The 127,318-nt window shown below is 33.3% G+C and overlaps 7 protein-coding genes and 1 long non-coding RNA gene across 13 annotated transcripts; 3 read left to right on the top strand and 5 right to left on the bottom strand.

Moving 5' to 3' along the window:
* The first annotated feature begins 8,328 nt into the window (after positions 1-8,328).
* LOC128193795 (uncharacterized) lies at positions 8,329-8,922 on the top strand. The gene has a single exon (XM_052867903.1). The coding sequence runs from the start codon at positions 8,329-8,331 to the stop codon at positions 8,920-8,922; it is 594 nt and encodes a 197-aa protein (XP_052723863.1).
* A 4,911-nt stretch (positions 8,923-13,833) lies between these two features.
* LOC108346050 (uncharacterized) lies at positions 13,834-18,792 on the bottom strand. Of its 2 annotated transcripts, none has more exons than XM_017584984.2 (5): positions 18,634-18,792; positions 18,311-18,526; positions 17,790-18,119; positions 14,298-17,675; positions 13,834-14,156 (listed from the first exon to the last, which is right to left on the bottom strand). In XM_017584984.2, the coding sequence occupies exons 1-5, from the start codon at positions 18,713-18,715 to the stop codon at positions 14,071-14,073; spliced, it is 4,092 nt and encodes a 1,363-aa protein (XP_017440473.2). In that variant the 5' UTR covers positions 18,716-18,792; the 3' UTR covers positions 13,834-14,070. The 2 variants fall into 2 exon arrangements, with proteins under 2 accessions (XP_017440473.2, XP_052723675.1); XM_052867715.1 differs by having other exon boundaries at positions 18,311-18,560; positions 18,634-18,755.
* Positions 18,793-25,571: 6,779 nt separating this feature from the next.
* LOC108344128 (protein SHORTAGE IN CHIASMATA 1) lies at positions 25,572-27,619 on the top strand. Its single transcript, XM_017582593.2, has one exon. It carries the CDS (start codon positions 25,572-25,574, stop codon positions 27,411-27,413), a length of 1,842 nt encoding a protein of 613 aa, XP_017438082.2. The 3' UTR covers positions 27,414-27,619.
* A 3-nt stretch (positions 27,620-27,622) lies between these two features.
* Positions 27,623-38,379, bottom strand: LOC108346027 (uncharacterized). Of its 4 annotated transcripts, none has more exons than XM_017584948.2 (9): positions 38,027-38,379; positions 37,625-37,825; positions 37,419-37,541; positions 37,190-37,230; positions 37,003-37,096; positions 34,951-36,798; positions 33,813-33,910; positions 33,401-33,633; positions 27,623-27,932 (listed from the first exon to the last, which is right to left on the bottom strand). In XM_017584948.2, exons 1-9 carry the CDS (start codon positions 38,093-38,095, stop codon positions 27,883-27,885), a joined length of 2,757 nt encoding a protein of 918 aa, XP_017440437.2. In that variant the 5' UTR covers positions 38,096-38,379; the 3' UTR covers positions 27,623-27,882. The 4 variants fall into 4 exon arrangements, with proteins under 4 accessions (XP_017440437.2, XP_017440438.2, XP_017440440.2 ...); XM_017584949.2 differs by having other exon boundaries at positions 37,003-37,087; XM_017584951.2 differs by having other exon boundaries at positions 37,190-37,218.
* On the bottom strand, positions 30,648-31,671 carry LOC128193666 (uncharacterized). Its single transcript, XR_008245092.1, has 3 exons — positions 31,558-31,671; positions 31,222-31,396; positions 30,648-31,095 (listed from the first exon to the last, which is right to left on the bottom strand). It is a non-coding gene; the product is annotated as an uncharacterized LOC128193666 (long non-coding RNA).
* Positions 38,380-48,601: 10,222 nt separating the features above from the next.
* Positions 48,602-54,799, bottom strand: LOC108345052 (probable ascorbate-specific transmembrane electron transporter 1). The gene is made up of 4 exons (XM_017583610.2): positions 54,477-54,799; positions 50,863-50,911; positions 50,472-50,671; positions 48,602-49,103 (listed from the first exon to the last, which is right to left on the bottom strand). The coding sequence occupies exons 1-4, from the start codon at positions 54,660-54,662 to the stop codon at positions 48,816-48,818; spliced, it is 723 nt and encodes a 240-aa protein (XP_017439099.1). The 5' UTR covers positions 54,663-54,799; the 3' UTR covers positions 48,602-48,815.
* A 13,582-nt stretch (positions 54,800-68,381) lies between these two features.
* LOC108344127 (uncharacterized) lies at positions 68,382-68,864 on the bottom strand. Its single transcript, XM_017582592.2, has one exon. It carries the CDS (start codon positions 68,862-68,864, stop codon positions 68,382-68,384), a length of 483 nt encoding a protein of 160 aa, XP_017438081.2.
* A 12,347-nt stretch (positions 68,865-81,211) lies between these two features.
* LOC108343914 (remorin) lies at positions 81,212-122,653 on the top strand. 2 transcript variants are annotated; one of them, XM_052867712.1, is made up of 5 exons: positions 81,212-81,651; positions 82,600-82,650; positions 82,746-82,833; positions 122,235-122,316; positions 122,444-122,653. In XM_052867712.1, exons 1-5 carry the CDS (start codon positions 81,483-81,485, stop codon positions 122,636-122,638), a joined length of 585 nt encoding a protein of 194 aa, XP_052723672.1. In that variant the 5' UTR covers positions 81,212-81,482; the 3' UTR covers positions 122,639-122,653. The 2 variants fall into 2 exon arrangements, with proteins under 2 accessions (XP_052723672.1, XP_017437848.1); XM_017582359.2 differs by lacking the exons at positions 122,235-122,316; positions 122,444-122,653 and adding exons at positions 82,985-83,066; positions 83,213-83,651 and having other exon boundaries at positions 81,238-81,651.
* The last annotated feature ends 4,665 nt before the right edge of the window (positions 122,654-127,318 follow it).

Raw genomic sequence — 127,318 nt, 5'->3', positions numbered from 1 at the left:
CTTCTCTCCGCTCCTTACGCTCGTCCTTAGTCAATAAAAGAGGGTTGACCTGCAGCAAACACTCCGACGCTCAAGTCAGAATGGGCTATCACAAGTCTATAACTATAAAAATTGAACCCAAACTTTACCTTCCCCTTTGAATTTTATTTATACAATTACAGGGAATATTATCCATTAATTTACCTTTTAATGGCTTTCAATGCCCTCTTTAAATACTCGACAATGACCGTTATCCCATTAACCATGCATTCATGAGCATTTAACGGCTGTCTACAATCTACTTTCCTTGCGCTCACCCGATCGGTTATTTTACGAAACACCTGATCGGTTGCCTTCCTTCGGTAGTAACACAAGCCACAGTCTGTTGTCTACCCTCGATAATAACACAATCTGTGGTCAGTCGCCTACTCTCGGTAATAACACAAGCCACGGTCGGTTGCCTACCGACGATAGTAACACAATCTGTGGTCAGTTGCCTACTCTCGGTAATAACACAAGCCACGGTCGATTGTCTACCGACGATAGTAACACTAATAAATGTCATTCACTTCAAGTTTGATATGCAATGTTTTGTTAGAAAGAAGATGAATTCGTAATAAAAGTAAAAAAAGGGAAAAGTTGAAGAGCAATTATACTTATAAATAAGCAAACTATAAAACCTTAATATAGACAAAGTATTACCGAAAAATTTATGTATAATCTATGGTAACTCAGTATTTTAATGAAAAGAAAGATTAAGAATAGAGTGTATAATGTTATGGAATACAATTGGAAGCCCAAATTAGACGGGACAAAAGGATTAGATGCTAGAACTAAGTCATTCGAATGAAGAAAAAACTGTCATTATGTATATTAGGTTTATTTTTTAAAATACCTCTTAATAAATTTAATGACAATTATGTATATGTGTTATTTAATAAAACATGATTATAAAAATGTAACTCAAGATAACTAAGTCTTTGCATTTTTTTTATGAAAATTTATAAGTACTAAGACTAAATTCATAAAGTTCCTTACCGTCAAATACAATATTTTATTTTATTCTACTTTTTAAATCATGGTTAAAAATATTTAATATAATTTAAAAATAAATGAATAAATAAATTATCCTATCATAATGTTTTATGGACTATTAATTTTATGGATATTTTAACTTTATTATGAATTACTATTTTATTTAATAAAGTTTATTATAATTTGCTCATATTTTATTATTTTATGTTTATAAATATTACCCATTTTGCATCAAGGAAAGCAGCAACAAAATAATAATTTATATAAAATTGTTTTTAGTTTCTATTCTTTATTGTCTTTTAAAAGTTTTGATGTTCATGAAACTCAAGAGAACAATTACGTACTCGATGGATTTGACTAATTATAATATTTTGGAAAAAAACATATAATATTTTGTCTTGTCCTCGAACATTTTCTATAAGACTGTGTATCAATCTAGACTGTTTTTTTTCCTCATCTACAGTTTTATTTTATATTTTTATTTTTTATTATAAAAATTGTTTGACTTTATCAATTTCATATTTATCTTTCATTATTTTATTATTATTTATATTTGATTTTTTTTTTCTAACGGAACAAATCACAATTACATTTGTACAGAGAATTCGAAAAATATACATGTTTTCGGAAAACTCACATTTTTAAGTCATGCACTCAACTAATGTAATTCGAAAACACATTGATATCATTAATAAAAATTTCTAAACCTCACACACCCTATGTATCATTTTCCTTATTTCACAACAATTCTTTCTAATGCAAATAGTATGTTGTATTTATAAACTTCTTGAACTAATTAATCAAATTCAATTTTTTCCTAGTTACTTTACTTTTCTTCTTCAATTTTTTTCATTTAGAAAAGCTACGGTGGTCTTCTAATGATATAATCTAATCATTTGGTTGTTTTACTAAAAACTAAAATGAAAGATATTCATTTGTATATTATAATCTTATTATTCATTCTAATACATAAAAACGATTATCAAAATTTTAAAATAAAGTTATAAGAAAATATGTGTAACATTCGAAAATATAGCATGTAACTATATAATAGTCGGCACATATTTAATATGATAGATCAGTTGACACGATGGATAAGAAGTATAAAATCATCTTCAAAAGAAAACTATAATAATAACTTTATACATAAAGAGTAATAGTATCAAAACTATATACAACACTGGGGTATCTAAAGTCCACCAAGAAACAAAAATAGTCTAAGAACACTACATATTTGAAGTCTCTCCGCCTAAAGCTTGCTCAACGGATACATCCTCTAGCTCTACTCACACCCACCAGATGATCATCGCCAAAGAAATACATGTTGTAAAAGCTAACAATAAAGAACAAAGATCACGAACAAAGGATTTCCTAAGGCGTGTAGATCATTGTCCTTAAGGACTTATCCGCAGTGTATTGCGCAAGCTCCCCAGGATACAATAGGAACTTCTCAAAATTTCTGAGAATCTTAGAACTAGCAAGGATTTCTATAAAAAGAATAAAATAAACCTAGAATATTTGTAGGGAAAGAAGAAAAGAGAAAGAATTAGAGAAGAGTTTCTGATCATGATTTTCAGAATGGATGGGAGGCTATATTTATAGAGCTGGGAGAGAGCCAACGTGCTCACTAAACCAGGAAAATATCCCGTAAAATAAAGAGAACGTTGAAACTAAAATATAAATGTATGCAGCGTGCCTTGCGGGAAAATCTTTAAGCAAACGTTAGAAGCACACTAGGCTTGCAGAAGACGTCGAAGCTCGAGACTTTCAGAAGGCTACTGTGCATATCACGGTTTGGTCAAAGCCCATAAAAATCTTCTGCATTTTACGAAACATATCTTTTACAATTTTATATTAAAAAATAATAACAATCCCCCACATATTGCAAAAGATAAAAAACAATGATTGAAAGAAACAAAGAAGAAAAATCCTGGATTTTATAAGATGTAATTCATCAGAGCTGGTATAGCAAGCTATATGAACCAGTCCTAGATCGAGAAACTTAACACACAGTATAGTTGGTATAACAAGCTATATGAACCAAAGATACTTGAGTGTGTTAGAGGTTTATCAATCACAATACACCCCCACAATTCTTGCTGTTATAGTTGTGATGCGCTTACTAGGCCATGCGCGTGCCTGGTATTCATGAGTGCTCTAGAGATCATGCCAAGATCTCATGCAGGTGGCCCTACTTGACACTCATATAGGTGATTTCATCAAGTGTATGCTGAAAATTATACACCACCCATAAGGAATATGAAGATTATTAAAAACTTTGTTTAATTACAAAGTTTAACCTCTCAGTAATGCAGTCTTTAGCACTTTCACACACACCATAGGAATGAACATATTTGATTTAAAATCAAATTAGTGCTATCAGAACTAACAAGTGACTTGTTTTTACCCATATGAATCTTATTCATGGGATCTCAAATCACAAAGGTTGGGTTACCATCACTTGTTTGTTTGCTAGTGGCTTAAGTCTCATTCCCCTCGATGTTTCTAAAATTATATTTCTTCCTAAGGGTTTTGTTAGAGGATATGCTAGATTCCGTTCTGACTTCACATAGTCAATGGAAATAGTCCCACTCTTTAGCAGCTACTTCACCAAATTGTGTCTCAATTGGATATGTTTATTCTTTTCATTGTAATTCTTATTTTTAGCTATAGATATTGCCGATTGGCAATCACAGTGTATTGATACCGATGGGGTTGGTTTCATCCCTAGTGGAATGTTTGCTAAGAATTTTTTCAACCAGTCAACCTCACTACCAGTCATCTCAAGAGCACAAACTCAGATTCCATTGTTGATCTTGCAATAATTGTTTGTCTGGCTGATCTCCATGTAATCACACCACCCCCAAGTGTGGATATATAACCACTACTGGATTTTGTCTCATCTGAATCAGAGATCTAGTTAGCATCATTGTACCCTTCTAGTACAGTAGGAAATCCACTATATTCAATGGCATAATCCATTGAACCTCATAAGTATCTCATAAGCCTGGAAAGTGCATTCCAATGTTCTTGATTTGGACATTGAGTGTACCTACTCAATCTACCTACTACATAAGCAATATCAGGTCTAGAAAAGTTCATCAAGTGCAGTAAGCTCCCAATTATCTGGGCATACTGAGGCTGAGATAACGATTCTCCTCTATTTTTCATTAATTTAGAGTTAGCATCATAAGGGATACTCACGGGTTTGAAATCATAATACCCAAACTTCTTAAGAAGTTTCTCAATGTATTTTTCTTGGGATAGTAATATACTATATCCCTTCCTTATGATTCTAACACCTAAACTTACATTGACTTCACCCATGTCTTTCATTTCAAAGTTTGATCCTAGAAACAATTTAGTTCTAACAACAATCTCATTGCATGTACCAAAAATTAACATGTCATCCACGTACAAACATATAATGACGTTTCCGTAACGAACTTGAAAGAGGAAAAAGAGCGACCTTAACGCTCTGAATCGTTGTCTAAGAGGAGACGAGACGTGTCACACGCATGACAAAAAAGGAATAAATCCACAACTTTGAAAGGTGCTAAGAATGCATAGGAACTTCGATCAAGGCATCGTTGACGACACGGTGGTTGCTGACCGAGACGGTCAAAACCATGTGATCGTCATCAAAACTAAAACTCCGATAATGGTAACGGTAGATGACGATGTCACTGAAAACAATAAACAATGCCGTTGGCGAGTGTAGTGGTAGAGACAAAATATTTTTCGAAAAAAAAATCTTAGTCTCTAGATACTATGTTGAGTATAGCAAAAACTATGTGTAAGATTTATCTGTGAATATACACATAAGATACTCTATTTATAATAAAAAAAATATGACTAAAATCAAAATAAAAACAAAAATTAATAATGAACTAAAAATAAAATATAAAAGTAATATATCTAACATTTATAAAATCAATTTTGCAAATATGAAAAACAAAATTTCAATATGCAAAAAGCTAAGATAAACCATGTGGAATATAGGGAATTTGGAATTCAACATATAAAAAAGAAAGAGATGAAAGCATTATTCCGCTTTGAAATACATCATTAGGCAAAGAAATTGTAGCTGTACCCATCTTTAATTTTTTTTTTATTCACATTCATCCCACCGTACTGATAAACTTGAGATTACATATAACTCTTTTCATTTATTATAAAGGTTTATAATAGCGGTTTTATTTCCTATTAAATAAAATAAAAAAGAGTTTTAAATAAACTAATAAAAAATATATTTTTTACTATTTCAAAACAAAAAACAAATTAAAAATAAATTTATAGTTTAATATTGAAAGGTGAAATTAAAAAAACAGAATAAGTAAATATCAAATTAATCAAATTTTGTTGAAGAGGTTAGTTTGCCTATCACTTCTTATTAAAATAATAATTAAAAATTGTGTAAATATTTTGAATATTCAAAATAATTAATATTTTTATTTTTATTTTTATTTTGAAATTTTAAAATTTTACGTATTTAAATTAAATAATCATAAAATATTTTGAGTTCTATAAGGAGAGGTATAAATGAGATTAAAAGAGTTAGAGAAAGTTGGATATGAAATAAGGCATAATTTCTTGTGAAAACTCACCAATAAAAAATTGCATGTGTTTTCCTAGTACTTAGAAGACATATTTTGAAGACATATATTAAAACAATTTATATTAAAATTTGTCAAATTGGTTTTGAACGTACATGTTAATCTTGGAACGATGGTCCGAGTGGCAAAGAAATATAAATGATTCATGTAAAGCCTATGAAAAATATTCACTTTCATAACTAGTAGTAATTTTTATTAGTATTATTATTAATAATTTTTATGGATAGAAAATATAATTAATAAAAAAATTGTGGTTCAAAATTTTGGGAACCTATTTTAAAAGGTTTTGTTAAAATAAAAAAAATAATAGTGAAAAAAAAATGAACAGTGAAAAAAAATGAACAGCACAACGAGATAAGCTCTCCACGGTGCTATGGAGTAGAAGATAAGAGAAGGTGGATTAAAGTATTATTTTTTAATAAAATAATATTAAAAAAAAGAAAATCTAAATAGTAAAAGGTTTTTTGTGGCTATACATAGCATGGGGAAGGGACTGCATAGAAAAGAAGAGAGAATGGAAGATAAATTTAGAAAAAGAGAGAAGAAAGAATTAGGAAGTTTTGGTTGGAAACATAATAGAGATTTGGGAAGTTTTTCTAGATCAATCTTCAATCAAAGAAAATAATTCTGGAAAAGAGATAAGGGGAGTTATTTTATATTATGATCTAATATTGTTGTATAACTATTCATGTTTTGAAATTTTATGTGAATAAGGTTAATAAAAAACCTATGTGCTTATTGTATAATTATCCATATTTGAATTTTTGCATTAATATTATGTGTTGTTGTTTTGAATATGTGAATAAGAAATTTGTTAAGAACTAGTTGAGGAATATTTTGGTTAGAAAAAACCTAGTACTTTTAAGTTGTCCATTGTGACACACCTCTTTTTCCTAGAAGTCTACTCGACGAGTTTTCAACTTAATTTTTATCGAACAGATTATGTACTGTTAAGTTATTTTGTAATATATTCCCTTTGGTATTAAATCTGTGATGGATGTGTTTTATCATATTGGATATGAATTTATGCATCTGAACATGGTATGAGTTTTGTGGAGGAATTTTGTAGTGGCATGGTATGAGTTGATGAATATGAAAATGATATGAGTCTCGTGGAGAGATTCTGTAGTGACATGGTATTAGTGTACACATTGATGTGAGGGTCCTGATGGAAATGTCATCGTCATACTGTAATAACTCTTCAGTCTCAAGTAAAGAAGGATGAGTTATGTGGTGAGAGGAGCAAGAAGTCTTAGGCTATGTTCCATTTTGGACATAGGCTAACCTTGTGGTAACAAGTTGGATTATGTTTTTCCATGATTTTTGTTGTATGGGGAGGGTAGGTTACCACAAGTGTACGACCATCTTCCATCAATGTTCTATCCGGATAATAGAGTCTAGTATAATGATCATGTGCATCTTGCATGAATTGTATTGTGAATGAGTTATGTGCAGTAGTGGTATTATGTCTCAATGTAATAGTCTTTTGCATGGCATTTCACTCTTACTTATTTGTGTTTGTACTGGAAAATTATATTTGTGCAAGATCGTATAATGTACGTGTTACATGGGAGTAGATGAGAAAATGATGTCTGAACCAATACAAGTGATGAGGGAGGCAGAAAAATAGTAAAGAATAGGTTCAGATTATCTTTTTGAGTGTTGCAGTTGAAATATGAGTTTAAAAAAAAACTGTATTATGAAACCATTTATATACTTCCTTGTGGATATTTATATAAATGTTACAATATATATGAAATATCCAAGTGTGAGAATTTGGGATGTTACATTCTAGTATCTCTTAAATAAAATATATTTTCTAAAATATTAGTATTTAAAATTGAATTTATTGATAAAATTAAATAGTTTTTAAGAAAAAAAAGTATAATTGTAAACTAAATTTTTAGATCTTGTTAAACTTGGGTCTTAAATATCTTTGGAAGAGATCACATCAAAATTTAGCTTTTACTTTGTAAACTCAATTATTAATTTCAACCACTTAGTAATTGAATTTCAAACACCAACTTAGAAGAGGGGAAAGAAGGTAAAAAAAGATCAAAAGATTTTAAGATAACAATACTAAAAAAAAAAGTTAACCTTTATACTTACTCATAAAATAACAAGATAAAAGAATGCAGAAAGTTATAACAGGATTCGGCATAATCTCCGTAACTTCACTAAATTCACTAAAACTTCACTAAATTCACTAAAACAATGATTCTAAGGTGCAACAAAATGCTGGCAAAAAGAGAGAGTTTGGAAATTTCAACACAGGATGAGAAAAGTGAGAAAATGTTTATGGATAAGATGGAAATAAACCAAATATGAACATAGAAGGTTAAAGGGAGGAAATTTACAATCAAGTTTGGAAATAAAGTTTGAAAAAAAGTTTGAAAAAAAGTTTATAAAATCAATTTTGGAAATAAAGTTCGAAAAAAAAGATCCTATGCAAAAAAACTAATATGAACCATAAGATAAACCATTTGAAACTAAGGGAATTTGGAATAATATAAAGAAATCTTGAATATAACTTTAACGGTTTAATTGATTCAAAGGTCCCTATTTGTGCAGTTTTGCGTCAATTAAGTCTATGTATTTTGAAATAACTCAATTTGATATCTATTCATGAAAAATTGAAGCAATACAATCCCTGCTGACGGTTTTGACAGGTGGCTAGGTGAGGTGACATTTGAAAAGCATGTGGCAGAGCCGTCACTCAAACCGCACTAACACCAAGCCGCCACACTCAAACCGCACTACCACCAAGCCGTCGTCGCAGAGCCACCCCAACCTGAACACCGAATCGCAGAAACAAAACCCTAGCCGCTGCGACTACCACGCTCATCACCATCAACACGCAAGCTTCTTCATCCGGCAACCATGGCAGCCCAAAGCGCCGTCACCACCATCCTCGCTGGCAACTGTCCTCTCCAACGCGTCATCAACGCCCAAGCCGTCATTGCATAACCACCATCTCGCACCTTCATCTTCTCCAACAAAACCACCACAACGCCGCCACATCACTCCGTCACCACGACCCAAAATTGCGGAAGCTTCGAGCCTCACTCACGTAGACCATCATCGTGAGGTCGCCATCAACACCTCGTCATCCTCCAAGCTCGTATCGGACCACCACCATGAGCAGCGCCTCTTCTTCATTCATGCGCAACCATGGCCATCTTCCATTGATGCTTCGTGCCGCCATCCTCACCACCTGCACTCAGAAAAATCAAAGGACCAACAACCATCACACACACAGAGACCCAATTCGAAGAAACCCTTCGAACTCTGAATCGCCATCCGCAAGAGGCCACCACCACAAGCTTCTGCCTCGCACTTACAAAGAGAGGAAAACCTAAGAGGAAAACCTAAGATGACAACCAAACAACAGAGAGACCAGCAACCACCCTCCAGGAATCGCGCCGCCATGAAGAAGAAACCTCAATCGCGCAATCAAACGTGCAACCAGCCAAGCACCGTGAGTGACTACCTTATCTCCATCAACGATATTCCTTCTCTCGTTCCTGACGACGCAAGTTCTTTTTCTCCAATTTGGCAAACCCTAATTTTGGGTGGGGAAGGGATGACACGTGCCACGTACTTTTCAAATGAAATGCCTCCTCATCTAGTCATTAGACAATAATTTTGACGCCGTCCACATAATTTAACGACAAGGACTGTATTGCTTCAATTTTTCATGAATAGGAACCAAATTGAATTATTTCAAAATACAGGAACCAAATTGACGAAAAACTGTACAAATAGGGACTTCTGAATTAATTAAACCTAAATTAAATAAAATGGTGTTTTTGAATAAACTAATAAAAAATATATTTTTCAACATTTAAAAAAAAACAAAAAAAATTATCAAACGAATCAAATTAGTTTGCTTATCACTCCTTATTAAAATAATAATTAAATATTAGTTTAAATATTCAAAATGATTAATTTTTTTTATTTTGAAAATGTAAAATTCTATATATTTAAATTAAATAATCATAAAAATAAAGATACAAATTTTGACTTCGGTATAAATTAGATACAAAGAGTAGAAGAAAGTTGGATATGAAATTAGGATTTGAGAAATACAAATTAGAATTTGAAATAGAAAAAAATGCAAAAGTGGTGAATCATGTAAAGTGACAATTTCATGTGCAAAACTTAACCAATAAAAAATTGCATGTGTTTTCCTGCATTGTCACACACCTTGTGAAAATTTTAGCTAACCAGGAATTATAAACTCATACTTAGAAGACATATATTAAAACAATTTATATTAAAATTTGTCAAATTTGTTTTCAACGAGTAATTATATTGGTTAATCTTGGAACCATGGTAAGTGGCAAAAAAATATATTTTCTATAATATGAGTATTTCACTTTTAATAGATTAAAATTGAAAATAATTTTATTGATGAAATTAACTAGTTTATAAGAAAAAAAAAGTAAAAACATTTGCAAACTAAATTTTTAGGTCATTCAACCTTAGATATATACATAAACTTATAGATTATCTCCTCCAGCAAGTTATTATCGGTTATAAAAAAAATTAATATTTCCACTTAGTCTTATTCATAAGAAAATATTAAAAAAATATAACTTAATAAATCGTATTTACTAACAAGAATCCTTTAAAATGAAATTAAAAACTGAAAAAGATGTTCAAATAATACTTGAAAGGCAAATTCTCCAAAATACAACATCAGTTTTAATGAGAAAAAATTAGATTAAAAAAGAAACACAAAACTAACTAAAAGCAGATATATAACATCTAATTCATCTGTTTATAACATCAACTCTAACTAATGGAGAGTTCTTATGTAAATACTGTACCATCGTGTTTACAGCTTCATCAGACGTTACACTGTATATATCACTTTTAATGACTCTAACTTTGGAAAAAAAGCAATTTGAGTTTCCTCTAAATTATGCTTTGACAGAACCTACAAATCATACATTGAATTCATATTACAATGGATATCTAGAAGCATTATTAGAACCAAAAAAACATAAACAAATGTAACACCTCTAAAATAAATGTAACTGCAGCATCAGGGAGAGTCAGTTCTTTTACATTAGAAAACTGCTTCAACCAAGATCCAACTTTAATATTTTCTGCTGAAAGATTGCAGAAATAGCTTTGACCAGTCATAGTTAGAAAACTAAGAATTGGAGTGGAAAGAAAAAATTTGTAAGGTTTTCTGTTCATATGGTGAAGACTCAGAGTGGAAAGATTAGAATTAGATATCAACAGTTCTTCGGTATCAGATCTGCATAAAGAACAATCTTTCAGGATCAAAGTATGCAGCAAGTTATAACATGAAAAGGGTTCAGCATAATCACCATAACTTGCACTGAAACAAAGATTTTCAAGGTGCAACACTTTTAAAGCTGGCAAAAGGAGAGAGTTTGGAAATTTCAAAACAGGATGATAAAAGTGCTTATGGGTAAGATGAAGATAAACCAAAGATGAACATGGGAGGTTGAAGGAAGGAAATTTAGAATCTAACATGTAGAAACAAAAATGCAGTGCCATCTGCTGAACATGATGCAATGCAGCATATGTGATGATCCTGTTCAGCTTCTTGACCTGAGAGGAACGGTGTAGAACAATATCAACTCTAGAGAAAGAAATTGAACCATCTCGACTAGAAAGAAATTGAGACACAAAGTTGTTAAAATCAATGACTCTTCTAAACTTGGACTTAATAGAAAAACTAGCCATACGCTTCCAAAGTTCTTTCCATTGTTTTGACAAGACACAAGTCTGCACTGCATACCTTGCGTCCATGGATTCCATTATGTGGAACAGAATGCTTAAAGGTAAGTCATTGATTTTGTCTATTGACTCTTCCTTCTTCGCCACTAACATCTGCATAACCTAATACAAAGTACAAATAGTTTAGGTTCAAAAATATATTTTGATGACAATATAGTACAAAATTGGTTGCACTATGACATTATCATAGAATGAGTTTGTTATTGAAATAGCAACAAACATGAATATGAATGTAAGATTAGAAAATACCATGAATAGTGTGATAAAATTGAAGAAGAAAACTTGGAGAAAGAAGGAAGGATGGGAAGCAATGCAAATTGGAGCACTAATAATCAAGAGTGTCTGTACAAATATATATATATATATATATATATATATATATATATATATATATATATATATATATATATATATATATTTGCATTCAAAAGTTCATAGATCCAAGTAAATCTTGCTTAAAAAAACTAAATAAACAAAAATTTTAAAGAAGAAATCCAACGTTGCATCTAATTGTATCATATAAAATACCAACAAAATTAATATATATAATTAAAAATTTGTTTTTTACATTTAAAAATATTCTTTATTTAAATAAAAAAAATATTATATTACCATAAAAAATTGAATGATAGAGCTAATAGTTTTTTTTTTTCGTTTTTAAAACATTATTTTTAAAAAACCTAATGTGTTTCGTTTTCCTCTAATTAAAACTAACAAAATATTAATTATTAACACGTAACAAAGTTGTAGTAAAATGAGCAAATAAAAAAACATAGAAGATACCATTAAAACAAAAACCAAAAAATAACTAAGTTTATATGAGTTGTGTTGATCACTTTGGTCTGTTATCAAATCTTTTACATCTATGAATATAACAAATTATAGCAAGCATAAATAACAACTTTTTGAAACACACATAAATGTAACAAATTAGAAAACACAAATAACACCTTTTTTTTAACATATGACGTTCTCTTATGTTTTCTCAAAAAAAAGTTTAGAAAAGACATTGTTTCAAATATCTAAAAGAGAAAATAAACCTATTTTGAGGCGTCAACTTCACTCTCGTCAAGCATTTAGGGATTTCTTCAAATTCAAATCCCAATTATTCTCCTAATTATTCCAAATTCCACATCCAAACAACGATGAAATTAAATAAAACTAACTATTAATATGTTATTCTAAAATAAAAATGTTGAGTTTTGATCTAAAAAGTTAACTTTTTTAAATATATAAATAAAACAAAACCAAGTCAACAATAGTAGTGTGCATTTAGTCATCTCAGCAATTCACGTATCAATTTTTTTAACTGTCCAACCAACTTATCAATTTTTTTAACTGTCCAACCAACTTAACAGAAATGTCTTTAAAATACCAAGACCTAACTTAACAGAATGTCTTTAAAATACCAAGACCTATATGAGACGATCCGATATCAGAAATAATTAAACCATTATAGTTTATATTAAACCATTACAAGTTTTTGTAATATATCAAAATTTATAATATATCAAAATTTATGTATTTCAAAAATAAAAGATAAAAATAATATTTATTACTCATTTCATTCCGATCACCTTTTTTTTCTCATTAAATATTTATGAAATTGTTATTAAATATTATTAGACTTTTAATCTTATAAATATATGAATTAATAATATAATAGTTCTAAATATTTATTCCTTTTTTAAATGAAACTTAAATTTAGTTAATAAATATAATAATATTTATATCATACATAAAAAAATATTGTCTGATTTAAAATAAAATAAAGCATAAAATATAAATATTTATTTGACTTAAAAGTAATAAAATTTAAAATGAAAATAAATTTTATTATGTAATTAAAAAAGTAAAAATATATAATTTAAATAATTAATACGCGCAAATTAAATTTTATTATTTTATTATTATTATTATTATTATTAATATTAATATAATAAAGTAATTTAATATATTATTTTAGTTTAATATGTTAAAAATAAAATACAAATAATAAATTTGATTAAAAAATTAATTTTAATCTGATTTAAACAATAAATTGAGAATGAATTAAATAATAAAACATATATAAAAATTAAATTAAATATAAATAGCACTTAACACTAACAATTACATGTAAAAATTAAAGATAAAACCTACATAAACTAACTAAAATACAAAAAGAAATATAATGTAAAAATAAAAACTATGAAAGATTTGATTTGATTAATAAAAACAAACGTACAAAATAGATAAATATAATCATTCATATACTGTTTATGCCATATTCCATGGATAAAACACACATTTCACAATTTATGTATTAGCCACATTTATCAAAACCTCAATTTGAAATCTTATTATTAAAAGATATAAAAAAGAAGTCAAATTCTTTTAGCATTAGCCTGGTACTTGGAATGAGTAAATAAATTTGAAAACAACGTTTGAATATTTAAAGAACGCAATTTATTACAAAATATTTTTATTAACACATTAACACACTAGCAGTGACATATAACATTACCGACTCAAAAGCATCATATACATAATAAAGAAACATGAAAATAAATTATCAGTGACTCACGTCAGACTTTCTTGCAAGAAAGAACCAGACACATTACACAGGTAGCAGACAAACAACAATAACATAAATCTAGACAAATTCACATCAGAAGATTCTTTAATTAGATGACTCCTGTAGTCTTCTTTCAGTTCCACCTTGGTGAAGATGTTCCACTTTTGTCTCATAATTCGTAGTAGAGGAATCTTTGTCCACATGCAAGCACAACAAAACGGAATATTTAACATAATACAGTAATGAGAAAGTAAAATCAGCAAAATATCATCATAATATAGAAAACCATGTTGGAGAGATTCATCATGAAAACAAACACTAATGATCATTACCTTCTAAGGATTGGTTCTCCACTGGATTGGTAATCAATGACCCAACCATTCCCTTAAGCTTATCAACCACACCTGTCCCTGGACTCTTCAGATACAGCTCTTGGTACCTTCTCTCAGTTTCTTCATCTTCACTTCCTAACCTTCTTTTCACTTCCTCTGATTCTGTTACCTTCCATACTGGTATCTGTTGGTCTACTCTTCTCTTAGGGTCTTCCTCTCTCTTATGCACTGCATCAGAAATCACTTTTTTCACACCCTCCTCAGTGACCTCCACTGGCTCCTTCTTATGCAAAGTCTCTGATATCACTTCAGAGAGAGCCCTGTCTTCAGGTGTAGGCCTCAGCTTGTCCGCCAAATAGTCCCTCATAGAAACACCCTTGTCTTGTTCTACAACTAAACTAGCATTTTCACCTGAAACATTGGATTTCACACCACTCTTTCCATAAACTGGACCTAGGTTCTCTGTCAGAGACTGCGCAACACTCTTTCCATATTCAGTTGGTGCAGCAGCATGCTCTCTTCTCTTCTCTTCATGTGCTGTTGTGGTGTCACCGAAACCGAGCTTGGAAGCTACGGTGTTTTTGGCTGATATAGCTTTATCAGCTACTGCAGAGGTTGCTGAAGAAATTGTTGATGGCTGCTCATTGCTTGTATTTTCTTGGTAGTTCTTTGTTTGTGTTGTTTCTGAGTTGGCACCGTATCCAAGCTTTGAAGCTACTGTGTTCTTGGCTGAGGCAGCTTTATCAGCTATCGCAGAGGTGGCTGCAGAGACTGTTGATGGTTTTTCTTCTTGATGCTTTGCTTGAACTGTTTCAGTGTCAGCACCATACCCGAGCTTGGAGGCAACGGTGTTTTTGGCTGAGACAGCTGTGTCAGCTATAGCCGAGGTTGCTGAAGAGATTGCGGATGGTTTTTGTTCTTCACGATGAGTCGTTTCAGGACCATATCCGAGCTTTGAAGCTACGGTGTTTTTGGCAGTGACAGCTTTATCAGCTATTGCAGAGGTTGCCGTAGAGATTGTCGACTGTTTTTCTTCTTCCCGATGAGTTGTTTCAGGACCATATCCAAGCTTTGAAGCAACAGTATTCTTGGCAGTGACAGCTTTATCAGCTATTGCAGTGGTTGCTGAAGAGATTGTTGATGGTCTTTCACTGCTTGTGTTTGTTTGAGTTGTTTCGTTGTCGGCACCATATCCGAGCTTGGAAGCTACTGTGTTTTTGGCAGCGACGGCTTTATCAGCTATTGCGGCTGTAGCTAATGAGACTGTTGATGGTTCTTCGTTGCTTATGTTCTCTTGCATCTGTGCTCGAGTTGCTTCGGTCTCATTTCGGTGGCCATATCCGAGCTTGGAAGCTACTGTGTTCTTGGCAGCGACGGCTTTATCAGCTATTGCGGCTGTAGCTAATGAGACTGTTGATGGTTCTTCGTTGCTTATGTTCTCTTGCATCTGTGCTCGAGTTGCTTCGGTCTCATTTCGGTGGCCATATCCAAGCTTTGAAGCTACAGCATTTTTAGCAGTGACGGCTGTATCAGCTATTGAAGCTGTTGCTGATGAGATTTTATCTGTGTAACTGCTCTCATTTGATGGTTTCTCCATTGATCCGTATTGGGATTCCTCCATATGTGTGGTGTTGTAGGCTTGTGGGGTTCTGGTTTGAGTTGAAAATTCTGGTAGAAATTGATCGTGGCTTCCAGACGAAGGATACTGGGTATTTTTCGTACCTGGACTAGATTGCTGTGGCAAGTGTCGGTCATGGATCGCGGTAGAAGGGTACTGGTCATGGTGTACAGATGAAGGGTATTGATCATGGGTTTTGGTGTAATGGGACTGAACATTAGGTTCGGTAGAGAATTCTGGTGTAAACTGAACATGTCTTCCCGTTGAAGGGTACTGATGTTTTGTTTCATCAAATTGTTGTGACAAGTGCTGGTCATGAGTTCTGGTAGAAGAGTGTTGCATATTAGGTTCAGTAGATGCCACTGGTGTAAACTGATCATGGCTTCTAGATGAAGGGTACGGAGTTTTTGTAGCATTGAGCTGTTGAGGCAAGTGTTGGTCATGAATTTTGGTCGAAGGGTGTTGAATATTAGGTCCGGTAGAAGACACTGGTGTAAACTGATCATGGCTTCCAGATGAAGGGGAATGAGTTTTTGTAGTACTGAATTGTTGAGGCAAGAGTTGGTCATGGATTTTGGTCGAAGGGTGCTGAATATTAGGTCCGGTAGAAGACACTGGTATGAACTGATCATGGCTTCCAGATGAAGGGTATTGAGTCTTTGTAGCACTGGATAGTTGTGGCAAGTGTTGGTCATGGAAATTGGTAGAAGGGTGCTGAATATTAGGTCCGGTAGAAGACACTGGGGTAAACTGATCATGGCTTCCAGATGAAGGGGAATGAGTTTTTGTAGCACCGAATTGTTGAGGCAAGTGTTGGTCATGGAAATTGGTCGAAGGGTGCTGAATATTAGGTCCGGTAGTAGACACTGGTGTGAACTGATCATGGCTTCCAGATGAATGGTATTGAGTCTTTGTAGCACTGGATTGTTGTGGCAAATGTTGGTCATGGAAATTGGTCGAAGGGTGCTGAATATTAGGTCCGGTAGTAGACACTGGTGTGAACTGATCATGTCTTCCAGATGAATGGTATTGAGTCTTTGTAGCACTGGATTGTTGTGGCAAGTGTTGGTCATGGAAATTGGTAGAAGGGTGCTGCATATTAGGTTCAGTAGATGACACTGGTGTAAACTGATCATGGCTTCCAGATGAAGGGTACTGAGATTTGGTAGCACTGAACAGTTGAGGCAAGTGTTGGTCATGGATTTTGGTCGAAGGGTGTTGAATGTTGGGCCCGGTAGAAGACACTGGTGTAAACTGATCATGGCTTCCAGATGAAGGGTGTTGAGTTTTTGTAGTACTGGATTGTTGTGACAAGTGTTGTCCATGGAATTTGGTAGACGGGTGCTGAATATTATGTCCAGTAGATGACACCGGTGTAAACTGATCATGTCTTCCAGAAGAAGGGTATTGATTTTTTGTAGCACTGGATTGTTGTGACAAGTATTGGTCATGGCTTTGGGCTTGAGGGTAGTGAGTTTTGGTTGGTTTGGACAACACTGGTGTAAACTGGCCATGACTATTGGGGTATTTGGTTTTGACTTCACCAGAAAGTTCTGGCAAGTGTTGGCCATGGCTCTGAATAGATGAGTAATTAGTTGCACTAGACAGCTCTGGTGCAATTTGGGAGTGGCTTCCAGCAGAAGAGTGGTGAGTTTCAGTAACAGTTGGAAAGAGGTTTGGTTGGTCTTGGTTTGGCTCATAAAGAATAGTCATCCTGGAGAAAGATTTCTCAACTGGGGTAATGTCAATTTTTGCTCCACCTTGAGATTAAAAAAAATGGCATGATAATAGATTAGAATCAAATCAAGGCATGTGAAGATGCCTAATCTCATGGCACACAAATATAGTTCATGTTAAATCTTGGTCCAACTTACCTGCCCCAGTTGGATCTTTGACTTTGGTTTGATGATTTGGTGGAGCATATGCTTGAGGTGCCCTTCGTGGAGCATGAGGATCTTCCTCCAAGTGAATTTGTTCCTCCAGATTGACCTTAGTATGCACTACTTTCTCTACCTCAACAAATGTCATAGTTGGCTCAGTGGCTCCGCTTTGATTAACTCCAGTAGTTGGAGAAACAACCACTACTCTTGGTTCCTGATGAGGTTCTCCTCCCATAACTGCTATACCTCCTAAATTAACTCCACTTCTCCCAATAGCATCGACTTTCCCTCGTGCTGCACCTCTATCAGGTGCACTGTCGTAAACTGCAGAACAATCATGTAAATCATTATCTAACCCAAAAAATCATTTTCTTCTTCATTATTCTCATTATAAGGCTTCAATCTTCTTCAAAAATACTAAATTGTCAGATTTTATCTTAAAACTTGTTGTTACTAAATAAAATTGTTCAAAAGGTATATAATGATTAATTCAAATGTGCTACAAAAGAACTTACTCGGTGCTCTGTGGACTACATCGTCGTCATCTTCTTCATCCAAGTCATGATCATCAGGGATATGCTGATCTTCATAGTGATATTCATGGCCACGTTCATGGTCATTATGACCATGCTTTGTGATGGAGTCCTTAATTTTCTTGGCCTTTTCTTTTACTTTCTTCATAACCGTCTTCTTCTCATGGTCATGCTGGTTGTGTTCATCCCCATGTGCCACTACATCCAAAATTTCAAGCATAAACCAAAGAAACTTCAATACAGAAAGTAAATATCACAGGTTAATCAAATCAAACTTTCAAATTCCAAATAAATGAATTTTGTACCTCCTTGCGGCCCAACGTTGTGAGGATTGCGGTGATGTTGATCGTACTTGTGCCCCTGAGTTTGAACTGCTCTTGAATCCATGACTGAATATAACTTTTTCTGGTGTACTCGGTGAGGAATGTTTCATGACAAAGGTTTATAATAACAAAGCTTTTATAAAGAAGAACATGAAACTGTGTTTTGCCACCTTTGCATGGCTGTGTCGTCTCCAAACTGGAGACACGTGTGACATAACCGACACCCCTTTGTCACTTGACATGTGTATACCAACTTTGACACGTGGCTCGTTCTCATACACCGCGAGAGGTTTTGAAGTAAGAACAAACCGTTTTTAGATAGTAGATAGATGTTACTACAGTTGTGTCAATAGAATGATGTATTTTACATAGAACACATGACAGTACAGGAAAGTTCAAGTAGTTTCATTTCTCTTTTCGTTAATTCAGTGAGTTGACACGAATGGTATTCGCCTATACCTTGGACATGAAGCATCCGAAAGAGTGAATACAAAAGTGAAAAATCCATAAATATTAAACTTGTGGTTATCGTTTTAATATAATTTTTATGGACTGTGAGAACCATTTTTATTTAAATATTCAACTCTATAAATTCAACTTACATAATCAATATATAGAATTTAAAGTATTATGAAAATGAATTTATATCGATATACACGCCGATAAAAGCAAAATAGTTTTTAAAACAATAAATTACCCTTGTGTATATCAAGTGTGATAATTAATTGTTACACGATAAATCTAGATATAACAGAGGAGATAGAAGAAAAATATATATTTATATTTTGATTTAAAGTTTTATTTTAAGTGATATAAATTATCTATGAAGAGACAAGTTTATTTTGAACTTTTTTAATGTAAATATTAGTAGTAATATATGTTGCATTAATAAATAAAAAAATATTTTTTATTTAATAAAATAGTAATTAAGCAACTTTCTTCTTTTTTAAAATAATTAATTCTCTTGCTTTAAAAATTTAATCTTTGAAAAAGTATTTTTAAATTTTAATTGAGATTAGTTTTATTGAAAGAAAAAAGTTAATAAAATCCAAGTCGGTCCAACGATTTCATCTCTTAAATATCGTGAAGGCCCATGCAGTTAGGAAGGCGCGCCAAAAATTAAAATATCCATATATCTTATTACAGTTGTCACCTACATGTTCAGATATATTGATTATTAATATCTTTAAATTTCTGTAATAAATTACTTAATTTCTTTTTCATTAACAATTACATTAGTCTCATAGAAAATAATAATTAATTTATAAATAAACTATGTTATTTCGAAGAAGAAATGTATACATGATTTAAAATAATCGTTTTTAGAAATAAGGGTTAAATATTTTTTAGTCTCTTAACTATCATACGATCTTGGGTTTAGTATTTGAAAGTTTTGTTCATTTTAGTTCTCGTAGTTTTGAAACTGTTATAAATAGTTCTTAAATTTGAATGATGTTAACTTTTGTTTGACGTGGCTAACGGTCAGCCCACGTCTCATGCCAAATTCCCTTTTTATTCTCTACCACATTGGTTTTTTCATTTTAGAAATCAGATTAAATATGTTAAGTTCGTGCATTGTGTATTAGTTGGTTCAACCTAGATTCATCATCTCTTATAAATGAGATCTGAAGCAAGTGTGCTATTCATCTTGTTCAACCTAGCTTCATATTTGAAGGTTTGAAGAAAGCTGAACATTTGAAGGTTGGAGTTCGTCTTGTTCACGAGGTAAGTTCATACATTTTGTTTTGGTCTTCTTCGTGGGAATATATCGATTGGGGGTATAGGGTTTTCGTGGGAACAGTGGGAAGTAAGTTGATGATGAGATTTCTTTGTTGTAGTGAAATGAAAGGTGACAGTGGAGGAAATGGTTGGACGTGAAGGACGATTGGTTCGAGAAAGTCGCAAAGTTGTGGATCTTCTTCTCGGTTACCAGCTAGATTGCGTGGTTGTGATTATTTTACCGATGTTGCTTTTGAAGGCAACTACTTTGAAGAACAAAGGAAGATTATTTTACTGATGTAGAAATTGGGCAGTAAGTGACTAAATCCTTCAGTTCATGTGCTGAATTTTTTATTAATGGTGTGTTTTTTTTTATTGCAGAGTAATTCAAGTTGTAATTACTTTGAATGGGTTGATGAAGGAAATTTTTAAATTGAAGAAAGCTTTGAAAGAAAACATGAAGAAGTTGAAATGTCTTTGGAAAATGAAAAACTTGTACTTGATCTAAGGAAGAAGAACAACAAGCTGAAGAGGAAATTAGAGCAAGAGAAAAAAGTTGGGAAAATGATTTTGTTGTTGTTTGTTTTGTCATGGGCGTTAACAATTTTCTTTTGTATTATGTTTTTGTTTAAGATGAATTGTAGTTAAGAATTATGGTTCAATAAAATGAAGTACTACAGTATGTCTCCAAATTGTGCTTGATGATGTTACTGTTGTCCTTGATGATGTCTTTGACAGAACACAAATGTTCTTGTTATATAATTAATGGAATCAGTTTAATTGTATCACAATGGCAACGCATCAGAGTATCCTGCTTGAATTAGAACATGATAAATAAAGTTGAAAATAGATAGCAGCAGACAACACATGATAAATAAAGTTGAAATTCAACAAATTAAAAGTAATTGAAGTGGTCTCATACTATTAAGTAAGATAAGTAATTTAAGTGGTCCTTTACCACTGACAAAAAATATTGTGCAAGCACTACTATTGTTCCCTAAGTGGTCCCATACAATTACATATGCTGCTAGATGATAAAAACTGACTGTACCTACTACTAATGTTCCCTAAGTGGGTGATAGTGACTTGCAAAATACATTAAAAATAATGTTTGGCTACACTAAATCTTCAATTGGTACTAGCTTGGGACCCTAGATGTTGTGCAGGCAATAGTCGTGAGGATGTTCTTCTTCCACCTTGGTTAGTTGATGCAGGTCGTCCTTCACTGCCACTTGTTCCAGGTTGTGATGTTGTTGGAGGTCCTCTTGGTTGAGAAGTCTCCCTTCCCCTTGTTGATGTTCCTCCACCTTATGACGTTGATGGAGCTGGTTGTGCTTCAGAACCTTCTACAGTGGAAGTTCCCCTGCTGCTGCCAGATCGTCTTGCACTTGAAGTGTCCCTTGTGTTCTGTCAATGGAGTAAGCAACATTGCAATCAATTGTTGTGTAAATAATTATGAATGTCTAAATAACTGAAGTTGTAAAAGAGTTATTTTTACCCTTTTTTCTTTTCTTTCCCCTTTTACATGTTCTTACATTACATTCTTACCAGGGTTTTGACCCTAAATGTTTCCTTCCCTCCAACCTTGCTAGCCATAATAAGAAAGCCACAATTGTTTTTGCAAACTGCCCTTACTCTATTCAGATCATTCTTCACAAACTTCAACTCTTTTCCATTTAATACACTATGCTCCATTAGTGCATTTTTAAACTCTTTTAATGAACATAACTTCATTCCCAATTCGAATTTGAAGTTCTTGTTCATATCATCTTGTCTATACTTTTGAAACTCTCCCCTTTTGAACCTCACATCCTCATCACTTTCTACATCTGAATCCAATTCATCACTATTGTATTCTTCATTGATGTCATGCTCTCCAACTTCTTCATTCATTATAAATGAACCTTCCCCAACATTGCCTCTTCTACTCACGCGTTTCTTCTTTTCTTTCATTTTATTCCACCTATCCAAAACTGGATTAATGTTTCTACGAACTTGGTCCACCCTATTATTCTCAACACCAAACCCATCATCATCATTTGCCATTCTTTCCTCTTCACTGTCATCCAGCCATGCTGCAGCTGAAGCTTCTACTTCCCCCTCAACCACATTCCTCCCTTCCTCTTCTTCATGAAGATAATCTTGTTCCTCACCACCATCACACTCTTCCTCTTCCTCACCCATTTCAACCTCTTCTACATGCACATTAACATGTGAACCTTGTTGCTCAACACATTCACCCTCTGAATGATATTCCTCAGCACCATCACCCACTTCCAGACCCATTCCACCCTCTTCTACAATCTCAGGCACTTCTTCCTGATGTAAATTAACCTCTTTGTCACCCACTTTGGAAACCACTTCCTCCATCTCCTCTATGTGTCCTTCATCTGCCTCTTCATCACAAGTAAGAAACTGAACTTCCACTACCTCACTACGAACATGTTGAACATAGATTTATACCTCTTCCTTATTCTCCTCTGCATAGTTAGCCAAGTACAGTGCTTCCTTGTCATCACTCAGTATTATGAGATTATTCATCAACTTTTGTTTCGACCCCTTCCAGCATAGCTTGAAGTCTGCGTCATACTTAAATTCTTTTACTATTCCAACTGTTTCAAAATACGACCAACGATCCGAATAAACTCCTTTCATCACATGTATATCTCCTCAAACATACTGTAGCCCCTTATTATTAACAAAGTTGCCCATGTGATGCACAAAGACGTCGAAAACCATTTCTAGACTTACATTCAGACATCAACATTTTACACCCAAATTGGACCAACCATAAGCGAAAAACAAAAACAATAATTTACCTTGATTGCTTACGCCTGTCTTTCACACCCAACGTTTCTTTCACGACCACCGCAAGGAACACCGCAACACCCACCTTGATAGAATGACTCCAGTAATATGTTTCGAGTACAATGGTTGGAATACAATGGTTGGAGTAAACCTAGTTTTCCCCAATTGAAAAAAAGTAAGTTATGAACCCTAATTGCTAATCTGATTTCATAAACCTCACGTGCCAATGACTTAATCTCATCAATATAAAGAAAAAAAGAACGTGGCAGAGAATAAACTCATACCTAGCATCAGACGGGGCTGGCCGTTAGCCACGTCAAACAAAAGTTAACGCCATTCAAAATTAGGGACTATTTATAACAGTTTCAAAACTATAAGAACTAAAATGAACAAAACTTTCGAATAGGGACTAAACCTAAAATCACGTGATAGTTAAGGGACTAAAAACATATTTAACCCTAGAAATAATAAAAAACAAATAAAATAACAAAAAAATATATATTTTATATTATTTATTTTCCATTTTCTTTTTAAGTTAAACAAAGTTACCTTCGGCTAATTGTTTTTCCTTTTTTCTTTGTTTATTTTGTTCTACTTTCTCTGTTTATTTTTTCTTCCCTACCCAACATACGATGAAGCTTAATTAGTCACTTTTTGTTCTATTAATATATTTAGAAAAAAATTAAACAAAAGGTATTGAAAATTAATTTTTACATTTAATATAGTTAAAAGAAATCCTCCCTAGCTTACAAAAAACTATATCAACAAGAGAAATCGAGAAATAAACACAAAAATGTCTAGGCTTATCTCAACAGCATCGGATCCAGAATTCGGGTCATCGGAGGCAATCTATCATGATTCGGTTCTTGTACCGCTCCGAAGTCCAAATATCACGTGCTATAAATAACAAACTTGGCGCCAAAGTTCAATTCAATTTCCCAGTCCGTTAGCACCTGTTTCAGAAGATGCGAACTCGCTTTCTCAACAAAGACTACTTCGCTCTTCCTCCATCACAAACCATTCCTTTCCTCTACCTTCCTGTCCCTCGTCTCCCTCCGACAGCGCCCTCCTCCGTCCATCACCACCTCCGCTTTGATCCTCCCCTCAATCTCTCCCTCCACCTTGAACCCTTCCCCGTACAAGCTGCGCTAACTGCCTTCCTCGCTGCTGTCCTCCCACACCGAATCCGCATCCACTCTCGAGATCTCGCTGCTTTTGATCCCGCGGTAAGCTTCTAGAATCGAAATTGCTTTGTGAATTTTGATCTTGCGTTTGTTTCTGCTCGGAAAATTGTGATTCCATGTGCATTGCTTACTTACATATGCATCTTACCATTTCTGAGCGTGCTCGTGCTTTTTTTTAATGTTTTGATTGCGTTGCAGCAAGAGGCGGAGGTTATCTTCGAAGATCGTGGCTCCGCAACTGAAATTAAATCTTCGAATGTATATTTAATTAATTAATAAGCCTTGTTTGCGACAATTTTTGTTTATTTAGTTATATTTAGCAATATTATTGGCAGGAAAGTAAAACTATTGTGCTCGGTGATAAGAACGATGTTGTTTATGAGACGATCCAATTTGAGACACCTGAGCTTGACGTGTTCCTGGTGAGGTGTTTCTTTCTAATTTTATGGTTATATATGTATTATAAGATAAATTTTTCTGTTTTGAGCAATTTAACTCAACTTTTACTTTCGCTTCTCTATTTCACATTCGTCTCTTCGTATTTTAAAGGAAAATATATGTGTCACTGAGTCGGAGAGGATGCAAATGCTGTCTCAAACTCCAGAAGTTGAAAATAGCCCGGTAAAATGGTGTAATTTGTCAACAATCATGTAATCATTTGGTTTTTATTGTACATTGCGTTGTTGCTACTGGTTTGTGTATGAATATGAACTACTTAGAGTTATGGCAATTGAGTCCGTCAGTTATATTGGAATTATAACATTACGCCCTTGTTGTAAGCTTTGATCATGTGATTTCAAAGTATAAGATATTTTAATGCTTGTTACTATGTATAGTTTATACACGCAGGTTTCATACTTATTTATTTAATTGTTGTAGCTAATTCATTCGATTAGTGGACGAGCTAAATAGATTCTGTTTTAATTTTATCCTTGGTATGTTGATAACTTTTTGTATCATTCGGCATGGAATGTTCAAGCATAAGAATGAATTTGATCTTACCTAGGTCTTACAGTAATAGGATTACAAGGAAATATTTCATGTCTTTTTTAAAATTCCACTGATGTATTTGTCTCCAAGCGTCATGTAAAACAAGTTCTTCTGTTTTCCTTGAAGGAAATGCTCAAGAAGCCTGAACCATCAAAGCAGTACCCTTACGAGGCTCTGGAATCAGTATCTTTTGTTGAAGATGTGATTTCGGAGTACCTGATGGGGGAAAAGGCATATTCTCTAGAAGATCATATTTCTGTTCAGCAACTGCCTCGCTCTGACCAAAACATATTTCTTATTTTGGAAGTGGACGAGGGAGGTTTGGTAATTCCCACTGGCATATCTTTGGTAGGAGTAGTTGACTCGTATTTTGAAAATATCAAATCTCAACATTTTGATGAGCAATGTCAATCCATAGCAGAGGGCAAGGAACTTCTGGGTTCTATAAAGCATAGCATGATGGAATTTTTCTCAGATGAATGTGAATCAAGGAAGAGCCTTGAGTTATCAGATATGTTTCCCGAAAGCGATTTTATGAATATACTGGAAACTGAACATGTTAATGGGAGTACTGGCCTGCAGAGGACATCACATACTAATAGTGACTTGTTAGATAATCTTGTTACCTTCCAGGAGTTTGAGTTCCTTGATGAAGACCTAATGCAGGCCTTTGAAGCTTTCTACAAAACAAAAACTCCGGATGATCTAATAACAAAGGACTGTATGTTTAAGAAAGAGTTTAATTTCAAGAGTTTTGATGAATTGATTGTTAGCAATGAGATAGCGCTAACAGATAACACATTTAAATCACTGCCTGTACCTGTTATCTCTGATCAACAAAGGATGATAAATCTACATGACATTATTGGAGAACAAATTTCCAGCTTGAAGACCCGACCCCTCTCTGCATCTGATGGAATTTACCTAAACTGGGATCTACTTGAAGAAGATAGGTGCAATCGCAAGATTTCAAACTGGTATCAGGACATATTGGCCAAGATTGATCTGAACTACGAAGATTTTGTAGGTAAACCTTTTGATTATGGAAAATTGGTATTCGGTCTACTTTTCTGTGATGATACCAAAAGTGAATGTGAAACTAAACAAGATGAAGAGTTGCAGAAGATGCTTTCTGATTGCATGCCTCTCATTGACAATCATCCTGTAGAATTTGCTTCGGGAAAAATATTAGAACATGTATCTTTTAAACAAGGAAGTGGAGAACAATTACCTGAAAAAACGGCTGAGAGGGCTTCATTTTTATTTAAATCTATGTCAGAAATCAGCAATCTTGATTATTTCTTGAACCCTCAGAAAATGACTGGTGAGGGGAATTATAATTATGCAGTAGAGTCCAATAATACTAATGTTAGTATTCCAAAAGTTTCATCCACTGAATTGAAGGTCGATACACAGACACTGGGGTCCCATACTGTTCTGCATAGAGTTAAGTTGTCCGATAATATTGTGGCTCTGGCTGGATATTTTAAAGAAAGCTATCTAGCCATTTTGCACAGAGATACAGAAATGACAAAAACACATAAATCAAATGTAGATTATTTTAAATTTCTCAGTCTTCAAAGGCAGAAGCTGTTTGAATACCATGCAAATGGAAACAATATGGCCTTTATTGTATTATGTGCTATCAAACAGGCTGCTTGGTACTTGTGCTTCTATGGTCTCCATCCAGCATTCTTGTATTTAGACAAGTTATGTCAAAACTTAGACTATTTGAAATCAAGGTTAGGCATCCTCAAATCTTTGATCGAAGATGAAAAGAGGAAGGTGGACAACAATGTTACTTTGGCACACCCATCATTAACAATTGTGAAGGAAATTTTCCAGTCATACATCAAACGGGATAGTTTGAAAACTTTGATTGTGGCTGAAGAAGTATTCTGGTCCTCATTGAAAACTCTTCTCATTTCCCTGGGGTTATCATTCAGTGAACAAAATGGTCCTACAAGAAATCATCCATACGCCAATACTGGGCCTGAGGGCACAGATACTAAAATGAAAGAACTCATGATTTCTGACTGCTTGTTGGTTTCACACAGGTAAGCTTATTGTTTCAGGCTATTTTATTTATGTTTCATGCATAGAATTATTCTTTATTTTTCTTATACGTTTAGCATGTTTTCAAATTTCCTATTCTAAACGTATTATTTTCTTTTGGTATATGGATATGGAGCAGCAAAAATCCAAAATGGTGAGCAAACAAGGGGGCACTGCTTACATTTTTTGAAGGAAACTGCTTTCCTTTCAATTTCCCCAGTTTTGTTTATCAAATAGTATATCTGATCATCACTGCAGACTATTTGCTGACATTTTCTTGGTCATACTTTTTCTGCTATGATTCTGAGTTAACTTCTTTATTTGATTGAAGGCATGTTTCTACGTTGTTTCTACTCAACAAATTTGACATTATCTTGGAATATGGAGGTTCATACGCCTCATCTAGGATATCTGACATTTCCAAAAACTTGGTTGGATTGCCTCATCTTCACTTTTTGACGGTTGAATTTGATGGTCATGCCGCTCTCAAAGCACTCTGCGAAGGTGTTGAATTGCACCCAAACACTGAAATGTTATTGGTAAGCCTGATTATGATAATGTGCATATAATCTATATTGTAGATACTGTACATCGTTGCAAATAAATTCAGAAATTATTTCTCTAAGTTCCTGATTCCATATAATTTTGTTTGCACATGTTCTGTACCGTTACAGTGTAATGTAAAGTATCTCATGTATTGTGATGTAAATAAGTACAAGCATAAATGAGTAGGGTTATATGTTAATTATGTAAATTAAGGATAAAGTTTCTGAAATTATATTTTAAATCTTACGTGCCAATCAAAACTACATAGGGAAGTGTTTTCTCTCTAAAAGAGCTATTTCATTTATGAGGAAAAAATGTCTGGTGGTGTTCAGAAAAGCAAGAACCAACATTCTCACTCAATAAGAATCACACAACATATTAATATGTTTTGATATTTTTATTTCTTTATTACTACATTAAGAAAATGCTCAAACTCAACTACATGTGTTTTCAGAATGTAGCTCTTTCATTGGCCTCACATAGACCAGGATTCTCCACAAAGTAGGGTTTGCAGTTCCTAACAAGATATCAGAGTAGCATGCTTCTGAGTTTATCCAACATACTTTAGAATACACTAAGAGCAAAGGGATAAAAAAGCAAAAGAAATGATCAACCTCAAATTCTAAGATTAGTAGTATTATCTAATTTAATCTTTAAATTACAAACACTTTATTTCCTGAAATTACTAACCGTCAGCTATGTTGGTGCTTATTTCTGAAATGAGCATTGTTTAGGTCACATCAGAGACTAGATTCTAAAATGATTGTTGTCGGTAGTTTGAAGGACATAGTAATTTTGGGAACTAATTGACATAGAAATGGAGAACAATTTTTGTTTTAATGACAGATGACTGTAACTTCATATTTCTGATTATAGTGATCGAAGTTGTGACAACTGATGTTGAAATGCCCTGATATTTTAATTTGTTTCACGTATCCATATTTAGTACCCGACACCAATATTCTTGGCTTACTTCACCAATATATACTGAATTACCTGAATCAATTATTGTTACTCTTGGTTGTTCTTATATCGTATACCAGTTATCACGTAATCATATAAAGAACTCGCTCATGCAACTCGCAACTATTGTCTGCTAGGAAAGTGAGACTCGTCCTATTTTCAATCATAAGGAAAGTATGATGAATCAGAACGTGGAAAGACTACTGAATTTTTGTCCTGTGGAGCAAAGCTATGACAAAATATCTTCAAATGTTGCACCTGAAGTAGATCATATTGTGCCACTAATTTCTGCTTTGAAAACCGAAAAAGGTCTTAAGAACATGGAGGCTCTCCCTGGAACAGTTATCATTGTAAATACTCAAAATGTAGATAAGGAAATGATAATGTCTAGAAGAAGCTCTTACCAAGTGATTCTGGCAATGGAGAAAGAAGGAATTCAAGTCGTTGAACGTGATTTAAATTTGCCCGCTGATATAATATTAAGTTCTGCTGTTTGCTTGGCATGGTATGATAGTGAAAACCTTGGGAAGAAAGCAACTCCAACAACTGAAGCATCCTCAAGCTTGCCTTTATGTGTTGAGAATATTGCCACAGATGTCCTAACCTTGCTTAGTTTTTACTTCCATGGCTGCTTTCTGGTAATTTCAAATTTTTATATTGATTACACTTGATACTTATTTATTTATTTCAACTGCCACTGTAAAATATTGCAATGTCAAGTAGTGCTCTAGAAGTTTTGTTAGGAGTTATTTGAACAGCCTTTTGAGGGAAAGTATGTCAATCTCGGAACTCGGAACTGGCTTTGGCTTTTCCATTTTTGAAATTTCTGGGCCCTTCGGAAGATTGATGTCTCGAGGTGTAAAAACATTCTCAAATAAACCCCTGCGGGGCGGAAAGAGGAATTAAGGAATTTAATCATAGTCATCGTTATTTTGTTTTGCATGCTTGTAAGATATAAACTCTTGTACAAGGTAGCAGATAAAATTAGTTTTCAGAATATGATTACATTGAGATATGAAGTACTACTAGTAAAAGCGTCATCATGAACGTAAATACGATTAATTAAGATATGAGAGTTGTTGTGATGGTGAGTGTTAGTTGAGCTTGATCACTTATGCATTGAGCTTGTTTGAATATGGTATATTCTCTTTCCAGGTCTTTGAAGGAGAATTTAACTTCCTTTCAACTGTAATGGAATCCTCTGATGGACTTTATGCTGCAGCAACAAGCCTGGGAATTGATTTGCAGATATTCTTCTCATACTCGCCTGAATTGACAAATGAAGTTATTGTAAGCTGCATTAAGACTGCTACGAATACGACAAGGGGTCTGTATCCTAAAATGCCTGACTCGGTAACTCTTGCCGAGTCTTTTCTTACGGAATTTCCTGGAATAAATCCTTTAACGGCACACTCTATACTATCTTCAGGGGTCATGCTTAATGAGTTTCTTGCGTGGTCACATGAGCAAAGGATGCATGTTTTAGAAAAGTATCACGTTCCAGAAGAAAGTATCTCTCTTTTCAGTGTTTTCTGCAGATATGGGGAACGGGAGGATTCAAAATCCATAATGACAGATTGCTCCTCTTCGGTATCTTCTGGTCTGGACTCAGATAGGTGTTGTTTATATCAAGTTCAAAATGAAAGAAAAAGAAAACATTCTATAAGTAGTCATCATATGGATGAACTGCGTTGTGATGAGTTGACGCAATTCGAGACACTACATCCAGCAGTTAAGGCTGCCCCTGATTCCTCTACCTTGCCAAAACTTTTCAATTTTGGTATTCCAAAAAATGATGAGAGATCCAGTGAGTTTGCAAAGACAAGTTTATCCATGAGTGAGTTTTTTGATCAAAAGCAGAGCATCAACGCGGCTACGATGCGAATCCGTTCTGGAGTCTCCTATTCACCAGGGAACTGCAAAGCTCCCCCAAAATTAGAGCAACTGAGACAACCCGGTTTATCTTTGAAAAATAAAGACTTGGCTCAAAATGAAATACTGGATATTGATTTGATGGGAAAAAGTGTGAATTGGAATAGCCTTAGTAATTCTGAGAAGCTGCATGAAGATGTTAGAGGCGAGGTGGTCGACTTGACAGACAGCCCCTTATTTGATAAAAGCTTTGACATTCCTGATTCCGTGTACTTCACAAATTTGATAACAGAAACAGAGAAAGATCCTATGAGAAAGAATAAAATTGCAAGGACATTGTCATTTAATAATTGTAGTCACCCAGAAACCAACTCATCGAAAATATGGAGATCTTTAAAAGATACACAAGGAGATGTAGACGAATTCCACGAACCAGATTTTGGAGAAAATGTTTTTCCTCTTGATTTGAAGTCTCATGGAAATATCGGTTTAACTCAGGCATCAGTGAGAAATTTAGAAGAATCACCATTCAAGGAAGAACTGTCGCATTTGAGTGAAACTCCACTCTCATTTGCACGCCGATCCGCTAGTCTATTAAAGAATTCACCCTGGACAACTGAATTTATCAATAAAGTAAAGGAAAAGAGCAAATTGCGTCAAAAATCATTATCATCTGAGAGTTCTGGCCCTTATTTTGGGTATCCTGGGAACATGTCCAAAGCTTTTAAGAGAAGAAGTCCTTCTACAATTGATTTTTTTAAGTACCAACCTGGCAGAATATCTGGAAATGTTCCGCAACAGAAAAGACAGAAACAATCAGGACTCTCTTCAAACTCAACCAAGAAAGGAAGATATTCTACTTCCTCATCCTCATGGACTCCAAAAGATAAGCGATCAACAAAGGTACGCTTATATTATACGTTCATGTTCATTAAAGTGAAAATACGGCAAAAAGAAGAGGGATAGAAATGGGATATAATTTATCATTCATTCTTGTTCATCTTATCTTGTTTTCAATGTGCCATTGATTGCATAAAATGCGTAAATTTATATTGGTGGGTAGTTTTGAGAAGAGATAGTCTCCGTTCATTTTTAGTTATTCACTGTAGGTAGATTTATACTTATTTTCTCTTCACTCTTAGTGTTACACATCAATATCTTAGGTCAAGGATTATATGTCACTGAACATACTACTACTTGATGTGTCTTGTTCTGAAGTAGAGAATCCGAGTCTGCGATAAAAGTGAGATTTTTACTCATGAAAAAATTGCATCAGAGTTACGTCTCATACTTTTTTTAAGAATAAGAAATTATTTTTTTATAATAATTAATTGATACTTGGAATGGTAAACCCATTCCGCTTCGTGTGTCCCTCCTATATTTGATTCAATGGTACAACTTTGCTTCTACCCTATTATTATTCACGGACCTTCGGTCGTTGGCAGACACTGACTTTTGGGAGGAACGGAAGTGGAGGTCAAACAAGGCTGGTCTGGAGTGATAAAAAGATAAACTCATTCCAGACACAATAATCATCATCGGTGAAAAGAGTGAGGATTTAGATTATATATGACGGTGGCCTTAACCATATGAAAGGTATTTTACTTTAAACCATGATTGCGAAGTAATTCTCAAACAACATAGGTCTCTCATTACTCAGGTTAATCTCCTCATACTCACAAACTTCTGATTCTGATCCTTTCATGATATGGCATAGGTCATCTATTCTTTACTATTCTACAATGACTCAATGGACTATGGTAATGACTGACTTCTAATATCGATGAAAGTTGAAGCCAATGGTTTCCCGTGATGAAAATGGAGTTCGGGATAAGAATAGGGAGTTAGATACCGTACTGGATAATCTATGTTTGGAGCGAATGGAGATATCATATGATGATCGATGTACGATCTAAGAACCGGATTAGGGAATTTTAATTCTAACATTATGGTTTCATTTAGTTTCATATTGTCTTACTCCTATCTAAAAAAATAAAAATTGCGTTTCATATTGTTAGTGCTTCCTTTTGTATTTTTGCCAAAATTAAAAAAAAAAAGAAAAAAAAAACTCTGTAGTGTTTTTGTATGAACAAAACAACACACTTGCCTTTTTAATCATTGAAAAAATATTAAAATCGGAGCTCCAGAAAATAGCGAACAACTTTTGAAAAGCACAAGTAGCTCATCTAGATAATAGGTATTCCAAGATTCAGTAGCGGTTTTGCTCTTGATCTTTAACATTTTCAATAAAATGTTTCATCTGAGAATCATAGCCTTGTTTATCGGCTATAATGTTTGCAATACATGTAACCCAAAATTGTTCAAATAAACGATGACACGATGATAATCCATTTTCTAGATAGCCTATCTGATGCCCCAACGCATAGCCACCTTTGTCAATTCAATGAATCAATCGACCAGAAATATCGAACTAAGCTGACAGGCCAGCAAATTTAAATTGGAGGAGGTTTAAATGGTGATTATACTGAAGTGAAACACACGGGTTAAGCTCGATTTGAATTTGACCAATACGACCATGATGACCTGTCTATTTCATAACTCGTGTAATTCATGAATGAGTAATAACGCATGTAAAGAATTCTAGTTCTTACCATTCCTCATATTCCGTAGGGCCATAACAAGCTGTTGTCTTTCTCCCTCCACCTCTGCGAACTTAAGACTAATATCAGAATATCTTTCTTCCATTTCTTTCAGCTGAGTTTCCATATATTTGTTCCTTTCCTTTAGTACTGCCACTTCATCCAACAACTCATTTGTAGGACAATCACCAGCATCATCATAATTGAAGACAATAGCCTTATTTTCCAAGAAAGTTTTCACTTCGCTGTCAGTGTAAAAGAGGAATAGAAATAAATCCAGGGTTAGATGACTGTACTATAAATTTGATATCTGAGCCTGAAGCACCACTTTTCTGTTACATTGTTAATAAATGATAAAAAGGTTAATGGGTGTAACTCAAGGGGACTACGGATTCATATGGCAGAACAAATATTTGTCTTTTACCTTCCGTGTGAAGCTAGATGAACTTCGTTCTCGGCTGAATTGCATATGGTTCTTCCTTTTTCACACTTTCGAACAGGGGTGTTTGCATCATCCATTCCCTTTTTGTTACATATATAACAATATCCCAAGTTAATGTAGATCATCAAGTCATTAACTACTAATATGCGCAAATCAAAACCAAAGTAAACTCTAATTACATGTTCTCTTTCTTTCCTCTTCTTTTTTGTCACATTAGATGAAACCACATGAATAGGAGAAGGGAAAGATGACTTAGTTTAGGACCAAAAGTCTGGCTAATTGGACATTTCTTTTAGCAGAGTACGTTTTAAGATTTGTTTGTTTTGCTAAAATTTAAGGGATGGGATCGCAGCATAAAGATTGTAATTTGCTGTTCTTCAAAATAGTTCAAGTCTTATACAGAAAAAAAGATCGAGGAACAACACAACTCAATTTTTGTTACCTACTTAACCAGGGGACAACATTGTCTTCACAATACAAAAAAGAGAAAAAGACTGTTAATGATCCCTACTCCTTCATTTCGCCAACTCCATTTCATGCAAAATGTACCAGACATATTGTATTGCAGTAAACTTTTCCAATTATCAATTGGCAGATAGCACACAATTTTATCCTGGTGTACTGATCATCAAACTGCTAAAGTATTGCCCTATGACTTAACTACTTGTGTGGTGGTGTCCCATAATATGAGTCCAACACCCATATAAATCTTCAACTTGTTGATCATGCTTTCTAATACTATTGTCAAGAACTGAAAAATGACATTATCATTCCCAAAGCATTAAGTATGACAAAACTGACTAATGTGTTTCTCATACAATTTTTTTCAGCATCTGTCATGTTCAGGTCAAATGTTTGCTGTGGTGTATTAAAACTTTATAACATGCCCTGAAAAAGATAATTGGTTGGTTCGTTGCAAATTATAAATAGTGCATAATTTCAGAATATATTGCCAATCAATCTTCTTGGTCCGATGTCCTAACTATATTACTCAATATTCTCTACTGTATAGAGTACTCGTAAGGGGGTGTTTCTTACGATAACTTGTAACATGTCCTAATATGTGATAGTGGCACTAACTTTCTTAATTATAATTTTAGCAAAGGAGCTGAAAAATTACCATCTGCATTTCCGATCTTGACTTCTTATCGTGTTCCTTAGTGGATGAACAAGACGCAGCACTCTCGTAGTTCCATGAAGCCAAATTCATACTTTTGGCCGTTTCTCCTTTGCTATTTTTGAGCCTCTTTTCTACAGCACTTAGTTCTTCTACCTTTTTCTTCAGCTCTCCTTCTAATTGAGATATTTTTTCCTGCATATTTTCTTTCTCTGTTTGTTCCACGTGCAAGTTATGTTTTAATTCATTGTGCTGGTTCTTAAAGATTTCTAATGCTGACGTTAGGTTGTCAAACCTTATCTCCTCATCATTGTTCTCTTGCATTAACATCCTAGTCATGAGCTCTGTTGGATCAGCTTTAGATAACGCATGCTCTTCTAGCATCAGCTTTCTAATTTCGATTCTGAGCAATTGAATTTGCTTTGTTAATGCCTTATCCTTTTCATCCCTTTTCCTTTGTACATCTTCAAGTTGCTTGGACTTAATCTCTAGTTCTTGAGACATCATTTCCACTTTCTTTTCTTTTGAATCTATTTGGTTCAAGAGCTGTTGAAGTTTCAATTCATTCTGATTTGTAACAAGCCTGAGCTCTTCATTGCATTTCTGGAGAATTTCTTCCATGAGTTTGTTCTGCTTCTGCAATTCATCAGCTTCTGCATAAGCTTCAAGGACCTTTTTTTCGTTTTCTTCTACTTTCAATGTCATTTCAGCTGAAAGACTTCGATATTCATCCTGAAAACGCTGACATGCGAGATCACTGTTGTGTCTAGTCTTTATCAATGTCTCCTCTGCTTGGATGGCCCGTTCTTCCTGTTCAAGTTTTGCACATTTCATGGCTTGGAAATCTTTTTGATAATCCTCTTGTATTTTCATTTCTCTCTTCAAATCACCGACTTGATTTTCAAGCTCATTGATGTAAATCAAAGACCCTGAAAAATCATCCACCTGCTTCCCTATCTTTTCTTCTAATCCCTGTACTTGAGATTCAAGTTGTTTTATAGTTGCCAAAGAAGCTGAATATTTATTTTGCAACGCAATTTGTTGTGCTTCTTTATGGTTTAATCTCAAAGAGATATCCTGGTTTTCTTTCTTCAGACGCTCACACCCAAAGTTGAGCTCTTTTATTTGCTCATTTAGCTCATCACGTTGCTTATAACAAATGTCTATTTCTCCATTTAGTTCTGCAATTTTCTGCTTCAAGTGACCTAATTCTGTGGCATCATCATTCTCTGTAGTATTGTCCAACAATTCCTTATTCTTACCTTCCAGCATTGCTTCAAGTTCTCTAACTGCTAAAAGTAGTTCGGAGTTTGAGTTTTGTGTCTTCTGGAGTTGCAATTTAAGATTAGAACTAAACTCTTTTTCATAAGAAAGCTCTTCTTTTATTGCTTCTAACTGCTGCCTCGCTTGTTCAATCTCAGTCTGTAAGGCTTTTGAATTTTTGGTCTCGTTAATGAGATTTTGCTGCGACATTAGTTGCTCATATTTAGTTTTGATCATATTTCTCTCGTCTCTGAGGCTGATTATTTGCCTCGACATACTTTGTCCTCGGCTGCATTCCTTCTCCATCAGCTTCTGAAGCGATTGTAACTCTAGTTCTGATTCTTCGGCTTTCCTCTTCAGAGAAGCAATTTCACTTCTGAGGTTTTCAATGACATTATCTGAAGGCTCTTGTAATCCTTCTTGAGGATGAGTTTCTTCCAGGCTGTTTCTCCAGGAGTCGCCTAAACTCCTATCTGATGCTGAACCCAGTGACCCCCTATGCATTTGAGCTCTTGCTGCAATGGCCTCAATAGTTCCTTTGCACGGCATTGAATTTTGCCTCAAGGGTGGTAATAGCTTGGGGAAATCCTGCCAGAGTTACCACAGGAGAGACGCCATTAGATACTGTAAAAGTCAGGGTTCCATCCCTTAAAGATATTAATAATTTCAGAAATTTTATAATATAGATTATTTATTTTCTTAATTTATCCTCGTGATCTGTTTAGGAATTTCCAACTTTGTACAATAAAAATTGCTAGCTGTATAAAGTCACAGTATCATGTAGAACCTTACTTCATAAACATTACGAGAAATTTCATCTGCACTGCAAATGCTCAGTAGGTGTCTTGAGCTTCCATTTCCATAATCTTCCCCATTTCTGAAAGTACTGCAACAGGTAAATAACAAGGAGAGGAATGAAACCCTGCAACAAAAGGAAATTTATAGAGATAAATTAACTGGCTGCATGGTTCATCTTCACCTTTGATCTCTTTGTACTCCTTCCACGTTCTGAATTGTCACCTGTCTCAACATTTGTTATTTGAGGAATAATATTTGGTGTTTGTAATGTCATGGTCTTTTAATGATATGGAATAAGAATGAAAAAGAAAAAAGGTTTGATGAATATGAGATTTTGAAAGATGAGTAATCATGTGCATGATATGAGGGACATAAGAAACTAGGTGGAGAGGGGAACAGAAGGCACCAACATGTAGGATTGCGCCTGAATTGGCAAACTTCAGAGGTAGGGACACAGTCAGTGGCTCAGTTTCTGCAGCAAAATCAGCAAAATCAATGGAGGATTCTCCAAGAAAGCCAGATTTTGAAGATCCCTGCAAGAACCTATTATGATTAGACTTTCCAGCCAACATCTTAGTCAGGTAAAGGATAGTATGCAATTAAATCCACTGCTTACGGTTGAAACAACAAAATGGTAGATTTTCTCTTGAAGTTTTCCTGATTTTGCGTCCCTAACAAATTTTACTGATTCAAAAATCGGATTCTCCCATGAACAGGTTCCATCCTGGACAGCAACTTTCTCTAGTTTCACCGTAGGCTTCCCAACATTATCTGGCACCAGAGCTACCTTCAGTGCAGGCTTTTTCATCTTTGGCACCTGATAAAATTATACATTGGCATGAAATTCCCAACAATATGTAAGTGTTATCAAACTTACTTACCTGAATCTACAATGCGATGTTGTGCTAATTTCAAACTTTCTGGCATATGTTTCAATTGTAACTCTGTAACTACTAGCACAAACCTCATTTTGTCATTTAGTGTTTAATGGAAAAATATTTATTTGTCTTCATGTTACCTGAGTTGCCTGAAATTGTAGTTTGAATACAGCTTTAGTCTTGTTTTTCTTGCTCCATGACTTAAACATGTTTTCCGGCTAAGAAAATATTGCTGCTCTTGTCTTGTGGATGGAAACCGGTGGTTTTATAAGAGGCACTTCATGGCTCACTCGGGGGATTCTGTGTAAACTTGAAATTTTGCTCTGTTTTGATATCTTTAGTTAAGAACTAGAGTGAAGTAGTGGGATACACTGAAAGCAACCAGATGCTAGATGCTGTACTGAACTTGCATGGTTAGCAAGCTAAAAAAACAAAACATGAATTTGACAACAAAAGCTTTTCCTTAAGAGACATTCTTAACCAAAGTTTAACAAAGTGCAAGAGCAAATAAATAAAGGAGCACAGATGAGACGTATGGTTTTCTTTTTGAGTTTTTACTTTGAGAATAAGTAAGGAGAAAATTTAAATGACAAATTTAACCCCGACACCTTTATTCTTTTTTTAAAAATATTTTGGTATGCACCCACAGCCGACAGGCAAATTTTATAAAGGAAAAGAATGAGTGTTCTAAATTTAAAATATACTACAATGATAAAATTGAAGAAATTAAAATTATGTACTTTGTTCTTGAAACTTAAATTTGTCTTCAATTATGTGAAACTTTTACGTGTATCACACCAAGACCAAAAGTTGCTCGAATGGTGTCAAGATTCTACGTTCATCAAACCCCGAGACCAACTTTCATGAGTAGAATCTGAAAAATAAAACCACTTCGTAAGATACCCTTTAAATAAAATCATTAAAACTATTTATGGGAAGTATTTAATTTGGTAATTTATTTTCAAAACTTTTTCTACATTGCCTTATTCTTTAAAAAATAATTGCCATATTTTGTTTGCCTTGTCAACAACTATCTCTAGGGCTTTTTGAAAGCATATTTAGCAGAAGTTCCCCTCATCACAAAAATTTAATAATTTTTTTTATCTTATATTTGTTATGATAACATAAATTATAACACTATTTCATTAAAGTATTTATTTCAGTTAAATTAAAACCTCTAATTTAACCACCAAATAAAGTATTATCTTATACGAAAATGGAAACATGTGACCTAGTATGTTAAATACTAAATCAATGAAACATTAATCATAATTGTGTTCTCTTATTAACATAAGTGTCCAGTGATTCTTGTTAACATTATGAAGTGATGAAATTTACATTAAAATTTTAATAAAGGAATAGTATAATAACTTTTGAAGAGAGGTAATTATAATACTGAATTTCCTTTGCTTAATATGTAAATTAAAGTTTGACTAATCAGATTTGTTAATCTATGGGTATGTTAAATCCATATATTTATCAAGGAGAAAGAATTAGTTCTCACTCTTTCTCATTTGAGCATTCAAAGTGTTTGAGTGTCAATTTACAATGAAAAAAGAGTCAAACATTAACTTTCATAATAGCTTAAACGTCACAGTGGCGCTTGAACTATCACATTCTTTATTGTATCATGCTACAAATTTTCATAAACTATCACATATTTTCAAGTTTTTTATCATTTGAGTGGCCACTTGTTTGGACGATGAGAACTATAAAGAAGAGAAAAATGTTCACATCTCTCATTCAAATTTTAAGTCGTGGTTTGAGTGATGAGTATTATCAATTGAGCAACCAAATGTGACACTTGAGAGATAATTTTGTATTTCTATAATAATTGTTATTGTTTAAACTTTGTTTCATTGATAAGTGTAATACTCAAGTGAAATATGTAAGTGTAATGTTCAAGTGAAATATGCAGAAACACAAAAGTACAACAAATTCACAATGTTTTAAATACCAATTGAAACTAATTTGGTTCTGAAATTAACTTATATACTAATTCAGATTAGTCACGGTCAATCAATACTTAAAATAAGTCAAAAGTAACATAGATAGAGAGTATTACTTCATCAACAAATCCACTATTTCAAATTCATAGAAATACCAAATCAATTTTAAAATACTTAACATATTTTCAACACATGATTTAAAACAATTTCATACATGTAAGTTATTAGTTTCCATTTTGTTATACAAGAAAAAACAATTCCAATATCCAATAACTTGTAAAATAAATCAACGATAGTGAAAACAACTTTCCAACAACAGTTTTTGAACCATCGAAGTTTGATAAAAACAACGACGTTTAAAATAATCATAGTTAAAAGTTTAACATGACAACGATTATTCTAAAACTGTTGTTAAAAATCATCCAAACAAATTGAAAAGAAGATAATGTATTGCGTATCACAACAAGATTAAGAATGGCAAACCTACCACACTAGAGCAAGAAAGCATCTCCATCTAAGTGTTAACAAAGGAACATAACTTTTCCATGCCATTTACTTTCTTGTGAAGTTGTAGAGAAAAATTAGAAACAAGTAAACAAATCCTTGAATAAATGTGAAGTACCAACCATAGGTGAGAATGTGTCTCGTGGCGAGGATTTTGCGACGCGGTGCGAAAAGCTTCGTAGAGAAGCCTCGTGACACAACGTAGAAAGCTTCGCGAAGGAGCTTCGCAGCGGTTAACTCATTACCAAGTGTACCAAGTTGAGCAAATAGTAACCAGTAAGACTAGATATCATTTCCTAAGAAACTCGTGCAATACCAAATACTCACACAATTAATAAATAGTTTAGACTAAAGAATATTTTCACAATTTAAGATTATGAGCAAGAAAGTAAATTTGAGCATAAACAGTAAAAGGTGCACCTTGATATTGAAAATGCTTCGACAGTGAAAAAGATAAGAAACGATATGAAATGATATTGTTGGGTTAGATTTAACCAACACACATATAAACACAACTCCTTTCCATTAGTATACCAATGTCAACCAACAAGTTCACTAAAACTCAACCCCTTGGTAGAAAGAACCTAGGTTTCCTTATTAGGAATCAATCCCTTGAACCCATAATAAACAAACTCACTTTATGAACTAGGTTTAAGACCACTAATGGATCAAGCTTCATTCCTAGACACAAGCTTCATCAAGCCACTTAATTCAGGTCTAGCTTACAAAAGATATTTTCAACACCTAATGAACCAAGTATCAAACTATAGATGATCAAATCAAAGCAAGCATTAAGCAACGAAACAAGAAAACTAACATTTAATCGCAAAGAAAAAAAAATGTATATACATATACATATATATATATATATATACATATATATATATATAAATATATATATATATATATATACCTATACGTATATACATATATACATATGTATATATGTATATGTATATATGTATATATATATATATATACACGTGTATATATACATGTATATATACGTGTGTATATATACGTGTGTATATATATGTGTATATATATACGTGTGTATATATACGTGTGTGTATATACGTGTGTGTATATACGTGTGTGTATGTGTATATATATATGTGTATATATATGTGTGTATATATATGTGTATATATATATATATGTGTGTATATATATGTGTGTGTATATATATATATATGTGTGTGTGTATGTGTGTGTGTATATATATATATGTATGTGTATATATGTATATATATATGTATATATATATATATATATATGTATATATATATATATGTATATATATATATATGTATATATATATATATATGTGTATATATGTGTATATATATATATATGTGTGTGTGTATGTGTGTAAACATTTGAAATACAAGATAGTTTAGAGGTTACGTCTACCTTCAACAAAGTGGGTTTAATTTTTCATTGTCATGGAGAGTCCAAGCTTACGAATTGAAAGATGAAAAAAGATGAAGATATAAGGAAGAAGAATAATTGTTCTCACAAGCCTTAGTAGACCTATAAGCTCTCTAAAACCTATTGTGTGCATTCCAAATTGCCAAATATTCGCTTTCCATCGAGCAATATGAAGAGACAGGGTGCAAACTACCAGATCAACATAAGTACCACTTGATGCACGTTCTCCACCTCTGGACGCTTAAAATTAATTGAGCTCTCTATGAAGTTGGCACCTAACGCTATTAAAGTATTGCCCAAGGTAGCTTGCAAAAATATAAGTGCCACTCGATGTTGTGTTTCACCGCCCAGCGTTGGCCAACCATGAAACTAGTTTAGGATCTCTAACTTGGTGGCATCTAACGCATCTTTTCTTCTAAGATTTCACATTCTTCTTACTTCTTGATAATGTATTTTCTATCTCTTATTGGTGTTAAGTTTTGTCAATAAAATCAACTTCTCCATAGATTTTATCTTGTTTTTGCATTATTTTTTAGTTTAGTTGTTTTATGATTGTTTACCTATAATCTCCATTTTGAGTGTGTGAAATAAGTTAATAGGAAGAAATTCTAGTGGTGGAAAACAAGCTAAAACTCATGGAAGCATGATTGGATAAGAAAGAATGAGTTTTTGACAAATAGCCCATGTCGAGGCCACTAGATTCCTACCCAACGCTACAAACATAAGAAAAGACTCACATGTAGGGTTATACTGCCATGGACTGCTCCTAGATGATCAAGAAATCACCATTGGGTGCCAGGCTGAGTCGTTAGGCGAGTTGGCTACTCGTTGAGTGAAAATGATAAACCAAACCTGTATTCAAGTCTCTAGACAAAAATATGGCTCACCCAACGAGTTACAAGTTATTTAGGCCTCGCTGGACAAGAATGAAGCCATTGGGTGAGTTTTTCGGCTCTAATATGTGAAAGTGGCTACAAAGAAGGGAAGGAAGAAGAGTGGAGGATTGACGATGAAAGTGATAATGTGATTCGCATTTGGTGATGAGGAAGAGAGCAAAGTGGCTCTTGAAGTGGAGAACTAATGCAGCGGCACAAATGAAAAAACTTCGGTGGAAATGTAATTTTAACTCTACCAAAATAATAGGCCTCAATCTTTAAAGAATTGAAACATATAAATGTGCAAAAAATTTAAAAAATATCACCAGTGGCATTTTTGTAAATATTTGCATAAATATAGGCCTCAACTATTTAAAGAATCGAAATTTATAGATGTACAAATATTTACAAAAATGTCACCAATGACATTTTTAAAATTATTTGGAAAACTATAGGTATCGATTCTTTAAGAACCGAAACATATATTAATATAGGCTTTAATTATTTTAGAACCAAAGCTTATTATTGTGAAAAAAATTTAAAAATGTCAACGCATTTTTAAAGATTTTGTTTTTCTTAACCGAAGCATTTTAAGTGATTTCAAAAGCTTTTTTTTTTTTGCAACAGTGACTATGTATTTTATATATTGATCTTCGGATGCATATTTGATTATGGTTAATAGCCACTTTCATTTCATGCAATCTGAAGACCAATGCGAATGTTAATAAAATTTTGTGAAATTTAAGAAACGTTGTTTAAAATTGATATGTACCAATGAACTGAAAAAATGAATCTTCTAGAATGAGATAAGATCACACATTCAATACAAAAGTGAACTGACCATTCATTTCGAGAATGCTGAAATTGTTCATATAATTTCATAATATGATATGGATCAAAATTTGATTTGTTCATCATGTATCAATGTTGAGTATCAAATACAAGTAGAAAAATTTATACAATTTACATAACATAATGAGAGTAGTAGTAACGATGAAGTTAAGTTTATATGAAACAATTTATACTATGGATTCAATAAATTTAAATATGTCAACAAGCACATCTAAGCATATTTATATTATAAGAAATGCGGAAGCAGAAAGACCAACCTCCAGCCATTGTTGTATGCTTACTTAGCTTCTAGTTTCTAAACCCTTGCTCTCAAAACATGATGGTAATGTATATGAAGTAAAGAGTAGGCTCAATGAACATATTATCCAAATTTATGTAGAATTCCAAAATCATCACAGAGTCTTTTAATGATGTTGAAAGAGTTTGTTGCAGGAATCATGACACATTCACGCATGTCTGAAAACAATTTTAAAAATTGGACCATTTCCAAAAAGGATCTTAACTGAAATTAAAGAGAAAATAAATAAAAAAGGATATAGCCATAAAAAAATAATAAGACTGGATAAAGGCTAAAAGTGGTAATTCTTCAAAATTATATTTTGAAGGTGCCAAAATATTTTTATAACTGTATATAAATTTAAGGAGGTGAAACATATAAAAATGTTATTAAGATTTAAAAAATAAAAACTTTTATTTATGATAATTTTTGTTTGTGTAAAAAAATTGGGGTCATGGTCCCTAATGGGCAAAGAACCTTTATCCTGTTTGTGTTAACGGATTGAATGAGATAAGATTTTTTTTAATTAAAATTAGGGAACACTTTACGATATTTAATAATTGTAATCTAATGTCTTATTTTTTAGTACATATACTACGGTTTTTGAACTGTAACCTAACGTTCAGAATAATCAGACCTTCATTGTAGTTGTAATAACGTACACCTCATTTTCAAAGTGAAAGGTGTTAGTTGCAATTATATCGAATACCAACAATCAAATTAATAAACCCTTATACTTCTACCTAACCATCATGCATCATGCAAAATCTTATCATTTCCTTCTTTCTCTAATTTAAAAGTGTAATTTACTCTTATGTATGCATTTTATTCTTATTATTTATTTATATATATGCGCCCGTTTATGTATATAAATTGTAAAGGATAATCCATGTTATTATATCTTATTTTTAGCTTTCTATTTCTAGTTATTAACTAAATCTGTTTTAAGTGGATAGTTGTTGTACTGTGGGTAGATTGCTTGTGGATCTTTCTAATAATTTATTTTTTCTAAATTTCATATCATCAATAATATTTGTCTTCTCTGTTATGAACAACACGATTGATTTTTGGTTGCATGCCTCTTGGTTTTAATGATTAGCCCAATTATTCATCAAAATGATGGAATGATAGGATTCAAAGGTTCCCATATTCAAAATTGAGCCAAAATTAGAAAATTAAAATTTCATCTAAGATTAACCAATACTACTTATTTAATTATAAATTATTAATCTTTTCAAAATTTCACATGCAAGGTATATTATTATGTTAGTATGTCTTATAATCTTTCTTCATATAATTTATAAAAAATATTTTGATATGATATGTTTGTAAAATAAACATATGTAACCACTATTATAGACATTAAAATGGCCCTTAATTGTAACAGTATCCTACTACAGTTAGCATCACTGTCAAACTTTGATTTAATTGAATTTGGATCTTATCTTCATCATTTCGCCAGAATCAACCACCCCCATTTTCTTTCCATAAGAGTTTTATTTTCCTCTTTAAACCTCTATTTTTATTTTCTTACTTATCAAAACAAATTGTCTCACTTCTCCATATTCCAACCTCATTGTAAATCACATGTTCTCATCGCCCCCACCCATGTAGTTTTGCATCATGAATAATCATCACAATTGCTAACAAATTAATTACAACTCAATTACCTTTTCAAAAAAGCAATCAAATATGAACATGGCCAACCTATTTTTTAACACTCGTTTTTTCAACATATATTATAAATTTTGAACTAAAAATAAAATCAATTTAAAATATATATCTGAACGTAAATTTTATCTTACGAACTGGTTTTATCAACTTAAATTAAGATTAAAGTTTATTTCTTAACATGATATCATAATCGATTTTATGAGTTTAAATTAAATATAAAGTGTACGATATCATCTTGTATTCATTTAATTTTATTGAAAACTATATTTTCTTAAAAGAAAAGTTTTTCTTGGAAAAACATTCATAAAAAAAAAAACAAATCTTTCTAATACATTTTATTTTTCTAATTTCTCAACCAATGTTCTTTGAACACTTGTTATGATTATCCTAATTTAAAGAATGCAGATATGTTAAAGTTGTGGTGGTAGTTCTACAATGTTCTATTAAGATTGGTTGAAAGAGAGAGCTTTAAAATGTGTTATCTTCTCTTAGGTATTCAAATTTTTTTGAACAATGTTGATAAGGTGATTGAAGATGACATCTAACACACGTAAAGCTCATATGGACCAATCAATCTCGATCTTTATGAATAATGATATAAAAATCAAGGTTTATGAATAAATCTTTTTCACAATATTAATTAAAGTTCTTCCACTTGGAATTTTCTCCAACCTTTCATTTTCCTTTTTTTAATATTTTAATTTATTACCTCATTTTTGTTTTTGACAAATTTTTACATGTTATTTTTTGGCCTTTTCTATCTTAATATATGAGTATATTAAAAATAAATTATTTGTAATGACTTATAAAAATAATATTATATAATAATGCCCACTAAATACTATTTTTACAGTTCCATGAATTTTATTATCTTTGAATCATATATTTTCAAGCTTTAATGAAAATGAATATAAAAGGTTAATGATAACGTGTATGAATGATATATTATTGACTTTTAATAGTATACTCTAAATGAGTATATTAATGATATTAATTGAACAATTAAGGAATAAGAAATTATTAAAAAATACAAAAACAAAAAAGTAGAAACATATCCACAAAATCTCATTGCTAATAGTTTTCCGTAGAGCTGTCAAAATGGGTCACAACTCACGAGTTAACTCGGCCCACCACGGGTTTGAGCTGGATTGGGTTAGAAAAAAATGTATTTATTTTATGCAGGTCAGATTTCAACCCGACTCATGCGAGTTGAACCCGTGGTGGGTCAGGTTGGCCCACCAACCCACCTACATAATTTTATTTTATTAAAAATTTAATTTTAATTTTATAAAAAAATATTTATTATTTTGTTTTTGCTTGAAAAAGTTATTTAAGTTTCTTATTTTCAAAATTAATTAAACACCCATGTTGGGAGTGAAATTTGTTTAGATTTGTAGTATAGAAAGTTTGTAATTTTTTTTATTTAAAAAATTGTAATTAAATGAACCAGTGAACCAACTCGTTTACCTACCAACCCGTGGTAGGTCGAGCCGGGTTCGAATTTTTCTGACTCGCTAATAAATAAACCGGATTGGATTGGCTCACTAAGTGACCAACACGTGATGAGTCGGGCCGGGTCGGTCGGGTAGCCCGTTTTAACAGCTCTAGTTTTCCGAAAGAAAAGAGTTTGTATTTAATTTCTTTAGTTAAAGAACTTGTTCGGTTAATTAGTTTTCTGCCCGTCAATGAACTATCTTTATTCTTTCTCCTTTTCTTTTTAAAGTCAAGAAACTCCTTTTGTTGGTCTTTGTCTTTAATTATATATGAGACCAAACTTTTTCCCTTCAATCCTCTTAATACTTTGCATATAAATTAGGACATCTTAGATTTATTTATTTCTTTTACGTGATACCTAATTTAATATATTTTTTTCCGTAACAACTATTCTTGAAAAATATTATTTTTTTATATTATTTATGTTCACCAAAATGATAAAAAATAATATTCTTTTATTATTAAAATAACAGGTCAGTTTGTCTATACTTATTTTCAAACAAATATTTTTTAATAAAATAAATAGTTTTTTTTTTGTTTTTTCTAATTTGTTTATTTTAAAAGTAAGTAATGTTTAACTTATTTTAATAAGTATTTTTTTTTTTCTGCTTCTTGAACAGGTGACTTTTTTAAAAAATTACTTATTTTAAGCTTAACTGGAATATATTTAACTATACAATTTTTAAAACTGTTTCAAAGGTACAAAGGTCTGGTTTATTATATAGAAACCGAAGACAAAATTGATAAAAAATAATAATAATAATAAGTATAGCCTATGTAAAATATTAATATATGTCTAAATGATAAAATATCAACCTTACAATTTGCTAACATTACAAGTTAACTAAAGAATAACGTCTATAATTTATTTGGCGTGTGTTTTAATGTTAATTGATCAATTTCAGCAATAAAAAAAATTATCATTATCAATGTTGAAGTTATTATATTACAAATAATCGACATTTTTAAAAAATCAAAGTTTTATATCATCAAATATAATATTATATTGCAAAAGATGCAGTTTTGAATCAATAATATATATATATATATATATGTATGTATGTATATATGTGTGTGTCATTGTTGGGCCTGGGTCAACCCGTTTCGCGTATGTGCTGTTACTTTAACTATCTTTTCTGGCTACTAGTAGATGCACAGTCATTTTTTTTCTCCTTTTTTAGTGTTCCTCAATCTTTCTTTATGACTTATACTAATCTAATGAAAATTCCTTATTTAATGTAGATAAATTATATTTTTATTTTATATTTAATTATAATTTTTTAGATTTTGCGTGTGGAATCTTTACAAAAATTTATAGAGTCGTATTCTTTCAACACGTATAAATTTGATTTTACAAAAGAGTACAACTATATCGTATGATGTAGGAAAATTAGGTTAAATTTGGTAAAGTGAGAGTATGATGTTACAAAGAATATTCACTGCCATCTTGAATATAATTGAATATACAGTGAAGCACAAATAATTTTTTTTGTTAGAGATCTTACAAATAGGAATAAAATTAATTTAAAATATACATAATTAATTTTTTATGAGATTGAATTAGACAAAATTTTACGTATTAAACTTATTTAAAAATATATAAAATTAAAATTAATATAAATATTTAATTTAAAGTAATTAAACTAAAATAATGTCGTATAAACATGACAACACTTATTTTAGTTATTTGAATAAAAGGAAATTCCCAGGTAGCATAGTACTACTGTAATTATTCCTAAGGATTATGAATCCAAATAAGAAGATAACACTGGAAATATACATTATTCATGATAATCACATTTTTTTTTGTGTGCTTTCATAGTTATTTTCCAGTGGCAAGCATGAGAAAAAGTTATTAAAAAGGTGATGTTGCTTAGTGATGTGGTGTTGTTGAGGAGGGTGAGACAGCAGAAAAGACAACAGAGGCAGCATAGAAGATTGTGATAATGGCAGTGAAGTTGACTAGAATGGCTTCAGAACCATGTTTTGACAATCCAGAAGTCTGCATAAAAGTAAGCTTCTCCAGAAACCCTAGAGAAGCAGTTGCTACAGCCAACACATACACAAAGAGTCCCATTTTCACATGTAAATGAAGTGTGCTGCTTTTCAGGGATGAATTCACTCCGTGGTAGTAGATAAACATCACAAACCCAAATATCCACTGTTTTCAACATTATCAATAATGTTAGATTGCTTTCAAAATTAGACAATACTTTCACAATCATTTTTTTAAAATATTTTAACACCATTTACGTGTCATTTTGTGATTGATCCAAAATTATTTCATAATCAATAATAATAATTATAAACACCAATATGGAACCAATCACACATGTAAATAATGTTAAAATATTGTTAAAAAAATGTTGTCAAAAAAATGTTGTCAAAAATATTATTATTTTTTCATATTATGTTCATCAACCATGTACCTTTTCTGTAATAAAATTTATTCTGTTATAAGTATAAAACATTATTAGTATAACTGTTTCTCAGATTTAAACACTTGAAATAAAATTGAATTAAAAGTATACGTTTCATATTCTTTAAAGGTTAATGCCGAATAAGGGTTTCTTTTTTCTGCACTCCCATGATTAGTATCTGCACCCCATCCTAAAAGATTAATGGCTACAATTTCCTGGCTACCTCCTACTACACTTCCGTCCCCTTGTTTATTCTGAAAATTTATTTCTAAGATAAGTAATCTAGAGGTAGATAAAAAAGTTACTTTATAAATATGTGTAAATTTAGTCCTTTTAACCAAATTTTGTTAAATTTATTTGATGTTTCAAACACATTTCTCAGTTAACATTGAAGAAAAAATGTGTCAAACGGTATAAACAACTCAAATGCTATCATAAAACGCACTTGAAACATCAAATAAACCTAACAAAATATAGTTAAAAGGACTAAATTCACACATTTCTAAAGTTTGGAGACTAAATTAGGCTAAAGTTTTGAAGAGGGACTACCAAATTTCACTAAAAGTTAAGGGACCAAAAACATATTTAACCCTTTTTAAAATAACGAAAATTTAGTTTTTTTAACCAAATTTTCTTAATTTTATTTGAAATTTCAAACACATTTCTTAATTAATATTAAAGAAAAAATAATGTCAAATAATATAAACAACTTAAATATTATTATGAATTATGTTTTTCAAAAATTTGATAGAAAGAATTAAATTCACACGTTTCTAAAGTTGAAAAACTAAATTAAATTAAAATTTTAAAGAAATACTAATTCTAATTTTTACTGAAAATTAAAAGACAAAAAAATATATTTTACCTTTTTTTAAAATAAAAAATTTATGTAGGTATGATTCAAAATTATAGGAATGCAGAAAGAAAAAGATCCCTAATAAGCCACCCAGAGCTCAACAACAGAGCATGGACACAAAAAAATCTCTTGACTTTATTGTAATGTCTATGTAAGAAATCATAATGATATTCTCAAAAGTAGAGTAGAAGATCATGGTAATGCAGTGTGATAATTTGAGGATATTTTTGAAAAGAAGATTGGAATGATTTACCTGAATTCCGTAGAGAACTATAACCCCAATTCCAAGCCATGAATGCAAACTGTAGAGATTGACAATTCCCATTTCATTATGAAACTTGAAGACAGCGTAAATTCCAATTATTCCAAGTATTAGTGCCGTCGCATGCAGAACAAGGTGTATCGATTTCTTGATTTTCTTCTTAAAAGGAAGGGCTTTGTAACTTATAATTGCTGCAAGCATTTAGTGAGACAGAAACTATTACCACAATTTTCTTTTCAACATGTCGTTTTATTAAAATTTCTCTTATTAACTAGAGAATAAAAAAAATCATATATAGTAATAAGCAAAATAAACAATAAATATATAGTAATAAGCAAAAATGTTAATAAAACATCTTTGTGTGAAAGTACTTTTATTTTACCTTCACCTCCAGTAATTATTATTCCAATTAGCATAAGAACAGGATGAATCTGTATAAAAAGATGAACAAGATCAGGGGGCTTCAGTTAAGTGATAGCAATATCACAATTTCACTATTGATACTACACATACACATAAACAAAAATGAAGAGTTTAAATTATAAATATCTGAGTTTTTTTATGTTGTTTCTTAAAACACAATGTTCTCTAAATGAGTAATAGACTAGTGAAATTATGAAAGAAATGAGACATGTTAATCTAAGAATTGGTTCTTCTTTTAAAAAATCAATTTAATAACATTGTCATATGTTTTTATATATCGTCATGTCTTATATGTACTATTTTTCTTCGTTTAAATTGTATTAGCTTACCCCTGTAATTGTTATATTTATGGTTTTGGTCCACCAACTATGATCATATTCTAAACTTTTTGTAATAAGATAAATGAAGCACTATAAATATACTCTATATTTATATGTCTGATTATGCTTTATTAATTAAGTAATATCTCACTTAGTAAGAAAAATTTAGTTAAAATGGATGTTACAACGACTATGTAGTTTTACTTATTGTAGAAGGAATCTCTTGTACTTATTTAAATAAATAGTATATGAGTAATTAAAATTGAGCTTTTACATTTGTTACATTAAACTTCTTTAGTTTTACAGTAACTTTAGAGTCAATTTTGAATATGAAGGAAAAATATAAATGCAAAATTATGTAAATGACTAAATTCACCTCAACATTTAATTGTATCATATTTAATGAAAATATTTACCTTAATAAATAATAATATTTTTTCTTTTTCTTCTTCTTATTATCATTATTAAAAGTAATAAAGTTTTGTGGGTAGAAAGCGTGATTAATGGGTTTATATAAAAAAAATATGGTAAGTTAGACAAGAATTTGTGGTAGCTCAAATGGTAGCTAATTATGGTGACTTTAGGGTATGGTTCCAAACCCTTCTAGATAGATTCTAAATAAATGAGATGTTATACTACACATTATTTATATATTTTTGTATTCAATTAATTGTGTTAGTTATGTTTATATTGAACCTATAACCTAATAAAAAAATTAAATTAGAGATGAAATGTAGCTGACCATCATTTTGTAATTGGTAAATGAAAATAAATTAGAATTAGCTAATTTATTATATTTCACTAATTCTTCAATAAATTAACTTTTAAGATTTACATATTGTGAAATTATTAAATATTATAGTTTTTCGTCAGACATAATTGTTAAACTTTAATGCACTCAACCAAATCATAATTAATTGGACAAAATATTTGTTGACATTTATAACACTTTTGCATACTTGCATATTGGAATAGTTTTTTGCATTTCATAAGTATATTAATTTAGAATAATTTTAATATGTTTTATAATTATTGGGTTATAAATGACTTTGGTCATGTTTAAGTAAATTATATATTTATTAGAAATTATCTACTACCATAATTTTATACATTGTGGTATAAGAATTGTGTAATTTAATAAACCATGTTAATTATTTTTGCACTATAGCAAAAAAGACCCTATTTTGGGTAGAGTTTTCGACAAAAGATATTAGATGTAAAAAATATATAAAAGTGGTAAACGCCATCAATAATGAAAAAATAGAGAGAGAAAAGAATAAAAATAATATGAAGTAAAAGTAAATAGATGTTTATAAATAAGTCTTTTTTTTTAAGTTGACGGACTAACGAAAAATCATTTACTTAAAACATAAAAGAAATTAAAACATATAATTAAACCAATTATTCAAGAAAAGAATAATCAAATATGTAAACCCAGCATTCAACACGTGTTTTAATTAGTATAATTTAGAGAGAGCAAATTAATGGAAATAATAAAAAATATTTAGAAGTGTAAAAAAATACAAATATTAGTAATAAGACTGAATTTTTATTTTATTCTCTTCAGTGTGTTAACTTTTTCTTTTCCACCAAAGTGCCCTAAAAACCGAAAACCGTGCTAATTCCAATTAAAATATAAGCTCATCGTCATAGTTATGATGTAAAGCGATTTATTTTTTTCTATATAATTACAAGAATTATTAACATGTTGAGTTTGTGGGTCGTTAATTCAATAATTCATGAATTAAACTACACGAATTAGGTATATATTATTTAATATGTAATTTTATATATTGCATAATATAAAAATTCTTTTTTAATTATTTTCAAAAGAATTCTTAATGTTATCCTTAATTTTTTTTTTCACAAGAGTTGGATTTATCCTGTGAGTATAGTACACAGCATTTAGGAAGTACATAAATAGCATCGTATTTCTTATTATCCACGTGTAGTTCCTGAGTTGGCGCCAGCCGGAAAAACTAAAACCTAGCATTTAAATGTTGCATGTGGGGGTTAGAAATTTTGGATCCTATTGACTATTTCTGTATTATATAATTAATGCCATAATAAATGTACTTATCTTTAAGCTATTTTGTTAAAATAATTTTATTTATTTTTCAGAAAATAATTATTTTAAATATAATTGATTTAAGGATATATTAAAAGAAGAAAAAAATTAGTATTTCTTTAAAAGATGAAAATACCAGTTATTTTGAAACTTTTTATATAGCTAAAAATATACTTATTTTAGAAAGAGGTAATAATTTTCGAGGGGATAAGGATACTATTTTTTTTTTGGCAAAAGGGATGCAATACTATTTAGCAAAATTAAAAAATTATTCCATAAAGTTTATTATGAAATAAATAAATAAATACTGTTTATTTTGAACTCTCAACATTTTCTAGACATCAAATATTATAATTATACCATAAATTTTTACTAAGATTATCTAGAATAATTACTTATAAATAAAAACCACATAATAATGATAATAATAATAATAAAATTTAATTTATTAAAAAATATTTAATTTCGTAATGACGAAAATTCAAATTCAAATGTTTCTTTAAAATTAAAGCATATTTTGATATAAAAATATTTACTTTTATTTGTTCAGCAGTATTTCATGAATAGTTATTGAATTTTTCAAAGAGAATACGTTCACTCAATTCTCGTATTAAAGATAAGGTTATTCAATCTTTTCAAGACTTTAAAAAGTAGTTGACACCGTACTTTCAGAGAACCGTTCATAGTTATTACAGGGTTCAAACGGTATCATTTTTTTTCTATGTCTGGTAATTTTTGTTATAGTTAATTAAGTAAATACACAAATAATTTTTCTATTTGAATACAAAATTAAAAAGAAAAACTATTCATTTTAATTTTCATTTATTAAGTATACATTTAACAAAAAATTAACATTTCAATTCTCATTTAATTGCAAGATGTCTTTGTGTAACTTAAAAAATAAATAAAATTAACAGTTTCCCGGTTTGTCAATAGTGATTCTACTTCAGTCATTCTTTTGCCAAAACTTACTAAAATTTGATAAATAAAAAAATAGTATTTATTGTTTTAGCAACAAAACTGTAAAAATTTGACAGTAACTATGTAAGATGAAAGTTGAAAACACTGAGACAGTTGAAACAACAATGGATTGTGCAAAGAAGAGAAAATATGAGAATCAAAAACATGAAATATGTGAATGAAATTTGAAAGTGAATTTGAAAGAAGAGAGATAGAAGAACATACATTGAAGATGAGAGATTTGTTGGAAGAGTTCCAAGACAAGCCACCCCTGAAGTGTATGCTCCAAACCAGAACCATGACAATAGCAGGAATTGCCAGTAAGTGAACCAGAAAAGTTAATGGAAGAACATCAACATGGTCTCCAGCAACCATAGTTTTTTCTTTCTCTCTCTCTTTCTCTGAACTCATGATGGATAGATGGAGTATGAAACTTTGGAAGCACTTGAAGATTTCTCCCTATTTATTGCATTGTATCTCAGCCCGTGTGCTTTTGCTGTCAGGGGACACTTTTCCAGGCTTCAATCAACAATTAATTTCCAACAAAGAAACAGTCTTCGTTTCACCACTATGGATTTTTATTTTTGTTTATTTTTCTTTAATAATTTGTTTTGAAATGTTAAAGCTGATCAAATATAGAATAAGGGAGGATTGTTACATATACAAGAATCATATTAATTTCTAATAGTAATATAATAACTAAATGTTATTCTGAGTATATTTATAAAAGTGTTTGTTTATATTTGATTATTCACTGGATTTTTTAATTTAATTTTTTTAATAAAAGTATAAGTTATATATATGTTTAATGTTGCTTTGTCTTGTTCCGATAGGAGTATTATATTTCTGTCTCTTTTCATGGAAATAAAAATATTGGAAAACATAGTAGACATAAAGTAGCATTTTTGAAAAACAAAAATTACAAAAAATACTTTTTAAAGGTTTGTAACATTTTCTAAATTATGTTTAATACTTGTTAAATCTAACATTTCCCTTATTCACTCCGGGTCCAATTTGTAACATCCCAGTTTAAATAATCTAATATATTATTCAGAAATTATCACAAGTTCAATACAATGGAACAAATCAAATAGGAAACATAAAGTAACTTTACGTACAAACCAGTAACTCAAAACTACATACACATCTAGTTCTCTAAAACAACCAAAAGAAAACATACACTATAATATCTACATGTCTACATTATCTCCACCAAGTGCTTGCTCCATTAAGATATCATCTTCTTCTGCTTACACCCATTAGATGATCATCGTCATAGAAAATCAACACATACAACCAAACAACAAGGAATACAAAAGAAGGGTGAGCTAATAACAAAAAGAATAAACAATTATTGTAAATAAAGATTTTCTATTACACATTCCATTCCAAATAAATCAATCCAATCATCCTAATCATTTTATTAACCTACGTAAACCCATCCGGATAGATTTATTGATGTCAGATTATGACAAGTTTTGCATTTGTAGTGGTGAAACATTTACCACCTTTGGACAAAGAACATCAGATCATAGATTAGGATCTCCTGCTACTCCTCATCACATAATCTCCTTCTCTATCTGAGATGACACAATTATCAAAGTGTTAGGATAACTTCCAAGACTAAGTCCCTACATCAATACATCACTAACTTGAAACAACCACTAAGAATTTCACCTTAAAAATTCTTTCCAAACCATTCCTGAGTTCAATCCCAATTTCCATAACACCATTCATTCAAAATCACATCACCAAACATTAAAATCTTTGTTTGTGCCTCTTACACCGGCGATCACTCCCCACCCTCGTCAGTGCCCGGGTGTCACATGCCCACCAACTTCCGCTTGGTTCGTCCTCGAACCACACCGTACTAGGAGAGGCTAGGCTCTGATACCACTTGTAACGTCCCGACAACTTATAGGGAATACTGACTGCCCTCACACATCAACACGAGGCTTTCAAATGTGCTTTGTCCTCACTCGCACACTTTCCAGGAAAACTTCCCAAAAGGTCACCCATCCCACGCTTAACCATAGAGTTCTGATGGGTTTGGCTACCGAAAAGCAAATGCATTTTGGTGATATGAGTAGCCAAATCAATCCCTTTAAGCTATCCTTCAACTGTATAGTCCCATACCTATACAGTCTCTAGATCCCTCTCATTCTGGTGTATGTTCGATTCATCCATGTGTCCCTTCCATTGGAAGTCTGCCAAGAGTCGCTCTTTGTTTGTGCCTCTTACACGGGCGATCACTCTCCGCCCTCGTCAGTGCCCGGGTGTCATAGATGGCAATTTTACCCGCGGGCACGGGCATCCGCGGTAAAATCTACGGCGGGTAGTTACTATCCGCGGGTATTTACTACCCGCGGGTAACGGGTAGCGGGTATTTTAATACCTGCTTCTAAACGGGTCGGGTACGGGTAGTATACTACCCGCCCCGCGGGTACCCGTTACTCGCAAAAAATTAAAAAAGTTTAATAATTTATATATCTTTTAATTAAATTTAATTAAAAATAAAATAAAATAATATTTTATTAGATTAAATTTAATTAAAATTAAAATTTAATTTATATTTAATTTAATTTATATTATATTATATCTTTTTTTTTATAAATTTATTTAAATTTTATTTTAAAAATGTATTAAATATATTTTTTTTTATTTTTTGCGGGTATCCGCGGGTACCCGCGGGTATTTTTTAAATGGGTACCCGCGCGGGTAGCGGGTCGGGTAGCGACCCGCCCTGTTGCCATCCCTACATCCTACCAATTTTTATCACTTTCATTTGATGTTCTAAATTCTCATTGACCTGACCAAGAGCTTGTACCTCAACAACAACCAAGTTCAACTCACAATATAATGAAATTTCAACTCAAAAATAACTAAAACTCTACTTTATGGACCATAATTAAATTCTACTAGTTTTGGCTCATAACTAAGCCACTTATGGGTATGCACAAGTCACAATTGACTTAAGGAAAGACCCCAAACACTAAAACTTACCTACAACCTTCCAAATAAAAATCTCACTCTCTAAAACCCCTAAACTACATCAAATTCATTTCAAAACACCCCTATGGTCTACATTACACTCCTAGATAAAATCTTTGTAAATTCACCAACCCAACAAGTTTCAATTTACTACCTAACAGATCCTAAATCACCATATCTTCATTTTGACCCTCATTTCTCAAATTCACCTATTAAAACCCCATTCTTAGACCAAAAATTGACTCACAACCTAGCTTAACTATTTCTTTCCCAATATCTCAATCACATATGATTTTTGACTTCACAATTATAGCCAATTCACCAATCAAGATCCATTATAAACAAATGGTTTAAACCCTCCCTTGGTCCTCAAGTTTGTATAGAAATCTCAGTTCGGTCCTCGTTTTTTCATCTGTCTCAATTGGATCATATTTTTTGTAAAAATGAGCACATTGTACCATAACCGTTAAGTGGTGTGAGACGCCGTTAAATTGATATGAGCTGGAGCATAGAGAATAGGGTGATGTGTGTTGATGACTTACGTGGACTGTTTTGATTAAACAAATAGTGCTGATGTGGCATAAGTACCCTTTATTCAGTTTAGGTATATCAGAATTAGGGATTTGAAATGGGAATTGGGGATTTAATTTCGTTGTTGCGAGACGAAGCGGAGGACGAACAACAACTCCAATCTTGAAGAAGACAAAGAGAATCCAGCCGATAGTTGACGCGACTAAGGTAAGATATTTCATTTCGTCTTTGGTTTTCTGTTTGAACGCATAACTGTGATTTTGGTTTTACGAACATGTGCGTCTTCGACAATTGGGTTTTTGTCTTGGTCTGTAACAATTTTTATAATGATTTGTGGTCCCCATTTTGCATGTTGAATTGTTACATTGTAGTTTAGACATTGTGGTCCCGAATTTTGTTTTTTTGAATTGTTTATCAACTATAGTGGTCCCCTATCTGTGAGTGTTTCGTTAGTGGGGATGTTACTTTGTTCCCTGTCCCCCTGTCTATGTCGGTGTGAGTGTTTAGTTAGTGAGTGAGTGTTTCCGTAGTGGTAGCACTGTAATATTCGAAACATTTGTTAACCCCCATAATGTATAGGTTATAAAAGTAACTTGTTCATATGGATGAGGAACGTATTAAGGTGGTGGTCCACCATTGTGGAAATTTTGTCAATGATGATAATGGGAAGTTAAAATTTGAAGGAGAGAGAGCAGAATGGTCTTGTGATCCAGACTTGTGGAGCTATTTTGGCATAGTAGCCTCAGTCAAAGAATTAGGTCATATGGACATCAAAGAATTATGGTACGGTTTAGGAGGTCAGTCTGTGGACCCAGATAGGTTAGAATTATTAACTGATGATAGGGGTGCCATGCACATGTTGAACATTGCTAGGTTAAATAATGAAGTTCATCTGTATGTGGTTCATAATATGATGGAACCAGAAATAATAGAAATGATTGATTGGGTTGGTGGTCAAGTTGATGATGAAGGTGATGTTGCAACACAAGTGGAGGAGGTTGAGGTTGTTGGTGATGGTCAACTTGGAACAGAAATGGTGGAGGGTGAGGGTGATGCCCATGAGGGTGAAGGTGATGGGTGTGAGGGTGATGGTGAGGATCATACTGCAGTAGGAACAAAAATGGTGGAGGGTGAGGGTGATGCCCATGAGGGTGAAGGTGATGCCCATGAGGGTGAAGGTGATGGGTATGAGGGTGATGGTGAGGATCATACTGCAGTAGGAACAAAAATGGTTGAGGGTTAGGGTGATGCCCATGAGGGTGAAGGTGATGGGTATGAGGGTGATGGTGAGGATCATAGTGATGTTGGTACAAAAATGGTTGAGGGTGAGAGTGATGCCCATGAGGGTGATGGTCAGGATGTTCATGTCCATGAGGTTGAGGATGGTGAGGTCCATCATGTAGAGGAAGCTGAGGTACATGATGTAGATGACTTTGAGCTAGAGGATTTAGGAGAGGATGATGATGTAGAGGACAGTGAGGATGATGATGTACATGAGGCAGAGACTGAGGACGAAGATGTAGATGTGAGTGAAGGAAGTCTAATTGATGTCAGCGTGCATTGTGACATTGGGACTTCTAAAGGAAATGTGGGAGAACAAGCTTCCAGTGCATTACTTGAGTCTGAACGGTCAACAGATAATGAATTTATTCATGATGTCTGTGGGTTGTCTAACAATAGTGGCTATCAGAGGAGTTGATTAGTGGATCAGATAGTGAGGACAATGATGGGTCCACTAAGATAAGGTTTCCCACTTTTAGTATGCCTAAAACATTGGTGGGTTATAAATGGGAAGTAGGAACCTATTTTGCTGAGAAAAATGAATTCACAGATGCCATAAGGACTTATGCACTAAGTAATGAGAAGTTTAAAATTTATTAAGAATGACAAGAAAAGGATTTCTGTGAAGTGCTTGGGTGGAAGAGGAAATTGTAAATGGTATGCGTATTGTTCCTTTAAGACTGATGTCAGTGCATGGCAACTGAGAAAAGTGTTTGATGTTCACAACTGTAGTAGAGATTTCAATGTAAAGTTGATGACTTCAAAGTGGTTGAGTGAAAGGATGGAGAAAAATGTGAGAGAAAATCCTACAATGAAGGTCATGGACATTAGGGACAAAGTTACTAGGAAATGGAATGTAGGAATTTCAAGAAATATGGCTTTTAGGGCAAGATCAATGGCAAAAAATAAGGTTGAAGGATCATTCAAAGATCAATACAGAAGACTTCACAATTATGGTCATGAGCTGCTGAAAACAAATCCAGGTACAACAGTACAAATTAAAGTTGATAATAGTAATGGTGAGGTCATATTCCAAAGATTTTATGCATGCTTGAAGACATGCAAGGATAGCTTCATTTGTTGTAGACCTATTATTGGCTTGGATGGATGCTTTCTCAAAAGCAAGTATGGAGGGGAGTTACTAACAGCAGTGGGAAGAGATGGAAACGACCAAATGTTGCCCATAGCATATGCTATTGTTGAGGTAGAAAACAAAGACTCCTGGACTTGGTTCTTGGAGCACCTTATTGAGGACCTTGGTGGGGCAGCTGTATGTGCAGGATGCACATTTATTTCAGACCAACAAAAGGTCAGTCAATGTTCAATATCTTGTACATATAACTGAATATCTTCATTAAACAAATGTTAATTAAAATATCTTGAATATGTCAGGGTCTTTTGCCAGCTATCCAAGATCTTCTACCTGGTGTAGAACAAAGATTTTGTGTTAGGCATTTATATTCAAACTTCAAAAAAAAATTTCCTGGAAAAAACCTTAAACGTCTCATGTGGCGGGCAGCAACAACCACACACCCACAACAATGGGAGGCTGAAATGAGGAATATTAAAGACATCAATTTAGACGCATTTAAATATCTGCTTGCCATCCCACCTAGGTATGTATTACGTCTTCCAGTGCATTAAGTCTTATAATTATTTACATATTAGCTTGCCATGACATATACTTGACTAGTTATATTCACTTATCCCAGGTGTTGGTCAAGATCTAGATTCACCTCTAGATCACAATGTGACATTCTTGTGAACAACATGTGTGAGGGCTTTAATAGTGTGCTAGTTGATAGTAGGTCTAAGCCTATTATTAGCATGTTAGAAGACATAAGGGTTTACATAATGAAGAGATGGGCTGCTAACAGGACAAAGATCACATCATATCAAGGTTCAATCTGCCCCAAGGTTTTTAACAGATTTCAGAAGGAGTCCTGGTTAACTAGATATTGGTTACCAAGGTAACTTTTATGATGTGTGTTTCCATTCATGTTAACTTTGTTTCCATTTATAGTGATCCATCTAATTGTGTTTTGAATTGTGTATTACATACAGGTGGTCAAGAGAAAAATTATTTGAAGTGAAACATCTTTCACAATTTGGTGAGCAATTTGTTGTGAATGTTGACAACATGGACTGCACATGTAGAAAATGGGCAATTACTGGCATTCCGTGTACTCATGCCATCACTGCAATGAAATTTTTGAATATAAATGCAAAAGAATACATTGGGCACTGGTTTAGGAAGTCTACTTATGAAGAGACTTACAACACAATAATTAACCCTATCAATGGACAACATGTGTGGGATGTTACACCCTATTCAGATATATTACCACCAAAGAAGAGGACAATGCCAGGAAGGCCCAAGAAGAAACGAAGACTAGAGGATTGGGAGTTGAAGAAGAATAACAGTGAATTAAGAAAGGGTGGGCAGAGGAAAAGATGTGCCATCTGCAAAGAACTTGGACACAACAGAAAAGGTTGTCCACAAAGACCTCCAACAGTAGAGGTTCCTACTGCCCAATCTGTACAAGTCACCCAACCTCTAGCAACAGATGTTCCTATTACTCACCAAACAACTATGCCTTTATCTGATGAATGATGTGATCAATGATCTAATGTACTGAACTTATTTATATTTTGTAGCAAATGTTTGCTCTATCATTTTGAACACAGTCTGTTATGATGTATTGTTATGATGTATTTTGGATATGTAAGACAATGTTGTTATCATTTTGAACAACTTCTGTTATGATGTAAGACAATGTTTGTGGTTATGAGAAAGTGATTATTGCCCAATTTCGTTATCACTCATCAACTTTATTGGTCATTGCTTTATGATGTTTCTCATTATTCCACTTAGTCATGATTTTGCTTTATAATTATTCCACTTAAAGTAACAATATAATTAAATGAAATTAAATGACACACATTATCACTGTAATAACTCACCTTCATTAATAAAACACACATTACATATAAGCCAAGTTTCAAGTCTGATCACAAATGACACAACATCAACAAACTTTCACCAACATTGCTAATACAATTACATTCAAAACAAATATGACAAAGATCATCCCCACTAACAATTTCAACCACTTATCCAACTTAACTAAATTTTTCTCTATAAAACCTAGTCTGATCTTTTCACCATATGTTTCTTCCATTTGCAACACACTGTCTTCCATGCTCCACACACCCACTTCTTCATTTCATACACTACCAGTCCTTTCTTCTACATTCAGCCCATTTCCTTCATTTCCTTCGTCAATGCACCACTTGAAGAAGTTGCAACCAACCAATTCTTCACTCCCACCCTGTTCAACAACAACACACAATCCTTCGTCAAAACCCAAATAAATAGACATAGATTTATGGTTATATCAAACTCACCTTGAAGTTAGGGCAACCCCAAAATTTTTTCCCCTTGTTTTTAGGGGTTCTCGCAATACGAAACACTGCATTCTGACCACTGAGGCATGTTGGTTTTGCATCCAACCTCCTAACACTGCCACTACTGTGTTGCATGGCCGAACCCAAACATTTGCAAGAGGAAGATGAACGAGACATCCTTACCACCACCTCAACACCACAGTGCTTGCCCAACACGTAAGACAGCAGGTGTGCTTCGCCAAGACGAAACACGAAAGACGTTCCTCCTCTCCTTCCCCAACACAAAAATATACTTTGGATGAGAGGGGATGCCCTTAAATGTTAGGGCTTCGTAGGCTACCTGGATAAAACACAAGACACATTCAATTTTAGTGCACAATGCCACGTCGCTAAATGAAAAAATCCAACTCATATCAATTTAACGGCGTCTCACACCACTTAACGGTTATGGTACAATGTGCTCATTTTTACAAAAAATATGATCCAATTGAGACAGATGAAAAAACGAGGACCGAACTGAGATTTCTATACAAACTTGAGGACCAAGGGAGGGTTTAAACCTAAACAGATTCATCACAGACCAATACATTCATATTATTACCAATCATCAATCAACAAAGAAAATCATTCAAATCATAATTTCTACTTAAGCAATTAAACTTTCCATATTCTAACCAAATTCAACATATTCTAACTAAAATCATTAAATTAAAAGAGCATTAAGAAAGTCATTAGCTCCCCTTACCTTAAACAAAAATACTATTAAGCTCTAAACACGCACACTCGTTGCTTCAAGAACAAGGAATTCTAGAATCGCCTACAAATCACCAAATTGTGATTGGAGTGAGTCCTTAGGATCTCATACTTATAAGGAACTATGAAAAGAGACGAAGAGACACATGCGATAAGAAATCACCATGCATGATCTCAACCTAAGAGCGAAAAGAAAAAGGAGCAAAAACTTACTTGATCAAGAAGGAAATTTGATCTAAGGAAGATGGAGGCTATACTGCAGTGATCTCCAAGCGCTTCATGATCGTCAAATAGATGATAGGGGAATTAGAATTTATAAAGAGAAGGGAGAGAAAACTAGAGAAAAGAGTGGTAGAGATTTAAGTAATGAGACAAGTTTAAAAAATTCTATTTTTGTTAATGAATTATTTAAAAATTAACATACATTATTTTAAAACAATTATCTATTCTAATACTTTATTTTCTAGGTTTTCACACAATTTTCATCTATAATTTTTTTTTTAAAACATAAGTTTATTTTTTATCATAGTTTTAAGATTTATCTTACATTAATTTTTTTTATCTAATTATATATTTTACATGCAAAAGGTCGAGTTGAAAAATTACAAATAAATACAAATATAAATATTTTATCTGTTAACTTAAAAAAATTATAAATAGAAAAATTATAACAATTAAAAATATAAATTTTATTTGTCTTTTCTCTATGTTTTTTAAGGTAATTGGTTAATCTTTTTCAACATTCAAGTATGTTCTAATGACGTTGACAGAGATGACAAAAGTAATCTATTGATTGACAATTTGTTTAGAATAGTTTTTTTTTTTAGTTTCATATTAGGTGGTTTAGGACGTCTGATTGTATGTATCATTTGACAAATGAAAATCTAGAGTTATATAGTGATATCGTTTTTTTTTTCTTTTTTTTTTATATAAGTGGGATAAATTTGTTATCAAATTACAAAATTTGGAGAAGTTTGTAAAAAATTAAAGATTATAAACTAAGATGTGTGGATTCCATTCCACATAATTTTAAGTTCAGTTAAAAGTTATCAAGAATTATAACGATTTTAGTTAATATTGAGTTGAGTTTAATTTGTATAGAAGTTATATATTATAACTCATGACGATTCATGTATATCAATTTGATACTAAAGTTATGTTCTTATCATACAATTTTACTTTTTTTTTTAAATTTATACAGAAATCCTGTGATATGTATACAATTTTTCTTTAAAAATCGTATAGAGTCCACACGACTAATTTTTTTATTTAACTTGTTTATTTTCGTAATTTGTGAACTAATTTACTCCTTTTATATAAAAGAAAGTTATGATACTTTAGTTTGATGATTAGGATATTTTTATGAACATATTTGATTTTACTATTTAAAGTCTAGAATTTGTTAAAACTTATTTGGAGAAATTAGAATTTCATATAAGGGGAATCTTGATAGAACATTAGAGAAAAAGGTTTTAATTGGTAAAAAAAATGGCGGATTTTGTGTAGGACTACTGTATGCAAAGGAGAATTTACTGGTTTATGATTGTGGTAGTTGTGTAGGAAGCTTGAATTTTCAGTGGAAAATTCATGCCATGGATAAAGATATAAATTTGTGAATGTGCTTTAGTTGGTGGAAATTGGTAGCTGTTTGAGAATGAGTTTGAAATTTAGTAATAAAAAACCTTATGATTTTGAGATGTTTGGATTTAAGGTATTATTTAAGCTTGTTGTATGATGTGTAATTGTAGTTTTGGGTGTAGAATATTGTAAGTTTGAACCAATTTGATTCTTAGAGTTGGAAAATGAACTTTACTTATTTCATTGTTAAAACATGTTAGTTTTAGTGGGATCAATTTGGCAAAAGTTTTGTATATTATTGTGGATCTTGGTTTTCTGTATTTTTATTTTGGGAGACACTTTGATCACTCCATTGAGAATGCTGTTGAGAGGAGTTTGATACAACTTAATTTTCATTCAAGTGAAAATCTTCCATAGGAGAGATGTTGGATACAATCGCAATTTTCATTCAAGTGAAACTTTGCGACTAAAGTTTTGTCGATGCTAATATCCTTAGAAAAAACTTAAGACTTTGAAAAGATATTTCTTAAAGTTTGAGATATTATTTGAAATTGATGATTTGATAGTAGGGAATATATTGAATATGGAGATGTTATGAATATATTAGATTATCCTACTTCTATTGGTTACTGAATTCACATAGAGAAATGTATAAGGTTGTGTGACAATCAAGGTTTCTATAACTTATAGTTTGTAATGTGTAATAAAAGTGAGTTCACTAAAACGTAAAAAGGACAATAATATGAAAGGTGTAAGATGTGTGGTGTTTAGATTCAACATATGTGTTTGTCTTCCGAAAATTGTCAAATGTCTATTGTAATGAGTTTGACGAAATGTAAATGTAATATTTGTTAAATATAATAAGTGATTCTTGTATATTCTTTTTCTATTTTTAAATTTACTCTTAATCATATGTTAATACACTGGTTTTACGTCATTAATTCATGTTATAATCTCATTAAATTTTTATTTCTTTATTAACGCTATTCAAGTGTTTTTTAAATTCGAGATGAATTAAGTTATCTCATTTTAAAGGTTGAAAATGTCTTCATCTCTCTCTTTTGTATCCTTTAACTTTCGAAAAGTCGAATGAAGTTAAAAATGTATATAAGAAAATAACAAATGTTATATTAAATATGTAATGTTTATCTCATGAATAATTATAAGACCTATATAGACTTTTATCTGGATGGGTGGATGGGTCTAAATTATGTAGGTAAGAGTCTTTTCTAGGTAGTTTAGGGTTTCTAACATTGATTGTTTATCTAATATTTAATTAACCATATTAATATTGCTTTGGTATGCTGACAAGGCCAAAGCAAGTAATGTTGTTATGACCGAAATATTTGAGGAGATCATGTCGTTTTAAGTTGATAACATTGTTTTGACCTCGTATAACACATTTATTTTCTGTATATAGAAAAACACTATATATATAAATTGTTTTATTGTTATATTTTGAATTTCATAAGTCACGTTTATAAATTTTGGAGTCTTAATAAAAATAAAATGTTTAAAATAATCTACTTTTTTCCAACCTATGCCTAGTTATCTTAACTAATTCCATACAAAAATCTGTCTACGGTGAAAGCAATCAGCATAGGGTGTTATTTTCTGCACCCTATCAATTTTCTTCCACCACCCCATCAAAATTTTTAGAAAATTTGTTCAGGATTGTGACGTCCCAAAATATATATTGAAAGCATATATAATAAAGACGTCATCATTTATTAATATAGGAAAGCAGTCAAGAGTAATTTAAGGATTACAATCATCCTTAGAATAGCATGGAATTGAAAACTTAGAGTATTAGGGTTTCTCCCTAGAAATTACATAGAATTTAAAGCTTTAAACGTACAAAAGTTCATCAAAGCTAACTAATAAAAGCTAGCGAATCTAAGTTGCAGCATTGTCTTCCCCATCAAGTACTGTTTCCAACGTATCCTCCTTGCCATCTGCTCCCGTATAACGAATTATACGATCATCGCACATACCCAAACACAAACAAGTAGGGTAAGCTAACATGCAACCAATCATTTATAAAACATGCATGCAAACCTCATATAATAATTATGTCAGACATACTCATACCATCATACAACATCTCATCATACATACTCATCTATTACTTTGATACACATGATAAAATGACATCACAAGACTTGTTACTTTATACCCCGACTCGTCCAGACTAGAATGATTACCGAGCTATGGCGGGTCTTGCACTCGTGGTGGCTTTTTGAAACTTGGGCACTACCGCCCGGCCACAGTCACAAGGTTAATCCGTCATCACTCACCTTGGATCATATGGAAGCACCCAAGACTAGGACCTCCTGCTACTCCTCACCACATGGTTCAATCCTCTCTACATGAGAAGAAAGACCATTGGAGTTTCAGGATGACCCCCAAAACTGAGCTACCATGCAATCATTCTATACACCCCAAATCACCACCATGTATCATCTCCTTGAGGATCATGGAATTACGTATATGAACCATACTATCACTTTGAAACTTAACCCAAGACATGAATAATAGATATTATCATATTATCACAGTGAATCCAACATATCTCATGCATTCACATACTTTCCACATAAATCACATCATTATAGTTCACAACCATGTTCAGATGCATAATTCAAATGCAATAAAATCCAATCATTTTAGAAATTATACAAACTGAATATATCACAAAATAAATTAACAGTACATAATCTGTTCAATAAGATTTAAGTTAAAAACATATCGAGTAGATTTCCAGGAAAGAGAGGTGTGTCACAATGGACAACTTAAGTACCAAGTCTTTCCTTAGCCAAAGTGTTCCTCAACTAGTTTTTAAAAAATTTCTTATTTACAGATTCAAAATAGCAACATATAATATTAACACCGAAATTCCACATAGATAGATATACAGTAAGCATTAACACTATTCACATAGAATTTCAAGACATGAATAGTAATAAAAACAATACTAAATCATATTATAAAAGCATAGAAATGTTAGCTCCCCTTACCTCTTCTCCAGAATTATTTTCCTACTAGAAGCTGTTCCCCGAAAACTCTTCAGAACCTCCACTCTTCTTTCAACTAAAAATTTCTCCCTAACTCTTTCTTCTCTATTTCTCAAGCTCTCACTTGATTCTTCTTTTCTTGGTGCAAAATGCCCTTCCCTCCCATGGCTATTTATAGGTAAAAAAATTTACTATTCATTAATTATTTTAATATTATTTATTATTTTAATATTATTTAAAAATAATATTTTAATTAGCCACTTGATTAAATCTGAACCTAATTCCATCCATGCTAAGGAATCCTAATTTCTTCCATGCTAAGAAATTAAATATTTTTTTTTTTACTATTCACTTTTTACTATTCAATTTTCTAAAAAAATTCTAAATAAGTTATCAAAATTTTGAAGCTCTCCTTCTAGAATTACTATAATTTTATATCCAAAATTTACATTTTTTTCTATCCATTAAAATTATTATTACTAATAAAATGCTAAAATTTACTATTATAAATATTTTTCATGAGTCTTACATTCTCCCAAACAACAAAAATTTTCGACCTCGAAAATTCTATACATCAAGAAAATAGTTGAGGGTATAATTGCTTCATTTCTTCTTCTAACTCCCATGTAGAGTCACATGTTCTCCTATCCCAAACTACCCTGACTAAATTGATAGTTTTTCCTCTAAGTTCCTTTGTTTTAGTGTCTTCTATACAAACAGGTTGTACTTCCATTGAGAGATCTTCTCGGATTTGAATATCTTCTATTTCTAAAATGTGAGAAGGATCAGGTACATACTTTCTTAGTTGTGAAACATGAAAAACTGGATGGAGATTGGCCAACTGAGGGGGTAACGCAATCTCGTAAGCGACTGACCCAATTCGCCTCAAAATTTGGTATGGACCAATGAACTTAGGAGAAAGTTTCCTCGAGCGAAGAGCTCTACCGACACCCGTGGTTGAAGTTACTCGCAGGAAAAGATGATTCCCAACCGCAAACTCTAACGGTCGCCTCCTTTGATCTGCATAGGACTTCTGCCTATTCTGAGATGCTCGCATCCTCTCCTATATAAGCTTCACCTTCTCTGTGGTCTGTTGAACTAGTTTTGGTCCCGTCAACACTACCTCTCCATCCTGAAACCAACAAAGAGGTGTTCTGCAACGTCTTCCATACAAAGCCTCAAATGGCGCCATGCCGATACTAGCATGGTAGCTGTTATTATAGGTGAATTCCACCAAGGGCAATACCTCATCCCAAGTCCCCAAGTGATCCAAGATACAAGTTCTCAACAAATCTTCAAGTGACTGGATCGTCCTTTCTGACTGACCATCTGTCTGGGGATGGTAAGCTGAGCTCATTTGCAATCTGCTGCCCATTTCGCTCTGAAGCGTCTTCCAGAATCTAGAAGTAAAGCGAGGATCTCTGTCCGATATGATGCTAGAAGGAATGCCGTGTAGTCTCACGATCTCATCGACATACAGTTGTGCCAACTTCGTCATAGACATCCTTAATTTGATTGCCAAGAAATGAGCACTCTTGGTCAACCTGTCTACAATTACCCAAATAGCATCATGACCCCTAACCGTGCGTGGTAAATGGGTAACGAAGTCCATGGCTATGCTATCCCATTTCCACTCCGGAATCTCCAACTGTTGCAATAAGCCTCCCGGTCTCTGATGCTCTATCTTAGCCTTCTGACACGTTAAACAAGAGGCAACAAACTGAGCTACATCTCTCTTCATACCGGACCACCAAAAAGACTCCTTAAGGTCTTGATACATTTTAGTCATGCCAGGATGCATGCTAAAACGACTTTTATGACCTTCCTCCATGATTAACTTCTTCAATCCCGAATTGCTAGGGATACAGACTCTGCCTTTGAACCTCAAAATATCATCAACCCCCAAGGTAAAATCTTTACCTTGTTCAGTCCCCATCAAACTGGCTGACGTTTGGAGCTCAACATCTTTTGACTGCTCTTCTTTAACACGCTTCAATAAGTCATTAGACACCACCAAATTACTGCATCTAATGCTGTCAGCTTCAAATTCTACCTGCAACCTCAAATCTCTGAAGCTTTCTACCAGGCCCAACTCTCTTACCATTAAGGCTGAAATGTGCACTGACTTCCTACTCAATGCATTTGCCACCACATTAGCTTTTCCAGGGTGATAGAGGAGATCAAAATCAAAATCTTTAAGGAATTCCATCCATCTTCTTTGCCTCATATTAAGCTCCTTCTGATCAAAGAGGTATTTCAAGCTCTTATGATCATTGAAAACCCGAAATTGTGCACCATACAGGTAGTGCCTCCAAATCTTCAAAGCAAATACAACCGCCGCCAATTCCAAGTCATGAGTGGGGTAATTCTTCTCATGAACCTTGAGTTGTCTTGACGCATACGCCACTACCCTCTTCTCCTGCATCAGCACACACCCTAATCCCTGATGAGAGGCATCACACAAAACCTCAAAAGATTTACTTGTGTCAGGGATAACCAAAACTGGAGCGCTAGTCAACTTTTGCTTTAGTTCTTGAAAGCTGACTGCACACTTGTGAGTCCAAACAAAAGGCTTATCTTTTCTGGTCAATTGCGTCAACGACGTTACTATTCTGGCAAATTTTTTGATAAAACGGCGATAATAGCCCGCCAAACCCACAAAACTCCTTACTTCAGTAACAGTCTTTGGCTTTTCCCACTAAAGTACAACTTGTACCTTAGCTGGATCCACAGCGATTCCACTAGCTAAAATGACATGCCCCAGAAAAGGAACTTCTTCCATCCAAAACTCACACTTAGATAGCTTGGCATAAAGTTTTCTTTCTCTCAATACCCCAAGCACTGTTCTAAGGTGATCTTCGTGTTCTTCCCGAGTCTTAGAGTAAACTAGTATGTCGTCTATGAAGACAACTACGAATTTATCTAAGAACGGTCTGAAGATCCTATTCATGTAATCCATAAATATGGCTGGAGCATTAGTCACACCAAAAGGCATGACCACATACTCATAGTGGCCATATCTAGATCTGAAAGCCGTCTTCTGTACATCATCGGCTTTTACCAAAATCTGATGGTAGCCCGACCTTAGATCGATTTTAGAAAATACAATAGCTCCGTGTAGTTGATCCATCAAATCATCTATTCTCGGCAACGGATACTTATTCTTGATCGTCAACCTATTCAGCTGCCGATAGTCAACGCACAACCTTGAGCTACCATCCTTCTTCTTTACTAGCAACACCGGCGCACCCCACGTTGAAGCACTCGGCCGGATAAACTGTTTCTCTAACAGCTCTTCAATCTGCTTCTTCAACTCAGTCAACTCGGCTGGAGCCATCCGATAAGGGGCTATAGATACTGGCCCTGCTCCTGAGACCAGATCAATAGAGAACTCTACTTCCCGCGGAGGTGGTAAACCAGGAACTTCTTCAGGAAAGACATCCATGAAGTCATTCACAACCAGAAGGTCTACACTCTGGTTCTCATGCGCTGAAGAGTTTAAATCAAAAGTCCCATCCATATGGAACAAGATTAAGAAACAGCTAGCGCCCTCAAAGATGTCTTGCCTCAACATACCGAGTGATAACGACAGGTTTTCACCTTCATCGGGAAATATTAGCTTTTTCTCACCGCAGTCTAAGAGAATACGATTGGCGGCTAACCAATCCATTCCTTGAATTACCTCTAGCCCTTGCAGAGGTAGACAAATAAGGTTCACTTTGAACCTGCGTCCCTCGACCTCGATAGGACATATAGGACTGATAATGACCAATTTTACTTCAATATCCAACATCAAATTGATGGAAATCGTCAACTCTTCCTTTACTTTTAGTCTTATTTAACTCAATTTCTTGTTATTTGTAAGTGATTACATTATACGTTGTAATTAGCCCATTTGATGGCTAATCCCCATTCAAAGAAGCTGGGAGAAGCTACTCACCAAAGAACATTGCCAAAACCCAAGAAAAGAGAGAAGATGAGCTGAAAAGATGAAGAACCAAGGTTGTTGCAGAGAGTCACGCCGGGCGTGACAATGCTGACCGAGGTCGCGCTGGGCGCCTGTCTGTCGAGCCGCCGGGCGCGACTTTTGCTGATGTGGCAGAAACGGCTTATTTAGTTCTGGAACGCGAAGGGGTTGATATCTTTGGCATCCCAGACACGAAATCTCTCAATTGGAGTGTCCAGAGGCGAGCTAGGAGCTGTGGGAACAGCCCTTCTTCATCTTTGGGTCTTCCTCATTCTTCCATTTCCACCATTGTTGTAAGATCAAGCTCTCCATTCATGGAGAGCTAGTTTCATTCTTGTTGGGGATTGATGTAACCACGGATCTCTTATGTAAATTACAGTTGTTTTGAATGATTATATGCCTCTTTGATTGATTGTTAGTGTTTAATTCTTTTGCTTAAAGCTTGTATGATTGATTCAACCATATCATGATTTTAGGGTTTGCTTGATATTGGGAAATGTTGAGTAAATCTGGACTTGGATTAAACACCTAAAGGAAATTGTATCTAGGGATAGAACTAGGACCTTTGGTTGTCTTGAATCTCAATTCTTAAAGCGGATGAACTTGTTAGGTTTTCCAAGGGATTGGAGTTTAAGAAGTAAGTCTAGGCTCTCTCTACCAAGGGATTGGGTTTGAGTAAATTAAAAGATTGACATTGGCCAATTAATGAAGAGGAAGTGATTTTCTATACATAAGAGTGAAGTAGGTGAAATCATCCCCCAACAATACCATTCCATATCATTTCTAATCTTTCATTTCCTAAGTGTTTGCATTATCAAAGATCACTTTTACCCTTTATGTTTTATCTTTAGTTTAATTGCATGAAAACCCCAAAAACATGGAATCATTCTTTAGTCTAAATTAGTTAGATATTATACGATTGTCGAGGACACGAGTCTCTTGGGAAACGATATCCGGTCTTACCGGTTTTATTACTTGAACGATTCGGTACGCTTGCCGAACCATCAACAAGGACACACATTAGATGTCTTAACTAACCCAGCTGCTGGTGTAGACACCACTAGATCGCATGGAAGCTCTCTGACAACTAAACTAAGCCTCTCCACACAAGCCTTCGACACAAAGGAATGTGTCGCCCCCGAGTCAAACAATGTCACACACGAAGCTCCAAATAACAAACAACTGCTAACAATCAAATTACCTGCACTGGCTGCCTCAGCTCCAGTCAATGCGTAGACTCTCCCTACTGCTTGTGGTCGGTTACCATCCCCTTGGATAAATCTTCCAGTCTGGCGTGGTTGTGGTCCTGTCCTCATAGTAGTAGGACAATCTTTGGCATAATGTCCCTCTTGTCTGCATATGTTACACTTCCTATACCCTTCTAGCTGAGGGCACACAACCTGGAGGTGTGGTCCACCACACTTGAAGCATCTCACGGGAGTGGCAAAGCTGGATTGCCTCGATAACTGAGAGAAAGAACCCTTGGATCCAGAGGAAGTAGGTCTAGAGAAAGGGGTACTCCTAGAATTGGAGCCTCCCCTGGATATCATAGGTCCACCAACCCTTAGTGGTTGGCTCTGTTGTCTCTGAGGTCCCTCTGATTCCTTCTTAGTCTTCTCCATGTCACGAGCCATCTCCACCAGAGCAGAAAACTCTCTGATGCGTAACCCCTTCACAAGTAGCTTGATATCACCTCTCAAGCCGTTCTCAAATTTCCTGCATTGCCACTCTTCATCTACCGCCATAGTGTTGAAGCGGAGCAGATGTTTGAAACGATCAGCATATTCTGATATTGTTTTGTTGCCCTGTATCAGCTCCAGAAATTCTACTTCTTTGGCAAATCTGACACTGTCAGGGAAGTACTCAGTGTAGAACTTGACCCTAAACAGCTCCCAAGTAATAGGAGTCTCACTCCTTTCCAATATCATCCTCATGCTGCTCCACCAGTGGCCAACTTCCCCGGTCAATAGATACTGGGTGTAGGCTAGTTTCCTCTCATCAGGACACCCCTTAGCCTCATAGATTCTTTCCATGTCCCTAAACCAATGATCAGCTTCGTCAGGGCTACATTTTCCAGTGAATCGGGCTGGATGATGTTGGAGAAAGCTTTCCAGACTCCACTCTTGGACATGAATAGCGAAAGAAGAAGCACTTGGAGTGGTCCTGCCATTAGTCAACACTTCCATGAACTGCCTTTGAGTGTTCTCAGATGACACTCTTGCATTCTCAGCAGCTACCCTAGCAGATTCCAGATTTTGTAAGGCAATGGTGTTCTGCTGAACCAATGCAGCATTTTGTTGTTGCAGTGCCTGAAGCACCGCATTTAACATCTGGTTAGAGTCAGCCGGATCGACCTGTGGGGGAGGAGGAGGAAGCCAAGGTGCCATCTTTTGTTCACACAGAAAGGAAAGACCCTCAGTCTTACTCAAACACACAAGAACCCTAACTTGAACATGATTAAGAGTACACAAGCATAAGCAAGGCACACACATACCTTACAGGATTTCCTAAGGACAGAAACTGCTCTGATACCATTAATGTGACATCCCAAAATATATATTGAAAGCATATATAATAAAGACGTCATCATTTATTAATATAGGAAAGCAGTCAAGAGTAATTTAAGGATTACAATCATCCTTAGAATAGCATGGAATTGAAAACTTAGAGTATTAGGGTTTCTCCCTAGAAATTACATAGAATTTAAAGCTTTAAACGTACAAAAGTTCATCAAAGCTAACTAATAAAAGCTAGCGAATCTAAGCTGCAGCATTGTCTTCCCCATCAAGTACTGTTTCCAACGTATCCTCCTTGCCAGCTACTCCCGTATAACGAATTATACGATCACCGCACATACCCAAACACAAACAAGTAGGGTAAGCTAACATGCAACCAATCATTTATAAAACATGCATGCAAACCTCATATAATAATTATGTCAGACATACTCATACCATCATACAACAATCTCATCATACATACTCATCTATTACTTTGATACACATGATAAAATGACATCACAAGACTTGTTACTTTATACCCCGACTCGTCCGGACTAGAATGATTACCGAGCTATGGCGGGTCTTGCACTCGTGGTGGCTTTTTGAAACTTGGGCACTACCGCCCGGCACTACCGCCTTATGAAACTTGGGCACTACCGCCCGACCACAGTCACGAGGTTAATCCGTCATCACTCACCTTGGATCATATGGAAGCACCCAAGACTAGGACCTCCTGCTACTCCTCACCACATGGTTCAATCCTCTCTACATGAGAAGAAAGACCATTGGAGTTTCAGGATGACCCCCAAAACTGAGCTACCATGCAATCATTCTATACACCCCAAATCACCACCATGTATCCTCTCCTTGAGGATCATGGAATTACGTATATGAACCATACTATCACTTTGAAACTTAACCCAAGACATGAATAATAGATACTATCATATTATCACAGTGAATCCAACATATCTCATGCATTCACATACTTTCCACATAAATCACATCATTATAGTTCACAACCATGTTCAGATGCATAATTCAAATGCAATAAAATCCAATCATTTTAGAAATTATACAAACTGAATATATCACAAAATAAATTAACAGTACATAATCTGTTCAATAGGATTTAAGTTAAAAACATATCGAGTAGACTTCCAGGAAAGAGAGGTGCGTCACAATGGACAACTTAAGTACCAAGTCTTTCCTTAGCCAAAGTGTTCCTCAACTAGTTTTTAACAAATTTCTTATTTACAGATTCAAAATAGCAACATATAATATTAACACCGAAATTCAACATAGATAGATATACAGTAAGCATTAACACTATTCACACAGAATTTCAAGACATGAATAGTAATAAAAACAATACTAAATCATATTATAAAAGCATAGAAAGGTTAGCTCCCCTTACCTCTTCTCCAGAATTATTTTCCTACTAGAAGTTGTTCCCCAAAAACTCTTCAGAACCTCCACTCTTCTTTCAACTAAAAATTTCTCCCTAACTCTTTCTTCTCTATTTCTCAAGCTCTCACTTGATTCCTCTTTTCTTGGTGCAAAATGCCCTTCCCTCCCATGGCTATTTATAGGTAAAAAAATTTACTATTCATTAATTATTTTAATATTATTTAAAAATAATATTTTAATTAGCAACTTGATTAAATCTGAACCTAATTCCATCCATGCTAAGGAATCCTAATTTCTTCCATGCTAAGAAATTAAATTTTTTTTTACTATTCACTTTTTACTATTCACTATTCACTTTTTACTATTCAATTTTCTAAAAAAATTCTAAATAAGTTATCAAAATTTTGAAGCTCTCATTCTAGAATTACTATAATTTTATATCCAAAATTTACATTTTTTTCTATCCATTAAAATTATTATTACTAATAAAATGCTAAAATTTACTATTATAAATATTTTTCATGAGTCTTACAAGGATCATAAGTGGGTGAGTGTTTTATGGTTTTCCGAAAATGATTTAATGCGTTCTGAAAAATAAAATCCGAAATGATAAGGTACAAGAAAATATTTGAAATTTGATGGGGTGCAGGGAGTAACAGTCATCACCATAATGTAGTGTGAGTTCAAATGAGACATTCCGACCTTTATCTTTTTAGATAATAAGTAAATTTTATGTAAGATGTGTTTTCTTATAGTTTTATCTTACTTGCTTCTACTTTCCAATCGTTTTCCACTTTTATCCATTTAATATTTTTATCTTATAAAAACATAGCAACAAATCATTAGGAACCAAACATCAATTAAGGTTTGCACACATGTCTGCCAAATGTTTGCTTTTATAGCGGTGAAGTTGTCCATGCCAGCACAACCATTTTTTGCTAAAAGGGAGTGTCTTAAAAGTTCAAACTTCAATTATTCTTTTGTTATATATATAGTTGCCCTTATGTGTGTTCCTTCCTTCAATTTAATTTGCTACTTGAGCTGTGCTTGCACTGAACATCTTGTTACATGTTCTAATCATTACTTATATATTTTTATATTTATTCATAAGCTTGCTCTTCTAACTTGCTTTGAAGAGTAGTTTTGCTTTGAAGGATATCAAGTGACAAGTGGAAGCAACATTCATTCATTCTTCATCTTTCATTTTCTTAAATCACAAATAAAAGGTTTTTTATTTTCTTTACTCTTTCAAGAATTGAGATAGTTTAGGTTTTGCTGCAAACTGCGGAACATGAAAATGTCAAATGTACCACTAAAGAGCCTGAAGAATTTCTTTTAAATATAGTTATATTATCATAAATAAAAATTCAAAGTGCAAGAGCTTGTATTTTCTTATATATATTTTTATGAAACCAGTTAAAATCACACAATAAAAAAAAACTCTTCTAAAAAATAAGCACCCACACAACACAAGAACAAAAATAAATTTTGGTTTAATATGTAACTTATAATTAGCAAAACTTCAAATTCTCCTAATTTGTTCTTCAAAAATTATAAATTTTTATACAACTCTTTTTATAAAAATTACAAATCTTTTCATATAACCTTTTTATTTATAATTTTTATTTATTTATATTACTCGATATAAAACTTTAATAAATAACATAATAACAGAGAGAAACTCATTTTATATATCAAAACAATTTAGGAATTTCATTTTACTCCTTCTTCTTTACTAGTAAAGGGACAACTAAAAAAGGTTGTGTTTTTGATAAATATGAAAGTAATTAATCATGTAGATATGACAGAGAAATATGAACAATGTCCACGAGTTTAATAATTTCAATATTTGAGATAAAAAGTTACCAGAAAGCATCGGTGAAGTAAAAGTACAAAAGATATATCAATTAGTGCAAATGCTAATGATAATAGGCTTCGTTAAGAGTTAAATTATTTTCCACATTTTTCCAAAAACACATATTTCTGAAAATCATGAGGGAAAACACATACACTTACCAAACTCCCAAAATATACAATTTTCCTTGATGGAACTATTGTTTCTTTCTTTTTCCTTTTTCCAACTGGTGATATGTTCTAGTTTTGGTGGCTTAAAAATTGCACTTGAAAGTGGTACTTATCTCATCTTCCCATTGTGAATGGCCCAAAATGAATCTTACCATCTCCAAAATTCTAGTCCAAACAAGATTCTCATGAAACATTGCATGTGCACTTCATAATACCAACAAAGGGTTGGAATCATAGAATAAGCAGACATTTCTTTTTTGTCTCACTGAAACAGTATGAAAAAGGCAAGAGGGTATAGTGACAAATTTCATGGTCAATTTTACATTTTTGTTTCTTGTTTGCTCCATCCACCTTGTTCACTTTCTTCATTTTTTTTCTCATTTTTTCTTCCTTCTGTAAACTTATCACTTTCTTTGTTTTTGTGGTTTAGAAGTACATTTTTTGTCCACAAATAAACTTTGTTTTCATGATTTTATAAGAGATTGTAACAAGAAGAAAACTACTTTTAACTTCTACTCCAATTTGAAAATGATACACCAATAATAAAATAATATCATAAAAAAGAAGTGGACTAAAAGCTGAAGCAAGTTGGCGAAAGAAATTATACAAAAATCTCTAAGAAAATATGAAAGTAAATTTGTGATTTTTTTTTTGGATATACTATTTAACTTGTTTATTTCTATTTAATCTGAGACACAATTTCATCCTTTAAATCTTAACACAGTTGAATTAGAAAAAAAAAAGCTCGTCTACATAATGCCAAATTCTGATAAAAACAATGTGTGTAAAATTAAAACCATACCAACTTATTTCCACATATGATGTGCTAATTTGAGAGGAGACTAATGAAAAGAGAACTTTACTTTTTTTTATAAGCCCGAAAATAACTTTACTTGATTTATTTAATTGAAAGTCTTGCTTATAAGTGTTTCTGAAAAAAATCAAAGAAAGTTTTTTCTAAAAATTATATAAAAAAATATTTTTACATGTTCTAATATTTAATTATTAATTTCAGACAAACATTTATTATAAATAATGATAATAACGGACATGAAGAAATTTTTTTATAACAAGAATAAGTGATTGTTTATTCTCTGAGAAGTTATAGAAAATGATGATAATTTTTCCGTAGAAGAATTATATTTCTATGTTCCTAGCAGGTAGTGGTTGGTGTGTTCCTTCTCAAACCGTCCATGTATCTTTAATGAGAAAACGTGAAAAAAAAGAGAGATGACCTTAGAAAGAAAGAAAAAAGTGCTTTTATTGTCTTCGTATTCATTACATCAAGTAATAATGTCATTAATTTGTATTATTACTACCATATAACAATTCATTCATCATAAGATTTGAGGCAATAAAATTGGTTGATGAGATACAATTAATTTATAATTGTCACATCATAGTTAATTTTTTTATTTATTTTTCACTTAGCGTGTGCAATAGCATAGAATAGCTAGATTATTCTTTTAAAGCGGCTACCATTTATGGAAAAGATTCAACCAATTGATTTATTTAATCATTATTATAACAAGTTTAATATACTTTTGAATTATCAAAAATAGTAAGATATTTTTTTAAAACTAACTATTTTTGTAAAAAAAATTAATATTGATCCATTCAAATAATCACATATCCTTTAGACATTAAGACTAAAAATAATTTAAATATATTTTTATTTTATAACCTTTTGAATTGTCTTTAAAAGCAAAATTATAACAAAAATTTCAAACTTTAAACGGATATACAATAATTAATCGTAATGATTTTAATAAATTGAAGGTCGAAACAAATATTAAATATCAACATGAAAAAGAAATAGATATCAAAATAAAAATATTATAATTCTCAATTAATCAAAACTTATTTGTCCTTTAAATAACTAAAATAAAAGGATTTTTCAAAATAATACGTTGAAACAAACACCATGAAGTTAATTGCAATAAATCAAAAGGAAGTTCATCCTTAAAACCTACCATATCCAAGCTAGATTTGAACTCCAAATCATAGCAACATTGAAATCTAAAATGTTAAAAGCTTTAATGATATTTACACAAGTTGAGCAAGAAACCAACTTAGTCGATTGAGATTGATTGTGATAGATCATTAATGACATTGTTTTTTGGGAAGCCATCATGAATTTCACTTCTAGTTTTTACAAGGTGGGCACACAAAATATTCCCTTGTGTACACGATATGAAAAAGAATCTTCAATAACTTCAATTTTTTTAGATGAAAATTTCCCTTTGAGCAAGGTAATAAAAACGGCGACTTTTATGGATGCTATAGCACGTTATGTGTTTAAATGTGGGGTAACCTTGATCAATAAGATAACACCAATAAATTATTGTTTTGTTATCATCAATCAATGGATTAATTAAGGAGTGATGACCTAATAATGTTGGTTTACTTTATTGTATTTATCACTAATTTCTTTGTCAATTATGGCGTGAACTGTCGACCACTCATAGAGTAACCACAATTCATGGCTATTGAATTAAAGATCACTTTTCCTAACACAAAAAATAAAATAAAAATTATCAAATAATTCAAAAATCAATGAATATTTTCCTAATAGGAGGAAGTTGTTCTAATTTGACAGAACTTCATAATAAATTTCAATTAAGTGGATGATAAAAAATAGAACTTAGTAGTTATAGCGGTGGAAGTAGGCTGAATATGGAGATATGTTTGGTAATGTTTTTTCAATGGTTAAATTGAACAATTTAAATCGATTCCATTTTAGTAATATCTTTTTGGAAATAGTTCTGTAATATGACTTATTATTAAAATAATAAAATAAAATAGAAAATTATTGTGTGAAGTGTAAATCAAACCTGCTGACATGTCAGAAAATGAAAGAAAAGTTATTTTAACTTATAGCATTGATATAAATTATTGAAAGTAATAATAAAAGTGTCATTACTAATATTTGAATGCTAAATCATTTTACTAAGCAATAGAGTTTGTTACTACTCATATAATTCAATATTCATAAAAATATATATATATCATTTAACCATTGTTTTTTTTCAAATGATTTAGAGTTGATATATATATATATATATATATATATATATATATATATATATATATATATATACTAATATATATAAAAACACCTTGTTGCCAAAACATTTACAAAGGATTTATAAGAGGTTATTGATTTAATTCCAAGCAAACATACAACAACAAAAAGGTAGAAGCCATGGTTTCAGCAATCAATTAAATAAATACATAAAACAATACTAGTAATTGTGAGGTGAAAACATTGAAAAAAATCGAACCTAAGAAAAAAAAACTTTACCAAATTCCCACCATGAAAATTCCCACTCCCTAAATTTATGAATGGAAAGTGTTGGAGAAAAAAATGATGGCATTAATGGAATGGAGAAGAGATAATTAATGAAGGGACCCACGAAGAACAGGTGGAGAATGGTCATTGAACATTTTGTTTGGTTTATCCTAATTCACTTTGGTTGCATAATTGTTAGGATATGTTGCTTTCATCGTCCACAATGGTCTCTCATATCTGTTACTGTGCCAACGCATGGTGAGGCCACATGTACCTAATTCCCAGCTAAGCTTTTGGAACTTAGAGTTAAGCAGTTACCTTCCTCCAACTATAATATCTCAACCAATCAACACCCTTCTCAATTTCTCTCTCTCTCTCTCCATTAAGTGTTGATTTTTCCTAAATAAGGGAAAGTGTAGTTGCACCTGTTTCTGTTTACCATTTCTGTGTGCACAGAATTCTGAGTTTCTGAGGAAAAGAATGACAGAACAGCAACCTCAAGCAGCAGAGTCAGAGACAGCAGCACCAGCTGCTCCTTCACAGGCTCCAGCTGAGCCTGAGCCTGTTCCCGAGGCTCCAAAGGATGTGGCTGTGGAGAAATCTGTGATTCCAGTGCCTGATGAGTCCAAGGCTCTTGTCTTGGTTGAGAGTAAGATTTTCTTATGTTGATTCTTCTTATGTTGTCATGTTTTGGTTTGGTTGAGACTAAGATACTGCTATGTTGATTCTTGTTATGTTATCATGTTCTGGAAGTTGGGGTTAGTTGTATTTGGTTGGTAGAAAACTGATTGCAGAAAAAAAAATTGAAATCTGTGTTCATGGAATCTCTGCATATTTTTGTTTGCTTTGTTTATCTTCTTGTTTGGTTTTAATCCACTAGGTTAACCAATTCTTTGAGGAGCTATGTTTTGTTTATTCCAAAGGGTGCTTTAATTGTTTATCTTGAGAGAAAGAAATGATTCTGTTCTGTATTTGCTTGAGGAAATAAGTTATTTTTTTTTTTCATTCACTGTTTCTTCTGAATATATTTCTAAATTACAAGGTTGCTCACTACTTTTGTACTTGATTAAATATATATATATATATATATATATATATGCTTCTGGTAACAATATACTTGTTTTCGTTATAATTCACTTAAAATAGTTATATACAATCAGTGAGAAACGGTTTTAATATCTGAATATGTTTTTATATTAATATTCCTAACCCCTTTTAAGAGAAAAAAATTCTGATGTTGGATTGTTTGGTCGTTTGCTGTTACCTGTACTTGATTCCGTTTTCTGGTATTTTATCATATTCCCTTTTGCTGGAACTTTCTTGTTGTGGTTTTATTCAAAACAATGTTCTCGTATTGCTCTGCCTTTTTTCCATTTCTTTAGCAAGTGAAAGAGTGGTCCTGCTTTGAATCTATGTCTTATACATCTTAATTTGGCATAAATTTATCAAACCATTATCACTCAATTACAAGCATTTCAAAGGCTATCCAGCCTTCAATGTTTGAGGCAAACCACTACAATAGTTTTCTTGTCATAACTTTTTTTGTCCCCTTTTGTTGTTGTTATGTTTATTATTGTTAATTTGGATATATTGGCAGAGACTCAAGAAGTTGCTGAAGAGAAACCTAGTGAGGGCTCTGTAAACAGAGGTTTGTCATGTGACATTATGACATTTAATTTCCCTTTGTGTACCCTTTTGATTTCTGACATTACATATTATGTCATCATCTTCATTTCTCTTCAGATGCGGTGCTTGCAAGAGTTGCAACTGAGAAGAGGTTATCACTGATCAAGGCATGGGAAGAAAGTGAAAAATCAAAAGCTGAAAACAAGTAAGAATCTGCATCCCTTTTGCTTCATATTTAATAGTGTTTTGATTTAACTTCATGGTAAGCAATAATCAATTAGAACATAAATGACAGGTATATTTGAGGTTAACAAAGTCTAGGATATACTAATAATCTAAGTGAAATTATTGAGCAGGGCACATAAAAATCTTTCAGCCATTTCGGCATGGGAAAACAGCAAGAAAGCTTCAGTGGAGGCAGAACTAAAGAAAAAAGAAGTGAGAATTGATTTCATTGCCAATTCTAACAAGTTTTATGTGTTCTTTTTCTTCTATTTCACATTTTCACATTCAATGCTTTCTACATTGAATGTGACCAAAGAGAGGAACAAATTAAAGTTGATTTTTGATTTTTGCATGAGCAGGAACAATTGGAGAAGCAAAAAGCAGAATATGCAGAAAAGATAAAGAACAAAATAGCTTCAATTCACAAGGAAGCTGAAGAGAAAAGAGCAGTAATTGAGGCAAAGAAAGGGGAAGATCTTCTGAAGGCAGAGGAGACAGCTGCAAAGTATAGAGCAACTGGAACAGCTCCAAAGAAACTCCTAGGCTGTTTCTAAACCTTCAAACATAAAACATTGTCTAAAACAAAAAGTGTTAATTATTATTATTATTATTATTGTGTATCTATGACCATTAAAGTATCATGCATGAAAGTGTGAGTTTCTTTAGTATATATGATGTTGATTTAGTGATGTTCATTTATTATGGGTGCAACCGACACATTGGCCTGTATATATCAACTACTCTGTGGATAAACAAATTTAATGATTCAATCTCTGCATTAGTTGTTTCTGCCATCAACTCATTCACCTACATTATTTGAATCCTCTGTATCTTTGGCCTTTGAGTCTAAGAACTAGTTTTTCATATAATTTGGGATAGATGATTTGAGGAGAGTGATTGAATAAATTTGAGGATAAATTTTTTATTGTTTGTTTGAGTAGATTTGAAAGTAATTGAAAATGGATTTGAAAATAAAATTTGTGAGAATTAATGTAAGATTTGATTAATGTGACAGAATTAAAAAATTTGTTTAATTAGTAAAAATTATAAATTATCAAAATACTTCTAGTGATTAAGGTAATATAAATTGATATTTGTTAATATTATATTTAATTGTAAAAATATTTATAATGATTAAAAATTTAAAATAATTTTTAAAATTAATTTTTAAAAATTAAAAAAATTATAATTTAATAAAATAAATTTATTTTTAAATATAATATTTATTTGTAATACTATGAATTTATCCTTTACCTACTCCAATGTTACGTTCTTGGTGAATTCATCCATGGCTCCCGAATCAAATTATATATTTCGTTCAAATCAACAAGTTAGATTCGTAATAATATTATTATATGGGAAAACTGGAAAAAGAAATTAGTATGATACCTTTAGCGGCTGCATAAGCAGATAAACTTGGAATAGCTTTAGCACCTGCAATGGATGAAATGAATATTATGTTTCAATTGAGTTTATATTTTTAAAATAATTAAAACTTAAATAATTTTGAAATATTTAATTATAAAAGTAAAATTACAATTAAACTTTTAAAAAGATTGATCCACGTATATATCAATCATCTTGCTTCCGTGAACAAACATGAATGGCTGCTCCAAACTTTGCTAATTCCTCGACGATGGCATGCCTAAGACAATGGAAAGGAAGAAGAAAGATGAGAGAATAAAAGGGTCAGGGGTTGCTCCAGAGCTAATCTAAACTGCAGCACTGCGATTCCCATCAAGAACTGTTTTCAAAGTATTCTCCTTGCCATCTGCTCCCACCTAAGTGGGTGATCATTGCATATACCCAAACACAAACAAGTATGGGTGAGCTAGACATAAAAAGCATGTTATTCAACCTCACACGACATGCAAAAATCACTCAAACATGGTAAAATGACATCACAGGACTTGTTACTTTATAAACCGACTCGTCCGGACTAGAATGATAGTCGAGCTATGACGGGTCTTGCACTCGTGGTGGCTTATGAAACTTGGGCTCCCCCACCCTACCACTCTCACGAGGTTAGTCCGTTATCACTCACTTTGGGCCATATTGGAAGCACCCAAGACTAGGACCTCCTGCTACTCCTCACTACATGGTTCAATCCTCTCTACATGAGAAGAAAGACCATTGGAGTTTCAGGATGACCCCCAAGACTGAGCTTCTACTTTCATTCTAAACACTACCAGGGCACCACCATGTATCCTCTCCTTGAGGATCATGGAATTACGTCCATGAACCATACTGTCACTTTGAAATTTAACCCAAGACATGAATAACCGGATACCATCATATTATCACAGTGAATCCAACATATCTCATACATTCACATACTTCCCACATAAATCACATCATTATAGTTCACAACTATGTTCAGATGCATAAATTCAAATCCAATAAAATCCAATCATCGCAGAAATCATACAAACTGAATATATCATAAAATAAATTAAAAATTCTAAAATATCACCATAAATGGTCACCGGAGAAGAATCAAATGTTTGACGAATCAAACTCACCATAAACGCCAGTACATATGACTAGTCACAACTTACTGGATTTGACCAGGGCTGCTTTATGATCAGGGATGTACCAACTCCGGTTTTTAAGATTCCTCTATCCTACCATCACAATTATAATTCATAATTTCGTATCTACCATAATAACATGAATTCATTCCAATGAGATATATTGCACAATAGTTTAACAGTACATAATCTGTTCAACAAGATTTAAGTTAAAAACTTGTCGAGTAAACTTCCAGGAAAGAGAGGTGCGTCACAATGGACAACTTAAGTACCAAGTCTTTCATTAGCCAAAGTGTTCCTCAACTAGTTTTAACAAATTTCTTATTTACAGATTCAAAACAACAACATATAATATTAACACATAAATTCAATATAGATAGATATACAATAAGCATTAACAATATTCACACAAAATTTCAAGACATGAATAGTAATAAAACAGTACTAAATCATAATATAAAAGCTTAGAAAGGTTAGCTCCCCTACCTGTTCTCCAAAATTATTTTCCTACTAGAAGCTGTTTCCCGAAAACTCTTCAGAATCTCTACTCTTCTTACAACTAAAATTTCTTCCTAACTCTTTCTTCTCTAAATTTCAAGATTTCTCTCTTGATTCTTCCTCTCTTTGTGCAGAATACCCTTCCCTCCCATGACTATTTATAGGTAAAAAATTTTACTATTTAATAAATTTTTTAATATTATTTATTATTTTAAAATAATATTTTAATCATCCACTTGATCAAATCTGATCCTAACTCCTTCCATGCTACGTAGGAATTCTTATCCTTCCAATTTTTTTTTACTATTCACTTTTTACTATTTACTTTTTACTATTCGATTTTCTTAAAATAAATCCTAAATAAGTTATAAAAATTTGAACCTCTCCTTCTAGAATTACTATAATTTTATATCAACAATTTAAATTTTTCTACCATAATTTTCTATTTTCTATCCATTAAAATCATTATTACTAATAAAATGCTAAAATTTACTATTATAAATATTTTTCATGAGTGTTACATCCACCGTCTCCGTCACCAAGTTCGTGGACTGCTTCAAGAATTATGGAATGAAGCTCTCTGCAATGCCTACAAAGCTTGCAATGCTGGAATGGAGCTTCTCCAGGTTAGGCTTTCTGCATTTTCCAGGTTCGTCACGCTTCAGGCGGCCTCCACCTCCACGCCAAGCTTCCCTGCAATGCTGGAAGGAACCCGCACCATCACGGAATCAGCACTGTTGCCAAAAGGGGAAACCGAATACGCTGTTATTTCCAGAATGGGGAACCGGGGTTGTGCGAGATGTGTGAGAATGGGGAACCGAATACTATTGCGCTTGACTGAATACAACTTGTGTGCGAATGGTGAGAAGCTCCCGAACCGAATACTCTAGGTATGGAACTGAATACGCATTCTTCATTTTCGTGATTAAGCATTGTTCATCGTCTTCTTCACCTAATAACATGCGCATTCCACTTAACACATTCTTCTTCATGGCATCAACTCCTTCTTCGTCCTCATCTACAACCTTGCAAGTCATAAAGAACAAGAAAATTGGACAAAAAAGATACTGCAATACTAACCTCAGGCGTTGCTGTTCTTCGTCAATAGAAGGAACAGGCGTTGCTCTTTGTCGTCAATGGAAGAAACCGAACATATTACACTTTGAGCACTAGCTGCGTAGACACCTCAAGGCACCTACAGTAGCAATAGTAAAAGCGTATTCAACTATTCTTCTTCACGTCTGCACTTTTTAATTTTAACTTCTTGGAATATTAAACAGATATACACACCAAGAATTGTATAATAGGTTAAGGGTATACGTGACATTTAAGTAACTATCCCTCCAAATCTCTTTCGCAAGTGATGAAAAACCATGGCATCCTGCAAATCCATCTTCACCCGTCTTCGTTTTTCTTCTCAACCGAACACGACCCGTCTTGTATTTCATCGCTCGCATTCGCGTCTGAACAGTAAAATCTGTTCAAGCGAACACTCTCTCGCAAATCCATCCTTGCTATTTCTTGTGAACAGAAAATCACCTTCAAGTGAACACAGGCTAAAACCTGTTAGAAACTTTTTTTAAGAGATATAATTTCATATTTGAAGCTTAAAAACTAAATTCTTCATAACATACTTAAAAGATAAAACAATATTATTTTCACTTAAAAATTCATTACATGACTTGTGTTCACTTCATTGTGCAAAACTTTAGATTTTAGTTCCCAGTTATTTGACACTTGTCTTTACCCAACCCAATGCAGCAAGAACTTTACACTTTTTGGTCGCTTGGGGATGGAGATGGTTAAAGATGTGATCGTCATTGATTGAAGATGAGCTGGTTGTGTGCATTACCCATCCCAGAATTACTCCAGGCTAAGCACGCTTAACCATGGAGTTCTTATGAGTCAGGCTACCGAAAAGCAAATGCATTTTGGTGATATGAGTAGCCAAATCAATCCCTTTAAGCTATCATTCAACCGTATAGTCTCATACCTATACAGTCTCCAGATCCCTCTCATTCCGGTGTATGTTCGATTCATCCATGTGTCCCTTCCACCGGAAGCCTTGCCAGGAGCCGCTCCTTGTCTGTGCCCCCTGCACCATGCTCCCTGCACCGGCGTCACTCCCCGCCCTCTTATTAGTGCCCGGGTGTCACATGCCCACCAACTTCCGAATGGTTCGTCCTCGAACCACACCGTACTGGGAGAGGCTAGGCTCTGATACCATCAATGTAACATCCCGACTATATAATAACCAATATTATATAATAAAGACGTCAACATTCAAATATAGAGAACAATCAGAATATGACGTGTAATTTAAGTGCGGAATTACAGTCATCTAGAAATAAAATAAACGAGAATTTAAACTTAAACAGTTTAAAGGATTGAACACTACAAGTGTTCGAATAGAAAAGTTCCTAGCAGACTAAACCGCAACCTCGGTATCCTCTAGCTCTTGCTCCAGGGGAATCTCCTCGACAACATCTACTCCCATCCAAGTGGATGATCATCGCCAACGAAACATACCCAAACAGCACATAACAAAAACAATGCAAGGGTGAGCTAGATATAAAAAGCATGTTATACATATATCATAGGTAATTCATGTTATCATACATAGATTCATATAAAGAACAATTTAGGCATGCTCATTAAACCACAACTCACACACTCACACGACTCATCCGGATTGGTATAACTGTCGCACTATTGGTCGTCTTTGCACTTGCATAGTTCAGCTGGCCATACCCAACACTAGCAAGGTAAATCCCCCCAAACTGTCTATGTCTAAATTCAAAGACTATAGACGAGGACCTCCCTCTACTCTCACCACTTACATTGTTCTTCTCTACTTGAGTATGAACAATGCTTTGAGTGTAGGGATAGACATACCATTTCAAAGCGTCCTACAGTTATACAGAACAACCACTATACACCACACCACCACTTTCAATCATCTCACCCTGAGATGTCCATTTCATACTTATATACGTACAGTTCACATACTCCTCTACATACAGCTCACATGCTCATATACGTACGGTTCACAGTTATATTATCAATAATCCAACATATCTCATATACTTTTAGAACAATTCATTCCCACGTTCATACTAATCATTTCACACACTTAATTCAATCCAAAACAACAACAATTAGCCTTGGAACCCAACATTAAAAGCTTAGGACGAACACTACAAGAACGTACGCTATCAGACTGCAAAATGTAAGGTCGAGTACAGTTTGGACGAACGTTATGAAACCGAACGCTATTAATATGAACGCTCGTTACTACGCAGGGACGCTCGCTAACTGAGAACAAGCAACATGAAAACTGGACGCTCGCTACCTGAGGACCAGCAACATCAAGACCGAACGCTCACTAATACCTATGACGCTCGCTGCCTGAGAACCAGCAACATCAAGACCGAACGCTCGCTGCTACCAAGGGACGAACGCTCCAAAAGACAAACACTATCTGATCAGTAGGAATACTGTCTGGGCGAACGCTCAAAAAGACGAACACTATCTGATCACTAGGAATACTGTCTGGACGAATGCACATATGGATCAAATACAAATTTTGTTTGGACGAGCAGTAAGAAAAGTGAACACAGTTTGGACGAACGCATATAGATCAATTTCTACGAAAACAAATAGGTAAACACCTTTTGGACGAACGTATATAGATCAAATATTACAAGGCCCATCTTCCAAATAAAACAAAATTTTCCTCTTTTTATGGCAATGGTGCTTCTCTACACTGATTGCTCCCCCCATCCCCTTTTAAAATAATAAAAAAAAAGATTAGGTCCTTACATTTCCGGTGGAAGGGACACATGGATGAATCGAACATACACCAGAATGAGAGGGATCTGGAGACTGTATAGGTATGGGACTATACGGTTGAAGGATAGCTTAAAGGGATTGATTTGGCTTCTCATATCACCAAAATGCATTTGCTTTTCGGTAGCCTGACTCATAAGAACTCCATGGTTAAGCGTGCCTAGCCTGGAGTAATTCTAGGATGGGTGACCTTCTGGAAAGTTTTCCCGAAAAGTGTGCGAGTGAGGACAAAGCACACTGGAAAGCCTAGTGGTGATCTGTGGGGGCAGTCGATGGTCCCTGTGAGTTGTCGGGGCGTTACAGATGGTATCAGAGCAGTTCTTCCTTAGAAACCTGTAGGTTGTGGGTGTGCACTGTTTGTAATTGTGAATTCTGGCCAGTTTGTAAGAAGTTACATTAGTTTCATTAAGTTAGACTAATAGTTTTTCTCTCTGTTTGAACAAAAGATGACATCTAGATCTCCTCCTTCCTGGATGTGTTGACTAGCGGTAGAACCACTCCAAGTGTTCCTTCGCTATTCCAGTCCAAGAGTGGAGCTTGGAAAACTTTCTCCAACATCACCCAGCTAGATTCACTGGAAAGTGCAACCCTGATGAAGCTGACCATTGGTTCAGGGATATGGAGAGGATATTTGAAGCTAAGGGGTGTCGTGATGAGAAGAAATTGGCCTATACTCAATATCTGTTGACCGGAGAAGCTGGCCATTGGTGGAGCAGCATGAAGATGATCCTTGAAAGGAATAGGACTCCTATTACCTGGGAGTTGTTTAGAGTCAAATTCTACGCTGAGTACTTCCCTGACAGTGTGAGAGAGTATGCAGATCGCTTCAAACACTTACTTCGCTTCAACACTATGGCAGTGGATGAAGAATGGCAATGCAGAAAGTTTGAGAATGGCCTGAGAAGTGATATCAAGCTGCTTGTAAAAGGATTGCGCATCAGAGAGTTCCCTACTTTGGTAGAGATGTCCCGTGATCTAGAGAAGACGAAAAGGGAATCTGGGGGACAACAGAGTCAGCCTGCTAGGAGTGGGGGACCATCTGGATCTCGTGGTGGAATTAGCATTAAGAAGACCCCTTACGCTAGACCATCTTTCTCTTCTGGGTCTAGGGGTTCATCCTATCACCCATCGGTGCAGTCAAGACCAGCCAGGCCATCCGGCACCGTTAGATGTTATACCTGTGGAGGACCTCACTATCGGAACAACTGTCCTATGGAAAGTAACGCAAGGAAATGCTTCAAGTGTGGGAAAGAAGGACACTTTGCTAATGAGTGTTCTTCTGCAGTAGAATCAAGGTCTCCGGTACAGAGGACTGGTTTGCCTCCACCCAGAGGAGGTGACAGACCTTAAGCGGTGGACAAAGTATATGCTATGACAGGATCAGAGGCAGTCAAATCAGGTAATCTCATCATCAGCAATTGTTTACTGTTTGGAGTGCCTTGTGTTGTACTTTTTGATTCGGGGGCAACACACTCCTTCATATCGGAGGCATGTGTTGAGAAGTTGGGTATGCCTGTAGAGGGATTAGACTTTGATCTAGTGGTGTCTACACCAGCATCGGGGTTAGTTAGAACATCTTCTATGTGTGTCCGGTGTCCAATTGTCATAGAAGGACGTCAGTTCAAGGTAAACCTCATCTGTTTACCTTTGCAAGGATTAGAAGTAATCTTGGGAATGGATTGGCTATCTACTAATCACATCCTCATCGACTATGGTAGTAAGAAGTTGATATTTCCTGATAAAGACAAAGATATGTCTTTGTCGATTGGCGTCTTGAGACAAGACCTCCTGGAAGGCGCTAGTTGCTTTTTAGTGCTATCACATATAGAAGCGACGCAAGTTTCAGATCATGCGACGCAGGAGAGTCAGAGTGTAAACCTTACAGTTGTGAACGACTTCTTGGATGTTTTTCCTGAAGAAGTTCCGGGTTTACCTCCTCCACGTGAGGTGGAGTTCTCTATTGATTTGGTCTCAGGAGCAGGACCAGTTTCTATAGCTCCTTATAGGATGGCTCCAGCAGAATTGGTAGAGTTAAAGAAGCAGATTGAAGACCTGTTGGAGAAACAGTTTATCCGACCTAGTGCCTCGCCTTGGGGAGCACCAGTGTTACTAGTAAAGAAGAAAGATGGTAGTTCGAGATTGTGCGTTGATTATCGACAACTGAATAAGTTGACGATCAAGAATAAGTATCCGTTGCCGAGAATAGATGATTTGATGGATCAACTACACGGAGCTACAATATTCTCTAAGATTGATCTGAGGTCGGGTTATCATCAGATCTTAGTAAAAGCAGATGATGTGCAGAAGACGGCGTTCAGGTCTAGATATGGCCACTATGAATATGTGGTTATGCCTTTTGGTGTGACTAATGCTCCAGCCATTTTCATGGACTATATGAATCAAATTTTCAGACCCTTCTTGGACAAGTTCGTGGTGGTATTTATAGATGACATACTTGTCTATTCTAAGACTCGAGAAGAACATGAAGATCACCTTAGGGCAGTGCTTGAAGTGCTGAGAGAAAGAAGATTGTATGCTAAGTTGTCTAAGTGTGAATTTTGGATGGAAGAAGTTCTTTTTCTTGGCCACGTGATTTCAGCGGGAGGAATTTCTGTTGATCCCGCTAAGGTGCAAGCAGTACTTCAGTGGGAAAGACCTAAGACTGTTACTGAGGTCAGGAGCTTTGTGGGTTTAGCGGGCTACTATCGCCATTTTATTGAGAACTTTTCCCGAATTGTGGCACCGTTGACGCAATTGACTAGGAAGGATCAACCTTTTGTTTGGACAGACCGTTGTGAAACTAGCTTTCAAGAGCTAAAGAAAAGGTTGACTAGTGCACCAGTTTTGATTATCCCTGACACATGTAAACTTTTTGAGGTTTTCTGTGATGCCTCTCATCAGGGATTAGGGTGTGTACTGATGCAGGAGAAGAAGGTAGTGGCGTATGCATCGAGATAACTCAAGGTTCATGAGAAGAATTACCCCACTCATGACTTGGAGTTGGCGGATGTAGTATTTGCTTTGAAGATTTGGAGACACTACCTGTATGGTGCGCAATTTCAGGTGTTCAATGATCATAAGAGCCTGAGATACCTCTTTGATCAGAAGGAGCTTAACATGAGGCAAAGGAGATGGATAGAATTCCTTAAGGATTATGACTTTGACCTTTTATACCATCTTGGGAAAGCCAATGTAGTGGCAGATGCATTGAGCAGAAAGGCAGTGCATATATCCTCATTGATGATCAGAGAATTAGAGCTGGTAGCAAGCTTCAGAGATTTGAGGTTACAAGTAGAATTTGAAGCTGACAGCATCAGATGCAGTAATTTGGTGGTGTCCAATGACTTGTTGAAGCGTGTTAAAGAAGAACAGCCGAAGGATATTGAACTCCAGACGTCAGCTAGTTTGATTGGAACTGAACAAGGTAAATATTTTGTCTTGGGGGCCGATGGTATTTTGAGATTCAAAGACAGAGTCTGTATCCCTAGCAGTTCAGGATTGAAGAAATTAATCATGGAAGAAGGTCACAAAAGTCGTTTTAGCATGCATCCAGGCATGACAAAGATGTACCAAGACCTCAAGAAGTCCTTCTGGTGGTCGGGTATGAAAAGGGACGTGGCACGGTTTGTGGCTTCTTGCTTGACTTGTCAAAAGGCAAAAGTGGAACATCAAAGACCTGAAGGTTTGTTACAACCGTTGGAGATTCCAGAGTGGAAATGGGATAACATCGCTATGGACTTCGTTACCCATTTGCCACGCATTATTCGGAAACATGATGCAATATGGGTAATAGTGGACCGATTGACCAAGAGTGCCCACTTCTTGGCAATCGATTTGAGAATGTGTATGACAAAGTTGGCGCAACTATATGTTAAGGAGATAGTGAGATTGCATGGGGTGCCTTCAAGTATTGTATCAGATAGAGACCCAAGATTCCCATCCAGGTTTTGGCAGACCCTTTAAAGTGAAATGGGAAGCAGACTACAGATGAGCTCGGCTTATCATCCCCAAACAGATGGCCAGTCCGAGCGAACGATCCAATCGCTTGAAGATTTGTTAAGGACTTGTATTTTAGACCACCTAGGAGTATGGGATGATATATTACCACTGGTTGAGTTCACTTATAATAACAGCTATCAGGCCAGTATCGATATGACTCCGTTTGAAGCCCTGTATGGGAGACGTTGTAGAACACCTTTGTGTTGGTTTCAGGAAGGAGAGTTTGTGTTAACGGAGCCAGAGATAGTTCAACAGACTACAGAGAAAGTAAAGCTTATACAGACAAGGATGCGGGCATCTCAAAATAGGCAGAAGTCCTATGCTGATCAGAGGCGCAGGCCGTTAGAGTTTGTAGCTAGGGACCATGTGTTTCTCCGAGTGACTCCGACTAACGGTGCATGAGAATTTGATATTTTTAGCTTTTTGGAGATTTTACATTTTTTTTGGTATTTTGATATAATATTTAGAGTTTTGCTTAATGAACAATAGGCTGATGCGTACGATCGCACGAGTATTCACAAAAATTTTTGGTTTATTTTACTGTTTTGCGTAATGAGCACTAGGCTGCGATCGCATGAGTACTCATACAACTTTTTTTAGTTTAAGTTATTGTTTTGCGTAGTGAGCACTAGGCTGATGTGTACAATCGCACAAGCACTCATGATTTTTTTGTTTATTTTTATATTTTGGGTAATGAGTACTAGGCTGATGCGTACGATCGCACGAGTACTCATACTGTTATTTATATTATTATATATTTTTTAAAGTTTTATATATTTTTGTCATTTTTTATTTTGCTTTTTATTAAGAAAGAGAGATGAGTTGAAATATTTATGAATTAAAAATGTGAAAAAACATAAGATAAAATTGTGGTAGAAAACAAGATAAATTTATAAACTAAAAAAATGATCAAAATGCATATATAAATAAAATGAGAAAAATATGTGTACCTTGTTGAAGATTTAAATGATAAAGCAAAACTTTACTTGTAATAAATTGTGAGAAGAGGTAGATAGAATCTGAAGAAGATGACTTCTAGTAGAAATGTGGTATGTGATTTAATATGTATAGAGGGATTAGGAAATAGTAAAATGTGAGAGAAAAATGAAGTAGAGTTTTGGGATGGAATGAAGAGGTTTTGAGAGAGAAGAGATGAATATTATGTAATTGTGTGTAAAAATAGAGTGAAGAATGGATGAATATTTATAGAGTTAAGGATGGAGAAAGTGTTAAATAAAATATAATTTTTTTTAAAAATGAGTGGAAAAATAGAAAAAGTTAAGGTGGAAAATAAGTAAAAGAAATAATATAAAAAATTGGTGGAGAAATTAGGTGAAATAAAATATAGTAAAAGTTAATGTGGAAATTATGTGAAAGAAATAATATAAAAAGTGAATGGAGAAAGTAGGTGAAATAAAATATAGTGAATACTAAAAGTTAATGTGGAAAATAAGTAAAAGAAATAATATAAAAAGTAGGTGGAGAAAGTAGGTGAAATAAAATATAGTAAATAGTAAAAGTTAATGTAGAAAATAAGTGAAAGAAATAATATAAAAAGTTGGTGGAGAAAGTAGGTGAACTAAAATATAGTAAATAGCAAAAGTTAATGTGAAAAATAAGTGAAAGAAATAATATAAAAAGTTGATGGAGAAAGTAGATGAAATAAAATATAGTAAATAGTAAAAGTTAATGTGGAAAATAACTGAAAAAAATAATATAAAAACTGGGTGGAAAAATAAGGTGAAATAAAATATAATAAAGAAAGGTAAGTGGAAAAATTAGAAAAGTTAGAAAAAAAATTAAATAAAAATAAATATATAAAAAATATAATAGTAAATGAAAAATGTATGTTATGTGGAAGGTGATGTAGAGGGTGATGTGGAAGGTGATGTGGAGAGTGGGTGTCATAAGAAAAAAATGGTGAGGAAGTAAAAAAAATGTAGAATTATTTTGGGTCATTGAGCTAAGGGTTTAAAAGTTAATTTGGGGTGCAAATATAAAACAAATAGTATTTTTTATTTTTTTATGAATTTAATTTATCCGGATAAAATTGAGTGTTGACAGTTGTCCCTCTTTACTTAGATTTTACTAGATGATAAGAAAATTTATAATTTGCATATTATCTTAGTAAAAGATAAGTAAAGATAGAAACACTAATTTTGTTCAGGTTTCAAAACAAACAAAGTAAACAAATAAACAACAATAAATTAAAATATACAAGAGGAAGGAATTGAGGTATGCAAACCTCGTGGAGGGTATGTAAAGAAGAACATGGATTTGATCAATGCTTTGCAGAGGGTCAACATTTTAAAGAAAGGATTGGACTCGACTAATGCTTTGCAGAGGGTCGAGATACCAATGAAAAAATTTAAAAAATTAGGCTTGACCAATGCTTTGCAGAGAGCCAAGACACCAATGATTTGAGTTCAACCAATGCTTTGCGAAGGGCCGATATCTCAAAGAAAAATTGGGTTCGACCAATGCTTTGTAGAGGGCCGAAATACCAATGATTTGAGTTTGACCAATGCTTTGCAGAGGGTCGACATCTCAAAGAAAAGGATTGGACTTGACTAATGCTTTGCAGAGGGTCGAGATACTAATGACAGAATTTAAAAAAATTGGGCTTGACCAATGCTTTGCAGAGGGTCAAGACACCAATGATTTGATTTCGACCAATGCTTTGCAGAGGGCCAATATCTCAAAGGAAAATTGACTTCGACCAATACTTTGCAAAGGGCCGAAATATCAATAACAATGTCAGACAAAACTGGACTTGAAAAGGTCACTAGGATTCGATTATTACTTAGCAGAGGACCGACATCCAAAGAAAAATCCGAAATTGACTATTGCTTAGCATAGAGCCAATACCAAAAAATCAGTGACCATTCCTTTGGAGAGGGTCCTGGTCATAATCATTATCTCATTGAAAAGGGATTAGGCCACTACCATAAGATAGCCTATAACCAAAGCATCTAACCACCATTACTGGTCTTGATAAAAAAAAAAATTCATTCAGAAATTTTATTTGAAATAGGGATTAGACCACATCATAAGAGATAGCGTAATTAAAAGCATATGAGGAACATTACCGGTCCCAATCAAAACATTTTCTTCATTCCAAAAATTTGTCAGGAGGATTAACTTCCTTAAGGTTTGATTTTTTTTTCAAAACTTTTTTGTTTCTGATTTTTTTCAAGAACTTCCTTAAGGTTCTCTATTTTTTTTTATAGAATTTTATAAAAGATAAGCAACTTTTCCTGAATTCGTTTGATAAGAAATGTGACCTAATTAATAGGATATCCTAAAATAATCTTTATATAATTAATAAAACTTTCACGTATGTATTGATGATATGTGCATCCCAAAAATAATAGCAGACACAAAATGTATGTATTGCATTTTATTCTAGTAGAACTATTAATGGTATGAGGAAAGAAATAGAAGAGGATAAGATCAATTAGATTATTAAAATAATACAGAAACACGAAACACTAATAATGTAAATAAGAAACACGAAAAACATAATCTTGTTGGCATTTTAAGATGAAGAAAATACAAAAACATGTGTGTTAACACAGACATAAATGTAAAACACACATTTATATAGAGATAGATGAAGGTCAAGTAAAACAACAGTGCTACATTACAAATCAACAATCACCAATATGATTGTACTTTATACCACATGTTATCAAGGAAGGAAAAATATGCATACCTCCATGATCTATAAATTAACAAAGGAGCAATAACTATCCAAAATCCCACAATAAATCCAACTGTCAAGCTCACCAAGAACCAATTCACTCCATGCCCACCATTTTCTGTTTTCGAGTGGTCAATATATGGAATTTGTTGATCGGAACTGCAATTGATGGGTAGGGGTGGACCACACAAATTATTTCCAACAAAGTCTGATGCTTCAAAGCTTTGAATTTGAGTGCCCGTTGGAATTTTTCCCTCTAAATGGTTATGAGACAAATCTAAGTTGTTGAGAAAGCTCAAGTTTGATATGGTCGGAGGGATTTTTCCTGATAATTGATTCCTTGATAGATCAATAGATTCTAATAATCTCATATTGCCAATACTTGGTGGAATTTGGCCAGACAATTGATTCCCAGATAAATTCAAATATATCAAACCATCTAGATATGTAATTTCTCTAGGTATTTCTCCTGATAAGTTATTATTAGAAAGATCAACATTTGTCACCAAGCCAAGAATACTATTGTACAATAAAGCCCTTCCTTTTGTCCATAGGATAATACTGATTGTATCCGATGTCATGTCATTAGTATGGATAATTAAATCTGTACTTTTGTTTTTTAGGAACATGGCACTAAAGTTGTTTAAACAATTTGGAATATTTCCAGACAAACTATTTTGTGCAAGGTCAAAATCCTGAAGAAATATCATATCACATATGCCATTTGGAATATGACCGGAAAAATTGTTTGATCGAAGGCGAAGAATTTTAATTCTTGGCAACTTTTGTCCAATCCATGTTGGAATAGTTCCAGAAAGATTATTTTCTCCAATGTCCAAGGATATCAAATTTTTGTTCTTCTTCAAAGCAGTAGGAAATATACCTGATAATGAGTTGTTACGGATGTTCAAAGCCTCTAACCCAGCTAAAGAGGCCATGGATAAGGGCATGTTCCCAACAAAATGGTTGCTTTGTAAATTTACATTTTTCAAATTTGGCCACTTTATCCAACAATCAGGTATTTTTCCTGATAAGTTATTCGAAGCAAGATTGAGATTCAGCAAATTAAATATCTTAATCTGCTTGCAACATAAGAAATCATTCATGGAAGAAAATGAATTACTTGAGAGATCTAGCCATCCAGCCTGACTAGAAAAGAAAGGTAACTTTCCATGCAAGTGATTTGAGCTTAGATCAACTAAGCCAAAAGATATTGGATTTGACAATGAATTTTCAATCTTACCATGAATATGATTATTAGAGAGGTTTAAATATTCAAGAGAATAACAAGCCTCCCAAAAGTAATGGGGAATATAATCTAGAATCCCTGTATTTGACATCACCAAATATTGAAGTTCATTTTGTGAGTGAATCCATGATGGAAAGTTGGGACCTAATTGCCAAGAGCTCATATCCAAACTGGTAAGTTTGAAAGTAGGATGCCAATTGCGACCCACTTTTAAAGCCAAATTGTTTCCTGATGCATAAAACTCTTTCAAGCTTGTAAGATTTTCAAGATGACTTTCATTGACAACTCCTTGAAAATGATTGTCATGAATGTGAAGGTGTAACAATTTCGAGAGTGATCCAAGACTTTTAAATGGATTTCCACCAAGTTTATTTGAAGACAACTTAAGAACTCTCAATGATGAAAGTTTTCCAAGTGATTTTGGATGTTCACCATCGACTTTGTTGCCATAATAATCTAGTGTTAGATTGCCTTCAAGTTTATTGAATGATAGATCAAGTTTAACCAGAGTAGTCACCTTTCCTAAAGAAGTTGGAATTGGACCTTCGAGTTTATTGAATGATAGATCAAGTTTAACTAGAGAAGTCACATTTTCTAATTCAGGAATATTCCCTTGTAAGTTGTTACCTGATAGGTCCAAGAATTTGAGATGAGAAAGAACACCAAAAAGCCAATGAGGTATAGATGATAATGAATTTCCATGCAAATCAAGATTTTCAAGAAGTGTGAGGTTTCTAAGACCATCAGGAATTGGACCTTCAAAGTAGTTATGATATATGAAAAAAGAAACAAGTTTTTTCAGTCCAAATACCCACTTTGGAATAAAAGAAATTGTAGAATGATAAGCAATATAGGAAAGATCAAGAGTGAGGAGAGACGAAAAGTTAACAAAGGATGGTTGATTATACCGAGGGAGTGTACATTCTGACAAATGTAAGTGCTTCAAAGAAGAAAGAAGTTGGAGGGTGTGAAGCAATTGAAATGATTGGGATAGGTTTGAACCTCCCAAATCAAGATATTCAAGTTTTGAAAGACTTGACAACCAATCAACATTTCCAACAAACAAAATTTTGTCAATTGAATAACCACTTCGAAGATCAAGGTAAAGCAAGTTAGAGAGATTTCCAATTTGAGAGGGAATAGTTCCATTGGCAACATAACTTAAGTCTAGATACGCCAAATTGGAAAGATTACCAATCTGGGGAGGAATGTTGCCGATAAATCCAGAATAAGAGAGGTCCAAGTGAATTAAGTTGGTCATTAAGCCCAGAAAAGAAGGAATTGGCATACCTCTTCCTGGTGAATCATTGTCACTCAAGTCAAGATAGTGAAGTTTGGAAAGACTTGGCAGCCAATCAACATTTTCATTATATCCTTCACTAAGTTGGAGGTGGAGCAAGTTGGAGAGATTCCCTATCTGGGAAGGAATTGTTCCGTTGGCAGCATAACTAAAATCAAGATAGAGCAAATTGGATAGATTTCCAATCTGAGGAGGAATGTTCCCCATGAATCCAGCACGGGAAAGGTTGAGGTGAGTTAACGAAGTTATTGTTGCAATGAAAGAAGGAATTGGCTTCCTACCAAATTGATTAACGCTGAGATCCAAGTAATTCAAATGCTTCAAATCAACCAAACAAGGACTTATCTCTCCACTGAATGCCCTTCTACTATACTCTTTGTATGCTTCTTCGTAAACCTCTTCGTCATCTTCTTCATAAACATCAAAAAGGAAAGAAGGATATGGAGTGTTGAGGTGAAGCTCTACAACGTGGGATGTAACGTAGTTGCAGAGAACTCCATGCCACTGGCAGCAATTAGGATTGAGAGAAGCATTCCAAGAAGAAAGTCTATTTGAAGGATCAATGAGATTATGCTTCAACTTCATCAGTGTCTCTCTCTCACTTCCAATGCACACTGTCTCTGCACTCAGACTCAGAGAATCCCAACAAAGATGAACAAACACGATAATCAAAAGGAAGGAATTCATTTTAACAAGTGTTTTTTCTTTCATTATAAAAAAGTGCTTCGGGTTATGCATACCAAATAACCTATATACAGTGCTGCAATGCCTTTTTATGTTTACGCTATCTATCTAACTATTTTCATTTTCTATACTAAGTTTATATTTTTTTTTAAATTTAACAGCTTAATTGACTGGGAGCAACGTGATTTTAGGTGCTAAAACTTAGTTGACTTTATTTAAATTCTACGTCCAGAGAAAGAGTTCACTTCAAAAGTCTGTCCTTTTTTTCTGCATTTGGTTTAGCTGCAGTTGAATGTTCTAATAATACCTACAGCACTAAACAATAACATATTAACATTCTTCTTCTACCTTCTTTCTTTTCAAATATGCTTCAATTGACTCAGATATTTTCCTTCATTATCTACTTTTAATTGAGTGTGAAGTCAAAATTAATATCAATTACTCAACATCTTCAACACGTGTTATTATCATTCTCACTATTTGAATTTTGAAATATTAATTCATAAATCCTAACTTATATCTAAAACTTGTTGATATAACTTATAAAATTATTAGTATTTGATAAATATAAGTTAAACTCTGAACAACTTTTTATTGACAAAATATATTGAGGGTTTTTTAAGACTTAATAAATGTTTAAACGAGAAAATATAAATAAATACAAAAGTTTGAAGATTGAATTTTAAGAAACTGTACTTTTAATCTAAAAAACACTATAAATTATTAAAATCTAACATGGTCACCCACGTTTTTCTTTAAAGAAAAAACTATAAACTAGTTGTAAAAAAACATCATATATGTTTTGTCTTTTTTTAATAATAAGATGAGTGAATTAATTTACATGGACTTTTATACCTATCCATTTTATGGGTTAGAAAAATGAAACTAATCCAAAGACTTTATATTGCTTATCTTTCTAGTCATGCCCATTTTATGGGTTAGAAAATATTTATAGATCAAAAACAAATAAATCAAAAAGACTTTAAATAATGGATCTTTGAACCCATAATATGGGTTAGAAAACTACATGACACAAAAATAATATGAAAACAAAAATATTTCTATTGACAGGCCTAATGTACTTCATTGTATAAAATAAACAAACGTATGATACAAGTAAATAAGGATAATGTATTTAAATAAATAGTTAAAATTTATTTAACCAATTTGTTTACAATTAACTAACTCTTCAAATAATTTTCAATGATTTTTTCTTATTTTGAGGAGGTATGTTTCCTACGAATCCAGCATTAGAAAGGCTGAGGTGAGTTATAAGGAAGTGATTGTTGCAGTCAATGAAGGAATTGGCTTAAAATGAAATAGATTGTCGATTTGAGAATGTATGAATGTATGAAATAAAATCAAAACTATTTCGTGAGTTTTGATTTTCATCATGTAATCCATTATATGAGAATGTATGAAAGAAATAAATGATAATCATATATTTAAATAAATAGTTAATCTTTATTTAACCAAAAAATAATGTTTACAATAACTAACTCCTTAAATCATTTTATTTATCTTTTTTTTTCTCTATTGTTTAATGTTTTTGCCGGAATTTAAAACATTCGTCTTTTGACAGATGACAATATCTATGAAATGGTCTGAATGTTTTTTATGACAAGAATAAAAAATCTATCTGAAAACATAAAAAATTTCAATTCCAGATCCAGCCATATTAGTAAACAATTTAAATTTTCTATATATAAAATCAGCTTGAGTTGTCAAAAACAGTCACATATTTTGTATTTTTTTAAATCTATTAATTTAATAGACAAGAAGCAACGTAATTTAGGTGCAAAAATTTAATTAGAGACTACCAAAAAATGAAAGGCTTGTTAAATACACGGATTTCTTATTCCTCGTCCATTTTATAAGTTAGACAATTAAGAAGACTAATAACATAAAAAGAAAAAAAATAGAACTATAGTCCAACCCATTTCATGGTTTATCAAATTATGACATCGGGACAAGGAAATTCATAACAATAAAACTATTTTAGAGATTGAATTATTGATTTTTCTCATGTAATAACCTATTCTACGAAAATGTATGAAAGAAATCAACCATAATAATCTATTTAAACAATTTGTTAACTTTATTCATCAAAATAATTTTTAGAATTTACTGACTCCTTAAATCACTTTTAAAGTTATTATTTTATTTAACTTCATTTTTATAATTGACAACCAAGAATTATTTTTTAAAATTAATATTATAATCTATTAAAGATTTAAAAAATAATTCTGACATATTATTTCAAAGAGTAAAATAATATATATATATATATATATATATATATATATATATATATATATATATAAAGATCTTTATAATTCTTCGTTTATTAAATTAAAGTAATGACAGGTGCACAAATGTGTACAAATTATAATAATATCTGAATTATAACTAACACAATATTTGATTGCTTAATATTCGTTAATAAAGTATTTGACATATCTTAACACCCCACTCAAGTTGGTGCATGGATATCACACATTCTAAACTTAATAGAGACTCATTAAATAATCTTCTTGACACTCTTTTGATGAGAATATCAGTCAACTTTAATTCTGATCTTACAAAAGGAAATGAAAGCATTCTAGCTTCAAGCTTCTTTTTGATAAAATGTCTATCAATCTCCACATGTTTTGTTCTATCATGTTGCACAGGATTGTGAGGAATTTTTATAACAAAAATATTGTCACAGTACAAACTCATAACTTCATTTGTTTAAAGCCCAAATCTGATAGAACATTTTTAATCCATAAAAGTTCACATACATCTAGTGTCATGTCTCTGAATTCTGCTTAAGCACTAGATCTTGCTACTACAGGCTGTTTTTTACTCCTCCAAGTTATAAGATTCTCTCCTACAAAAGTAAAGTATCCAGAGGTAGATCTTCTATAATCTTTTGAACCTGTCTAATCTGCATCAATGTACCCTTCTACCTTTAAGTTTCCATGATTTGAGAACAAAATTCTTTTTTCCAGGAGCAGACTTCAAATATCTCAAAATCCTCTCAACAACATCCATATGAAGCTTTCGTGGGTCATGCATAAATTGACTAACAACATTCACTACATAGGTGATATCTGAACGTGTATGACATAAATAAATTAATTTTCCTACCAGCCTTTAGTATCTTCCTCTGTCTATGCTTTCTGAATTTGAGCATTAAAAGAGCTTGTGATTTTGTTCAATTGATGTATTAGCTGGTTTACTCCCAAGCAGCCCAGTTTCCAATAGTAAGTCAATAGTATATTTTCTTTGGCATAGGAAAATATCATGTTTTGATCTAGCTACTTCAATACCCAAAAAATATTTGAGATTTCCAAGTTGTTTCATCTCAAATTCAAATGCAAGGTATTGTTGTAAAATAGAAATCTAATCTTGGTCATTTCCTGTAACAATAATGTCATCTACATATATAATCAAGTTGTAATTTTTCTTTTTCCTCTATTAAAAAATAAGGTGTGATCAAAGTTACTTGCTCTATAGCCAAAAGCCTTCATATACTTGGTAAACCTTCTAAACCATTCTCTTGGGGATTTTTTTAATCCATATAGAGTCTTCTTTAATTTGCAAACCTTCATTCCAATTGAATCTGTCATGCCTGGTGGAGAATCCATATAATTTTCTTCTGAAATTTCTCCATGTAGGAAAGCATTTTTCACATCAAATTGTAGAAGAGACCAATCTTAATTTGCAGCTAGCGACATAAGTATTCTCATAGTGTTGAACTTGGCTACTGGTGTGAACGACTCTTGGTAATCTACACCATAGGACTGAGTGTAACCTTTAACCACAAGTCATGCTTTATACCACTCAATAGTTCCATCAACTTTATACTTAATTGTAAATACCCATTTGCAGCCCACATTTTTCTTCCCTCTTGGTAAGGACACAAAATCCTAAGTGTTGTTTTTTTTCTAAAGTTGTCATCTCCTCAACCATTGCTTTGGTCCATCTAGGATTTGTCAAAACTTCTTGTATATCACTAGGAATAGAAATTAAAGATAATTGAGATACAAATGATGCATATGACTAGGATAACCTGCGAGATGACACATATTTACTAATAGGATATTTAACTTTGGCTTGGAGGTTTGGTTCATATTTAGTTGGAGGTTGACCATGGTTAGAACAAGGTGGAAGATAATATGGAATAGTAATAGACTCGATGTTTAGTGTGACGGTGGTCTCACACAGATAAGAATCAATTCCATAATCAATTTCATCTAAATAGTATTATCAGATATAGGATCAGAAGGTACCTCTAAAGAGTAAGGCTGAACCCGTTGAGAAGATTGACCCAATTGGTTATGATTAGAAGACATTGTATTATCCAGAAAAGAAGTGTCCATATTTAGGATTGGGTCACTTCCTGCAGAATGATCCTCACGCGATAATTTATCTTCACAATATAATTTTATATCTGAGACATCAAACATACTAACATCATGATTATGCACTTCACTTTCATTGCCTCCCTGAACTGGAACATAAAACAATTCATGCTCATTAAATGTCACATCCATAGAGATATAAAATTTCTTTGGTGGTGGATGGTAAGCACGATATGAGTTGATCCATACCCAACAAAAACACATTTGATCGCTCGTTCTTCAAGCTTTGTACGTTGATGTAGGTGTAAGTGAACATATATAACACATCCAAAAATATGAGGTGGTAAATAAACTATGGAAGGAAGGATACAATGATCAGACAACACATCGAAAGACCTTCGAAAGTTAAGCACACTAGAAGGGGTTTGATTAATTAAATAAACGATAGAGCTCACAACCTCACCCCATAAATGAGATGGGACATTACCATCTATCAAAAGCGATCTTGTCACCTCTACCACTGCAATCTTCTCCTTGGAATGGATGTTCTGAAAAATACAATGGGTTGGGTAAAACAAGAGAGCACAAGAATATGATTTGGTTAACTTGATAACGGAGATAAGATTATAGTTTAACGTAGGAACAAATAAAACATCAAGAATCGATAAGGAGAGTGAGAGGGATATAGTATCTATACCTTCAATAGGAGATGAGACCCCATTAACATTAATAATAACAGTTTTAGAATAATTAGAGAAAAAATTAATAAATATATGAGGATCACAATATGATCAGTAGCACCCGAATCAATTATCTAATCACTACCCTTAGTAACAACTGAAAGATTAAGAGCAAAGATCGATATACCTGAATTGGTCACAAATCCGACAAAAGTAGAAATATAACTCTTGGAAGTCGCAGAAGTTCCATAATCATGTTTCTTCGATTGATTTTTATCGGAAGGAGTCATAAGAAATATTCAATGAAAAAAAGAAACATTGATTCCTATATTGTTGAGGATATCAATGTTTGGCTCTTAATAATATATATATATATATATATATATATATATATATATATATATATATATATATATATATATATATATATATATAAGGATCCTATAATTCTTCATCTGTTAAAGTAATCACATGTGCACAAATCTGTACAAATTATAATAATATCTAAATTATAACTAACACAATATTTGATTATCTAATATCCGTTAGTACAATATTTCACCTATCTTAACATAATCTACTTTAAAGACTCTTTATAAATAGTCAAGTTCACACTAAATATATTATCTCTGCCTTGACTTTAAAAACCCAACTCATTGTTTGACACAATTTTAATCACTTACTTAACTATCACTCACTCAAATATTGTTGTTAAGGCAACCCATCACATTTCAAGTTTTTATCTTATGTGGTGCAAATCTAAGCTGTAGGAAAGAATAATAAATATACAACTCATACAATACCTAATTTATAAAGATTTTTTTTATTCTTTTATGCAAATTTTATTTTCATTATCAATTGTTTTAAAAATTTATTTGTGTAAAATACATGTTTAGATTTTACATTTCTGGTTTACTATGATTTTTATTTTCCAAAGCTTTTTTCCATTTTTCACCTAGGTTACATTTCACACGAAAAAAACAACGACTTTCAGAAAGAGTGGTATTTTTTTCAAAAAAAATGATTTGTCCCTCATCCTTACCACATAATCTTCCCTTTTAAAAGTCTAACTGTTCAAACCTTTTTTTACTAAAATATTTCTTACATTTTTGTATATGAAAGGAGAAGACCCCTTATTTTTATTTGTTGGATAAAGTGAAAATATTTGAATTTCAATTTCATAATATACGGAAACATGAACAAATGTCGGATGAATGTTTGTGAAAGAAATAAATTCTGATCATACACTTAAAATATATAATTGAAAATATATTTAATCAAATTAACTTTTTCAGTTAATTCTTTTAATACCTTTCTACTTTCCTACTTTATTTTTAGCTTTCTAATACCAAATATTGTGTTACGTAAATAACATAAATTATTCATTATCAATCAATTCAAGCTTCTATTTTATTCAAAGCATAATTAATTAAAAAAATCCAACTACTATTTATTATTCAAAATAAAATAAATTGCAGAAAATTTAGTTTCTAACACATACTTCACAAACTTTCTAAGCTTCGTACTCACATATTATGGATCCTAGAAAAAAAATTGAAGACTCCTAATATATAAATATTTAAAAGTCTAATGATATATATATACTTCATAGTAATATACTGTATCACATACAAATGTTTTTTTACTCGTAAATACGTACAAATATATCAAATTTGTAAATATTTTTACTCCTAATGTATAAATATTAAGAATACAAATATACATTACCTAATAATATTGCATACAAATATTTTTTTTATCAAAATATTGTAGGTGAAAAGGGCTTTCATAATTTTGTTATTTTTATTGTTTGGATAAATTAAAATTTTAAAATTAAAAAAGTTTTGGAGAATAATAGAGGATGAAGCTACACTACAAAAATGTCTAATTTATAAAGGAGTTTTTTTTAGTTATCAATGGTTTTAATCTCACATAAATATATTTTCTGTAGTTATGAAAATTGTTGGGAAAAACAAAGTCGGTACTAATTATCTACGATTTTCTGAAAACCCCTACTATTTTTGAAAGTTTTTGAAATCGTCAACATTTACCAGAGTTTTCACAAAATCACTTGTAATTACCAGGTGTTTCCAAAAAAATATATCTGAAAATACAAAAAAGCACGGTTCCAGATCCAGCTATATTAGTAAACAATTTAAATTTTCTATAGTATAAAATCAAATTGAGTTCTCAAAAACAGTAACATATTTTGTATTTTTTTTAAAGTCTACCAATTTAATAGACAAGAAGAAACGTAATTTAGGTGCTAAAATTTAATTAGAGAGACGACCAAAAAATGTATGAAAGGCTTGTTTAAATGCATGGTGTGAAACCCTAAATAATTAGCAGTAATAATTTCTTGTCACACCCAATTAATACACACCATAATCCATGCTTATCTCATTAAAAATCCACTCCCAACTCTGATTTTCACCTCTCTGCTGTGCACGGAAAACTGGGCCAAAATCATTTCTCTGGAAACATTAAAAACGCACCAATCTTTACATGCAAGCACGCCACGTGTTGCGGAAGAAGTTTCCAAATTAGAGTTTGGGTGCAGGTGTCGGCTTGAGACACGTTCGTTCAAACGAGCGTGAGATTTACAAAACCAGATTTTTCTGAAAAACTCTCTCACCTGCATCACTCATCTTCTTCCTCACGAAACACACCCATTCATCTTCTCCAACTTCTCTCTAAAACCAGTAAACTTCTCTCTACTGTAACCTCTCATTTTCTTCTCCAAATCCCATTTCAGAACCATAGGAACGTTTCCAGAGACGCGGACGTTAGTTTGGACCGAACAGAATTTGATTCTAAGCTGGTAAGTTCCTTCCTCTAGTAGTTCGTCCATTAGGGTTTCATTCTAAACCATGTCTTCAGTTCATGCATGGACTGTTTCTGAGCAATCTCTGATTTTGGTGTTTAGATAAAGGGTTAGATTTAGTAGAAGGAACTTAAGTGGCTGTTGCGTATAGAAGAGCTGTAGTTGAACGTGTGGAAGTCATATTTTAGGGCGTACACTGCTATCCAGGTAAGGGAAGCTTATATGTTTAATTTATACTGTATGTTATATGATCTGATGTGCATGTATGAATTGTATGATGTTTGAGCGGTATGGACGAATACTGTTATGGAAAATGATTTCTGATCTTTGCTTGATCTGCATGTTGGTTTGATACGTATGAAAAATGGATATTATGGTGTATGAAGTAAATCTGTACGTTGATGTTGAATATGAAGTTACTGGAATGAATGTTATAAAGTTTATAAATTGAAAATCATATGAATTATACAGTATAAGTTTAAATGTTGAAATCTGGAAATCTGTTAAGGTTGAAAAACCTGAAACTTAAATCAATTCCTATGATCAATGACGCTCGTCACTGTACGGTCTTAAACCGTTCGGTTTCCTTACAATAACTTAGAATGAAATTCTTTCATTTGGAAAGGACTCTGCCCGAGAACGAGCGTCCCATTTGGATGTCTGAGCGTTCGGTTTTTGCTCAGCAGTTTTTAAATATTTAAAACTTTATGAATACGTAACGTTCGGTCTTAAACCGAACGTTCGTCCTTAAACAGCGTTCGGCCTTATGTCGAACGTTCGTTCTAAATAGCGCTCGGTCTTACACCGAAGCGTACGTTCTAAATAGCGCTCGGTCTCATACCGAAGCGTTCGTCCTAATTAGCGCTCGGTCTTATACCGAAGCGTTCGTTCTAAAAAGCGCTCGGTCTCATACCGAAGCGTTCGTCCTAAAGAACGCTCGGTTTTGTATCGAACGTTCGTCACAAATTACCTTCGGTCATCTATTTAGCGTTCGCTTTAATGAAGTGTTCGGTCTTAAACCGAACGCTCGTCCTTATTCTTAATTCCTTAACGAACGTAAATAGCGTTCGTCCAAATATTTCAATATTCATTCTCTTACGTTCGTTCAAATACTGGCATCAGTTCAGTATATACAAAATTTTACAAAGAAAAGTTCTAAGTGTTATTGACCATCCTTGATACATTGAATCTGGTCCAAGATCTATATTAAGAAATTTTCTGAGTATCATTATACCTTCAATATAGTCAGTTCATTTCACTGGTCAAACAGGGAGTCACGTTCGTCCATCCAGTACTATATTTGAACGTTCGTCCTATTTCTTCAAGGGACTGAACGTTCGTTCTTTTGTACTCTTAAAGTTAAAGATGAGATTGATTATGAATTATGATAAATTACAGTGCGAACGTTATATCAAGTGATTTTATGATTATGGAATTTGAACGAGCGTTCCAAGGAGGAACGTCTCAGATGTGTTAAATGTTAACTTTGGTAAAGTATGAACATGGATAAGTTAAGCCTCGCGGTCCATCCTGATATTCCGTGATACTCCTCTTCAAGTAGAAGGGGGTAGTCATGTGTGGGAATGGCAGGAGGCCCTAGTCCTATTGAGTACTTTGGACAGATAGGGTTAACCTCGAGTGGCAGCTGTGAGATTAGATCAGTTACCACACCACTCGGGTGCAAGGACGCTTGTAACTACATGGTTCATACAGTCCGGACGGTCTGTCTTATATAAGTATTTCTATGATTATTATTTGATAAGTTACATGTTGTATGTGTGAATCGAAATGTAAATGTATATGTTAATTGTATAAATTAAATATTATAAGCTTACCCTTGCATTTCCATTGTGTTGTCCACTGTCCATGTACGTTCGTCTTGTCTTGCAATGATCATCCGTGTGGATGTGAGCAGATGGTGGTGCATCTCTTGAAGAAATGCTGGAAGAAGAAAATTTGGAAGATGCAAATCTGGTTGAGGTGGAAGTCAAGGCCGAGCTTTAGAGCGCTCGTTAGATTAGTGATGTAAATGGTAGAATAGTTGGACGTGCGGTTAAATGTTTTGTAAAACCGTTCGTCCTGTTTATCATTGAATTCTATTTTGAACGTACGTTCTTCTGTACTGACGCCGTTCGGCTTCTTTTTAAACCTGTGTTAATGCAAATACTGTTTATGTTACTGTTAATTGTAATTAATCCTGAATTATGGTAATTACGGTATTTTGGGATGTTACACATGGATTTCTTATTCATTGTCAATTTTATAAGTTAGAAAATTAAGGAGACTAATAACAAAGAAAGAAAAAAAAAATAGAACTAGTCCAACCCATTTTATGGTTTATCAAATTATGACATCGTGACAAGGAAATCCAGAAAATGAAATCAAAAAGACTTTTAAAGTCTTATCCACTGTATGGATTACAAGAACACCACACATAAATCATAAAAATAAACGATAATAATCTATTTAAACAATTTGTTAACTTTATTTATCACTTTTAATGTTATTATTTTATGTATTAAATATGTTTTTAGTTTCAAAACTATCAAGCGATTTTGTTTTTAGTCTCTCTTTCAAACTTTAGTAGATTTTGATCATTCTCCTTAAAAAAATCATAATTTTTCGTCCTAAAAAACCAACTGTGTTAAAAACAAGTTGAGGTGGCTAACGTCTGGTCACATGTGATGACATCTTTTCTTCGTAACTTTTGCCAGGTGTGAATTTGGGATTTATTTACGCAAATGAGAATTGAGGTTCATATACTTATACTTAGTAACAGTCTTGAAGCTAAATCACGATTAGGGTTAGTGGCTGTAGTGCTTGTTGTGCATTCTGTGTGCATTCGAAGAAGGTAATTCTGTGCGCCATCCTTCAAGGCGGCGAGGAGTTTACACTTTCACGAGTCATTCGCAATGACTTATACTTAATTTTAATGTCACTGATTTGACGGAATGCTCAATATTGTAATTTCTCGTATTGATGTCTATATGCACCAATTGTGCCCTTTTAGCGTAACTATATGATGAGAAGGGGAAATGGAAAATAGAGCCTGGTTGGTCCCGTTTTAAATTGTAAATATTAAGACTACAAATTACTTCAAGTTTTATCAAAATGTGAGTAAAAGAAATAGTGTTTGAGGCATTCAAATTAATAATAAAGTAACTGTAGTACTCTAATAGAGGAAATTTTTTGGCAGTAATACAAAAGGTATATAACACAAATGGATGCAAGACCCTCCAAAACACAAGCATTTGATCCACCCTACTTTTGAAACAATTTGCATTCACCACTTGAACACATACAATATGCACAAATTTCTAGGCTACAACCATTTAATGTAAAGCTCAATTCCATCCCATGTGCAACAAAGTGCTATTCCATCATGTTGAATATGTGAGTTAGCCACGAGACTTTCAAAAACTGCCACTGATTTGGCGTGCATAAGCAACAACAACCTTAGCGGCCACTTCTTGATATCAGCCTTCAACTTGTTGGAATCCATGTCCTTCAAGTGCTTCCCTGGTTCCATAGACAATTCAACCGAGGAGAAATCATAAGCTCTCCATCATTCACCAACCATCGCCATTCCATCAAACCCATATCTGCCATAATCAACCCTTCTTCTTTCAGGAACTACCAACCTCCGCCTTCGTCGCAACAGCAAGTCTACCAACCCTTCCGCCCTCTGTCGGAACCCCTTCCATCGCAATACGACAACCTCGACATCACCAGCCGCATTGACATCCTCGTCAACCGCCTCGACCTCTGGTACCAGTACGCACCCCTCATATCCTCCGTCATTTGAGAAGGCTTCTCCCCTCCTAGCATAGAGGAAACCACCAGCATCTCCGGCGTAGAGCAGAATAGCCTCATAGTCGCCGTGCAGGTGCTTGACTCCCTCGTCAAGTCCAACGCCGAGCCCAAACTCCTCATTACCTTTGAGACCACCTGCGCCAAGCTCCTCTACAAGATCTTCCTTCTCATCACTTCGCAGCGAGTGGCCACCACGCTTTTCCTTGTTGAGAATTGTTGTAACGGGAAGGCGATGCAGAACAGGAGAGGGCGAGGAACATAGTGCTGAAGGAGTTGAAGAGGAGTGGTGAGGAGCAGGATGAGGCAAAGGATGGGGAGGGAGTGAAGCGTGTTTCGGTGGTGAGGTTAAGGATATTGGAAATGGAGGGAGAGGGGTAGGGTCGACGATGAAGAGAGTTCGGAGGATTTTGGAGATGAATAAGGTAACGGATGAACATGTTTCAGAAAAAGAAAAAGCAAGAGTGACGTGACACCGCTAGTCACCTCAGCTTGTTTTTAACCTCATTGATTTTAGAATTCAAAAAATTATAGTTTTCATAAGAAGAAAGATGAAAATCTATCAAAATTTGAAAGAGAAGTTAAAAACATATTTAACCCTTATTTTATTTAACTTCATTTTTACTAATTCACATAGTCTTAATATTATCTCTGTCTTGACTTTAAAAATCGAACTCATTGTTTTTGACAAGTCTTAACCATTCACTTAGCAGTCACTCACTCAAAGATCATTGCCCAACCCATAACATTCAAGTTTTTATCTTACGTGGAAAGAATAATAAGTTTAAAATATATATCAAATTGAAACTAAGAAATAATTTTTGAAAGGGACAATAATTTAAAAAAATAAAAATAAATTAATATACGGAGAAAAAACTCACAATTCCATATGGTTTAGAAAAAACTTAACATTTCTAGTTAAAAAAGTTTGATAAAGAGAATAAGCCCTTTGAAAACAATTTTATAAATACAAATGTAAATTTTTTTTTAAAAAAATAAATAAAATTCAAATTAAAATATAAATATAAATAAACTTAATCTTTTTAAAAATATTTAATAAAAATATTCATATAACATTTATATAAAAATTAAATTTGAGTTTAATTTAAAGAGGGAAGAAATTGATAGATTTTAAAAAAAATGGGACTAAATTTAGACAAAATAAAAATACATGGACTAAAATGATACTAAAGTAATGATACATAGCGTGATAGTTACATGTGAAAATATCACGACCATGTTGCACGACATTAGTTTGACATGTGATAATTTTTTATTTTTTAAAAAAAGTTGGAAAAACTATGAATTGACACATAATACCTCTTTAATGTTGTTAGTACAATACAATATAAAAGACTATCAAATTTTTTAAAATAAATAACAGATTGAGACGTATAAAAAAAAGGACCTTTTTGATATCTTTCTAAAATAATAAGAAACAAATGACATTATTTAACCTAATTCATTTTATACTATACCATTGAATCAAATTTCGTAAATATGATATAATGAAAGATATTAAAATTTTGTAGGTACATATATAGTGTTGTCAAAACGGGTTACCTGGTTCAACCTAGCCTGGCCCACTACAGGTTAACTAATTAGTGAGTCAATCCAACCCGACCTACCACGAATTGATAGGTTAAACGGGTTGACTCACTTAATTACACGTTTTTTTTAAATAAAAAGTGTACAATTTTATTGTAATTCAAATATAAATAATTTCACTCTAAAATCATGTTAAGAGAACTCAAAATAAACAATTAACATACAACTCAAATATAATATAAACGCAACCCCAAGAAGCGAATAAATAAGTTTATAATATTGATAATTTTTGTGTCACTTATCCATTTATAAGATTAGAATCTTGAATTGATAAATTTATAATATTTTGCTCTCTTAGAAACATCCTTTCCTTTATTCGCATTTACAATACAATAAAAAATGTTAACTAATAATATTGAAACAAAAAATAATAAATAATTAAATTAAACAAGGTGGGTTGGTAAACCAATCCGGCTCACCACGAGTTCAAGGTGAGCCGGATTGAAAATTTGCCCGTATAAAAAGATTTATTTTTTTCAAACCTAACTCAACCCGAACTCATGGTAGGTCAGGTTGGCCCGCGGAGTCTAACCGATTTTGACAACACTATACAAATGCATATAATTATGAATAATATGAAAATATGTAAGTATGAGTATTTATTTTTTAAATTATGACTTTAAAAATGAGTAAATTGTGAATTTCAATTATTGATGATAGATAAATTTCAGAACGATATAAGGTTGACTGAAATCATTTAAGTAAATGAAGAAGAAATTTTTAAGACCTTTCTACCATTTGATAAAAAAAGTTTAGATTAAATCATCCATCAAATTATTAAGCTTACAACTATTTTATGAAGTTATAAAGCAAATAAATTTGTTGAATAATTAGTGTTCGTATGATATATCATAATTTCACTCCAAGAGGAGAATATAATTAATATATATGTATTTGGATGTGAAACACTCAATTGAAAATAATGAAAATCAAACTCTAAGAGAATTTAATGAAGTCAGTTTTGATTTTTAGCGTGGAGATACATAAGGTGACATGGCAGATTTTGTATCTTTTTTTTTAAATATTTCACATGAACAAGTGCCAGATGAATGTATGTGAAAGAAATAAATTCTGTATGATTGAAATTATATTTAATCAAATTAATTTTTACAGTTAATTCTTTTAATACCTTTCTAGTTTCCACTTTTTTAGCTTCTAATACCAAATCTTTTGTTAAGTAAAAAAAATTCCATTATTCTCTAATTAAATTTAATCTAATTATTCATTTTCAAATTATATGATAAGATAAAGATTAGTTTACACGAACTCTAATTCATAGGTCATTTTACGTGTTAGAAAATTTAGCCTACGGCTCACATAAAAAGAAAAAGATAAAATTGGTACAAACACTATAAGTTCATATTTCTAGTAGTGTACATATCTTTTATATATATATATATATATATATATATATATATATATATATATATATATATATATATATATATATATATATATATATATATATATATATATATATATATTATTTATAACTTCTATTTAAAATTACAAAAAGTGAGCAAGCTTCAGAAGCCTTGACAACTAGTCAAAATTTGTATAAAGTTTGATAAACAGAATAAGCCCTATGAAGATCAAGGTATATGAAGTTGAAGAGATTTTCCAATCGAGAGGGAATTGGCATACCTCCTTTTTCTGGTCAAATGAATTAATGTGGTCATTGTCCCAACAAAAGAAGGAATTGGCATACCTCCTCCAACTGGCCAAATGTTGCTCAGGGCAAGATAGCGAAGCTTTGAAAGACTTGACACCCAATCAATATTGTCAGTAAACCAAGTTTCGTCACTTTGAAGGTCAAGATAGAGTGAATCGGAAAGATTTCCGATCTGAGAAGGAAGGGTCCCTATGATTCCGGCATTAGAAAGGTTGAGGTGAGTTAAGGAAGTGATTGTTGCAATGAAAGAAGGGATCGGAATAGTTTGAAAAAGATTGTCTCTGAAATCTAAGTAATTGAAATGCTTAAAATCATAAACCAAACAAGGGTTTATCTCTCCATCATACCCTTCTTCCAATGCTTCTTTGAAAACTTCTTCGTTGAATGGATAACCTACACTCTCATCGGAAGAAGGAAATTGAATGCTAAGGTGAAGCTCAGCACAACCAGATGTAATGTTGTTCCATTGGCAGCGATTGGAATTCCAAGAAGAAAGTCGATTTGAAGGATGTTTGAGATGATACTTTAACTTCAAAAATGACTCTCTCTCATTTGGGATGTACAACGGGAAACCCACAAAAAAGGAACAAATACGATAATCGAAATAAAAATATTGGAGAAATTCATTTTCATATGTGTAGATCAGGTATGTCTTTTTATGTTAGAAATAAGTGACTTTGAGTTGTGCATATATTTAAATATTTTTCATTCTTTGAGAATGTATGAAAGAAATAAATCAGGATCATATATTTAAATAAATAGTTAACTTTTTTTAACAAAAAAACTTTTACAATTAACTAACTCCTATCCTTAAATTACTTTTAATGTTCTAATTTTTTTCGCTTGATTTCTTCTGACTTAAAGCCAAGAATTAATTTTTTAAATTATTATTGAAATTCACTTTACAAACTATCTCTTCGTAAATATACATTTCATATTGCTCGACAAAGTTATTATTTTGTCTATTTTAAGTGGAATATTACAGTTTTTTTTTTCACATAAATTAATTATTAGGGAGACCTAAATACTTGTGTAAATTTTACATTATGGTTTACATGATTTTTCTTTTCTTAAAAAAAGTTTGGACGTATTTTTTACATACGGTACATTTCACACAAAATTTAAAATAGAACGATCCAAAAAGTGTTGAACATTTTCAAAAATATTATCCGTCTCTCATCCTTTTACTTCATACTATAATTTATTCATTTTTTTTCTGTAGAATATTTTCTACAATTCTATCTAGATTGAAATAAATAAATAAAAACTAAGTTGTGCAAAGACTTAACAGAAGTTGGTCTTTCACTGTAATTCATGGGTTAGAAAATTAATCACACTAATTGCATTTAAATTGTTAATTAGCCTTTGTTGTTCTGTCCTTCCTATGGCTTAGAAAATTTGGCCAAGACTTAAAGATGAATTTGGTACAAAGACTTAAAGTTGTTCATATCTCTTTATGGATTAGAAAATTGGTTCACACATCACAAGGGAATGTAGAAAATGAAGACACTGAGTTTGTTAATCATTGTAGTGTGTACATTTAATGGGTTAAAATATTAGCAAATAATAAGGAATCGTATCAAAGACTTTAAATTCTTGATCTTTCTTCTCCAACTCATGCGTTAGGAAATTAGTACACCAATTACCTGGAATTGGATGGCGACAAAACGAAAACATTTGAAAGACTTTGCTATTGCTCTTTTGGCATGTTGTAACCTTATGGGTTAAACTCACATACTCCAGCAATGGTTATGAATGCACAATCCTCATACCTATATATGAGAAATAAAGCATTGAGATAACATATCGTATCAGATGTCATTTTGAAAAAAAGAAGAGAAAACAGAAAAGTACTGTGTGTATTATAATAAGAGAAAGACAAGTATATATATATATATATATATATATATATATATAAAAGAAGAGAATGATAACAATAACAATGATAACAGTAAAAACAGAAAGTAATAAAAGAGGAGCGAAGGTAGTTATGATTAAGGTTGAGAAATTTGACAGCCCTCTCAAATTTGACATAGATGTTTATAGTTGCAAGTTTGAAATTGATATAGTGGAAGGAAGAAGGAGGAAGCGGCTTTGTGAGGATGTCTGCAAGTTGGAGAGTGGAATGTACAGGAACAGTTTGACGATGTCTTGCTGGACTTTCTGGCAAATGAGGTGACTGTTTCATGCATTCGTGTAAGATTTGATTAGTAGCAATCTTGATGGCAGAGTGGTTATCACAAAAGGTGGTGGCAGGTTGTGAGAAAGAAAGGTGAAGGTTGCTCATGAGATGAATGAACCATTGAATTTCATAGATAGTTTGCGCAAGGGTGTAGTACTCAGCTTCAGAGGAGCTATGGAAAACCGTGGACTGCTTCTTGGACTTTCATGAAATTGGTGAATCTCCAAAATAAACAATTTAGTCGGTGGTGGATTTGCATAAGTCAGGACAACTAACGCAATCAGAATCTTTGTAAGTCTTTAAGGTAACATTGTTGGCTGCTTTGAGAAATACACCTTGACCAGGGGTGTTGCTGTTGGAAAAGCTGACAAAAATAGTATTTCCTGAGGCGTGTAGAGTCACTGTCCTTAAGGACTTATCCGCGGTGTGTTGCGCAAGTCCCCCATGATACAACAGGAACTTCTCAGAATGTCTGAGGATCTCAGAACTAGCAAGTAACTCTTTAACAGAGTACAAGAATAACCCAGAATAATTTTAGAAGAGAGAAAGAGCTGAAGAAAGAAATTCAGAAAAGAGAAGATGAGAGAGAGTGAAGTTTGGTGTGTCTTGGAATGGAGGAGGAGCTCCCTATTTATAGAGCTGGAAAGAATCAAGAAAATAAAAGGAAATTAAAACCCATAAATGATTTAATTAAAACAATTTTCCACATTTGAAAGAAAATGAACGTTGGGTGGCAACGTTCAAAACCATTAAAGCTCACCATTTAATGGTTTTAAAGCACACATTAACTTTTGCAATAATATAATATTAATATATTATAACAATCCCCCACATATTGCAAAAGAAGTTGAAAGAAAATAGTCTTTGACTCAAATAGTTCAAACACTAAAAGAAAAATAAGAAATTTTTATTCTGGGTCTCGTAGGATGTAATGCATCAGAGCTGGTATAGCAAGCTATATGAACCAGTCTTAGATTTAGAAACTTAACACACAATGTAGTTGGTATAGCAAGCTATATGAACCAAAGACATTTGACATGTGTTAGAGGTTTATCAATCACAATACACCCCCACAATCCTTGCTGTTATCGCTGTGTTGCGCTTACTAGGCCATGCGCTTGCCCGGTATTCATGAGTGCTCCAGAGATCATGCCAAGATCTCATGCAAGCGGCCTCACTTGACACTCATATAGGTGATTTCATCAAGTGTATGCTGCAAATCATACACCACCCATAAGGGATATGAAAATCATTAAAACTTTGTTTAAGACAAAATTCTATCACCGTATAGAATTTTAATGACAAAGTTTAACCTCTCAATAATGCAGTCTCTAGCACTTTCACACACACCATAGGAATGGACATAATTGATTAAAATCAATTTAGTGCTATCAGAACTAACAAGTGACTTGTTTTTACCCATATGAACCTTATTCATGGGATCTCCAATCACAAAGGTTGGGTTACCATCACTTGTTTGTTTGCAAGCGGCTTAAGTCCCATTCCCCTCGATGTTTCTAATATCATTTGTCTTCCCATGGGTTTTGTCAGAGGATCTGCTAGATTCCGTTCTGACTTCACATAATCAATGGAAATAGTTCCATTCTTTAGCAGCTGCTTCACCAAATTGTGTCTTAATTGAATATGTCTATTCTTTCCATTGTAATTTTTGTTTTTAGCTATAGCTATTGCCGATTGGCAATCACAGTGTATTGACACAGATGGGGTTGGTTTCATTCCTAGTGGAATGTTTGCTAAGAAGTTTTTCAACCACTCAGCCTCACTACCAGCCATCTCAAGAGCGACAAACTCAGATTCCATTGTTGATCTTGCAATAATTGTTTGTCTGGCTGATCTCCATGTAATCGTACCACCCCCAAGTGTGAATACATAACCACTAGTGGATTTTGTCTCATCTAAATCAGAGATCCAGTTAGCATCAGTGTACCCTTCTAGTACAGCGGGAAATCCACTATATTCAATGGCATAATCCATTGAACCTCTTAAGTATCTCATAAGCCTAGCAAGTGCATCCCAATGTTCCTGATTTGGACATTGAGTGTACCTACTTAGTCTACCTACTGCATAAGCAATATCAGGTCTAGAAAAGCTCATCAAGTGCAGTAAGCTCCAAATTATCTGGGCATACTGAGGCTGAGATACTGATTCTCCTCTATTTTTCATTAATTTAGAGTTAACATCATAAGGGGTACTCATTGGTTTTAAGTCATAAAATCCAAACTTCTTAAGAAGTTTCTCAATGTATTGTTCTTGAGATAGTAATATACTATCTCCCTTCCTTATGATTCTAATACCTAAGATCACATTGGCTTCACCCATGTCTTTCATTTCAAATTTTGATCCTAGAAACAATTTAGTTCTAGTGACAATCTCATCGCATGTACCAAAGATTAACTTGTCATCCACATACAAGCATATAATGACACAATCACCATTTTCAAACTTAGAGTACACACATTTATCAGCATCATTAGGTGAAAATCCATCACAAAGCAACACATCATCAAGTTTTTCATGCCATTGTTTTGGTGCTTGTTTCAACCCATATAAGGATTTTAAGAGTTTGCATACTTTATCCTCTTGACCAGGTACAACACACCCTTCAGGTTGAGTCATATAAATTTCCTCCTCTAAATCACCATTCAAAAAGGCTGTTTTAACATCCATCTGATGTATCACTAGTTTATGGATAGCAGCTAAGGCTAACAACACTCGAATAGAGGAAATCCTAGTCACTGGAGCAAAAGTATCAAAGTAATCTATGTTGGGTTTTTGAGTAAAACCTTTTGCTACTAATCTTGCCTTATATTTTTCTATGGATCCATCAGGGTGATACTTTTTCTTAAAGATCCACTTACAACCAATGGGTTTTGCTCCTTTAGGCAAATCTACTAAAGTCCAAGTATTGTTTTTCTGAATTGATTCAATTTTAGTCCTAATGGCCTTATCCCACTGTTTTGCATCAGGAGCACTAGTAGCTTCTATAAAGCTTATTGGATCATTATCAACAAGATAAGTATAAAAGTCATCTCCAAAGGAAGTTTCCTTTCTCTGCCTTTTGCTTCTCCTCAAATCCTCATTTATGGTATTACTATTATCATTATCATCAACAGGTTGAGACATCTCACTAACCTTTAAGGGAAACACGTGTTCAAAAAATTCAGCATTTTTCGTCTCCATTTTAGAATTTCTCTCAAGTATGTTACTTTTAACAACTAGAAACCTATAGGCAGCACTATACGGTGATAGAATGTTTTCTGCTTTGATGTCTTCGAGCAACTTGTGGTATTCATTGATTTGAGTTTTTATGTCCTTATCTTCAATCATTTCCCAACGATAATAATTTCCTATGACGAATCTTTGTCTGACGACATCTTCGGCAGTGTATTTGAGAATCAACGAGTCCCAAATGTCCTTTGCTTCCTTGTAGGAACAGTACACGTCGAACAAATCATTAGAAAGTGCACTAAGCAAAGTGTGTCGGCATACCTTGTTCGCGTAAGTCCACTCTTCAACTAGTTTTGAGTTTGAAGGAATAGTGGAGTCGGGCTTCGGAGATGAAAGAGCAGCAACAACTCCATACATGTCTAAAAGGGTGGAAACGCGTTCTTGCCAGCGTCGGAAGTTCTGACCAGAGAAAATCTCAATCTTTGACACGTCCGGAAGAGATTTTGCGAAGACCGTCTGGGTTCCGGAAGCAATGGTTTGGCTCTCTGAAGGCATGTTGTTGATGTCAGCCATAAGTCCTTAAGATTGTTGGAAAAGCTGACAAAAATAGTATTTCCTGAGGCGTGTAGAGTCACTGTCGTTAAGGACTTATCCGCGGTGTGTTACGCAAGTCCCCCAGGATACAACAGGAACTTCTCAGAATGTCTGAGGATCTCAGAACTAGCAAGTAACTCTTTAACAGAGTACAAGAATAACCCAGAATAATTTTAGAAGAGAAAAAGAGCTGAAGAAAGAAATTCAGAAAAGAGAAGATGAGAGAGTGAAGTTTGGTGTGTCTTGGAATGGAGGAGGAGCTCCCTATTTGTAGAGCTGGAAAGAATCAAGAAAATAAAAGAAAATTAAAACCCATAAATAATTTAATTAAAACAATTTTCCACATTTGAAAGAAAATGAACGTTGGGTGGCAACGTTCAAAACCATTAAAGCTCACCATTTAATGGTTTTAAAGCACACATTAACTTTTGCAATAATATAATATTAATATATTATAACAGTTGCAAGGTTAACTACTATGCGCACTATTCTTGCCGTTGTTGTCATTAAGGATTTGTTTCTCGAGCAACTTGACGTCAACTTAACTGAAGAAATTAATCAATTATAACATAAATAGATTCCAATTAGAACATAAATGGCAGATACATTTGAGGTTAACAAAGTCTAGGATATACTAATTTAAGTGAATTTTTTTAGCAGGGCACATAAAAATCTTTCAGCCATTTCGGCATGGGAAAACAGCAAGAAAGCTTCAGTGGAGGCAGAACTAAAGAAAAACGAAGTGAGAATTGATTTCATTATGTGTTCGTTTTCTTCTATTTCACATTTTCAAGTTCAATACTTTCTGCATTGAATGTGGCCAAAGAGAGGAACAAATTAAAGTTGATTTTTGACTTTTGCATGAGTAGGAACAATTGGAGAAGAAAAAAACAGAATATGCAGAAAAGATAATAAACAAAATAGCTTCAATTCACAAGGAAGCTGAAGAGAAAAGAGCAGTAATTGAGGCAAGGAAAGGAGAAGATCTTCTGAAGGCAGAGGAGACAGCTGCAAAGTATAGAGCAACTGGAACAGCTCCAAAGAAACTCCTAGGCTGTTTTTAAACCTTCAAACATAAAACATTGTCCAAAACAAAAAGTGTTAATTATTATCATTATTTTGTATCTTTGACCATTAAAGTATGATGCATGAAAGTGAGTTTCTTTAGTATATATGATGTTGATTTAGTGATGTTCATTTTTTATGTGTGCAACCGACACTTTGGCCTGTATATATCAACTACTCTGTGGATAAACATATTTAATGATTCAATCCTGCATTAGTTGTTTCTGCCATCAACTCATTCACCTACTTCAGCATCTTTTAACTATTTGAATCCTCTGTATCTTTGGCCTTCGAGTTGAAGAACTAATTTTTCAAATGTACTCTGAACATCCAAAGCTCAAAATCACTATCTCACTTCCTCTCAATAGTTTCAAAACACTAGTATACCACTCTGCTTCTGCCCAAAACCAGATTATAACAACCTCCTACTCAAGATACTTCTAACATGAACAATTCCAGCACTCAAACGCATCCATTATAGTTTATTAACATCACCTCACAGATTCACAGATTCAACACTTCAGCACATGAAAATTAAGCTACCAAAGACTAAAACATGTCTCAAACATCATATTAGTTCAAATTTCAACACACATACACATCATACACTAATTTTAAAAGAATATCTAGCTTCCGTTACCTTGGAGTAACTTGACTGAACAACTCACTCACAGGAACGCCTTAACGGTGCCTTACACAGCAAGTATCCAACCAAACCCTACAAACCACCGAAATGGTGATAGGAACAACTCTTAGTGCTAGAATGGAATAGAAAAATGGAAAAGGAAAAAGCTCAAGGCACATGCAACCACCAAGAATGCATGTCCCAGTTCAAGAACAATGAAGAAGCTGCATGCAGGGACTTACCAGCCTAGGATCCAAAACGAATCGGTTCATTTCGAAGCTCTCTACGCTACTAACGTTTTGGCGCCACCTGATCAGAAATCAAGTGGCTCAGAGTGGAGAAATGGAAGAGAGAAGATAGAGTGGTGGTAGAGAGAAGGCAGGGAACTTTGAAGAACTGAGTTTTAGAGAGAAAACTCTGAAATATGCTTTTAAAAGAGAAAATATATTCTGGTTTCATTAACTTAATTACCCTATTAACCCTCCAACTCAGATTTTCAAGTTGTCACAACGTCTATGTAAATAAATTTTGTTCATATGTTTAGGAGACTGTATTTTAAATTATATATTAATATTATTTTTAAAATATTAAATAAAATAAATATATTTTATTAACACAGTAGAAATAAAATAAAATAAAATAAATTTGAAACTATTAATTAAAACAGTTGTAATATCCATTTCAAAACTTCCACTGGCCCTAAAATTTGAAACATTTTGATTCATGACACTTTGATCTGAATAAGTTGTCCTCGATTTCAGATTTTATAATGTACATATTTTAGTTTACATACGAGTTTTGGTGCTAGTTGCATGATGAGGCACAACTAGAACCATAATCCGCCTTGTAATGTTCCTCCGACACCTCATCATTGTTGTGGTTTTCAACTACAACGTTACACCAATCAACAGGAGAATTTGCAGAAAATGTTTTATCTCGATGCCTGTGGGTAGGGTTGGGCAAAATTTACTGATCTGTACTGTACTGTAGTTAATTATACTATATTATACTAAAAATAACTGATCCATTTTTACTAAAACTTAAATATACTATTTTATGGTTCAGTTTTTAAAAACTGAACTTATAAGATTTTCAGTTCAGTTAACTGCTAGAACTGTTATCCATCCCTCTTTCATTTTCAATTTTTCAATTAATCCCTCTTTCGTTTTCAATTTTTCAATTACTCCTAAAACGTGCCCTAAGCGTTGTCCACCGTGAGCGTGAGAGAGAGTTCCACTGCGACCTAGCTTGCGTTTCAACGTTGCCGTCGAAAGAGAGCTCCAAAGATTACGCGCGGCCGCTGCCACCGTGACCCTGTCGACAAAGGAGAGTTCTGCGACCTCTACCTCTCTGTGTTGTGTCTCTACCTGTGCTGCCTGTGCTGTTGTAATTCCCTTCCAAAGTCTCTACTTCCTCCCCTTCCCAATTCTCATATCCTCGTCCTTACTCATGTTCTGTAAAGTAATCCCCTTTCCTTTCTCTCTTTAATTTATACAATTTTTATCTCGTACTTGCAAAAGATTAGAGCTTGAGCATCGTGGGTTAATGGGGTGCCTCATTTGCCTCTTTCTTCAATGCTTCATGTAAATGTTGTTAGTGTTAGTGGTTAATGTTGTTCAAGAGAGTACTGAATTGGGTAACTATGTAATTGGTCAGCACCAAGTTAGTTTTATGTTGGCTACTACCTCTAAAGAGTACAATTTTGTGGTTTCTAACAAATTTCTGCTAGCAGTGGAGACAGTGTTGCTACCATTTATCTTTTTGTAATAGAATGATTTATGTTTAAGTGCTAGAGGTGATGAATTTCTAGATTTGTAGCGTGATACATATTCGTATTCAATACTTTCATTTTTGTTACCCTCTTAAAGGCTGTTGTTTTTTTAGTGGTTCACAGTGGTGTGATGCATGGATGAATATTAACTTAGAGCACTATTTACAGAAAGGAAAATGCCTTCGGAATTCAGCAAAAAGCTTCCATATGACATGGAGACAATCTTGATGCAGTGAAGAGCGGGATTTTGCTGCAGGTTGTTTAACTTTCACGTGTTTTACAACAAAATTAAGCATTTCATTACATCCAGTACTGAATCTTGCATTCTAAATACTATTATCAGTTTAACTTTAAAGTATTCTTATTATTCGTGCCCTTTGTTTACTCCTTAAGTTCTACATACTAATCTTTTCTTTCATCTGGTCGAAGACAGAAGTTTCAAAGCAGTGAATACTCAGGAAGCCACATTTCGTGACATACAGGTGCAATGAAATCTGACTTTTTCTTCAGTTGATCAGTTATAAGCATATGTACTAAATGGTTTGTTTTCTTTTGCCTGTTATGCTTCATTGCTGTCTATTTGAGATATTGATGCAAAACCATTATTCAATTGGATGTTAGTTTTCTGTCTTTTGTATCTTGTACAGTTTAGTGCCTATATGTACTAGGCTTGTATTCTCTGTTTTGATCTGTAATGGTCAATTCAAGCTCACACCCATCCGCTTCCCAGTTTTTTATGAATTCCATAGCAGAAAAACTTGATGACTATTTTCATAGTATTATCATGTTAGCAACACCTAGGAGCAACATAGGTATCCAAATCCTGATTTGTTTTCCCTCTCTCTCTCTATGTCCTCATCATCCCACCATAAGCAAAATATTCATTTCAGACCATCCACTACGAGTGCTTTTAGATTTTATGCTTGAATTTCTTAGATGATTTTGATAGTTGATAACCTGCACTTCTTCATATATTTTTAGTTTTAAAAGATTATACCATTAAATCATAGATAGTAATTTGAACTCTTAATTAATGTAGTGAAGTGAATGTCAGAAACGGTAGAAACCCTCACACCAAATACTTATAGAATGGATCATTTACCTCCTTGTATCGATTCATCGTCAACTGAGAATAGTAAAGGTCGATCAAATGTGTGGGGACATTTTACTAAACAAGAACCTTATTCTGAGAAGAAGGCTAAATCCAATTATTGTGGTGATTTGATTAAATATTCGGGTGGAACAAGCGGGATGAGGAATCATTTTAAGAGATGCAAAGAAAATCCTAATAGAGAAGCATTCAAAAGGCAAAAGCTTTTATCATCAACTACAGAAGTTAGTGTTAGCCCTTCACCAACTATTTCTAAATTTGACCAAAATGCATCTCGAATGAAGTTGGTGAAGATGTTTGTGAAGTCCGAGCTTCCTTTTCGATTTGTGGAAAATGAGGACTTCCGTGACTTTGTATGGTCCTTGCAACCACGATTTGAAGTCCCATCCCGTACTACATTGAGGCGTGAAATGTGGGAACTCTATGAAATGGAAAAAGCAAAGTTGAAAATGTTTCTGTCAAAGCAGTGTGAGAGGGTTTGTTTAACTACAGACACATGGACTTCAATCCAAAACCTAAATTACATGAGTTTAACAGCTCACTTTATCGACAATATTCTGATAGTAGTGATGTGAGCATAAAATTGATGGCAATGAGGATGAAGGGCAAGTATGAAAAATATTGGGGAAATCCTAATGGAATTAATATTTTATTATTGATTGCTGTTGTGCTTGACCCTAGGAGTAAGTTGGATTTTGTTAATTACTTCATTGACTACCTATTTGAATCTAGTATGGCTAGTGGATTGAAATTAAAATTATTGTCATCCTTAAAATCACTATATGAACAATATCAAGGTATTGAGGAAGGTTCTCAAAGTAGCCAACAAGAATCTCAACTAGATGATGATGATGATGATCCTCATGGCATGAGTTTCTACCTAAGAGCTACAGGACGTAGATTTGATTACATATCAAAGCTTGATAAATATTTGCGAGAGGATCCTGAACCTTATATAAAGTCAGTTGAGTTTGATATTTTACATTGGTGGAAAGTCAACTCAACCAGATTTCCTATCCTTGCGAACATGGCTCGAGAGGTGTTAGTCATTCCTATCTCTACCGTAGCATCAGAGTGTGCATTCAGTACAGGAGGAAGAGTGGTTAGTCCTTATCGTAGTTGCCTAACGCCTAAAATAGTGGAAGTGCTTGTTTGTACACAAGATTGGTTAA

The sequence above is a fragment of the Vigna angularis genome, chromosome 8 (assembly GCF_016808095.1).
Source record: "Vigna angularis cultivar LongXiaoDou No.4 chromosome 8, ASM1680809v1, whole genome shotgun sequence".
Classification (NCBI taxonomy): Eukaryota; Viridiplantae; Streptophyta; class Magnoliopsida; order Fabales; family Fabaceae; genus Vigna; species Vigna angularis.
The sequence above is the reverse complement of the archived record's forward strand: the minus strand, read 5'-3'. Positions and strand labels throughout refer to the sequence as shown.

Bases quoted from the DNA above. Each gene is read 5' to 3' on its own strand.
- LOC108346027 (XM_017584948.2), bottom strand. From the start codon at position 38,095: ATGTTTAAGTCATGGAGCAAGAAAAACAAGACTAAAGCTGTATTCAAA. The intron at 37,231-37,418 runs GTTGGTGCCTTC...ATGTTGAGACAG, and splicing joins ATTCAGGCGCAATCCTACAT to GTGACAATTCAGAACGTGGA. The intron at 33,634-33,812 runs GTAAAAGACAAA...TTACACTGACAG, and splicing joins CATCTAGCTTCACACGGAAG to CGAAGTGAAAACTTTCTTGG.
- LOC108344127 (XM_017582592.2), bottom strand. From the start codon at position 68,864: ATGCGAGCATCTCAGAATAGGCAGAAGTCCTATGCAGATCAAAGGAGG.
- LOC128193795 (XM_052867903.1), top strand. From the start codon at position 8,329: ATGTGGCAGAGCCGTCACTCAAACCGCACTAACACCAAGCCGCCACAC.
- LOC108346050 (XM_017584984.2), bottom strand. From the start codon at position 18,715: ATGGATTCAAGAGCAGTTCAAACTCAGGGGCACAAGTACGATCAACAT. The intron at 18,120-18,310 runs GTAAGTTCTTTT...ATTGTTCTGCAG, and splicing joins TGTAGTCCACAGAGCACCGA to TTTACGACAGTGCACCTGAT. The intron at 14,157-14,297 runs GTAATGATCATT...ATGTGGACAAAG, and splicing joins GGAGAACCAATCCTTAGAAG to ATTCCTCTACTACGAATTAT.
- LOC108345052 (XM_017583610.2), bottom strand. From the start codon at position 54,662: ATGAGTTCAGAGAAAGAGAGAGAGAAAGAAAAAACTATGGTTGCTGGA. The intron at 50,672-50,862 runs GTAAAATAAAAG...AAATGCTTGCAG, and splicing joins AATAATTACTGGAGGTGAAG to CAATTATAAGTTACAAAGCC. The intron at 49,104-50,471 runs GTAAATCATTCC...TGTTGAAAACAG, and splicing joins TAGTTCTCTACGGAATTCAG to TGGATATTTGGGTTTGTGAT.
- LOC108344128 (XM_017582593.2), top strand. From the start codon at position 25,572: ATGGGGGAAAAGGCATATTCTCTAGAAGATCATATTTCTGTTCAGCAA.
- LOC108343914 (XM_052867712.1), top strand. From the start codon at position 81,483: ATGACAGAACAGCAACCTCAAGCAGCAGAGTCAGAGACAGCAGCACCA. The intron at 81,652-82,599 runs GTAAGATTTTCT...ATATATTGGCAG, and splicing joins GGCTCTTGTCTTGGTTGAGA to AGACTCAAGAAGTTGCTGAA. The intron at 122,317-122,443 runs GTGAGAATTGAT...TTGCATGAGTAG, and splicing joins CAGAACTAAAGAAAAACGAA to GAACAATTGGAGAAGAAAAA.